At 35.6% G+C, this 119,409-nt stretch overlaps 4 protein-coding genes and 3 pseudogenes across 4 annotated transcripts; 5 read left to right on the forward strand and 2 right to left on the reverse strand.

The window, feature by feature from the left end:
- Window positions 1-39,845: 39,845 nt before the first annotated feature.
- LOC132296010 (ABC transporter G family member 17-like) lies at window positions 39,846-54,817 on the reverse strand (annotated as a pseudogene).
- A 2,925-nt stretch (window positions 54,818-57,742) lies between these two features.
- LOC132294595 (rRNA-processing protein fcf2-like) lies at window positions 57,743-64,260 on the forward strand (annotated as a pseudogene).
- Window positions 63,056-64,178, forward strand: LOC132296011 (glutathione transferase GST 23-like). The gene is made up of 2 exons (XM_059794263.1): window positions 63,056-63,373; window positions 63,909-64,178. Exons 1-2 carry the CDS (start codon window positions 63,056-63,058, stop codon window positions 64,176-64,178), a joined length of 588 nt encoding a protein of 195 aa, XP_059650246.1.
- An 11,564-nt stretch (window positions 64,261-75,824) lies between the features above and the next one.
- On the forward strand, window positions 75,825-76,439 carry LOC132296012 (uncharacterized). Its single transcript, XM_059794264.1, has one exon. It carries the CDS (start codon window positions 75,825-75,827, stop codon window positions 76,437-76,439), a length of 615 nt encoding a protein of 204 aa, XP_059650247.1.
- Window positions 76,440-84,481: 8,042 nt separating this feature from the next.
- LOC132294596 (probable glutathione S-transferase) lies at window positions 84,482-86,919 on the forward strand. Its single transcript, XM_059792504.1, has 2 exons — window positions 84,482-84,893; window positions 86,367-86,919. Exons 1-2 carry the CDS (start codon window positions 84,573-84,575, stop codon window positions 86,727-86,729), a joined length of 684 nt encoding a protein of 227 aa, XP_059648487.1. The 5' UTR covers window positions 84,482-84,572; the 3' UTR covers window positions 86,730-86,919.
- Window positions 86,920-88,039: 1,120 nt separating this feature from the next.
- On the forward strand, window positions 88,040-97,856 carry LOC132294597 (probable glutathione S-transferase). Its single transcript, XM_059792505.1, has 2 exons — window positions 88,040-88,390; window positions 97,456-97,856. Exons 1-2 carry the CDS (start codon window positions 88,073-88,075, stop codon window positions 97,816-97,818), a joined length of 681 nt encoding a protein of 226 aa, XP_059648488.1. The 5' UTR covers window positions 88,040-88,072; the 3' UTR covers window positions 97,819-97,856.
- Window positions 97,857-111,100: 13,244 nt separating this feature from the next.
- Window positions 111,101-111,199, reverse strand: LOC132297843 (small nucleolar RNA R71; annotated as a pseudogene).
- Between the last annotated feature and the right edge of the window lie 8,210 nt (window positions 111,200-119,409).

Genomic DNA, 119,409 nt, shown 5'->3' on the forward strand with positions numbered 1-119,409 from the left:
GTGAAAACTTACAGACCATTTTCGGTTTAAGCACAAACAAAGAATGTTTTAATTGATCTGATTAATCCTAAAATTATTCAAGAATGCAAAGAACATGAAACCTAAGGGAGAGAGTGAGGATAGAACTTGCCTTACGCCGACGTTCGCCTTAATTTGCCGTCGAATCCTTCGTTTGCTCTCTGTTTCCTGCCTTCTCTAGAACTGCTCACAGACTTACTATGTCGTAGTATTATGCTAAAACCCTAGACAAACCCCTTAGATGAGTATTTATAAACCACTATAACCCTAGGCTCAATTAAACTCTAATACAAATCACTCGGCCCATTAAACAACCTAGGTTTAAAACATTGACGGCTATATAAACTATAACCCTAATGTAATACTATCTATGTGCAACCTTCTATACTGACACGTTAAGATAGAATAAATAAGGAAATTGAATTAAATAACTTTAAGTAAAACAATTAAATAATTAACTTAAGCAATTAATTCAAATAAAGCAAATAATTCAAATAAAGCAAATAATCATAATTAACCATTAAAAATTTAACTAAATAATTAATGAAATTCCAGGACTATCCTTTTGAAAATTAAAATAAAACAATAATCAAAGAATTTACAGAACACAATTAAACCAATTAAAACATTAAATTGAAAATTAAAATAAAACAATAATCAAATAATTTACAGAACACAATTAAACCAATTAAAACATTAAATAAAATAATTAATGAAAAGAAAATAATTAAACAAAATACCGAGACTATCCTTTTGAAAATTAGGGGTATTACATTGCTCCAATTATTTGGAGAAGGCTCTATGGTCCTTTAGGAGTTCTGAAGCAGTTTGGGGCTTGTTTGGTTCAACTGTGTGTTTCAGAACTGTGTTTAGGCTACTGAGATGGTTTTAAACACTAAACCATGGAATGTTAATGCCCTAGATCAAATATACTTATTTATATGCTAAGGTTTTAAACTGTAGGAAAAATCTAGGGCAAGTCGTAACAGTTTACGGACTTGACGGATCGGAAGGATTTAATGGTGCAAACGGTGTTTAGAAATTAAAAAGGGATAGAAAATGGATTCTAATCATTGTACCATGCTACATTAGAGCCAAACTTGATAAATTAATATCTCTGAACTCATGGACTTAATTATAAGAATGTATACAGTTGTGCAAGTTGTTAACGGAGGGAAGATGTTAATTTGCTTAATTTAGTTTTAGCAATTTAATGGAGTATGTATATATTTATAAATTTGGTTGTAGGTGCATGCTAGGATCATTTAATTAACAAGTGTGATCTATGCATATCCTAGATGTTAGTTGTTGAAATATATAGTATTTCCCTGCAATACATGGATTTGAGTTAGGGATTTTAATTGCCGTAACATTAAACACTACTCTGTAATTATTTGGATTATGGTTTTTAAACTGGATCATGTTTTGGATGTTAATTGTTGAAAATATGATATATTATTCTACAATTAACTGGAGTATGGTTTCGAACCTTAATTGCTGAAATATTATATAAATTATTCCGCAATTAATCTGGATTATAATTTTGGATATTAAAATTGTTGTACTATTATTCATAGTCTGTAATTTAAATAGTTTTGGATTTAAATTGCTGAAATACTCTTCTGCAATTATTTGGAATGGTTATGGACTGTAAATTGCTAAAATATTATTTAATTGTTGTAATTTACACGGATATGGAGGATTGTATGCACCGGTATGGGACGGTGACATACTAGGTATGGTTTAGCTCAAAACGCTAATTCCTACCTTATGGATTTTAATTGGTGAACAGTTTTACCTGTTCAACCAATTATATGGATTTTGTGGATTGTATGCACTGGTATGGGACGGTGGCATACTAGGGACAGACTGATTCAAAATACTCAGTCCTACCTATTTTGGAATAAGGGTACGGGTTGTTAAATAAAATCCTCCTTATATATATGAGTCGGTGCGGTTGAATACGCCGAACGACTTACTGGATTTCTTATGGATGAATGTGAATGGATTTTATATATATTGTTATGGTACCGTGACATGAGCTTGAGTCTCATAGTCGACGGTTAGGGAGCGTATATGCAGTAGGATGCGTAGCTAGCTATGTTGGTTGAGGTATACCCTGTTAGGCTTAGGTAGTCATGCCCACTCAGGTGCGTATTGCATGTTGCCTTCTATTCAGGTTGAGACCCTCAGCATAGTTCAGTGAGAGTCCTGTAGTGTGGATATATATTTATCTATTACGGACTATATAGATATGATTGAGACGTCTAGGAGGTATCTGCGTATCGGGTCTCTATTTGGATTGTAGTTAGGATAGAACTTGTTCGTGGGCCTGACCCACTATTATTTTTCAGGTAACGGACGGTTCCAGGTCTTAGAGCTTGTTCGTGCTGAGCAGAGACGACTACTCATTCTACCGACGATGTAGGGGGTTCTTTATGGTTTAGCAGTGGACTTCTTTTTAGTTGTTCGCTTTCAAGTATTGGCTTTTGATTAGGGGTCCACCAGATGAATTCCCGAGTTGTATTATAATTGGAGAAGTTTGATGTAACAGACTAGTTCTTATTTGTAAGATTTATTCTAAAGTTTTCAATAAAGGATTTTCATTTAGTTTCTTTCCAGCGAATTTTATTTACTCTTGTTAATCTTAATTATATTCTGTGTTCGATTATTGCTAATTGTTTTGATATCCTCGGATAGTCGGGCGTGGGCGTGGGCCTGGCCAACCCGCATCCGGAAATCCGGGGGTATCACATGATCTGATTTGCCCTCTCAGTCTGTCCATCAGTCTGAGGATGATAAGCAGTACTAAGGTGTAATTCTGTACCCAAAGCCTGCTGAACACTCTTCCAGAATCCTGACACAAAGCTCGAATCCTTGTCCGATATAATAGACAATGGAATGCCATGCAGCTTTACAATATTCGAAATGTAAAGTTTTACCAATTGCTCCAAGGTGAAGTCAGTGCGAATAGGCAAGAAATAAGCTGATTTTGTCAATCTGTCCACGATGACCCAAATGGAATTGTGATCCTTGAAGGAATTAGGCAATCCCTCCACAAAATCCATTGAAATGCTCTCCCATTTCCACTCCGGTATCGGCAGTGGCTGTAGAGCTCCTGGCGGCCTCTGGTGATCAATCTTAACCATCTGACAAGTACTACACTGTGAAACAAACAGAGCAATGCCTTCTTCATACCTGTCCACCAAAACTGCCATTTCATATCCTGATACATCTTGTCTCCTCTTGGATGAACAAAAAACTCAGAGTGGTGAGTCTTAGTCATCACATCCTTCCTCAAATCATCAGCAGAAGGTACCACCAAATGGCCTTTGTACCTCAAACCTGCATCAGCCCCAACATAGTAGAATGGAACCTCTCCGGAAGCTATCTCTGCAACTTTGTCAATGCACTGCTGATCGGTGAATTGTGGCTTCAAAACTTTGTGAATGGTAGAAGGTGTAACTACCATGCAAGCCATGAAAACATCTGACAATTCATCCACCTTCTTCAATGCATTCCACTCAGTAGTGAATAAAGCAGAAAGACTACCAATAGGTCGGCGACTGAGTGCATCTGCCACCACATTTGTTTTCCCTGTATGGTACTGTATAGAAAAGTGATAATCTTTCACAAACTCCAACCACCTGCGCTATCTCATATTCAGTTCCTGCTGAGTGAACAAATACTGCAGACTCTTGTGATCGCTGAATAATCTGAAGGATTCACCCAACAGATAATGCCTCTAAATACATAAGGCAAAGACCACAGCTGTGAACTCCAAATCATGTGTTGGATAATTAAGCTCGTGAGGCTTAAGCTTCTGAGATCCATACGAAATCGGTCGCTCTTCCTGCCTCAAAACACATCCAAGACCCTGAAAAGAAGCATCCGTGTAAACCAGATACTCTATTCCACTCTGTGGGGTAGACAAAACTGGTGCAGAAGTCAACTTAGTCTTCAACTCATTAAAAGCTTTCTGACAATGTTCATCCCACACGAACCGTATACCCTTCTTAGTCAGATGAGTGAGTGGTCCCGCTATCTTTGAGAACCCCTGGATGAACCTCCTATAATATCCTACCAAATCGAGGAAACTCTGAACCTCAGTAGGTGAAGTAGGTTGTCCCCACTCAACCATCGCTGAAACCTTGGCCGGATCCACCGCTATTCCCCTTTTTGACACCACGTGACCTAGAAATTTCACCTCCCGCTGCCAAAATTCACACTTCTCAAACTTGGCATACAACTGGTGTTCACGAAACGTCTGCAAAACTATCTATAGATGTCTAGCATGATCGTCCTCAGATCTAGAATAGATCAAGATATCATCAATGAAAACAATGGCAAACTTATCCAAATAGGCTTTGGCTTTGAAGACCCTGTTCATCAAATCCATGAAAACCGCTGGTGCATTAGTCAACCTGAACGGCATCACCCGAAACTCATAAGATCCATATCTAGTGAGAAATACTGTCCTCGGAACATCCTGCTCCCGAACCCGAAGTTGATGATATCCAGACCGCAGATCAATCTTAGAGAAATAGGTAGCTCCCTTCAACTGATCAAAAAGATCATCAATCCTGGGTAACGGATACTTGTTACGAATAGTAACCTTGTTCAACTCCCTGTGATCTATACACAGACGAAGTGAACCATCCTTCTTCTTCACTAATAAAACCGGTGCTCCCTAGGGTGATGTACTCTTGCGTATAAAACCCTGGCCGAGTATCTGCTGAATATGATCCCTCAGCTCTCGCATCTCCACTGGTGCCATCCTATACAGTGCCCTAGCAATAGGCGTAGTGCCTGGAGCTAAGTCAATCTCGCGACTAGGCGGCAACCTTAGAATCTCCTGAAATACATCCGGAAAATCCTGTACAATTGGTATGTTATCCAATGATACAGTAGTCCCCTCCTTCGTTTCCTCCTCCATATGAAACAAATAGGTGCTAGTGACCCCGTTAGAACGCGGCATAGCGACGACGTACATGTCCTGACCAGGTATGGTAAAAATAACTGACCTATCAAAACAATTAACTTGGGTATAGTAGTGAGACAACCAATCCATCCCAAGTATCACATCATAAGTGTGCATGTTTGGGACCAATATATTGGCTAGAAATCTAAGTCCACCAATATCTAGTGTCACAGGCCCATCACTCTCATGAAGAATGGCTATATCGCCCAACGGTGTAAAAATACCCTGAGGTCTACTGCATACCTAAGTCGTCATCCCAGACAAACCAACAAAAGTCCTAACTATAAATGAGTGTGTAGCACCTGTATCAAACAAAACACGTCCAAGTAAACCATAAATAGGAAACTTACCCTCAACAGCCTGAGGTGCCTGCATATCCTATGGCATGGGGTTATACACCCTGCCATAATGTAACTGTTGCGGTGCCTGTCCGTGAGGCTGCGGCGGCATTGGTAAAGCTGGATAATTCTGTCCCTGAATCCGCGGAACCTGTGGAGCTGGTAAAGGCACTGGCGCCCTCTGCCTCTGCTGCACATGTTGTCCCTGTCCCTGTCTTTGTCCCTGCCTTACTGTTGGACACTGCCTGGAAGTGTGACCATATTCCCCACAAGTATAGCAACTACCCTGGAAAGTGCCAAATGGCCTCTTCTGTCGATTAGCCTGTGACTGACCCTGTCCTGCCTGTGGTCCCCCATACTGCTATCGCTGAATAGATGCCACATCCCTGGGAGCATCTGAACCACCGTTGTGTTTTTTCCAAGGCTGTTTACCCTGGAATTTGCCCTTGTCATTCTGTCGGTGTCCGTTCCCATTCCCTTTCTCAACTGACTGATTAGTAGAGTCTCTGTCACCCCGCTTCTCACCCTTGGCTTGTCTAAAATCCACGGTCAACTGATACTGCTGTAGAGCGGCGTCTACTACCTGAGTATAGGTAGTATAGGCTAGACTACCTGTAATAGCTCTCTTGATAGACCACATCAGTCCTTTGACGAAACTGTTGCGCTTCTTCTCCTCTCTATCCACCTCCTCCAGTGCAAAGAGAGACAAGCGTGTAAACTGCTACTCATACTCTGCTACTGTCATGTTCCCCTACTGCAGATTAAGAAACTCAGTCTTTATGGCTGCCCTGACTGCATAAGGGAAATACTTCTCTTCAAAGCGTGCACTGAAATCATCGTAAGTCAATGCCATCCTCTCCTCTATGATGGTAATTGACCCCACCACTGCAGTGCATCCCCAACTAGCTTGAAGGTAACAAGCATCTGCTTCTGAACCTCCGTGCACTGAACCAAGCGAAGATGTCGCTCGATGTCCTGTCTCCACTAGTGAGTTGCTCTCGCATCGGTGGAGCCTGTGAACTCAGGTGGGCTCCCATTTGTGAAAGAACTCCTGGCCTTCTCCCAAGTATCAGTCTGAACAACCGGCGCTGGTAACGGTGCCGGCTGTACCTGAGGCTGATTCCAAAGTGCAGCGGTTACCCTGCTTCTATAGCCCGAGCAATAAGGTCGTTGATGTGAGGAGGATACTCTGGATCTCCTTCATAATCCCGAGTCTGCTGAACGTCCTCCTGCCCTTCCTGAACCTGACCATCACCATTCTGAAACCCAGGCCCTTGCTACTCTTCCTCCATTTGTCAACGTTGCTGGCATTCCTGCTGCCTACATGTCGCTCTCCTCTGTCGACTGTTCATATTCTGTCTAGCGTTAATCATGCTGTTAACATAGAAAGACAAACATCAATACGAGGTTAAACGAACCATAAAGGAACACAATGAATCCTAAACTTAAGCTCCAATCAAGAGAAAACGCTACGCGGAAGACTTAATACGAAACATCCTAGAGACACTTAAACCTGGAGAGCTCTGTTACTAACTATGATACCCCTCGAATCCGAGACACGGGTTGATCAGGCCCAGGCCCAAACCCGAGGGAATATCAAACAATTAATATTTTAAAACGAACACAGATGACAAAATGAAATAAGAATAAATATTAAAAGCTGAAAATGAATACTAATATAGAATCCTCAACTGATAAAACTTAATAAAATCTCAATAATCCAAAACCTCCAATAGATTAAACAACTCAGGAATCCATCTCTAGTGGACCCCTAATAATAATCCAAATTGAAATAAAACAACTGAAAGAAACATCCAGCAACAAGCTAAGGAGAGAGTCCTACGTAGTGGGTGGAATGGAAGTCTGTATCTGCTCTGCACGACCAACACGACCAATGGCATACAAGGATTTAAGGCCCACCTGCACACCTGCCCACCATATTCATGGAGACATCATCACCCATATTAGTGTAATGGTGTGATATTGTTGTTTTTTTTTTTTTTTTATAGATAAAAATGGTGTGATATTGTTGCTAAGTGATAAAGGCTGGGTGTTTAGTGTCCCCACCCTGTTGTTACAGAATTTATTTCCCTTCTCCTCTAATGTAACGTGTGAACGCTAATGCTTTTACCTAAAAATTTAAGCCGTTAAGTAATTTTGTATATCACTCATTTATATTCAATCACTCTCTTATTTAGATCTACGTTACGACCTTTTAAATCGATCGCTTGGCGTGACACCGAATCAATGATTGAATTTGACTATAATACCAACTGTAATGAGTAAGTACTCGACCATATACCCAAAAACTTAAGTGTTGTATACCCCTACATTTATATTTAATCACTCTCCCATCTAAATTCAATGTAGGACAAATATCTCCTTGTAACACCTAACTACTAACCTATTAACTATTGCCAGGATAAAATAAAAAAAAATTATACAAAAAAAAAAAAATTAGTGTTATTGTGATGAAGAAATTTTACATTATACTTTTTAAGGAACAACTGTAAAAAATATTCCTAATCTTTTCATATTGTACAAAAATTAAGGGTGTTTTTTACACTTGACCCAACTAATTAACCCAGGCATATAAAAATTACATTATAATTCAGCTTTTTTGGTTCAGGACTACCACTAGTTCTATTTCGGGAGAAAAATAAGCATGACATCTCATTAACCTTTTAAACATGCTTAATTTAGGACCCACATCCTCCATAATCATGCCGACTATAGTACTATATATATCTTTCAACACTTCTCTTCACGTATATCTTTCAACATATCTCTTCACGTGTATATGTAATATTATGTCATAATTACCTAAAAACATTTAAAATTTTCTTCTTCCTTTAATCTCTTTACGCATGTATGCATTACCATGTCATTATTATATAGAAGGCATTTAAAATTTTCTTACTTTTCGAATTAGAAAATCAAACATATACATAGGAGTGTATGTATTTCTTGTCAAGGTATACATATAAAATTTTAAAAAAAATAAAAATTGTGCATTGCAAAGTGCCAAACCTCCTCAAATTGTCAACATATATTTGTGTACTTGAAAGAAAAAAAGATAAATAAAAGAAGATAAATTACAATGACTTTTTCTGAACTTCTGGAGGGCGACATCTTAAATTTAGAATTAGAAAAAATTTAGTTCAAATCTTGAATTGATTTTTTTCTAATTCCAAATTTAAATTAAACTGAATTTATTTTAATTTAAAATTTAAAGCATTCATTTTGTATTCCCAAATACAACATGAATTTCTTATTTTAAGTTTTAACACATTTGAAAGAAACATATTCTTCAAATCATGACTAATCGTGCAACATTGAAAAGAGTGGTTGGGCTTTACTCTTCGTTTGAGTCCACTGGCCCAGTATACGGCCTATATGCCATATGAGAGTCCCAGTATAACAATTTAAGGCTCACCTGCTCCCTACTAACTCACAACACAAACTCAAATCTGATTTACATCTCAAAGAACTAACATAAGCAAATATACCCATTTGCCCCTCAACAATAATTTCACACTATACCTAATTACATTAGAATTTGGGAAAACTTTGTGTACACTTGACATTGTAATTAGCATTTATTTATTTATTTATTTATTATTATTATTATTAGGTTAAATGATAATGGAATAGAGTTTGAGCTTTGACTTGTTAACTTGTTAAGTTGAAAACCCAAACAAAATTAAGCTCCGGCTTGTTAACATACTAACAGGTCAGTAGTCTAGCGGTATTAGATTCTTATTTTTTAAAGAGAGCTCAATGGTTCGAATTTCGATAAAAGTATGTGTGTGTGAGTACCACCAACTAAGGAAAAATAATATAAAATAAACAAACAAACAGAGATCATCAAATTCAGTTGACGGGCTATAGCAATTGCGCCTATTAATTCAACTAAAAAAATTATTAAAATGAGTTCAAATGGAAGAAAAAAATCAGTTGATAAATGAATCCTAGTTTGTTGACTATTATTTATCAAATCTTGTTCTAGAATCTATTTTGATATTGTAGTCCATATAATTCCGTTCTATGACATATTTAGAATAATAGCAATCAGTGAAACAAAAATATTTGTACAAACCATTGAAACCGGACAGGGTCAAATAAAAATAATGAGATACTCGATTTAATTTTGCTTGAATAGAATAAAACTAAGCTTGAATAGAATAAAACTAATTAGATACTCGATTTGATTCGGCTTGACTAGATTCATTGCAACAGACCACAATTATCCTTGATCGTTGAAGTCTTAATCATACCATTCATTGAAGACAAAATTTTGGAAATTAGTCAACAATTCCACAGAACAAATTGAATTCCATCATGCAAAAAAGAGTGACTACTTTTCACAAGGCTTGGAGCTTCCATAAAACATCAGTAACAAGATAGTTGAGTGAAATAGAATATCATAAAACATCAAATTATAGCTACTTCCAACAAAAATCTAATTAACCCTTACACATTGACAATCCGATAAAAAAAAATCACATTAGAATTCAACTATATTTTCTTCATGTAGAGGTGTAAAATAGGAAATTTTTTTTTTTTTTTTTTTATTGGAATGAAAATTTTGAAGTTTTTAAAAATTTTCATTTCACATTTTATTTCTTTTCTTATTATTTTCATATAACCCAACGGAGTCTAAATCGCTTATTTTAAATTTAAATATTCTCTCCATTTTATAAAAAATGTCGCTTTTAAAAAATTATGACTCTCACATATTTAATTGACACAATTTTTTCCGTAAGCCATATTTTTTTTTTTGAACCAAACTAGTATGTTTTTAAGAAAAAATGTTTAGTCAAATCACGCGACTAATCGAAAAGATGTTATATTGTCCTCTCGTTTTAAGTCCATGGGTCTAGGCCTAAATGCACGACTTCAGCATACCCCGAAGAAGAAAATTTACATTAAACGTTGTAAAGGAGTTGTGGGCCCACCTAAATATGGACTCATTCCACCGTGGTTGTCCATTAATTTCATGATTTTAAATTAAAGTCCATACTGACTCGTTTAATTTTGTCGTCTACGTGAAAGTTAAATACCATATCATTAGCTTTATAATAGTCACAAATTTTCTCCAAAATTGAAGGGAGATTGATGGATGTTCTTTCTCAAACTAAATTAAAATTGGATTTATGGAGAAAACAAAACTTAATAAAAAATGGTAGTTGATAATTGGTAGTACTACTAAATGAATTTAGTTTATTTACTAACAAAATTTTGGGATATTTGATATTTAAATCTTTTATGAGGATTATATTTTTGACCACTGATGTGGACCATTAAGGCAATAACAAATGAATATAGTCTTTTTTATTATTATCATCAAATTAGAGATGGTGTGATAAGAGAATATGTACTTTATCATAATTAATTCGATATTACCAAAAAAAAAAAATTCTTTAATTCGATAAATAAATAGAATATATTCATTTATTATTGGTTAATATTATGCTTTGATCATCGAATAACTTTATAATATTTGTGTTTGTGTGGTTTAAGAAGCACTTTCGCACACCATTTGATGTTTTTCAAATGCACTCTCATACCTGGTAGGTTTGTTTGGTTTCCATTTTTGTAGTATAAATTATGATACTTTATTGAGTAATACTATTGTGAGAGCGCTATCGCAAAAAGTCAAAAGAGCTCCCGCTTATAAGGCACACGATTCCTTTTTTAGGGATTTGGGAGAGAGAATTAATTAAGAAAGAATTTTTTGCAATAGGAAAACACATACTAATCATTTTTTCTCTCTCTTTTCTCTCCACACACACACACTCTTTCTCTCTCTCTCGATTAACAACCTCAATCAATCCATCTCTCCTCTCTTGGTAAACCCTCAAAGAATCCGTCTCTTTCTCTCTCATAGTTAACCCTTTTTTCTGTCAAAGAGTCTCTCCACCTGCATTCTATCCTTGGTTTCTCTCTCTCTATGCCAGTGAAGGTTTGATTTTCTCTAAGCTATGAATCAAAAGATTCTTAAACAGATTGACTTGTTTCCATTATCTCTTGATGAAGAAGAAGTTACAATGGATATGAAGGAGGGGGTGGAATGGTGTTTTTGTTATCTTCTTGAGAAAGAGATAGGGAACGGATCCTGGCCGCGGTGTGCCGCACCACCTTCAAGCTTAAAGAGAGTGTGTGCATTTTAAGGCGAGGGCCAAGAGTTTTACATTTATAGAAGCCACTACTACCTTCACTAAAAATATAGCTAGGGCGAGTAGGGATCGTCCCAAGGGATTGTGAGGATCGAACAAGGTCGTGGAATCGCTATTAGGGTTAGTAGGTCGAATGATCAAACAATTGATTGGTTGGTTGATTAGAGAGCAACTAGATTGAATTAAGTGATAACAAAAGAATGCAATTAAGAGTAAGTAAGAGAGAGAGAGAGAGAGATCTTGGGGTTTAGAGATCACCACCAAGCAATGCATTTCTATACAATTGACAAATAACTAATGAGGGCAAATAGTGTGTTGCAATATTGGTGTGTGTGTGTGTTTGGTTGATTCAACAAGTAAGAATGACTAGTTAAGCATGTATTGTCTAAACATCATGTGAATGGCACAATATATCTAAGCAATGAAGCATATATTGTCTAAACAACATGTGAAGGGCACAATAGATCAAAACAAGTCATTAATCCTTTCATTAAGCTCACAATCCAATACAATACAAGGATACCGACATATGCTACTTGCATTCAAAAGCTTGGATCATCAAACAACAACATGGATTGTCCTCCCATTTAATACTACACTATAACTATACTACATCTACACTACTAGCATGAAAATAAACTAGGGGAGAGGCACAATCCATCAAGGAATAAGTATGAACCATCAAGAAAATCACAAGAGCATTCCATTAAGCACTATGTTTTGACAATCTCTAAATCTATAGCATCAATATACATAGACATGCATCAATAATACAAAATTTAGAGATAAGCACATGAACATCTATTCTAGCATACATAGACATATGGATAGGATGAAATAATCAATTGGAAGCATTAAACCACATAAATCATTGAATAAACAAGATATATATATGTCAAAGTGCCAAAACATCAATTACAACACTAATCCCTCAATAATACACAAGATTAAGATATAGAAAGCATGCTAGGGGCGAACTCTAGCCCCAAGAGGATGTCTAGCCACTCATGGTGATGTTGTTCCAACCCTCAAGGGCTAACTCCATGGAAGAGATTTACTCCTTGGTTGATGAAGAGTCTCCAATGGTGTCTCTAGCCTCTTATTCTAAGCTTGCTCTCCAAGAGATGATATGATAATGATATTGGCTTTCTTTGTAAAAAGCAATCTTTATCCTTATAGAGGTAGGTCAAATGACACCCAAAATGAGTTGGGGTCGTGCACACAATATTCCCTAATGATTGGATAAATGACAACTTTCAATGAGATGGAAATTTAACTTTTTCGCACTGGAGTAAGTTCGATCGATCGAACCTTGGACTTGGATCGATCGAACTGGCTGAGATCCATTGAACTTAGGTTGGATCGATCCAACTAGTTGAGCTTTTTGGGAAAAGACAAAATCCGAGATATTTTGGAAAGATATTTTTGGGAAAAGGACAAAAGTGGTTAGTGGGTGGTACAGCTGTGGATAAGATCAATCATTTGAATAAGGACAAAAGTGTTCGATCGATCGAAGGGTGGTGTTAGATCGAACGAACTTTTGGACTTTATGCTTTTAGGCCAATGCTTGGATCTATCTTGAAGTACTGAGATCGATCATTATTTGATCGATCGAACTTTGAAGTTGGATCGATCGAACTTTGCTGCTTCTCACCTTTGGCTTCATTTACTTTCTTCTTTCTCCACTTTGCTCATTTTTTTGTTTAATCCCAGAATTGCTTCAATTAAGCTCTTATTTGGCAGAGTTAGCTTATTTTCGGGATAAGTGCCTGAAAATGAAAATAATACGAAATCAATCTAAAACAGTAAAGTAAGATAGATAAAGGTACTAGAATGCCTAAGCTTAAAGGGTTTAAATACGCACTTTTCAGCCCTTATCACACCCCCAAACTTAAATATTGCTAGTCCCTAACAATATACTAGAAAGTAAAGGAATGAAATGAACAACTATACAAGTATGAGTTTAGAAAACAATAAATGGATAACGCCATTTTCGTAGGGAACACGATTGCACTTAGCATTTGCAATAAGCCTTTTAAATCCCTAGGTTACCCCACTACAAGAATTCTGGGCAACAGGGTTAGACAATTAGGGACAGTTTCAAATTTGTCTCAAAAAGGTAGTTTATTTGGGACGGAAGAGGCAGTTTGTCCCAAATTACCCAAAAAAAAGCCTAAAATACCAAAAAAAAAAAAAAAAAATTCCCCCCCCCCCCCTCCAATTTGTTAGCGCAAAAATTTCGCACCATATTTATATTTTTTTTAATAAAAAAATTATGAAAATGGCCTTTTGGGACGGTAAATGTACCGTCCTTGATTACTTACCATGTAATTTTACAAAACTATCCTTTTAAAACGACGTAGTTTCGGTCAATTAGCATATATATATTTTGCCACAAGGGAGACACTTGCGCAGAACCCTCTCAATTATATTAAACTTGTTCTGCCCTCTTTCTGAAGGATTGCCCTAGCTAGCTCTTCTCCTTCCGTCTTCTATCTCAGACGATGATGATCCCTCTGCCTTTACATGACATCTAGTGCTGAAAAACTTATATGGTCTTCCCCAATATCGATCTCTTTCTTTTCAATTGAAGTCATTGCCAACTGATTTTCTCTTTCGCAAAAATGGGTATCAACATGGAGGTCTTGAAGAGCCCAACAACAACAGCAGTCGGAAACGATCTTTCTTGATATCCTCTGCTCTCCTATCGACGAGTCCTCTAACACTCTCCGCCGTCTTCAACATCAATCCCACCGCCGATAATTTTCACTCCTCAATTCCCTTATTTCCTAATTAATAAACCCTAACTGCGTATACATTCACTATATACACACATATACACATGCATATAATTAACATAAATGTTTTAGATGCACAAAACTTGAGTGTTCGCTTTATTGTTCACTGTTTAACAACCATATTTGTACTCAAAACGAAATTAAGGGAAAAAAAAAATGTAACAAAAAGGAAAACGGGGGGTGGGTTCAAAGATTAATATTTAATTTGGTAAGTAGTCATGCATGGAACTCTGTATTTGGATTAGGATCAAGTTATGATTAACTTTGAATATTAAATTTTTGGTGAAAATGAGACAGAAAAATTAAAAAAGAAGAATTGTAAAGGTCTTCTTTGAATTTTTATTTTGATTTAGAATTGTGGAATACTGGAGAAGATTTTTAAAACTTGAAATCAGAAGATAAGTTCTTGTCGCACTCATCCTTCCAAATTGTACATTAAGCGCATTAATTTGGACTTCAATTTCAATTTTCTTATGGTATTACATTAGGAATTTCCTTATGGTAGACGTGCTTTATGTCCCAGTTGGTGGGAAGCCCTACAGTTGGTGTGTGAGCTTCTATTGGAGTCGCCTACCTACCCTCTAACTTCTAATCAAACTTCAACCAATTGCCAGGCTAAAAATATATATTCCTTCTGCTTTCCTTCTGCAGTTAAGTTTTCTAAATTTTCTCAAACATATGATTGTAATGCAAAACATAAACTTTACTTTTAAAATAATGGCACTTTTTTACCTTTCAAAATAGAAGATCTAGGTTTAAATCCCTTAAAAGAAAAAGTGGAATGTAAGAGTGAGTTTCTATTAAAAAAATAAAATATAAAATAAAATAGAATAAATTTTCTTATATATATATTTTGAAGGAGTTATGCTATATATTGCTATTATGAAGTAAAATAGACAATTGTCTTCACTTCTTTTTCTTTTTAACCCATTGAGGAACCTGATATCTCATGTACTTTGAGAATAATGTAAAATTTCATAATTCGTATAAGAGTAGATTCTTTGCATAATCTATAAACTAAGCTACTTCATTAATTTAATTTTCTTGCTGGAAAGTCGATCCTTTTTTGTGGGTTTTGTTGATTGATCTTAGTAATATATAATTTGCAGTTTATTGGCTTCTTCTTTGTCTAATTGGGTGAACATCTAATTCATTTCAATTGGGAGGCAGCAAAGTCAGTCCATCAATGGTGGACAAAGCTTCTTCTTCCTTCTTTGTATTCTGATCTCACACACTTTCCTACTCTAGACACTCCCTGCAACAGGTCCGTCATCTTCTCACAAACCCAACTTTTTCATTTTTGAATATTCTTCTTATGGCTTTGGAAATATTTTAATTTTGCATTAACCTAAATGGTACTGATGGGTTTTAACGTATTTTTTTTTTTTTTTTTGGAAAAAAAAAATCTTCCAAAAAAAAAATCATAACAAACTAAATTTAGTAGTATTATAAATTGTTGGCCTGAGTTGTATCCATCTTCTTTTGGAACTAAATTTTAAAAAAGTTTTATTGGACAAGAAAACAGAATGTATAAACAAGACTTTATATCCCATTGATCTTCTTATCCACAAGTAGAGTGCAAGTTAGCTGTAAAGCTAATTAATTGATAACTATAGCCAACAAAACAAAACAATTTTTTTTTTTTTGATAACTAGAGTGTATCATGTAGATAAGAAGAAGTGCAGAGTATGTGTCCAAGGACAAATATTATTTTGAAACTGTACAGCTTAATCCATCACTTTGCCTTTTCCAGTTCTGCAAACTTGGTTCTAGCTTCACAAGATGTTTAAGAGAGGGTTTTGTTTTGTTTGTTTGTTTTTTTTTTTTTTTTTTTTTTTCTTCTTTCATTTTTTAGTTAGTATTATATAAAAAATATATGTATATATATATATATTTATCTGACAAGGAGAAGGTGTCACGCCCCATCTTGGTGCGCACGAATTGGTTAGAGTGGTGCTGAAAGTCACACCAACTAGGAGAGTGCCTCCCAGGTCACCCCAAATTGATCCAATATCTGGGACTTTTCCCCTAATTATGCTTGACTCACTAGCTATTTATTAAATTGTTATTTGTCACTAAATTGTTTCTTGGGGATTTTTTTTCCTATAATACTTTAAATTCAACAAGTGACTCGATGATCCCTATTATTTTGTATTACTAATCTTACAGTTTTAAAAATACCAAATTCAAGCTTTATTTTTCAAAAGATTACTGACCTATTTTAACAATTTTTTGGTAACCAATTGTTATAGAATGCAACACTTGTGTAGTGTGTATTTAAGAAAATCTCTAATCCCCAGCATTACTGATCCACTTGAGCAGCCAAAAATGTTATCAATTCAATGGATTTGTAAATTTTGCATTAGCTCAAAATGTTTAGTTGAACGCATAAAGTGCCCATCCTTTATATTTTTGGAATACCCCATCCATTTGTCTCAGTTGATTGGATTGATAGCTTGGAATGTTTTCTATCATTTGCTTCTTTGTTTCGTGCCGTAGATCTTCTCTATAAGGACTACCAGAGCGACTAGAAGTTCAGTGTCACTACTTACTCTTCTACGAGTGTTGTAAGTGTTTTTTATTTTCTATATTTAATTTTTTTTTTTTCCCGTTGCTTTTTAGATTTGTATATTTGCTTTTTGGCTTGGTGAGGCTAGAGTTATCTCTTTATTTATTGTTTTGTGTGTATGGTATAATTTGTTGAGTATTTTTATATCTAACTCAATGTGTTTTGTTCAAAAAGTAAAAGAAACCAGTTCAATAGATTTAACACACATGTTTTTTATGGCCTTATATATGCATATATGTGTGTGTGTGTGAGTATTTGTATTAGTTCACATCTAGATAATGAAGTACTAGGAAATGGGGCTTTTGTTTTTTATCTCTTAGGTTTTGGTTTCGTCTAACATTGTGATATATAGTTGAAGTTATGGACAAAACTCTATGATTCTGTTTTGTATTCTATACAGATCTATTCATGTGTCGCCCAAAAATAGAAACTTGTTTGAATTAAATCTGGGAAAAAATTATCTTTAGGAAAAAAAATAATTATTATGTTCCTTCATTTTCTGGTTGTTTGGGAGGCTATAACAGATTTTTTTATTTTTATTTTTATATTCTTGGACACAATTGTAGTCATGTTAATTCTTTCAACTATTGGAAGTTTCAAGGCTTTATACATAATTGGATTCTCCAATATGAAATTGACCTAGAGCGGGTATATAGATCACCTTTGCTCAATTTCCAAATTTTACTTTTATACAAGACTACGAGTATACTGATCAGAATTCATACCAAAATTTAGAAGTAAAAAAGCAAACCCAAAGACACCATTTTTTATGTTGCGTAGATGTGTTCTGTCCCACATGGGATGTAAATTAGGTGATCTTGTGATTTTGTAATTAAACAGTCCAATTTTCAATGTCTTGTGATTTCTTAATTTCCTGTTCTATTTGTTTCGGTAAATTTGTCTCCATGTGTTTTGATTAGATTTTAAGTCTACTTCTTTTTTTTTTTTTTATTTTATTTTATTTAATATCTTGTTTCTATATACATGTGGTTTTGTTTGGCTTTGGATTTGAACTAAATAGTGTTGTTTTATCCTCCTTTTGGTTCAGATTTAGTGATTTTTTATTAGAAATTAGTTCACATCTAGATAATGAAGTACTAGGAAATGAGGCTTTTGTTTTTGATCTCTTAGGTTTTGGCAGTTGACTGGTGATGATATTCTAGAACAACTTAATCTCATACCCGTGGTTAGATTCGGAAAAGGACCAAACAATAAGAAGTGGACTCGTGGGAAGGAGGAACTTAATTGGACAAAAAAGAGTATATTCTTTGAATTGCCTTATTGGAGAACGCTTTTGTTACAGCACAACTTGGATGTTATGCACATAGAGAAAAACATATGTGATAACGTATTGGGGACATTAATGAACATTGAAGGAAAGACGAAAGATACGTTCAAAAGTCGGATGGATTTAGAAGAAATGGGTATTAGAAAAGAACTTCATGTTAGGCGTAATGGTGAGAAATTGAGATGCCACCTGCGCGTTACACATTGTCAAAGGATCAAAAAAGGCAATTGTGTGATTGGTTAAAGTCGGTGAAGTTCCCAGATGGTTATGCGTCGAACATAAGCCGTTGTGTGAATGTCAATGAATGTAAGATATCTGGATTGAAAAGTCATGATTCACATGTTCTCTTACAGCGTCTCCTCCCTCTAGCTATACGGGGATTGTTACCCGTTGATATTTGTAATACGATAGCAGAGCTTGGTTTATTCTTTAAGGAGATGTGTTGTCGGACCCTTAAAATGGATGTCTTAGAGGCATTAGAAAAGGACATTGTTGTTATAATATCAAGTTAGAGATGATATTTCCTCCATCATTTTTTAACATAATGGTGCACTTAGCTATTCATTTGCCATGTGAGGCTATCATCGCAGGACCTGCCCAATATCGGTGGATGTATCCCATTGAAAGGTGTTGTATATTTCTAATACATAAAATGTTTTGGGGGCATTACATGATATTTAATTATGTATAAGTATTTTGATGTGTATTCAGGTTTTTACATACTCTTAAGTCTTATGTGCGTAATAAGGCATGTCCTGAAGGGTCCATTGCCGAAGCTTATGTGGACAATGAATGTGTCACATTTTGCTCAAGGTTTCTTCAAGGGATTGAGACACGATTTAATCGAGAAGAAAGAAATCACGAGGGCGACTATCGTACCAATTGGTCCACTTTTTCACAGCTAAGGCAAGTGGTTCGTCCTTTAGGGTCTGGAAGTTTAGAAATACTTGACATTGCAAGCATACAAAAGGCTCGATTCTACGTGTTAAATAATTGTCCAGAAATTGAGTCATACGCACTGTAAGTTATATATTGTATTTTTTTTTTTTTTTTAAATTATCTACTTGTAAATTATAAAATGCATATATTAATATCACATAATTATTTAGTGCACACAAGGCTGCACTTGAGCAAGAAAATACGGTTAATGTACAATCCAGACACGCAAAAGAATTTCCCAGATGGTTGGAAACACTAGTAAGTCTATAATGTGCTTGACATACCTACTATTTCTTTTAGATGTTGTGTCCTTGTGCATTAGTTTAACACTCTACAAATTTTTCATAGATAAAGGAAGAGCGTTATCATAACAAGTCAACAATTAATGATGACCTTTATTCATTAGCGTGTGGACCTGAATCTCAGATACATCGATATTCTGGTTGCATTGTAAATGGAGTTAGGTTCCATACAAAGGAAAGGGAGAGAAATCGAAGAACACAAAATAGTGGTGTGTTAGTCAAAACAGAGGACCTTGATTACTATGGCGTCTTAACAGATATCATTGAGTTACAATACCCTTTGAAAAGGCGGGTTGTCCTATTTAAATGCGATTGGTTCAACACAAAGACTGGTATTAAGAGTGATACTTATTTCAGGAGCGTTAACATAGCCCGTAACTGGTACAAAGATGAGCCTTTTGTGTTGGCTAATCAAGCTAAACAAGCCTTCTTCGTCAAAGACAGCAAATTACAAGGGACGTGGAAGGTCATTCAAGATATAACACATAGAAGCTCCTATGATGTTCCCAAAATGGAGGATGATAGCAAACTTACAGTTGAAATGTGTACTGCAGCATATCAAGAGGATGAACCATGTATTGTGGATAGGGTTGTTGAGGCGGCAGACTTTGACGTGGATCCACTCCCTTTGAATAGGGATGGCTTGGAGGTTGAAAGTATTGATGCTGAAATAATTCTTAAAACTAGTCAAGAATCACGTTATGAATTTGACTTTCTTGAAGACAATGATGAAATCTCCATTGAAGACAATTCAGACGAGGAAGAAGAATTGCTTAGTGAAGATGATACTGATTTGGATGACATGTGATGAGTTTTATTTTTATTCATTTTTTGTTGAACACATGCAAATTTGAAGTTAAATTGTCTTTAGTACTTGAACATTAAGTTTTAGAATATGTATCGTTTTTATCTTTTTGTCTTATTATTACTTCTTTTTTTACATTCACATTATCTATTATTTTTCTTTATATTAATTTTCTATTGTCTTGTTATTTTAATACTTCTCCCTCTTACTTAATTGTTACTCTCTAATCTATTGATTTTTTCATTCGTTATAAAGATTTTATTCGCCTTTTGCTGTAATATACCATGGCATCCAATGAACCTCGTCGCTCTTTGAGATCTAACAATGAACTCACCCAAAATGCTCCTGCATCGTCCCAGCCACAACCAATAGTGGAAGGTGATATTTTCTAATCTTTACATTTACTACACTTGGTCTTTGAATTTACTAAAAGTAGGTCTCAAAATACTTTTACAAGTTACTTTCATGTCTTTTATTTTTCAGGTTCTTCAAGAGAATTCCCGAAGCGTGGAAAAGCTGTAAACAAAAAAAAATATAAAATCAAAAATTACAATGGGGGTATCATTCCAATTAAGCTTAACGACGATTATTCAAAACCGGTGGAGGAACATTCAGATTTATGGGAGAGAGAGCTTGGGATCATTGCTCGTGATTACATTCCACTATGCTATAACAATTGGCTGAAGATTCCGAAATCTCATAAACAGTTCTTATATTGTAAAATAAAGGTTTGCCTTAATTAATGCGTATCTTTGTGTGGGATTTCTTTGTATATTTAGATGATATGAAAAATAATTTGTAATTTTTCCTTTTTTAGCTTTCCAAAATCAAGATTCTGTTATTTTTCCTTCTTTAAAATGATATTTATTTATGGCTTATTCATGTGAAAAAATACAGGAAGAATTCAGAGTTAATTGTGAAAAGGATTCAAAAGCTAAGGAATGCGCAGATAACGCATTAGCCATTGCTCATAGGAAGTATAGGTACCGTTTGAAAGAACATTTTAACCAATTCGAAACAGAAGAAAGTGCACGCCGCAACACACATCCTGAAGTAACTTACGAGGACTGGCAGATCTTGTGCAATAGGTGGATGTCAAAAAAATTTCAAGTTAAGTTTACTACATTTTTTTCTATTTATATCGTTTTCCAAAGATTTCAACGTTTCATTCTTTCCTTCATTTGTTATATCATTTTTCAATTATTTTGTAGGAAATTAGTGCTCAGAACAAAGAAAACAGGTCAAAGAATGATGTGATACATTATGCTGGGTCAAAGTCGTTTGCCAAAATGCATTATGAGGAGGTATGCAATATCTAACACTATACTTAGATTTCTTTATTTTCTTTTCATTCAACAACCATACCTTATAATATATAAAAATAATTAATGAAGAAACAAAAGGAAGCTACTTTAAATGATGAAGATAGTGATGAAGAGAATGAGGATCGTATCGTAGGACCTGCCATCAAAATGTACAAGAATGCACATTTCAAGGAAGGGACTGGATGGACTAATGATGATGCTCGCAAAGCATATGTAAGTTATGAAATCTTTTTTTTTTTTTTTTTTTTTTTTTTCATAGAAGTTAAATCATCTAACTTAACATAAAGATTCGCCAATTTTCATGGTCTTCTTTATGTCTCTATCTCTCTGCATACACATATATATAATAATGATTAGGAGTTTTGATTTTTTTTTTCATAAATCTAGGTGTGACATTTTAATATTAATCTCCGTGTCACCCCTTATCCCTAGAAATCTTCTCTGTTGTTAAAACTTAGAAGTGGCTGGGAAATATAGGAATGATTTTTGTTTTTCTATAAATATTTTTTTTTGGGTAAGTGATCCAATATGATCAACAAACAAGGGTACTTGCTTTATTTGAAAAGCATTGGTCTGGTTATATAATTTGAACATTGGCTTAGTAGGTGTTTAGTGTACAACTTTGAAGTTGTGTATAGAATCACTAGACTGGTTATATAATTTGAACATTGGCTTAGATAAAAATTGCATTGACTTTTTCCCCAAAGAACATACTGTGGTTATGTTATGACTGCATATTTCTTTGTCCCTAATTTGTACTATTTCGAGAATTATTTTGACCAACTTCAGTCATAAATGATAACTGAAAGAGTTAACTAGATAGCAAGTTATATCATGTGTTACTTTTTCGGTGTACTAGACATAGATTATTTGCGTTTGGATGTGGAGATTAACTGTAAATTTGCTTGTCGGTAATGCATTTGGGCATACACAATATCTAGTATTGGTTTGAATTAACTGCCCTTTATAGTCAGGAAGCTTCCACTTACTTTGCTGGTAAACTTTATGAATACAAGTAGTTGTGAATCTATTTTGATTCTGTTCTTAATGTTTTGTATTATTTGTTCCTATTTGATTCTCTATACTTTTAAATTTGACTTGACTTAAATTTAATTAATTATAAATTAATTGATTTTGTGTATAACTTTTCTGAATTATTGTTTCAAGCTTGGCTAGTTGTGTGTTGCGTCTTTTAATAAAATACTTTCTCAACTTGCAAGGGAGAATATGTAAAAGCCTCTTTTATTTAATCAAAGTGAAAAGCCCTTATTCCATCAGTCTATTCATAGCCTCATCCCTCTACCCTATCCCCCACTTTCCAAGCTAGTTTAGTGCCTTTTTAGTCTCTTCCCTTGAAAAGGGCTCACTTCAGATAAAGATAGAAACCATTAAGTCCAAGTGTCAAAAATTCATATCTAATCATTTTATACACCAACTCTCTGGGAAGAATATACCCTCCTGTTGAAGGGGTCCAGTAAAAAACTCTCTCTCTCTCTCTCTCTTGCACACATTTTTCAGAGCATTGTTGACACTAATATTATTTAAACTTTAAGGGTCAAAGTTGGAGACTCTTTGTTAGCCTTTTGAGTCTCAGTCCCAAAATTATAGAGGGCTTGGGAAAACAAAATCAACATAGGGAGAAACAATTTTATGTAAATCACAGCACTCAAATGGCTTGAACTCAACTAACCCTAGCTTTTAAGGTTTTGTGTGTGTATATCACTAATACAATTTCAGTCCTGTACCACCAACAGTTGTCACAGCTTTGTCTTCATAAAATACACTTGCTGGTGCATAAAAAATTCTTAAAGCAGCAAGGTAAATCAATTTGCAGCTCACAAACAGAACTGAAAAACTCACAGCAGGCTCAAAACAGCAGCATTGAATTAACATTAATATGAAGGGGTAAAATTGGTATTTTGCCTAGACACCTCTGAAGGCTTAGGTCTACGGCTCTGTTTCCTCACCTTACACTTGCTCAGATTAACCACCACACGAACACAGCAATTAATATTCAAGAAATAGCTCACAAACTGTCCTCAGCTACAGTTTCTGCAAAATTGCTTGACTGAAATGTATTTCTGGAATTTCGTATAATCTCAGGCCTGAATTGAGTTCTCACAAACTAGAACCATCATTACACATATGCTCTGATGTAGAACACACTAACTGAGGCATAACACTTTAATTTTAATTTTGTGATCTCAGTGTATTAAGCTTAAAACCCTTGCTTATGAGGTTTAAGATGTTAAAACAAGCACTGACCACTTTTTAGGAAATAAACCAACTTCAACAGCTTATAATCATCAACACAATCATGTTCCAAGGGTACACAATCAACTCACACCATGATTTGTATATATATAACTCAGTTCTGTTACTTAAACCAAAAATCAGCAACAATAAAGAACAATGAGACCTCAAATTTAGCTACAGCATTTATATGCTTAAGAACATGTTTTCTGCAGCTTTAAATAGATAGAATTTACTTGCCTTAACCTGTACAAACCTCTGAACTATCCTTCATAGATGTTGAGGCTCTGAATCACTCTTTTACACCAGAAAATCAGCAACACAAGCCCTCCTTTCTGTTCAACACATCTGCAGCTTCTTCATGAGGATTTCAGTGAATAAAATAGACTTGGATAAACCTGAAATCATCCATTAAACACTCACTATATTCAGCTTCGAGCCCCTTTCGCAATGCAGCCTATTTCAGCTCAATATTCCTCTCTTGGCTCTCTTTTTTGCAGGCTACTATAAGGATGCTTTATACCAACTTTTTGTCACACTAAAAAACCCTAGTATAGCGGATAAGGATGGCTAGATCCACCAATAGCATTAGAGAAAGTATTATCCTGACATTTTCCAGCATATAGAGGGACCTCAATACCCATTAACATGTCACACATTCTTGTCTTTTAGTGCACTCACATTTTACAACAAATATGTATATACTGTATACTCTAGCTCAGGATAATGCAAGACTGTTAATTAGCTTTCACTTTGATAAATTAGATACTTGGGTTCTCTATGCTGGATGACACCAAATTGCTAATTAGGCTGAGATCTTAGCTCTTTTGGAAATTGTCAAGGTTGTTTTGAATGTGGGGCTTTGGCAATGTTTGATATAAAAAGATTATAATCTTGTTTTTATCTTTAATTATAATTGATTCATCCATTCTTCTTAAAAAAGGAAAATGCAATAATATTATTTACCCAATTTTTTTTTTTCCATGAAACCAATGGTTTTACTTGCCTAATAACTGTATGGAAGACTTAACAAAAGGTTTTTTCTTTTGCAGTTGTTGTAGTTGAAAATTGCTATCACTAAATGATTTCTGACTTGGAAAATGTGGAGGGAATTACATTGAAAAATATTGATTCACTTTCAGAGATAATGCTTTAAATTTTGATGCTCTAAAGTCTTCTTCTCATCTTGTTGTGTAGATATGAAAAATGTCGTCCTATGTCCATTTATCTTTAGGTCCTGCTATTTGTAATTCTCTTTTTTATAACATTTAAGTAATTAAATATGGTATTCTTTATTTTCTCAAATAATGATATGCTTACCTATTTGATTTATTTAGGTCTTTTTTCTCTTAAATGTGTTTACTAGTGGGTATAGATGTAGCCTGCAGTTTGGCAGAACCTTGCATATTATATTTAGTAAAGACACAACCCATGAATCAAATAAACAGTGACTTAGGCTTTTAATTTTTTTTGCCATGATTGACCTCTTTGTGTTTGTGTAACTCTGTTTTTGTGTTAGTGATGTTGTTACTGGAGGAATTTTTACCATTGCATAGCAAACTTATCACTCTTTTCAATTATTTGAACTAAAATTCTCATCATCCTTAAAGTTAAGAGTGCTTCAGTTTTGCTTTAATTCCAAAATAAAATTGGTTTTCCTGATGAAAGCAATATAAATTATTACTTATCTAGGTTGAATCAATTTCTCTATTAAATTATTTCATTGGCATTTCAAAATACAGGATAATATGGTTGCCCAATCAAAGGAATTTATTAATGTGGATGCTAGTAGTCCAATTCCAGTGGATGAGCAGATATTAGAGAATTGTCTTGGAAAAGGAAAGGGTACTTATTTCCGCGGGTTTGGTCATGGAAAGAAGGCTCCACGAGGACGTAAGAGGAATGCCAATATTGCAGAATTGGTGGCAGAATTAGAAGCTGAGAGGAGGAGGGCTGATAGAGCTGAAGATTCCATAAATGATTTGAAGGCAACTGTGGCTAGTCTTGCGGAGAATCAAAACAGAATGTCTTCTCAGCTTATGTTCACACAATTTGGTGCGCATCGACCTTCGTTTGGTAGCCCACAGCAGCAGCAACAGCCTTCAACTTATGGACCATTTGGCTGTCTATTGAATAGTCCTCAGCCACCAATGTTTGGGCCATTTGGTCATCCGTACCAACCATTTCAATCCGAGCCTGCAATACATGATCAATGATTTCAGACATTAAAGTTTAGAAACTAAGTTTTTGATAGCATTTCTTAATAGCTAGGCACACAAATAGGTGGCATCTGCTGCACCTCTTCCAAAGGCAGTATAAGAAAGTCAAGTGCAAGGCCAAGAAAGTTTTTGATTAGAAACTAATTTTTTGGGATTACATATGATGTTTTTTTGGTACAGTTTTTAGAATTACTAGAAGTGTAATTTAAACAACTTATATATATTTTAATTAATGGTTGACATTAACTTTAGTTTGTATAGAAGCAGATTATGAATTTATATAGCAGGCAAATTATGAATGCAGATTATGAATGGATGAAGATATGAATCGAATCACTGATCAAAGGTAGAGGAATTTCGGGTTGTCAACAGCGGATGGGAAATAAGAACAGATGTGAAAGAGTCAGAGGCGCCAAAAAAAATACATCAATTTAATTCCGTCCCTAATGCTCAATTGGGACATAATAAAACTCTGTCCCTAGTGCTCAATTGGGACAGAATAAAGCTCTGTCCTTAATGCTCAATTGGGACGGAATTTAACTCCGTCCCTAATGCTCAATTGGGATAGAATAAAATACTGTCTCTAATGCTCAATTGGGACGGATAAACAAATTCAGTCCCTAATGCTCAATTGGGACGGAGTTTTATTCCGTCCTAATTAGTCCGTCCCTAAAACCCTTTTAGGACGCTGCATATAAAGACAGTTGCATCATCTGTCCCAAAAAGGTATTGGGGACAGTTTGGGCACCTATAGGGACAGTTTTTTTGTCCCTAATAGCACCATTTCTTGTAGTGCCCCTAGTGGACGAGTGAAGTCTCGTGAGGGTTTCCAGAAATGGTACCCATAAACATTAAGCTCATTATTTCAAAAGAGGTACCAATATTGAAAACAAGCATTGGGAGAAAACTATCTCAAGTATGCAATTTTTCAAACATTTTCAAGCAATCTCTTAAAATCTCAACATCAAGAAGCAAGTATGGTCTTTTACACATCAAGAAAATGTTCATGCAAATCAAAACAACTCTAGAATTCTTTTGAGTGGACCGGCATCAAATGTGTTGCTATCTAAGCCAACTAAAGAATTAATCACATCCTTACCCTCAAACTAGCACACAAATCTAGTACCGATCATCAAGACAAAAAGTGGACCTTTTATTAAAGCTTTATTGTTCTAGGTGCGCTTATTCTTTTCACACACACACACACACACACACACACACACACACACACACACACACACATATATATATATATATATATATATATATATATATATATATATATTATTAAGGATCAAAGATGGAAGCATAGTGCAATGTGTTGATCTATTAAGCTTTCTAGCGATTCATGAGGTCGAGCGTTAGGTCAATGACTCCCAAACCAGACGGCTTTAGGGCATTAGGCATTCAAATACCCCTACGGACTTACAAGCTCAAATCAACTAGGCTACAAATCAAGACAACAATTATCTAATCATTTCCCACTTCTCACCTTTTGGGAGAAGTCCTCACTTTTTTATTGCTTTTGCTTTTTTTTTTTTTTAGCAAGTTCAATTATTAACCTAGAGTTTGGGCCCTCCACCTTCGGCGCAAGAAGTTCAGTGCTTGATGAGGTTAGAATCCCGGCTACTTAGTGAAAAGGGGTTGTTATCCACCTTTATCAAAAATGAAAGCTCTCAATACACTACTAGCCCAATTGAGATATAACCAATTCAATAATTAACAAAGCATGTACCCCACAAATGAATGCTAGTGTGCGCCGGTGCTAGTGTAGAATCCTAGAATGAATCTCAAAATAATTACAAAATCAAGAAGATGTGGACCACAAGCACAGGTAAGATATCAATCTTTCGAAAAATTTACTCCTAAATGGCATTCATAAGATATACAAGGAGTATTGGACTCTCAAGTCAAGCAATTTTTAAATTTTAAGCAATATAGTCCTCAAAAGATCAAAATCATAGCTAGATATGGACCAATCATAGAAATATCCCTCAAATACACAAGTCATGCTCAAAATTTTGAAATTAAATCTAACACTGCAAAACACCATTCCCCTCAAACTTAAATGGCACAATGTCCTCAATGTGCAAGAGAACAAAGGAAAGATTATACCAGTGCAATTAAGGCATAGAATGATCGGGACTGAAGTATCCGAAGTGGGTGGCATGGCCCCCCCAAACTTGGGATGAACTATGGTCCTGAAAATTGGCACTTGGATAAACTCATCAGATAACAAAATGGGATAATTAGTGCACAGTGGACATGCAAGTGTAAATGGGATAAATAGATAAATAGATGAGAGAGGTATAAAGGTGGTCCTGAAAATTGGGTAACACTCTTTCACTGAAGTCACTGTGATGCACCTGATGGAGTCAAACATACAGATATGAGAATATAATCATATGACATCCATAGCAAAAACAGATATATAAAATAGATAAAGTGCAGGTATAACAAAAATATCAAAGCCGACAGACTGGCTGTAAAAATAATAATGTACAGTAACAAAAGTAAAGTATCAACAGGAGAGAGGGATCATGAGATAGAAGGAACTGGGAACTCAGAAGGATGAGGTAGGACAGGCAGGTCGGGCTCTGCGGATATCTCTGAATAGATCTTGGAACATGGTCGCGACATCCGTGCGGAAGGCAGCAAAATCAGCTCTGTGGGCTGTGAGATCAGCTCGTATGGCAACAACAGTATCCTCAAGTGTCTGCAGACGCACTCCAAAGCCGGGGGTCAGATCTGGAGCCTCAGGCATAGAAGAGTCAGAAGAAAACTCCCGAGTCTGCTTCTGGTCGTGAATGGGCGACCTGGCTGGAGAGTACTGCTCTGCGTCGTCTGCAGGGCGCTCTAAGTCAATATCTATATGATCGGCAGCTGGATCGACTGGTGCGTCGTCCGCTGCGGGATCTGCTGCTGCCTGTGCTTCTGCTTGTGCCTCTTCCTGGGCCTCTGTCTATGCCTCCTCCTCCTCTAGCTCCTCTACAGCTACTACTACGTGGTCCTGCAGTCTAGAAATAATAGCGTTGTAGCTCTTGGTCCAGTCCTTCTTTAGAAAGTGACATGAACCTCTCTCGGGGTGCTACCGAGGATGGATGGGGTTGTGCTGGTCTATCAAAATCTGGGTGATGAGGTGGCTGAATGGAAGAGACTTAGCCCGTCCGGGTGTCTCCTTGTTAATGTACTCTTCATATAGTTTCTTCATCACGCTCCAGATGAGCGGGAGAATGGACACCCAGTGCCCAGTGTAGAAGGCGTAGAGGGCTGTCAGATAATTGACACTCCTCTGAATCTTATGCCCTGCCATGTATATATTCCGGAAGAGTACAGAATCGATAAACCAAAGATCATCTGGAAGGGATGTCCGAGTGGTGAAGGTCTCGCCACTGGCATGGTGACCTGTAAGAAAAACCGCCATGTTGGCGAAAGAAGGCCTGTATGGCCTCGGATATGTGTCATGAAGCTCTGGAGGACAATGGTGTAGGCAGTGGCAAGAGTGGGCTAGTGAGTCCACTGTGATGGTGATTTGATGGCCATTTACAGAAATGACCAGCTCTGCTGTGGTACGCGGGGATGGTCGGAGGTTCTGGTAGAACAACCGCACCAACCGCGGGTAGACCGGCTCTGTGACTGGGGCAAGAATAGCTACCAGGCCCCTCTGAATGATGTCATGGTAAGCGGATCGGGTCAGCACCGATCGGGAGAAAAAGGTCATGTCGAACACTGACTCATGGTCGACCGTCATATGCGCATATCTAGGCGAGGGCCTATCACACTCCAGATGAGCTGGCTGAGCTGGTACAGGTGAATGCTCAGCTCCAGTATGCGGTGGAGATGGTGATGGTGTAAATGCAGGATGAGCCGCAGAGGTGGATGGCATATGGTCATCCTCAGCCTCATGAGATGGTGACTGAGGTGGGGTAGCCTGTGCTGGCTCCTCCTGTGCATGAGAGGGCTCTGCTGGCTCCTCTGTCCGTGGTCTAATGTGTCTGTGGGGCCCATGTTGCCTATTGGCAACAGTCTTCCTCTTAACCATGGCCTACAAAAAGAAAAAGAAAAACTTGCAATGGGAGTTAGTACTAGAGTAAGAAAGTTTAAACACAATGTAAAAACATGTATGTCAAGTAAAAATAGACAAAACAAATATAACATGAATCTATGCAAGTGGCAAGATATGAAACATGCTAAACAATGTAAGTATAAAATGCAACCAATGTGGAATATCACAGGCATTGGGCATAGATATGATAACATGAACATAAGATATGATGAATGAAGTGTGTGTGTGAGATCTGTAAAGTTCGATCGATCACAAAAAGAAGTGAGATCGATTACAAAAGTTGGATCAATCAAAAATAAGTGAGATCGATCTCACAATTTCGATCGATCGGAGACATGAGTTCGATCGATCTCTCAAGATCGATCTGAGATACAAGTTCGATCGATTGAACTGTGTGACGAATATAAACAGTCGCAGATCTGTGACTTTAGAAGTATGGGGCCCACACGAACGTGTTCGTGGGCCCATCAACACAACACATCAATCAATTCCATCACCCAATCATGGCCCATCCTCCCAAAATAGATCACATACACACATATATAAATATATACAAAGCATATACACACACACATATATATATATATGGAAACCCAATGCTTCGATGCTTCAAAAATGGAGATTCAATCATGTAAAAAGCAAGAATGCAACATATAAAGCATCTAATCATCATACTAAAGCTTAAATCATAAGTGAGATCTTGGAGCTTACCCAAATCGAAGGGAGAGAAGTGGATGCGAAGAGTGGGTGAGAAATCCGAGATGAGAGAGGTAGATGTGAGCTTGGATCTCACCGGAAATGTCACCGGAGATGAGGGAGATGAGATTGGATGCGGCGGCGATGAGGGGAGTAAGGGTTTGGAGGGTTGGATCGATCTAAATGATCGATCTTGAGACCCTTCAAGTCTATTTTAAAAACATTCCTGACAGAGTTTGATCGATCGAACTTCAAATAAGATCGATCAAACTTTGATGAACTCTCTTCAAATTTTGGATTTTTGAAATTTTTGAAAAATGCAAAACTAAAATTTAAAATTAGAATTAAAAATAAAATAAAATAAACTAAAATAAAATATTTGTGGTTTTTTTTTAATTGAATAAACAATAATAATTAAAAACTAATTAAAATATTTTTGAATTTTTAAAAACTTTTTTAAAAAAATAAAATAAAATGAAAATAAAATAAAAATGAAAATACTTGGAATTTTAAAATTCGAAAAGTCAAAACAAAGTCAAAATAATGAAATGAAGAACTGAGATCGATCGAAACAAGAGTTCGATCGATCAGACAGAGAGCAAAAATATGCAGGTTTTTGGCTCAAAAAATTGGCTAAGTGTTGGAACTTGAAGATCGATCGAAGAACTTTTTGATCGATCTTGGAATGTTTCGATCGATGAGACAGAGAGGTGAAATATGCAGGTTAATGCAAGCTCAAAATTCTTCTAAGTGTTGAATCATGAGATCGATCGAACTTGGAAGTTGGATCGACCGAAGGTTTCTTGATCGATCTAAGGGTTAATTCGAACGGTAGGACAGAGAGGTGATTTGGATGCAGGTTTCTGTAGGTCGAAAATTTTTCTAAGTGTTGGATGCAGAATGGAGTTCGATCGATCGAACTCAGGTTTGAGATCGATCGAACTATGCAGAATGCTCAATAATGACATGAAAACTCATGCAATCCTCACCAAAGTTCCTTTCAATGCATATGAGCCAAAAATAAGTATCTAGACTTCGCAAGAAATGAAATGAAAGATAGAAATATGGGAGAAATAAGGTTTTGACATCTTACGAATGCTTTTGCTAGTCTTTAACGTCTCTAAAAAGACATTGGGCTCTTTTAGCCTAGATCAAAGATCTTATAATGCATCCCCTCTTTGTTGGGGTGATAGATGCTTTGAACTCCACCCAACAAATGGTTCTTTAAAGAACTTGTTGGATTAAGCTCAAAAGAAACCTTTGGTCCTTTGTCTATACAATTACAACCTTTGGGCTTCCATGCCCTTTCAAAGCAAGAATTTGAAACAAGACTTTAAGAATGCAAGGTTGAAGATGATTCTTTTGAAGATTTAGTCTTACACAAAAGCTCATTTCCTTGACATTGAAGATCATGACATTTATCTACAACATTAACCTCTCCTTCATATTTGTCAAATGAATTGGGTGTGGGATTAAAAATATTCAACTTCACCTTTATGTGGCCAAATGAGATCTTCATTATCCCCGTCCTACAATTAATGTTGGCATTAGCGGTTGCCAAGAAAGGACTGCCAAGGATAACGGGAATTTGGCTCTTAGGATTGGGAACCGGTTCCGTGTCAATGACAATGAAATCAACGGGAAAGAAGAATTTGTCAATTTTAATCAAAACATCCTTAATTATACCCTTAGGCTTCTTAATGGATCGATCGGCAAGTTGCAAAACTACCGACGTCGGTTTCAATTCACCTAGGCCCAATTTGACATAAACCGAGTATGGAAGAAGGTTAACACTTACTCCTAAGTCAACAAGCGCCCAATTGATGATATGATCACCAATAATGCATGATGTAGTGGGTGAACCGGGGTCTTTAAACTTTGGAAGAGTGTTATGTTGCAAAATTGATCTTACTTGCTCGGTCAAAACCACTTTTCTTGGTGCTTGGCTCTTGTTCTTCCGCTTTTGGGTGCACAAGTCTTTCAAGAATTTGGCATAAGCCAGAATTTGCTTGATTATATCTAATAGTGGAAGATTAACTTTCACTTGCCTAAACATTTCCATGATTTCATTGGTTTTTGCCTTTTGCTTGTCTTTTGAAATGGATCCTTTTAAGGCATCCGGAACTGGAACCTTTGGTTCAAACACTTTTTCAGAATTTTCTTTTGAACTCTCTTCAACACAAGAAGTTTTTAAATCATTTTGTTTCAAATCATTTTTCAACAAAACTTTTTCAACATCATTTTTCAAAACTTCTTTTTCAAACACATTTTTCAAAACTTTCTCATTTACAAGGTCATGTATATGCAATGAAGGAGGAATGGGATGTGAAACGGGATGGGTGACAACTTGAGGTTGCACCGGTTCACTCTCTTTATTGGACATTCCAACTTGATTGTCCACAATCCTACCACTCCACAAGGTAATCACCGCATTAACATGTTCAATGGTGTGGCCTTCTGATGAAGAATGGGTTTCCATAACACATTATTGCTTAGGTGGGACATTAATAGGCATATTTCCCTTCTCTTTTGCATTGAGAGTGCTTGCTATTTGCCCTACTTGGGTTTCTAACTTCGCAATAGATTGAGAGTGAGAATGAAGCAATTGAGTGTTAGCCTCTAAAGTGCCCAAAGCATTTAAAACTTTTTCTTCAAAGGCGGGACATCTAGTGTTACCTTGGGAATAAGATTGGTTGGGAAAATGAGAATTAGCAAATTGATTCCCTTGTGATTAATAAGGTCTATAACCTTGGGATCTTTGGTTTTAAAGTGGAGGTGGAATGTACTTCCCTTGAAAACTGCCTTGGGAAGGATTTGAGCCCTCTCCTTGGTTTTTCCAAGAGAAATTCGGATGATTCCTCTAACTTGGATTATAGTGAGTACCATAAGGATTGTTCCCTTGGTTCACAAAAGCTGTATTGACTTGTTCATTAGGTTCATTTTGCACTTGTACATGAGGACAATGAGAAGTAGAATGAAGAACACTAGAACAAGTCATACATGTTTCATTTGATGCACGATGAGAATGGTTAGGGAAGGAAGATACTTGGTTAGCCGAGTTTTGGTAAATCAAAAATTGATCAAACCTTTGAGATAAAGACTTCATTTCGGCGGCTATTTCATTTGAATGGTTGACTTGATGTAAGCCAACACTCTTTATACCTTGTGACTTTCTACCATTGTTGGATGATAGTGTTCTATGCAAAGAATTTTCACTCATGCTCTCATAAAGACGCCACACGTCATCCTCATGCCTATCAATGTATGAGTCACCCATGGAAGCATCAACCATACCCTTATAGTTGTCCGATAAGCTCTCAAAGAAGTATTGAACTAATTGTCATTTGGGCATATCATAATGTAGACACTTCCTAAGTAATTCATTAAAGCGTTCCTATGCCTCATGAAACGTTTCTCCATCCCCATGTAAAAATTCTCGAATTAAGATTCTCATGGCATTAGTCTTAGAAACCGGATAGTACTTCTTCAAGAACTCTTGTTGCATTTCTGCCCAAGAAGTGATTGAAAAAGGCCTAAGATTGTTAAACCAATACTTTGCCTTATCTTTTAAGGTGAATGGAAAAAGTTTGAGTCTTAAAACCTCTTCCGGCATGTCCGTATATTTTACGGTGGAACATATTTCAAGAAACTCATCCAAATGCTTGTAAGGTTCTTCACTTGGAAGTCCATGATAGTTAGGAAGCATTTGAATGGTTTGTGGCTTAATTTCATAATGATGTGCTCTGAATGGAAGCAATTGTATGCATGTAGGTGCATTATACTCATTAGGCACATAATGGTCTCTTAAAGCAAGAGGTGGATTAACTACTTGAGGTGCAACATGAACACCTTGGTTTTGAATTCCTTGATTGATGATGGGAGGTTGTGGAGCATACATTGGCCTTGGCATTCCATATGGAGCTTGGCCTTGTTGTTGTGGTGGTTGGTGAATGTATAGCCTAGGCATGCCTAATGGTACTTGTATATTCTCATTGTGCACATTGGAATGAAGAATACCTTGTTGGTCTATGTAACCAAGGTCCTCTAAATTTTCTTCATTATAGCCTTCCATTGATAGATTGGTTCTATTTGAACTTCCTCTTCCCTGGATTTCTAACGATGGATTCAAGATGCAAATCAAGAGGGACAAGAGTTGGTCTCAATGAACGACGTCCATGCATACACAATGCAAAACACAAGAAGCACAAAGAATGACAAACACTATGTCTTCACAACAATTTCAATTAAACTTCTTCCATAAACACTTAATTCATACTCCCATGCTTTAACAACAATGATGCAAGAAAAAATAAGAACAAGCCTCCACGCGGGCCGACGATTTAACTAAGGGATTGAGTAAAGAATGTCTCACAAAGGTCCTTTAACACTTCAATTCCAAATTTATAGCTTAGTTTAGTAAAAAATTTTAAATTTTCAGCACTTTTCCTTGCTTGCTTAGCTCCTTTGCTTGATGGCTCCTTTCCAACAATGCACCTAGTTAAGTAAGCTCAACACAATAAGTAACCAAAAAGAAAAATAAAAATAAAGTAAAGACACGATCAAAAGAGTACTAATCCTAATTGATTCCAGAAATCCGATGTTGCTTAATCAAATCAATCAATCCTCGGCAACGGCGCCAAAAACTGGCCGCGGTGTGCCGCACCACCGTCAAGCTTAAAGAGAGTGTGTGCATTTTAAGGCGAGAGCCAAGAGTTTTACATTTATAGAATCCACTACTACCTTCACTAAAAATATAGCTAGGGCGAGTAGGGATCGTCCTAAGGGATTGTGAGGATCAAACAAGGTTGTGGAATCGCTATTAGGGTTAGTAGGTTGAGTGATCAAACAATTGATTGGTTGGTTGATTAGAGAGCAACTAGATTGAATTAAGTGATAACAAAAGAATGCAATTAAGAGTAAGTAAGAGAGAGAGAGAGATCTTGGGGTTTAGAGATCACTACCAAGCAATGCATTTCTATACCATTGACAAGTGACTAATGAGGGCAAATGGTGTGTTGCAATATTGGTGTGTGTGTGTGTGTTTGGTTGATTCAACAAGTAAGGATGACTAGTTAAGCATGTATTGTCTAAACATCATGTGAAGGGCACAATATATCTAAGTAATGAAGCATATATTGTCTAAACAACATGTGAAAGGCACAATAGATCAAAACAAGTCATTAATCCTTTCATTAAGCTCACAATCTAAATACAACACAAGGATAGAGACATATGCTACTTGCATTCAAAAGCTTAGATCATCAAACAACAAGCATGGATTGTCCTCCCATTTAACACCACACTACAACTACACTACAACTACACTACTAGCATGAAAATAAACTAGGGGAGAGGCACAATCCATCAAGGAATAAGTATGAACCATCAAAATCACAAGAGCATTCCATTAAGCACTATATTTTGACAATCTCTAAATCTATAGCATCAATACACATAGACATGCATCAATAACACAAAATCTAGAGACAGGCACATGAACATCTATTCTAGCATACATAGACATATGAATAGAATGAAATGATCAATTGGAAGCGTTAAACCACATAAATCATTAAATAAACAAGATTTATATATGTCAAAGTGTCAAAACATCAATTACAACACTAATCCCTCAATAATACACAAGATTAAGATATAGAAAGCATGCTTGGGGCTAACTTTAGCCCCAAGAGGATGTCTAGCCACTTATGGTGATGTTGCTCCAACCCTCAAGGGCTAACTCCATGGAAGAGATTTGCTCCTTGGTTGATGAAGAGTCTCCAATGGTGTCTCTAGCCTCTTCCTCTAAGCTTGCTCTCCAAGAGATGATATGATAATGATATTGGCTCCCCCTTGTAAAAAGCAATCCTTATCCTTATATAGGTAGGTCAAATGACTACCAAAATGAGCTGGGGTCGTGCACACAATATTCCCTAATGATTGGATAAAGGACAACTTTCAATGAGATGGAAATTTAACTTTTTCGCACTGGTGGAAGTTCGATCGATTGAACCTTGGACTTGGATCGATCGAACTAGCTGAGATCCATCGAACTTAGGCTGGATCGATCCAACTAGTTGAGCTTTTTGGGAAAAGACAAAATCTGAGATATTTTGGGAAGATATTTTTGGGAAAAAGGACAAAAGTGGTTAGTGGGTGGTACAGCTGTGGATAGGATCAATCATTTGAATAAGGACAAAAGTGTTCGATTGATCGAAGGGTGGTGTTGGATCGATCGAACTTTTGGACTTTATGCTTTTAGGCCAAGGCTTGGATCTATCTTGAAGTACTGAGATCGATCATTGTTCGATCGATCAAACCTTGGACTTGGATTAATCGAACTTTGCTGCTTCTCACTTTTGGCTTTATTTGCTTTTTTCTTTCTCCATTTTACTCCTTTCTTTGTTTAATCCCAGAATTGCTTCAATTAAGCTCTTATTTGGTAGAGTCAGCTTATTTTCGAGATAAGTGTCTGAAAATGAAAATAAAATGAAATCAATCTAAAACGGTAAAGTAAGATAGATAAAGGTACTAGAATGCCTAAACTTAAGGGGTTTAAATACGCACTTTTCAGCGCTCATCAAATCCTTTCCAAGAAAAATTCTCTCCTAGCATTTACAGGTATTAATCTTCCGACTACTAAGGCCACGTCAACTACTTCTTTGACTCACTAAATATATTAAAAGTTAGCATTTACTTAAAATATCTAACTATGTTAAATTACAGGTTTACCCACATTAAAAAAAACTTTTTTCTCTTTCTCGTCTCTTCCTTCTCTTTCCTATATATATATATATATATATATATATATATATCAACTCTCTTCTTTACTGTTGAATCACTTTTTTATTTTTTATTTTTGTCAATTCCAATTAAAATTGATTATGATCCTTCAACTTGTATTTATATTCAATTTAGGAAATTTAATTATAGTTCTCCAATAAAATATATTTTAGATTTTGAACAGTTTTGTTGATTGCCATCACCAAGCATTGGAATTATTAATTGATTCGAAGGCTTCAAGCTTGAGCAGTTTTGTTGCTTGAAGGTTTGAGAGAGAGAGTTGTCAATGGCGGATCAAGAAAAGGAGCAAAGTGGGTCTGTTCTTGCCATGTGTGTGTATGTATATATGTTATATATAGGAAAAAGAAGGAAAGACGAGAAAGAGGAAAAAAGTTTTTTTTTTTTTTTTTTAAATATGGGTAAACCTATAATTTAACATAGTTAGATATTTTAAATAAATGCAGTAACTTTTAATATATTTAGTGAGTCAAAGAAGTAGTTGACGTGGCGTCTTAGTAGTCATAGGATTAATACCTGTAGATGCTAGGAGAGAATTTTTCTTGGAGAGGTTCCTGATTGGCTGAGGGTGTTAACCAAGAGAAAAAAAGAGAGAAAAAAATGATTATTTGTTTCCTTATTGCAAAAAATTATTTCTTAATTAATTCTCTTTCCTAAATTCCTAAAAAAGGAATCATGTGGCTTATAAGGGGGAGCTCTTTTGACTTTTTATGAGAGCGCTCTCGCAATAGCATTACTCTACTTTATTTTTGAAAGAAAAGGAAAGAAGGAAGAAGAAAAAAAAAAAAAAAAGTAGACCATAAAAATACTTTTGGGAAAAAGGAAAAAAGTTTAATGGGCCTCCACTCAAGGCCCAATAATATTGATACAATACCTAGTCCATTGTTAGAAATTACCAAACCTTGCATTACATGTCACATTGATTTAATAACTAGTTAACCACCAAATCTGATTTCTACCTCTAATAAGAGAAATTTTTATAAACAATTTAAGTGTAACCAGACTTAAATAAAACTCATTTTTGTTCATTTGATCATTTAATCAAGTCAAGCCCAAATCATTTTGGACTTAAATAAAACTCATTTATGGCCATTTGATCATTAATCAAGTCAAGCGCAAATAGTTTTTGACTCGCTCATTAGGGTTTGGGAAAAATAACTGTGAATTGTACATCATAATTCACAAGAAGTTTTTTTTTCCCTTAATAATAATGATACAGCATTTGGGCTAACCTTGTTAAGTTAAAAGAGCTAACAAAGTTAGCTTGAGCTTGGCGAGTAGCATCAATATTAAGCTTAATAATCAAAATTATCTAGGATTGAACATATTTTAATTTGACGAAGTCAAATAAAAGTAATTAAATATTAAATACTCGAGCCGGTTCTTCTTTAACTCGAAAGCATGATCAAAGTTTTTTTCAATTGTTGAAGTCCTAACTATAAAGACAATATTTCAAAAATTATTCATCTAAAAGTACTGAATTGACCTCTTGAATTTGAAATTGAATGAAATTTAGTACAAGGTTTATTCCAAATTTTCCAATTCCAAATCCAACTTTGTATCCTCCAATTTCAAATTCAAACCGCCGATTTAGTGCTTTCAAACACAATATCAACAATTTCAAAAAAAAAAAAAAAAAGAAGTAAGAACTGCTTTTCACACCTTCTACTAAAACATTAGTTACAAGATAAGTGACAAATAGAAAAACATACAATATCAAAGATTAGCTACTTCCAACACAAATCTAATTAAAACATATTGACAATTGGATCAAAAAAGTTACATTATTATTCAGCTATTTTGCTTCATGTAGAGGTGTGGAATAGGGATTCACCACCACTATTTCTGTTTTTCTTAGAAAAACAAACCTAACATCTCCAATTAAAGGCTTGACCTTTTCAACAATCTTGATTATGCCAAAAGATCACATAGCCCAAATCAAAACGTACTTCCAGCCATAAAATCAGTTCGAAAAAAGGCAAAAAAAAAAAAAAAAAGAAAAAGAAAAATAATTCAGCTATTTTACTTCATGAAGAGGTGTGGAATACGGATTCACCACCACCTTTTCGGTGTTCTTGAGAAAAGCAAACCTAACATCTCCAATCAAAGGCTTGACCTTTTTGACAATCTTGACAATGCACAAGAACAATAATTTATAGAACACCACCATTCCAAATAGGATAGCAAGATCAATCCACTTAGAGTATCCCATCTCTACCTGAAATATATCCCTCAAAATTTGGCCGCCATCAATAGTTTTAGGCCCTATTAATTGAGTATTAATAAAAATAAGTCCTTGCGCTGAAGTCCCACGAGATAATATATAATGGCTCCAGGAATCAAAGAGATGACAAGCAAGTATGCCATGGAAGAAAGTGTGTTGGCAATGGCAAATGCTGCAGCACCATAATGTCCATTTAACCTTTCCTGGTCAAAAACCTAAGCATGGTAGAAAGATTGGTGTTTGATTAATTTGTTTGAAATTAGATTTTGATTTATAAATTGTTGGAACGAGTTTAATTCACCTTCATGTCCTCTATAAAGGAAGGAAAACCACCAATGGCCATGATAGTCAAGAAGAAAGCTACAAACATGAGCATTGAGCCTTTTGCCTAATTCATTCAAAGCATACAAATAGTTACATGTTCATTTGAAATTCAAAAACCAGAAAATTTTAGACTAAAAATAGTTATATATGACATGAGACTTACTTGAATGGAGTGATAATCAGAGCCCATATCATAGAAGACAGTACCTAAACCAAAACCCAATGCTATGTATATAGCAAGGCGCAACCAGTAGTAGCCTAGGTCACGAAACATGTTTATAAAAGACCGCTCTGTAAGAACACGGCATTGGGTAGAGAAGCTAGCTTGGCTTCCCTTCTTCTCTATTGCTCCTCCACCCTAACAACATGCAAATATTATATATCCAATACATATAATTGTCGTAAGTTTTTTTTTGGTTTAATTTTCTTGTCCTATTTAAATGAATTTGTTCAATATCTTACCTGTTTATGTATCTCAGCTATGTGTCCTCGAATTTGCTTGCAAGTATCAGATGATTTGGAAGAGTTTACTAGAACATCAATTACTTCCTCAGTTGTCATTTTTCCACCAACACCTTGTTCAATGTCCTAATAGTGAAATGTAGTATCAAAATTGAATATCATAGATGTATAATATTAGGAAAAAAAAAAATACACTCTCAATAATTGAGTGCCTAGTACCTACCTCATCAAAATTTGTGTTGATTGTTCTAAGGTAATGATCAGCTGGATTTTGCAGACTTGGGCATGGAAAACCATTCATAGCCAAAAACTACTTTGGACCAAAAGTAGTAAAAGTCACTAGTCATTTCATTTTCGAATAGAATGTACACTATATGTAAACATTAAAGTTGTAAACTAACCTGATTTGCTGCATAAGATGGACCAAAGTACACTGTTCTGCCCAAGGAGAGAAGACAGAGATAGTCAAAGAGCGCAAAAACCTCACTACAAGGCTGATGGATGGATGATATGACTGTCATTCCATCTTCTTGTGCCAGTTTCACAATCCGGCTCGTGACATAGTACGACGTAGCACTATCAAGACCACTTGTTGGCTCATCGAGGAAGAGAAGCTTTGGGAGCGTAAGAATCTCCATACAAATGCTCACTCTCCTCTTCTGGCCACCACTAAGGCCTTTGCTTCCCCAACCTCCTATTCTCGTGTTCATTGAATCCTGTAACCCCATCTCCCTAATTGTCTTCTTTGCTCTCTCCTTTTTCTCGGCACTTGACATTGAATTCGGCAATTGGAGATGAGCAGAGTAGTGCACAGCTTCTCCAACAGTTAAGGTCCATGTTAGAATGTCATCCAGTGTTACATATACCTAAATTGAGGAAAAGAAATTGTGAAACTATTAGATAAATGATCATTTTTCAATAACATGTATTGAATTATCTAAACTTGTACAAGATCGTGAGTTTAATTTTACTAGATTAGTCCTAAACATAGGTTTGTGCCCCCAAGGCTTATGGAGCATAAGCATGATTTGGAGCATAAGCCTTGTATGTACTCCTCCCCAAGAACATCGTAGAATGATTTCTCAACAGCTTGAAGAGCCAAGCAGTCATGGTACACATTGAAATTGGGCATTACACTTGCCACAATCATCATCAGGCTCTCCACCAACATCATACAAGCGAAAAACACCAAAACAAAGTAGGTGAATTGTTCGTATTCTCTTTGAAGTCCGGTGAGGAAATAAGCAATTGATCCAAGAATCAGTGATATGAGTAACAAGTATGGCGTAGAAGAAATTATGTTGCCGATAGCAAATGCACCGGAACCATAATGCCCATTTAATCTTTCTCTTTCAAATACCTGCAGGTTAGTGTCAAATAGATTTTAGGCATATATTCAACTAGTTTGAAGCATTTCACTAAGCTGAAATTAAAAGTTTTTAGGATTGAAGAATTTTGATGATTTTCACCTTCATATCCTCCACAAATGAAGGGAATCCACCAATGGCCATGAAAGTTAAGAATGAAGCACAAAACATAAGCATTGCACCTCTAGCATGTAACAATGGAAACCATATACAATGATTAATTCAATCTAAAATTGATGATTAAACTGCATTGTGATCATCTAATGTTTTTACCTGTATTGAACTATAACTTGAGCCAACATTGTAGTAGATGGTGCCAAGACCTGCGGCCACTATGACATAGATACCAAGTCAAAGCCAATTGTAGCCAATATCACGAAACATGTTCACGAAAGACCTCCTCGTAAGAACCAGACATTGGGTAAGGAAATTAGTATGACTTCTTTTCATCAAAGCTCCACCTCCCTAAAAATGAACAATGTTTAATTTATTTAGTTAAGTACTTTTCTATTTATTTGTAAAATTGAAAAAGTAAGATGTAATATGATTTGTGAATTGTTTGCTGACCTGTTTGCATATTTCAGCTACCTGCCTTCTAACTTCTAGATAACTATTTGATGATTTATATGAGTTTATAAGAGTATTAATTGCTTCCTCAGTGCATATCTTCCCGGCGGAACCTTATTCAATGTCCTGTGTCAAAATTGTAGGTCATTGAAGCTTGAAACTTATGAAATAAACTATTAAGACTTATTATAGCATGCTAAAAAAATGCAAAATATATAATTACCTCATCGAAATCCTTGTTGATTGTTTGAAGAAAGTGCTCGGCTGGATTCACAAGTGTTAGGCAAGGGAAGCCATTCAATGCAAAGAACTACATCACAAAGAATGTAAGAGGGATTAGTTACATATACAACAATGCATTAGTGGATGGTCCACATAATTTCACACACTACTGTGTGTGAAATGATTATAACACACGTGCTGTACTGCAGAGGATTCTAACTCATATAAATAAACGCTTGCAATTACCTCATTTACTGCGCTAGCAGGGCCAAAGTAGACGGTTTTTCCAAAAGAGAATGTGAGATATATTTTATAATTAGCTAATTTCGTTGTCAAAACAAGTTCGATCGAGTTGTAATTTTTCTATTCAAAATTTCGAAGATTGAAGATCAGATGCGGATTTCAAGAAGTACAAGTGTTCATGGGTTACTATACTCCGAGATGATGAGAATAACGCTCAAAGAAGGTTGAGAAGTAGTGAGAACAGTTAAGAAGGGTTCTGAAAGGTTCAGAATAACTTTAATTGCAAAATATTGCAAAATTTCAAGACTGCTCATCTTGAATCGGTTCAAGAGGGCTGAACCGGTTCAAAAATTCGTGGGATTCCTTACTGTCCATCTTGAACCAGTTCAAGATGGCTTAACTGGTTTAAGGACTTTTTGCAGCACTTAGATTTTAGTTTCCTTTTTGCTGAAAGTTACCTTTTTGATTCCAACTTCCTTCCAAGTCCTATGCACGGAATTTATCATATTTTCTAAGGGATTAGGATTTTTTAAACTCTATATAAACCATGTCATATACATTGGTTGAGGTGCGGCTTTAGGGAAAATCAATTCTATATTTAGAGAAAGCCGTTAGAGAGAGAGAAATACAGAAAATCAAATTTGATTATTCTAAATTTATTTTTTAGAGCACACATATATATTCATGAGTGATATAGTTATAGTATTCTCTATCTCATCGGAATTAGAGCTGTATTGAAGATTAAGATATTCCTGATAATCAGCAGGATTTAATTCTTGTACAATCAAGTTTAGATCTTGAAGAACAGAAATAAATGCAGTCACACTTTGAAAGTGGAGCATTCGTGGAGTGCTATCTGATCTACCTGCTACTCTTCTACAAATACCAAGTGTCAGCCTGAGATCAATTTGCTGTTGGACGGGGAGTCGCAAAGCCAGAAGATCGTCAGCCGTTGGTGTGGTGTAGAACGATAGGGTGTGAGCCAGAGTCAAAGTTCGGTATACTTTGTTTCAAACATAGTGGATTGGTTTACTTTGGACTGTATAGTCCCCAAGGTTTTTCCCATAACAGTTGACGTATTTTATCAACTGGGCTTTCCTCGCTAAAATCCTAGTTCAATCTCTCTAACTCTAACTTACTTTACTTTTCATATATTTGTGATTGTGGATGTATGTTTAAATTGGTCAGATAATCTAGTCAATCATAAATTGAGCAAGTTGACCTAATAATCAGATCTAGGTCATTAAGGGAGTTAATCACAATTAAAATCAACTGTTTGTTTTCGTACCCGCGTAACTCTTATTTTCACAATTTGGTATCAGAGCGGGTTACTCGATATACCGAGTAGATCATAATTGTTGATTAATTGTTGATATTTGCATCATGTCTGAAAATTCATCTGTTGATGCGTTGCCTTTAACTCCTGTTTTTGATTCTGTCATAAGCATGCAAATTGAGTGGTCCAAGCTTAAAAAGGATTTTGAAATTTTGTTAGAGAAATTGAATCTTGCAGAACTTGATAGGGATGTTTATAAGTTAGAAATTTCTGTCTCTAATAAAAATTTGGAAGAACTTGACTATAAGAATTTGAATCTTCTTCATAAAATTGATTTTCTGGAAAAGAAGCTTAATAAGATAAATTTGTTTAATAAATCACTGGAACTTAAAATTGATAATTTGAGTAGTGAATTTGTTAGAACAAAACAGTCTTTTCAGAAAATTGATATTGACACTTGCAAAATTGAAAAGTTAAAAGGAGTGATTGGGAATGTTATGAGTAACAAAGATTTGGCATGAACTTCAAAGGATTTGTATTTTAAAAATTCAAAGGATGTTTTTGTGGAAATTGAAACCAAGCCTTATGTTATTTCTAATTCTCCTAAACTTATTGCCGCATGTCATTTTTGTGGTGAAAAAGGGCATATTAAGTATAAGTGTCAGAAAAGAAAAATTGAACTAGGAAAGAAATTGAAAAATCTAGAGAGTTCAAATTTGAGGAAGACGATGATTAGAACTGTTGAGCCTTGTGACACTTTGCCTATAACAATAGGGAAATCATTGCATAATGAATCTAAAATTGTTTGGGTAAATAAAGAGAATTTTAAATGTCTTGCCATACACACAGCACTTAGAGCACTTGGTCTATGTGATTGGTACATTGATAGTGGTTGCTCTAGGCATATGACAGGGGATAGAACATTGTTTACCACTTTTAAAGAATGTTCAGTTGGTACTGTTACTTTTGGTGATGGTAAAGGTTCTACTGTAGGTAATAAAGGAAAGATCAAATTTCCAGGGATTGGGGAGTTAAAAAATGTTCTATATGTTAAAGGTTTAGCTGCTAATCTGTTGAGTATTAGTCAAATCTGTGATGAGGAGTTTCAAGTCAACTTTACTCAATAAGGGTGTTTTGTAACTAATGAAAGAGGTGAATGTATCTTGAAAGAAAGTAGAACTTCTGATAATTGCTATGTTGTGTTTTCAGATCCTTCACTAATGTGTTTTTCTGCAGTTACTGATGAGGCTGTTTTATGGCATAAAAGACTTGGACATGTGAATTATAATGATTTAGTGAATTTGTCTAACAATGATCTTGTTCGAGGTTTGTCTAAATTGAAGATGCCTAAGAATAAAATATGTGGTCCATATCAGTTAGAAAAAAAAAAAACTAGAGTGTCACATAAGAGACTTATTCATAGAGTCATTTCTCGACCTTTAGAATTGATTCATATGGATTTGATGGGTCGCATAACACCTGATAGCATTAGAGGAAAAAGATATATGCTTGTTATGGTTGATGATTTTTCTAAGTTAACTTTTTTTGCATATTTGAGAGATAAAGCTGATACTTTTGTGAATTTCAAGTCTATTTGCCAACTTATTCAAAATGAGAAGGGATATCGAATTAGGAGCGACAATGGAGGTGAATTCGAACCTAAGAAGTTTATTGAATATTGTGATAAAAATGGCATTAAGCATGAACTTTCAGCACCTAAAACACCACAACAGAATGGTGTAGTGGAAAGAAAAAATAGAACAATTGCAGGTATGGCTCGTACTATGCTTCAGGAGAATAAGATTGTAAGTCACTTTTGGGCTGAATCGGTACGTACTGCTTGTCATATCCTAAATAGAGTTTAGCTTAGGCCTGGAACTAACAAGACTTCATATGAATTGTGGTATAATAGAAAGCCCACTGTTAAATACTTTAGAGTTTTTGGAAGTAAATGTTATATCCCTAGAGATAGGGAACACTTAGGAAATTTAACTCTAGAAGTGATAAAGGCGTGTTTTTGGGTTATTCACAAACTAGTCGGGCTTATAAGGTTTTTAATCATAGAACCAAAGTGGTTATGGAGTCTATAAATGTTGTATTTGATGATACAAAACCTAAGATAATCTCTCCTCAACTTGATGAAGAAGAAACTAATTTTAAAATCGTAGGAGAAAGGAAAAAACCTGCAATTCAAGAAGAAGAAAGAGTTAAGGACAAAGATGAAAAAAGTGAAGAGGGTGAAGAAGATGAGGATGAGGAATTAGAGGTCACTATTGATGAACCTATAGGAATTCCTGCACCATCTCTAGATATTCTCACATCTAGCAGTTCTAGAGTTAGATTGAGTCATCTAATTGATAATGTGATAGGTCTATGGGATAAGCATGGTACTAGGAGTACATTCCATGATGATGTAGGACACTCATGCATTGTAGATGATATTGTTCATTCATGTCACATGACTCAGTTTGAACCTAAGAATATTGATGAAGCTCTTCAAAGTTCTGATTGGCTTATGGCTATGCAAGAGGAATTGCTTCAATTTGTGAAGAATGATGTTTGGGAACTAGTGCCTCAACCTAGTGATGTTAATATCATAGGGACCAAATGGATCTTTAAAAATAAACTTGATGAACATGGTCTTGTGATGAGAAATAAAGCTAGATTAGTTGCACAAGGATACACTCAAGTTGAAGGAATTGATTTTGATGAGACTTTTGCACCTGTTGCTAAACTTGAGTCTATTCAACTTCTTTTTGCTCTTGCATGTCACTTTAAATTCAAATTGTTTCAAATGGATGTTAAAAGTGCTTTTTTAAATGGTATTTTGCAAGAAGAAGTTTATGTAGCACAACCAAAAGGTTTTATTGATCCACATAATCTTGATTTGTTTTTCATCTTAAAAAGGCTCTATATGGTTTAAATCAAGCACCTAGAGCATGAAATGATAAGTTGACTTCTTATTTATTACACAAGGTCTTCAGAAGAGGAGGAGCAGATAAAACGTTGTTTATTTTCAGGAAAGGAAAAGATTTTCTTGTTGCTCAAATATATGTGGATGATATTGGTTTTGGTACTACTTGTGATAACCTTGTTCATACTTTTTCTAAAGATATGAGTAAAACTTTTGAAATGAGCATGGTTGGTGAACTGACTTTCTTTTTAGGTCTCTAAGTGAAACAACTTGATGATGGGATTTTCAAATCTCAATCAAAATATGCAAAGGAGCTAGTTAAGAAGTTTGGTATGAAAGATTCAAAGCATATTCAAACTCCTATGAGTACTTCATCCAAATTGGATAGAGACTCTGATCCTAACAAGGTTGATCATTTCTTGTATAAGAGTATGATTGGTAGCTTGTCGTATTTGGTAGCAACTAGGCCAGATATTTCATTTAGTGTAGGTGTTTGTGTTAGGTATCGAGCTAATCCTAGAGAACAACATATTCTTACAGCCAAGCGCTTTATTCGTTATGTCAATAGTATATTGAAGTATGAATTGCGTTATTCTTCTGAGTCTAACTCTGAGATTACAGGCTATACTGATGCTGATTGGGCTGGAAATAAGGATGAAAGAAAGAGTACTTCAGATGGTTGTTTCTATGTTGGTACTAATCTTGTTTCATGGTACAGCAAGAAGCAAAATTGCATATCTTTATCACCTTGTGAGGCTGAATACATTACTGCTGGAACTTCTTGCACACAATTGCTTTGGATGAAATAGATGCTTCTGGATTATGGAGTTGATCAAGGTACTATTTCTATCTTTTATGATAATACTAGTACAATTAATATTTCAAAGAATCCAGTTTTGCATTCTAGGACTAAGCATATTGACATTCGACATCACTTTCTTAGGGAACTTGTTGAACAAATTGTCGTGTCTTTGGAAAAAGTGCATACTGATTAGAATTTGGCTGATATTCTCACTAAACCATTAGATGCTCCTAAGTTTTCTCATTTTAGGAAATCTATTGGTGTCTGTTGTCTTGATTAGATGCATTGCAAAGACATAGTTTATAAAGGATTTACATACATATCTTGAGAGTCTAGATTATGTTTTTGGAAAGTTAAGCAAACCATATTGAATACAAAGAGATTAATGACAAATGGATTATTTGTGAAAATCATACAATGGCTATGAATTGACAAAATTGGTTTTGCTTAGTTATTTTGTATAGTAAATGAATCATTGATAGTACATTTATTTGAGATGTCATTGTTTTGGTCAAAGATAATGTTGATATGATTGGTCATTGTCTTGAAATTTAAATTTGATTTATGTGTTTTAGACCAAAAGAGTGAAAAAAAATTGAAAAACAGCTTGGAATGAAAAAGTTTTTGAAAAAGACAAAATATTTGATGTTTAGAAAAAGGTGAGATGGAAAAGGCTACATTTAGGATTTGTCCAAGAGCTACCTTGACTCGAAACAAATGGGAATAAGGGAAAGAGCTAGCTACCCATAAGCGTGAAAGCCGCCGATGTGCAAAAAGAAAATGGAGCACAAAGAGAGATATAGAAAAAAATGTCTTTTGCACATGTTGATTGTTTGATTTCTAAGGATATGTAATATCATTGATTTATTATCTGAAATCTAAACAATTGATAGATCATATATTTTTGGAATTTGGTGGTGATTTTACTACACTTACTAAGTTTGTGGAACTTAAAAGAATTGTTCTTAGTTATTTCTATTGATATATATAATCTTGTGGAGTTTACAATCTCATTGATTTCAGTTTACAAGATTTATATAGTTGGTTGTTTCCTTGAGACCCTTGTTAATTTGTGACAAAAAGGGGGAGATAATTTAAGAGTTGAGATATTATCAATCAATGTAATTTACTTTCCTACTTGGGTAGATTGCTGAATTGTTTTAGGGTTTTGTCACGAAATTACCAAAGGGGGAGATTGTGAGACATATTTTATAATTGGCTAATTTCATTGTCAAAACAAGTCCGATCGAGTTGTAATTTTTCTGTTCAAAATTTCAAAGATTGAAGATTGGATACGGATTTGAAGAAGTACAAGTGTTCATGGGTTACTACACTTCGAGATGATGAGAACAACGCTTTAAGAAGGTTGAGAGGTAGTGAGAATAGTTATGAAGGGTTCTGGAAGGTTCAGAACAACTTTAATTGCAAAATATTGCAAAATTTCAAGACTGCTCATCTTGAACCGCTTCAAGAGGGCTGAACCGCTTCAAGAATTCATGGGATTCCTTACTGTCCATCTTGAACCAGTTCAAGATGGCTAAATCGGTTCAAGGACTTTTTGCAGCACTTGGATTTTAGTTTCCTTTTTGCTGAAAGTTACATTTTCGTTTCTAACTTCCTTCCAAGTCCTATGCACGAAATTTATCATATTTTCTAAGGGATTAGATTTTTTAAACTCTATATAAACCATGTCATATACATTGGTTGAGATACGGCTTTAGGGAAAATCAATTCTATATTTAGAGAAAGCCGTTAGAGAGAGAGAAATTCAGAAAATCAAATCTGATTATTCTGAATTTATTTTTTAGAGCACACATATATATTCATGAGTCATTTAGTTGTAGTGTTCTCTATCTCATCGGAATTAGAGCTGTATTGAAGATTTAGATATTCCAGATGATCAGCAGGATTTAATTCTTCTACAACCAAGTTCAGATCTTGAAGAACAGAAGTAAATGCAGTCACACTTTGAAAGGGTTAGAGCATTCGTGGAGTGCTGTCTGATCTACCTACTACTCTTCTACAAATATCAAGTGTCAGCCTTAGATCAAGTTGCTGTTAAATGGGGAGTTGCAAAGCCAGAGGATCGTCAGCTGTTGGTGTGGTGTAGAACGATATGATGTGAGCCAGAGTCAAAATTCGGTATACTTTGTTTCAAACATAGTGGATTGGTTTACTTTAGACTGTATAGTCCACGAGATTTTTCCCATAACAGTTGACGTATTTAATCAACTGGGCTTTCCTCGATAAAATCTTGGTGCAATCTCTCTAACTCTAACTTGCTTTACTTTTCATATATTTGTGATTGTGGATGCATGTTTAAATTGGTCAGATAATCTAGTCAATTATAAATTGAGTAAGTGACCTAATAATCAGATCTAGGTCATTAAGGGAGTTAATCACAATTAAAATCAACTGTTTGTTTCTGCACTCCGCGTAACTCTTATTTTCACAGAGAGAAGACACAGATTGTGGAAGAGAGCGAAGACTTCACTGCTCGACCGATGAATGGAAGTGGTGACAATCCTTCCATCCTGCTGATCGAGCTTTGTAATTCATTTCATGACATAGTATGACACGGCACTATTAAGCCCGCTCGTTGGTTCATCAAGGAATAGAAGCTTTGGGCGTGTTAGGATCTCTATGCATATGCTAACTCTCCTCTTTTGTCCACCACTAATACCCTTAGCACCCCATCCTCTAATCCTTGTGTTCACACAGTCTTGCAATCCCATCTCTCTTATGGTCATTTCTGCTCTGTCCCTCTTCTTAGATTTGGACATGGAGTTTGGTAGTTGGAGCTGAGTAGAGTAGTACACTGCTTCTCTGACGGTTAAGGTTGTTATTAAGGTGTTATCTTATGTGACATAAGCCTGTATGGGTAAAAAGCAAATGAAAAATAAGTAGTCTAGATATTTAGGGGAGTTATTCATAAACAATTTGTGTTCGATTTATGGAAAGACAGTCTCCAGCGGATCTAAATATTCATAAATATAGACTTGTATATTAATACGAGTCAAGTTTATGCTATGTTTTTCGAGCTAGTAACGACAAATGAGCCGAGCCTAAGTTCATTTGCAACACTATTAAGATTTGTATAACCTTATTGATTATTCTTCATGGTCTATAAATCAATCAAGAAAATGTTTAGATCTTAATCTTTTTCCTTACCAAGGTTCCATAAGCCAATGCTTGTTTGCAACCATTAATCAAACAAGCCTAATCTCCCCGCAATATGAGTTAAAGTCATGGTGTTTTTAGATACCGTAGAACCATCAACATACTGTAACACTTGTCTAAAAATAGCTCATAATTTTATTTTATTAGGTAAATACATTTCACACCCACAAATGTCTATTATGGACTCGAATATCACACTATTTCTTTATAGAATGAGAAATTATACTAAGCTGAATTAATGACCTACTGAGAAAAATATCTCATAACTAGTAGTAGATCAAAGTTATATATTTTTAACAAATACAAATGTTTACTCATATAATACATCTTATGACTGTTTATAAATCAGTAAATCACTGTCACTTTCGGTCTATATTCGAAAGTAACAAAAAAACAAGTCATTTGTAAAGAAAAACTAGTGATAAAATTCAACAAAACACCAAAAGAGTAATAATAGACTAATCAATATTCTGTGATGATGAAAGTTTTTTGTTTTCATAAAATGTAAATTTATGGCTATCATTGGATACGTTGGTGAATTTTTTTTTTTTTTTTTTTTTTTTTCAATTTTGTCTTGTTAAGGCATGAAGCGCTCAATAATTTTATTTGTTGATTATTAGATCTAGAAAGACAGAAAGACAAAGATATAATATGAAAGAATATATTGAATTGATTTAAAATGATACAAAGGAGGACATATAAATAGGCTTGCCTATAACGGCTATATAATATAATATATTATTATATATTAACATTCCCCTCAAACTTAAGGTGGTAGAGCAGAAACCAACTTGAATTTGGAAAGAAAAACTGGAGCGAAAGGCGATATCAAAGTTGTAAAGATCCGATACGTGGAGGTGCTTAGAAGCACATGATAGACCACTTACGGCAAGTGTGGTAGCCTTGAGAGAGCTCTTGAAAGCTAATATTTGAGTGGAATTTACCACTTACGAGACGCACGAATGCGTATGACAGAGCGGGATTACCGCTTGATAGAGTGTTATAACCACTTGAGATGCGCACAGGCGCATAAAGACCACTTTATGGCAGATGTGGTAGCCATGAGCTCTTGAAAGCTAATATTTGAGTGGAATTATAGAGTGGAATTACCACTTGAGGTGACGAAACTGTAAAGTTTCGACACGCTGAGGTGTTTAGGAGCATAACGAAAGTGGGATTACCACTTGAGGTACACGAAGGCACATGACAGAGTGCTTGGAAGCACGTGATAGAAATGTCGATGACAGAGTGTTTGGAAGCGCATGATAGAGCCAGATCAATGCCGAAAAACTAGGCGGGCTGTACTCCGAAAATTGGAACTGGTCGGAATACGCTCCCTCGGGATATCAGGAGCATTTAGAACTTAAATCTAAACTGGACCAAGGCTGAACTGAACAGGGCTGAATATTGATCTAGGCCAAAATTGAACTGGGATGGATACTGAACTGGGCCGATTCTGAAAAATTGGGTTTGGAATAGTCCAAACAAGGAATTATATATATATTTGGTTAATTTTATGGCAGATAGGTGAGCCTGCCAACACTTTTGATTGATGGATAAAAAGATCCGCACCACTTCACCACGCTTATTTGCTATCTCCTATCTTCTTCCGATACATGTGTGGAGGGAAAAATTCCGCTCCAATAAAAGTCATCCACATAGCTACAATATAAGTCATATTTTTAATCTCTTGGTGGGTTACAAAAGCCCAACCCTGTTCAAGCCCAAATTAAATCACTAACAGCCCAATATCGCCTTATTTGAACTTCCAGCCAGTTAATAAAGTCAGTTGGACCAAGTTACATTCGGCCCAGATTTGTTTATAGACAGAACTAGTCCTACCAAATAAAGGATCCTTCATACAATGAAGTTTTACAGCAAGAGAAATCTGGCATAGAAAGGAGTATAGAAGGAAACAACATTATAGGAAAGAACATTGTATATGGAATGTACTAGAGGGCAAGCAATGCGAGTCCAACTATAATTCTACCACGTTTTTGCATATAAATAGAGGCCTAAACCTCCAATAAAGATCTTGGAGCAATATATGCTTTTCTCTGAGTATTCTTATTACTTATTATTATTATTTTGAGTGAGTTGTATTATTTCTTTTAATTTCTTTTATAGAGACAAATTTTAAACCTACAATGATTAATAAAGTAAAAAATAGGAATGGGAAAGATAACAATTTGAGAGAGAAAAAAAAGAAAGGAAGAGAGAGAGTGGTGAGTGGTTGAGTAAAAAATGGGAAAAGGGAAGAAGGGGATTGCGGACAAAATTTTACACAGAGAGAAAGTTTTCTCTCTAAGGGTGTGTTTGGTAGGGTTGATTTGGAGGAATAGGGAGAGAAAAGAAAAGAAAGGATAAGGTGGGAGCATGTTTGGGTGAATTAAGCAAAGAGAAAAGAGAAGAGGGGAGAGATACAAAGGGATAACTATTCCTTCTTATCCCTCATTTGGTTTCTCTCCTAATTTGAGAAGATAGGGAGAGAAAGGATAGTGGAGTAAGTGATTAATTGGTAATATCAAAAATACACTCCACAAATTAATATACAAAAAAATTATTCCATTTATGTCCCAAACAAAAATAACTATCCATTCTTTTCTAAAAGGGTAAGACATTAATTTAGTTACTATCATTTCTTTTCTTTTATCTTCTCTATCTTATCCAAATAAGAATAACTATCATTTCGTTTCTTTTCTCCCGTATCTATCTAAACATGAATAGAAATTATTACTATCCTTTTTTTTTCTTTTCTCCTAACTAATACTTTATATTTTCTTATCTTTTCTTTCCTATCTATCCAAACACCCTAAATGAAAGAAAAGGTGACTTGGAGAGAAAATCTAGAGAGAGAGAATTCGAATAAGATGGAAACTATTGAAGATAGGCAGACTTGGGTTGAGAGGAAGGTGAGAATCCAGAACCAGAAGTAAGAGAGAGAAAGATAAGAGAGAAACAATCCTAGAATTGTTGAGATTGGGTCGGTGATGAAGTGGAGGCCGACGATGTGGGTTGGCGATAAATGATTCACTGAACCATCAAAGAGTTTTCGGACCAGGGGAGACAGCGACAAAGAGGGCGATGAGGTTGATCGGGTCGGCGATGAAGCCGACGATGTGGGTCGGCGATGAACGGCGGAGGCGGCAGTGACAAGATAGAGCTCGGCAATGCGGCTCGGCTGATGGAATACTCAGCCGAGTGAAGAGGTTGGCGGTGGTGACAGAGTTCGGCTTCGGCTAGGCAAATAAGATCGATGGTGACGGCGGCAGAGATCTGTGGTGGCACCGGCGATTTTGGCTGTGATGGATGTTGTTTGGTGCAGCGGCGGTGACGGCTATGAGATGGTGACGGGCTAGGATGCGGCAGCTCAGATGGAGCCGATCGGTTATAAGTTCGGTAGAAATGACCGGCGAACAACGTGGTTCTCCGGTGGGCGACGGGGATCTGAGCTGATGGTTGGCGCAACGGTGGTTCAGATCGTCGGGGTAATGGTAATATATATACATATATATATATATATACATATATATATATATATATATATATATAATATGGCGGGGCAATGGTTCAGTGGAATTTGAGAGATCCAGCAAAGAGCAGAGATCCGGTACGTTAAGGTTTTGGACCGCCGCTGGAGATAAGGCTTCTGCCGCCATATTCGACGGTGACTCTGATATCATGTTAATTATCGTATATAGAAAGACAGAAAAAGACAAAGATATAATATGAAAGTTGATTATCAGATATAGAAAGACAAAGAGAAACAGATATATAATATAAAATAATATATTAAATTGATTTAAAATGATACAAAAAAGGATATATAAATAAATAGGCTTGCCTATAAGGACTATATTTACTATTACAAATATATTATTATATGTTAACATTACTTAAGCTCGATAGTAAGTCAAAAAAAAAAATTCTAAAAAAAACCTTGAAGTGATTATGAAACAAAATGTATGAGTGAGAGAAAAAGTTGGGACAAGCAATAAGAGTGCAACATGTGAATCAACAGGACGTAGTGAAGAGAAATGTGTCTGGACAAGCAATTGATGGGGATATGAAGCCAATTATATAGTGACACATTGAAGAAGATGACTAACTTCAAATTTGATGAATAATCGTGTCAATTCGTTAATTAAAATACTTTTATCTGGGCTCAAATGGAGCTCAATGTCTTGTTTAACAAATTTCAAACTTGGAAAATAAAAATATATATCTTGTACGAAGAACTAAAAAATAAATAAATAAAGGGTTTGATATCAATGGATTTCATCGAAATTAAGGATTAGTTATTTGAAAAAAGAAGTATGATGGAATTGCTATATTTATTTGATTTTAAATTTTCTTTGAAAATTCTATAAATTCCATATTTATAATACAATTAGTTATTTTATTTTTCTTTTTTCTTTTTTGTTTCTTTTTTTTTATTATTTTTTATTTTTTATTTTAGCACACTCACTATTTCAAAGCCTCCCCTTTGCTAGGCCGTTTGAAATAAATGCGTGCATTCACTTTCACTAAAAAAAGTTATTTTTTTAATTTTAACACACTCACTATTTTGAAACCGGTTCAGTAAAAAGAATTTTAGAAGTTGAGAGCTCCCCAAACAGGGCCTTAATATTTTGCTACTCCGTATAAGTTTAATGCTATTTTTGAGCCATCACAAAGTCTACTATGATGACAATAGGAGCCATTAGTTTACACAGTTGAATATTAAAATTTAAAACCTACTTTCACGGCCGAATGCATGCATTAGCCCGTGGAAATTAAGAATACATCAGTTTCTTATTTTAAATTTAAACATTTTTTTTAAGAAAAATGTTTTCAAAACATGCCGAATGTTGCAACATTTAAAAAACAGAAGTATCTTGTCAACATTGAATGCACACCAAGATGAATAAATTTTTCTACATTACTTTCAAAATTAACAAAGACTTCCATTTCTATTAATTTGTCTTTGTTAATAGATAGCACTTATTGTCCTTGTTTAGCGGTTAAGTCTTACCAACATGACTGTATATAATAACTGTAATTATTCTTGTGATGTGTCGTGTGTTGTTACTTATGGGCCTAAACTTAAATGCACCATTTTGACTTCATCTACGTGGACCAAAAAATAAATAATAATAATAATGTCAGTGTTTAAGTTCTCTTCATTTAGTTTGTTAAATAAATATTCAAATGCAGATACATCTATTAAGAGAACTGAACACTCTTATAATTACGTCACCGAATAATATTCACTAACTATTATCATATTAAAAATGTGGCATATAAGAATTTGAAACCTACGAACACAAGATTCATGGGACATGACTGGTAATACTAGAAGAACAAAATTTATATTAAATTTTGCGAACCTTGAAAGGGTCGTGGCCCCTACTGAATGTGGACTAAATACTTTTTTTGTACATACATGATTTTCTATTTTATTAATATGTTTAGAATATTTGGTGAGCACATTTTGAACACTTTACATATAAATGACACCATGACACTTATTATGAAATACTATTCCCACTTTTTATAAAACGAAAAAAAATATTAATATGTCTTTGTTCGTGAATAGCACTTATTACTGTTTGAAAACATCATATTGTACAGCAGATGACTGTACATAATAATTGTAATTGTATTTAACTGTATACATGACTTTACTTTCTATTTGTGATGTTCTGTAACAACTTATGATGTGTTACAGAAGTAGTGATGTGTCCAGCTCCAGATTTTACTTGCTATTTGTGATGTGTCCTTTGTTACAACTTATGATGTGTTACAGAAATTGTGATGTGTCCAACTCTATACTTTATTTGCTATTTGTGATGTGTCTTTCTGTAACAACTTATGATGTGTTACAAAAGTTGTGATATGTCCAATTCTAGACTTTACTTGCTATTTGTGATGTGTCTTTCTGTAACAACTCATGGGCCTAAGCTTAACTGTACCATTTTGACTTCATCTAGATGCCCACCCACCAAAAAATAGAAAATAATAAATAATAATAATATCCGTGTTTGAATTTTCTTTTTTTAATTTGTTAGGAAAAAATTACACTATTTGATCAAGTAAACAAATTAAAAAATAAAATAAAATTTAAATACAGACACATTTATTAAGAGAGCTGAAAACTCTACTAACTAGTCCCCAAATTATACCCACTAACCATTATCATACCGAAAATGTGGCATATAAGAATTTGAGACCTACAGGCACAAACATGATTTTCTATTTTTTAAATTAAAGTCCCTTGGCTGCTGACTAATGTATTTGAAATATTTGAAATCTCACTTTCGAATCACACTCTTAACTTAAATAGTGCATGTGTTGCGAATCCAATACACGTATTCTAAAAAGCAAAAATAAAATAAAATAATATAATATAGTAACTTTTAAAGAGAAGATATAATAATTACATGTCAAGTTATAACATCTAAAACTTATAAATAAATTTGAAGCCCAAACTTCAAGCCCAATTCATCTTCTTTTTAAAATAGCCCAAACTTCAAGTCCATTCATAAACCCTAATTTCAAAAAAACTGAAATGGTTAAATCTGAAGTGCTTTACTATTAATTTGAAGTGTGATTGGTAATCAGAATGCCTGAAAGCAAGCCAGTGATTGGTCTTTCATGGGAACCAAAGCTGCCTACATTCTCATCTGGAACCAAAAATGGTTCTGATAAGCCTAAAAATCTGCCTGGAATCAGTACACACATTGATGTCCTGTTTGTTCCACCTAACAACCCCAAAAAATTGAACACTTTACTGAGGAAACAAGTCAAAGATAAAGCTGGGAAGAATTAGTAAGCCTGGATTTGAATGAGATTATTTATTTTGTCTGTGTAACTATTATGTGAAATTTTGTCTGTTGATGTTTGTTGTTGATATTTTTTGTGGGTCGATTGTGAAATTGCAAATAGGTTTGACATGCCTGCCCCAACCATCACTCCGGAGTTGAGAAAAGATCTCCAGTTACTACAGGTTTTGTTATCTATTCCAGTAATTTGTTTCTTTTGTATTATTAGTTCCAGACCAGATACAAGAATCAGTCTTGTTTTATCATGTTGTAGCTTGCAAATGTATGGAATTTATTAGCAATTGATGTTGCAAATGAATTTATATGTTATTTCACACAACCATAATAATAATAATATTAGTAATATTTTATTGCAAATATACCAGTATGTAACTTACTGCAATGAATTTGTGGAATCACATGGGCACCTATATAATGCAAATTTGGGTTTAAAGATAATATAGTTAACAGATTTATGTTTACTTATTGGGCAATTAAAATTGTTTCAGAATTCATATGTTTTGTTATTTCTAGTGTTGATTTTTTATGAGGATTGGCTGAATTATTCTTTGGATTCCATATCTAAGGGGTTTAGTTGTTGTCGCAAAGGTGTTCTAGAGCCTAGGTGCAAGCCTTAGTGAAGTAAGGCACTTGTTGTATATATAACATGCAAATAAATCATATAGCATCGAAAATTTGGACTAACGGAACAATACAATCACTTCAAATTTTAAATATATGGTGTATGATGACTAGGTTTGCCACTATTAAGAGTCGGTGAATCAAGAAGATGACGTAATTTATCATGCAAATAATCCTCATTAAATCATAATTTATCATCAAACCATTAAGTATTTTTGCAATTGGAAAAGTACACATTCAGAGAGAGATTAAGTTCTTGCAGCTGGATCATAGTGTTTGCAAACAAACTAATTTTCCATGAAAAAGGCAGAGATGGGGAACAGGGAGAGAAAAGGGGAAGGGAAGGGGATGGGGTAGGTTGAAGAAACTAACCAAGAGAAAGCAACTGTTGAAGACAGAACAGAGGAGAGGAAAAAGAAAAGGAGAAGAGGTAACAACAGTGAGAGAAGGACAAAAATATATCTGTTGGGGAGGGATGATTTTTGTGACCAGAAGAACCAAAAAAAAAAGAAAAGAAGAAGGTATAAACAGAAAGAAAAAAAAAAAAAAAAATTATGTCGTGAAAGGTAAAAAAAAAAGTGCAAACTGCTCTAGCTCTTTTAGTCTCATCTGCTGCCACCTGCAGTCGTGTATCTAAAAGCAAGCTTGAACATATGCATCAATAACCACCTCTTGTAACCGATTCGCTTACCCTTTATCACATACATCACGCTGCTCCTCCTCCTGCTTTTGTCAACTGTTCCTACGATGAAGTTTGCATGTGCCAATTGATCACTGATATTACAGTCGGTTATCGTACTGCATTACCAACCAACACTTCTGTTGTACAATATATCCTCTCAATCTTTTCCATGTGACTGAGAATTAGAAAATGAAAGTACACTGTAAAGATGTACAAGTGAAATTAGTGGCAGTTTAGTGCCTAACCACCCATGCTACTTGTTCTGCTTCCTGGTAACTTCACTGTAAGTTTCTGTCAAGTTTTACATAGCTTTGTAAATGATGTCTTCAGTTACTTAAATCTTCTATAGGATGTCTTTTCTTCAATGGAAATATTTCAAAAAATTTATATTAATATATACATACACACACATATATACATTCTTTAAAGCTTCAACCTGCTTTAGCAAAATTGTTTCAGTAAGTCCCCGACTAAAAATATTTGTTTCAGTTTCAGTGAGACTGAGGCTTGCCTATTGCCTAGTCAACCAACAATTTGGGAATTTAATTTTACTAATTTTGGCACTTAAAAATCTTATTTTGAACACTCCGTCATTCTTCTTGTGTCACATGTCATTTTAACTAATGTGCAAGATCTTTCGTCTGGTTTAAAAATATAATTTAAAAAGACATGTATGCCGACAACCTGAATGGCGGTGGGACCCCCAAGCAGTGGCAATAGCTTTGAGTTGTAATTCAGCATTCACAAAATTGAAAGAATTGAAAATTCTTCCTTCTTTCCTCATTAAAGTGGAGGCTTTAGGTGTATGTCACAGCAATGAAGAGTCGGTCTAAGCACAGGGAACACTTGCTGTTATACTTAATTCTTTCTTACTACTGCTTGAAAAGTTTTCTTTTGTAAACAAGGAATCCTTTCTAATGCAATAATGGGCCATAAAACACCTGAATTGGAAATGAGCTTTATATGTTGCCTAGATTAATGTGCCTTCCTTGATCTAGAAATTGGTATCAGGACCATCATGTTCTTGTTCTCTTATTATGTGCCATTCCATTTTTTGAATGACATCCACTAAACATGTTGCTGGAGTTCTCTAGAATCGGTATTAGATCTCCCTTATCATCACAACTTTAGTAATTATTGTACTATGATTTGTATGCATTAGACATAGAATCATTATTGGGTTTACTAAAAATCACGGTGGAGTGGCCGGTTATGGAATTGATGGTTCATCTGTGTTGGATGGATGCCAATAGATATAGATTGTAACTTTCTTATTTATTTCAATAGATATTGACTGTTTGCATTTATATCTCTTTTGGTTGATACAGTTGAGGAGTGCTATTGATCCAAAGAGGCACTACAAGAAGGGCAATTCTAAATCAAAGACACTTCCCAAGTATTTTCAGGCAAGTTCATGGTTAAAGCTGAATGTTAGTAGAACATGATTGCAACACTAAGGCGCGGATAAAATATATATGATTTGGATGCATTGCTTTGTTTTCACTTTTATTGTTTTTTTTCTTCGTGAAGTGGTAAAAATAATTGGGTATTTGGACAACAATCAGGTCGGAACGGTGATAGAATCAGCATCGGACTTCTTCACAGGCAGACTTACTAAGAAGGAGAGGAAGGCAACCCTTGCTGACGAGCTACTTTCAGATCATTCCCTTGGGGAATACAGGTGATTCAGAATATGTTACTGTTGGGCTTTTGCCCAATGCTGTATATTTTTAGCGTCTGTGGATGGCTTCTAAGATTATAAATATGTTTTAATACACATTTTAGAGAGAATTTATTATTATTATTATTATTATTATTGAAATAGTGACAATAGGTGTAATTCTTAATAATAAAACTCCTACAATTGACTTATTAATAAGCTCTATTTTAGATTGGAGACATTTTTGCCATAAAACCACAGAGGCATTATTAGTTCACTAGTAATTGCCAAGTTCTTGTGCAGCTTATTTCTCCTGTATCAATCTTTTGCAGGAAGCGCAAGGTCCAAGAGATTGAAGAACGAAACCGTCCAGCTGGGGTTGACAAATGGAAAATAAAAGGTCGGCAATCACAGAAGCGTGCAAAGCAAAGAAGGCACTGATAACTAAAAATACTGACCCATAGTATAGTATGCCATTCCCAGCCAAATTTTTCCCCAGGAAGATTAATTTTCTGCAAGACAGACACACAGAAAATCTTTCATAGCATTGGTGTTTATGAGAAGCAAATAACAGCTCATCATCGTTGATTATATTGAAGAAATCTTGCAGGTGGACAGAGATAACAGCTGTCACGACTGCAGTTCTGGCGGTGATTTTCTTGGTATGCTGGTTTGCTATTGTATTTTATACCTGAATGTGACATTATTAGGTCGTTATTAACTTAATATAATTGCTAGAATTGAAATTAATTTTGTGTCAAATATACATCATTTGGCCTTTGTGCAGCATTGTAACAAATTCTGCAATAAGTCAACATCTTCCACAATTAAGATTAGTGATATATATCTGGTTGGAAGAAAAATGAAGGGCAGAGCTTGGGGTGGAAAGGAGGGAGGGCGGATGAAGGGAGACAAAAAGAACTCTCCACTCTCCCTATCTTGTAGAGGGAAGAGGGAGAGGGAGAGGAAAGGAATAAGGAAGAACTCCCTGTACCCATTTGGCAACAAAGTGGGGTCTGAATATTAAAACCATATCACTAAATATCTATCTGCTTCTTTCAGATCATTTCAATTTTTTTTTTTTCCCCTTTACTAATTCCTAATTAACTGAATAGTATAGGAACAGTTTCCTTATTTATGTATACATATTCTTTCTTTTTCTTTTTCTTAATTGGTACTCACATACATATGTCTCCCTTAAGACTCTTAATCTTCTTTTAAAAAATAGTGTTCTGGTACCATTAGAGAACTGACCCGTCAATTCTCTCTCTTCTATTAACTACAAGATTTTAAATTTCTATGAAACATATGTATAGCTTTTCTAGCCCTTATAAATTTGCTTGAGTTTCCTTCTTTTCTCCATGTATAACTCTTCTATCACTCCAAGCTATCCTTCTATTCAAATTGTCATCCTTCTGAACCATAAAGAAAGATGAAGAGGTGTGACAGAAAGACCAATGAAGCAAAAATGGTGTCACTCAAAACCAGGGATAGGCAGAGATCTGGGCTATAGTTAAGGTCCAAAAAAATATATATTTTAGTATTACTGTACATCAATTCACTGCTCGGTTCATATGTAATACTAATCTTTCTCTTAGCCCAATCCATTTTGCAATCTTGGCTCCGCCCTGTTCAAAACTTTAATGAACAAATGTGTTTCTTAAACTCTATTTAAGTGCATTGAAAATCTCTATATCATGCTAGGGATTAAATACAACAGAGGGTCTGGACTCAACCAAGATTTGTGTTCTTGAAACTATCACTAAAGTTAAGTTTGGCTCATAAAGTCAATGAAGTAATTTGAAAATTTTCTTTAATTAGGTGAGCATAAACTGTTCGATAATAATTTGTGAGACACAACGGTTCAAACTGAATACTTTGAAAAATCAGAAAGAAGAACAAATCATCATTTATTTTTCCTCCTATTTTTCTACTTTTAAAAAATCAGAAAAAAGGAGACTTCTCACGTCGCCAAATTGTATAAGTCAATTTCCTCGTGGAAGGAAAAAAAAAAAAAAACACATATGAACATGAAAAATTTGACACCCTTGTTATAAAAGGCGAAGGCCGACAAGGAAGAGGTTGTCATAAAATCACAGAGGAGTCATATATGGCGGGAGAGGGAGAGGTGAAGCTATTGGGGACACGTTCCAGTCCATTTGTTCAGAGGGTGAAATGGGTTCTGAAGCTGAAGGGAATCGATTACGAAGAGATAGAACAAGACCTGATCAAAAAGAGCCCTCTTCTCCTCAACTCCAACCCTGTATACAAGAAAGTACCTGTCCTGCTTCACTTCCACAAACCAATCTCAGAGTCACTGCTCATCATTGAGTACATTGATGAGACTTGGGAACATAACCCTTTATTGCCTAAGGACCCTTATCAAAGAGCCATGGTTAGATTCTGGGCTAAGTTTATTGAAGAAAAGGTATGTCACACGCACACACACTAGGCTCTTATAATGATGATGATGTCCTATATATTTTCTTTGATTAATCTAGTCAGAACAATGGATTTACAGTGTAAATACTAACAAAGAGGATAGATATTGCATGTATCGACAGCTAGTGTGAATAGGTGTTATTTAATGGCCTGGTTGGTAGTTGGTAAAGCGCCTAGTTCCTTGAGCAGCTTATTCGCGTGATGTGATTTGTCAACACATTAATTCTGTTTTTCAAAACATTATTTAAATATGATTGAAACAGATAGATTTAATTGTGTCCAAAACCCTATTTCTTGGTATTGTACATATACACAGCAGAAGATCCAGGCTCATATATATGCAAGATCCTTATCTCTATTTACTGCATAGCAAATTGCATATTATATTTCAATAACATTAATTCTATTGATATTAATAATATTGTAGTTCACTTAATTGATGAGGAGAGTACTATTTCTTGATGAAAAGCAACAAGAAAAGGAAGTGATGCAAGCCAGAGATGCCCTAGAAATCATTGAAGGAGAGCTCGAGGGTAAGAAGTTCTTTGGAGGTAGACACCATTGGGTACTTGGACGTTGTCTTCGGGTGGATTGCTCCATGGCTTGAATTGTTTGAGGAGGTTGCAGGCGTCAAAGTGTTTGACCCTCTGAAGTTCCCCTGTTTGGATACATGGATGGGTTGCTTTTTAGAGTTGCCAGTGATCAAAGAGGGCTTACCACCAAGGGATTTTTTGCTTGTCTGCTTTCAAAATATCCGCCAATTTGTACTAGCTTTATCTGCTCAAAAATGAGAGCTATAAATGAAGGGCTAGTTTGTCACTGCGTTTAATATTGTTGTCTAAATAAACTTTAGCGGGCTTTTTATGATTCTTACCATCTTGCCACTTTATTGAGAATGTAACATTGTAGTATATTTAATTACATCGCTTAAAAATCAAAATTAACAAGGTTTGTAAATTTTTTTTTTTTTTTTTCTTTTGAGTGTGTGTATTGATCACATAACACAGGTATCATTTAAGTTAGGCGTGCGATTCAAAAACGAGACCTTAAAAACTTACCTTACGAATCCCTATCATCGCCGATATGTCCCTGAGGACAACAAGTTATACAACAATAAAAAGAACATTAATATTGTAACACCCGAATTTTTTAAATAAATTTCTCGATTTATTCAAATCAAAATACTTTAATTTACACCCAAGATCTCAAAAGAAAATACCATTTTATTAATACAGAATCAATTTCCTTAAATAAAAATATACAAAATTCTCTAAATAATTAATTTAATCCTCAACACCAACTCTTCCACCTAAGCCCACTACTAGCAATCTAAGTTCATCCTCGGTACCTGAAACTGGAAGGGGGTGAGACAGGGAAGTCCCAGTATAAAAAACCATAGCAAGAATTTCAAGAAATTTCATACAAAATTAACTTCACAAAAATATACATATATATTTAAACAAAATATATATATATACAATTTTAACAAAATAATAATTAATAAAATATTTAAAACAAAAATTATTTAGACCATTCAAGATACGAAGAACCCTACTCTAAAAAATAAATAAATCAACACTGCGTCATCAACATCACTGCTCCCAGCCCACTCTGAACTCTCGGATCTCTCGGTCTTTAACTCTCTGTATTTGTTTTTTCTCAATTTTTCTGTCTCTTCTTCACCAAACAAATGCCCATATAAATAGACCATTTCAACCGACCCAATACAAATATCTACGGACAAAAATCAAACAAAGGACATGTAGACAGACACGCACTTTCTTATCTCTTAGCTTCATTAATTTCTATACACACAGCACACTTATCCCTGTTTCTAGAATAACATCAAGTGCAAAAGCCAAAGTCAAAGGAAACTGTGCAAAACTAATATCAAGTGGGTCCCACAGTCACCAATTCCTTACCCACTTCGGCAGAGCCACATGCCCACCTCCAGATGTATACATATATCATATAAATGTATAAAATGCAATCAAACCAAATGAATTTCTTTAGACATTCATTTAAGTGGGACCCGCACAAACTATCACCAAATCCCATTTTTCCATTTCTTTCTTTCTCGTCCCATTTCGCCTGCTGCCCATTCTTTAACAGATATATATATATATATATATGCAATGAAATAAACCAAATAAACTCTTTAATTTATGTTGACACCCATTCTGGTATTTGGATTGCTAACCCATCTTCGGCCCAGTCGCCCAGTCATGAAAACCACATACCCTTGGCATCCGTTTTGGTAATTGGGTTCTGGCCCTAATTGGATTTAATGAGCAATGAAGAATTGGGCCGAGAGAATACAATGGGCTGAAACATGTGACAATGAGGTTGGGCTAGGAGGTATGTGGATTCGCAAATAATTTGGTTTCCGGCTGAGATAATGCAATGCAGTTAAGATATTGGGCCATACACATCACATGGATATGGATTACAAGAGAGAGGTCAATGACGTGATACACACAAGGGCATCACCGATCATATGGATTATATTTGAAATACTTTTGAATTTTATGTTAGTTAAGAATTAATATTTATCTAGGAACTTTAGTTTGAATTTAAATTCAGTATCAAGTGATAGAGTTAGAGTTTTATTGTAATTAGAATACTTATTGGTAGGAATTTGATTCTAATAATTTCTATAAATAAACAAAGAGGCATGCTGAACAAAAGGTCCAGCACCCTCAGAATCCTTATTATTATTTTGTTTGTTTTCTCAAGCACTTTCCTCAAATAGCATTCTTGCTATCTTTATCTTGCTCTCTATTTCAGGCTTGTTCTATTTCTCTCCCCATATCTCTTTCTCCCTAACTCTTCTCCCTATCACTTACTATATCTATTTCTTCCCTTTTCTATTCTCTTGTTACATTATTATAAATTGTTTACGGAAGTCCTTTTAACTAAGGCATTTTTGAACCCAAAAGAGGAATTTATTTGTTCCCTTTTTCCTCGCATCGTCTGAGAGTCAACTTTCTCTAAGGGACTAAAGTTGACAATTCACAATCGAACCACCCAAGTGGTTCTGGCACGCCCGTTTCACATTAATTTAAGATCGGATCTTAGGAGCCGATTTTAGGGTCAACATTTTTGGCACGCCCGGTGGGACCCCATCAGGTGAGCAAGTTATAGTAAGAATGCCTCCAAAGCTAAGAGGTTCAAAAGGTGTGAATACAGGAGATAATACTGACGAAGAAAATCCACAGATCGGCGTAGGCGATGATGTCGATTTTTCTATTCCATCCGACGTTCCTTTGGGTCCGGTACTGGATTCGATTATACAAAAATTCGATGCCCAGCAAGCTCAGATTAGTGAGGTGAGATCTCAAGTGGGAGAATCAAATCAGCTTTTGGTTTCTCAAATTCATGAGATGAGATCGATGACAGGGGAGTTGAACCAAATGATGTACGCTAGTTGGAGAAAATGAATCAAAAACTTGAAACCAATATATCGGCTAATCAAAGCCGACATGATCAAGCCGAAGCATCTCATGTCAATGAATCCATATTTCAGCGTATGACGGCTCCATTGGTCCATATATCCCAAGGACCACGAACAAGCACCGTACTGCCAAGTACAGGACTTGGTGTTACGGTCAGCAACGTGCCGAATCATACACTTGGCATGCTAATAGGAAATCCACCAATCTTATCAAATCCGTTGGTGGTGAATCATGTGCCGGTGTTCCAGCCATTAATGAATGATCAGCCTGTGCAGCGTTCCAATAAGCAGCCGATTCCACCAGTGAGAAATCAGCAAGAAGGTGTCGGCCATCTAAACCAAGGTAGGGTCAATCCTTTGATACCTCCAGTGGCTGCTGGGGGGCAAGTGAGTGCCGATCCACAAAGGGAGTGGGTTAATCCATTCATTCCGCGGCACCCAAATGATCCTCCAGGAAGAAATGCAGGGATGGATAGGGCTCAAATTTTAGCTTTTATACAGGCCGAAGTGGCACAAGGTCGTAGACGTGCTCGGCCGGTATACAGAAAGCCCTATCCTGAGCACGTAGATGCCCATGAGTTGCCCAGAAATTATCAGTATCCTGATTTTTCTATGTACAGTGGTGAAGAAAATTTCTCTACAATACAGCATATTGCAAGGTTCACTGCACAATGTGGAGAAGCTGGTTCTAACCCTTGGTTAAAGATGAGGTTATTCTCTAGCTCTCTTGCCAGGGCAGCTTTTGAATGGTACAGCAACTTACCGGCTAATTCTATTCAGACTTGGGATGAGATGGAGGAAACGTTCCATACCCAATTCTACCGAACAGAAACAACAGCTACACTGGCAGACATATCTAGATTATCTCAGTTACCGAGTGAATCGGTTGAGACTTTTATTGCCAGGTTCAGAAAGGTTAAGCTCAAATGCAGAGTAAGTTTGTCAGAACCAGAATACATCAAGTTGGCATTAAATGGTTTAAACATTAAACATCGCAAGAGGTTTAATAGGGTTGAGTTTCAAGATCTCTTTGATTTGGCAGACAGGGCTTCTCGGTATGAGGAGATACTAAAAGAAGAGAAAGAGAGGAAAAATTCTTCTAAGGGTACTTGGTACAAAGACCCTAATTATGAGGTATTCTCGGTAGAAGTTGGAGATAAATTAGAAATTGATGTCGCAGAGGTTAATATAAAGAAGTCATACGTTTGTGAGGTGTTGGTCAAACCAAAACCGACCACGGGGGGCCATTTATCAACGTTAACATTAGCAGCAAGGAAAGGTCCTGCCGATACCGGGAAAAGTTATTCTTTCGACTTGTCGAAAATAGATCAAATTTTTGATCACTTGATGGCCGATAAAATGATATCTTTGCCTAAAGGGTATAGGATTCCATCGGCAAGTGACTTGAAGGGAAAAGAGTATTGTAAGTATCATAACTCTTGGAACCATGCTACTAATGATTGTACTGTTCTACGAGGTGTATTGCAGAAAGCTATTGATAAAGGCACTTTAAAGTTCCCGGAGAAAACTCCAGAGACCATGAAGGTGGATACTAATCCGTTTCCAACAATCACATCTATAAATGTAATAAGCTTAGCCAAGCGAGAGAATCGGCAGGAGGAAGAGAAGTTATTTGGTAAGTTCCTTTCGTCAACTTTGACACCTAAAAAGATGGCAGAATTGCAAAAGCAATTAAGGGAAGCTCAATTAGCTTTAATTGATAATGGTTGTTGCCCAAATTGAAAAGGAAAGCAACAACCAAAGGAAGAAGTGCCAATGGAGGTTCAACCAAAGAAGAAAGGAATTCATTAGAGGCTTATTTTCCCGTTGAAGCCTAGGAAGGAGCTTCGACAAGGTGATTCCAGCAACAGCCATTTGGAAGCAGGAAGGCCAACTCGGCAAGGTGATATATCTAGCCGATTTCATTCCCAAAATCGGCATCCTAGTTTTAAGAGTCACCAGTTCTGTCAGAGATTTGGGTACAGAAAGGAGCTAATTCATATAGAGTACGAACTGTGAAACCAAGGACAGACTTAACTAAAGATAAATGGACTCGAGTTAATCATCCAAAGTTCCCTAAAGCTCAAAAATCTCAAAATGTGGGTCTAACTCGATCTCAGAAGCGTAGAGAACAAAGGAGAAGGGCTGAGCAAAAAAGAAAAGCTGAAGGAGGAAGCAAAGCAGTGCAAGCCGAGATTATTGGCATTCCAGACAAAGATAACCCGGATGAAGAGCATCAGCCGACGTGGCCTAGACGTAACAATGAATTCAGAATTCAGTATGGCAGTTTCCCAGACGAGATGTCATGTAACATGGCATTTGTATTGCCAGCAATGTTTCAGGCTCCATCGGCATCAAATGCAAATACTGAGAAGAATGAGAAAGAAACTCAGCCGATTCAGAATTTATCAATTCTTTCCTCAGAATCGGCAGAGAAGGTGGTTTTTGAAAAACCTCTGTTAGCAATGACTCAACAGCTCAGGCCTTTGTATGTTAAGGTGTGGGTAGAAGGTCAACCTATTAATCGAGTTTTGGTAGACAATGGCTCGGTTTTGAATGTTATTCCAGCAAACACATTGAAGAAACTCCGCAAGAGTATAGAAGATGTTATTCCTACTGATGTAGCAATTTGTGGTTTCAATGGAGGTTCTACCAGCACTAAAGGGATCCTTCCTTTAGAAGTAGAGGTTGGAGGTAGGACGTCTTATGCGGCATTTTTTATTATTGAATCTACGGCTTCCTATAATTTGTTATTAGGCCGTGATTGGATTCATCCGAATATGTGCATCCCATCATCATTACATCAGATGCTGATTTTTTGGGATGGAGATAAAGTAAAAATAGTAAATGCTGATGATAAGCCATTTGTGGCAAAAGTGTATTCGGCAGATGCTATTTTATATGACGAAGAATGTGTTCCTACCCGGTTTGTGGGAACAGGAGCCGATGGAAGACCAACCTCGGCAACCATGAGAAGAAGTCTTACCGATCGTGAAATAGGCGAGTTGCAGCAGGAGAATTCTAGGCCGAATGTAGAATGCCCTCGGCTTGCTATAATTGAAGAAGTTGTCGATGGAGACGAAACTTGAAAGGGAAGCTGCTCAGCAGCTGTGATACCCCCTAATTTCGGAACATAGGTTGATCAAGTCCGCGCACAAAATCAGGGGATATCAAAACAACTACAGTATTTAAACAAGCACAGATTACAAAATGAAACAAAGAATAAAATAAAACGCTGAAGAAACTAATAAATAATAAGTCCCTTAATAACTTCCAAACGGTTACAACTCGGGAATCCTGTAACTCAAGGACCCCTTAACCAAAAATCCATAATCCAGAAGTTCATTATTAAATACTAGTAACACACGAAGAAATACTAATATCCTACTTTTAAATAAAGCGAAAGAGTGGATAAGTCCTCCAGTTGCGGATCCTCAACCTTGAGACTTGAACTTCTAATAATCCTGAAAAAATAAATCGCGGGTTAAACCCTACGAGCAAGCTCTTTCTACTAAGCCTCTGAAAACCAATAAACAAATCATCTATACCAAACATCAACCCTACTAAAGTTTTAACTTTATTACACGATGCTACAAATATATATAAATACTTATATATGTAGTACAATAATCCTGTCTATTAATAGGTTCACTTAAATTGCCAAAACCATTAACCAATGGTTAATTACTAATCATACCTAAACTAATCCGACAATATATATTTCTTTTAAAAGAAACTCATCAATTCCTTAATTTTATCAAAGACAGTAATTTAATCATCTAAGCAATAAATTACAATTAACCGAATAATGAATTAAATCCAAAACCCAATAGTGATTTTTAGTTATTTAAAACACACCACTAATATCCAGGCCTTGACAAATCCTCCATGTCACCCAACATTATTCTATTTATGTATATAAAATAACGCACTAACTGGTAAGTATTGGATTATTTTAGTCTTAATCCAACATATACATACAATATTCACAGATGAAATTTTAATCATCTAACACGTAATAATTTAATTCTGCAATGGCAACTCAACCATGCCATTGTAAGTATATCTATTTATGTATTAGCAATTCAACCATGCTTCCTTAAGTATATTTATTTATACTTTTAAATAGCAATTCATCCATGCTTCCTCTACATGAAATTATTCATAAATAATAAGGCCATATATATTTAAACCGATGGCAACTCACCCATGCTTACAATTCAACCATGTACCATATTGTAAAACTAATTTAACCACATACCAAACCATACCTAGGCATTCCATGCATATAATAAGCATACCATTTAAGAATAATAAATATATATAAATATACATATCTATATACAAATACTTATATATATACGTCATTCCTTACTAACCAAATATATATATATAGACAGTTATATACACTTCCTTCCACCCCCAACTACTAATTAAAATTATATATGCACATGAAATACCCAAGCGATACTCTATGGCTCCCAAAACACTACGAACGCATCCGCTGATGGTTGTTTTCAACCCTAACCGTTTAAAACCAATTCTGGGAATTCACTAGGATCCCCAGGAACTTTCCAGGACCCCAAACACTATCCCACGCGCCCTCACGCGCCACTACACAGTCCTAGACTTGCTGCACTTGCCTCCACGTGCCACCAGTCACTGGCTGCTGTCCTCACGCGCCTACACGCGCCGGATTTGGCCCTCCGTGCGTGCTGGCCTCTCCTCATTGGTTGGCCTTCCTTGTCATGGTGAGCTCACCCACACTAGATCTTCATCTACCCTTTAGATTGCATCCAGTGGCCAAAACATGCAAACACACCATCTCTTCATGGACCGCGTCGCATCAGATCTTTCCGCTGTTGACTGGACCTTACCAATGGTCCAGATCTGTTGTGCACCTAAGTTTTATACGCCGTATCACACCACAATAGCTTCTTATCATCGGGGCCATTTAACGGTCCTGATTTAAGCGCACCAAGGCACTGTACACCTTGCCGCATTGAATTCCAGCCCCTTTATTTGGGTGCGCCGATCTCAAGTCTCCAGTATATAATATATACACGATATATATATAATAACTTCTAAAATCATAAAATAATTCCAGAAAATTCCCATAAAATCCCAGAAAATTCTAGAAAAATCCCACAAGCTTAATTTAATTATTTTGAGCTTAATTGAACATATATAGTTAAATTAAGATCTATTTAATTCAATTCATCACGATACACCAGGTTAAAGCAATCTATAAAAATTTCTGCAACCAAAGTTTAATTAATCTAATCTTACATACAAGATTTTACATTATCAGACATTACATACATACATACATTCACATGTTTAAACTTATAATTTTGTAAAGATTAAACATGCTCATATAATCCTACTAATAAATTAATTTAATTGAAAATAAATAAATAAATAAATACATAAACTATAATTTCGATAATCAGGTGATAGGTTTATGAGCCCTAAGAGGAGAAGTAGAGAAGAACTTGCCTTTCTTTTCCAAATCCGGTCTCCTCTTTCTTTGATCCGGTTTCTTCTTCGTTAGCCCTTCTTTTTCTCTCTCTAACTCTCTTATTTTTCTAACGTAGAAAAAACTTCTAACCCTAAAGTCTTATGTGTCTATTGAAACACATAAAAAAAAACCCTAAATCCTTTTCCCATTATGATTACCATAAAAATAAATAATATTTATCTTTTAACTAATATATATACATAAATATATTTTAATATAAATATATATATTACCTTCCATATATAACCATTAGTTAAATAAATTATATATACCTATATATATCAATATATATTTATATTGACATATATACCCCTCCACATGATTAAATATACCTATATATATCAATATATATTTTTATACACATATAATTATATAGGTATAATTATGCAAAGATAATTATTAAATATCTTCACAACCATGGGCCTTTAATAATTAACCCAACATGGCTTCCTTCAAGCCTAATACCACATCCTTTGACCCAACCTCCCTTAAACCCAATCCAAATATTTTAAATACATAAACTAACTAAATAAATAATACACGCAAGCGTAACTACACCTAAACCCAATAAACAATTCACTCATTAGCATTTCGCAAATCAAACACTACAATTTTAACAAATAAAATTATAAAACATAATTTAATTAAAATAAGACAATATATCTACACCCTTAATTAAATAAAACAAACCATAATTTATCTACGCACTTAATTAAACAAAACGAATCATAAATAAAATAAATCATAAAAAATAATAATAATAATAAAATAAAAATAATTAATTTTAATTAATTAATCCTTTAAAAATATTGGGGTATTACAGCAGCAGGCCTTTAGGGCCGCTTGCATCAGGCTTCAAGCGTACATCGCCGAAAAACGGCTAGAGAAAGAAGCAATAATAGAGCCAGGACCATCGGTCAATCTTACTGAAATCGATCGGTTCAGTAATGAAAAGTTGGATGCAATTCAGTTAGAAGACTTGGAGTTAGCGCCAGCAAAGCTCGACGATCTTAAAGCAGACACTCAAGATCCTTTAAAGGAGGTGAATTTAGGCACTGACACAGAGCCTCGATCTACTTATATTAGTACACTGTTAGAACCAGAATTACAAGCCGAGGTTATCGGTATGTTGAAACAATACAGTGATTGTTTTGCTTGGAGCTATGAATAAATGCCGGGTTTATCCAGAGATCTGGTGGAACATCGGTTGCCCATTAAAGATGGCTACAAGCCATATAAACAGCCACCTCGTCGAATGTCTCAAGAAGTAGTAAACAAAGTCAAGATGGAAATCGAACAATTATTGGATGCTGGCTTCATTCGAACTACAAGGTATGTTGAATGGTTATCAAATGTTGTCCCTGTTATTAAGAAGAATGAAAAATTACGTATATGTGTTGATTTCTGAAACATAAATTTGGCAACGCCAAAAGATGAATATCCAATGCCGGTAGCCGATCAGCTGATTGATGCGGCTGCAAAGCACCAAATTATGTCTTTTATGGATGGACACTCAGGCTATTATCAGATTTATATAGCCGAGGAAGACATTCCAAAAACAACTTTTAGGTGTCCCGGATCGATTGGAACTTTTAAATGGGTGGTAATGCCTTTTGGGTTGAAGAATGCTAGGGCCACATATCAACGAGCCATGAATTCTATTTTTCATGATATGCTCGGCAAGTTTATGGAGGTGTACATTGATGATGTGGTGGTAAAATCAACAACAAGGAAAGAGCATTTAGTCCACCTCAAAGCATCTTTTGAGAGGATGAGGGCTCATAAGCTAAAAATAAATCCAATAAAGTCTGCCTTTGGAGTATCGGCAGGAAACTTTTTGGGTTTCTTGGTTCATCAAAGGGGTATAGAGATCGATAGGAATAAAGCTAGGCGATTATTGATGCTAGTGCACCAAGAAGCAAGAAACAGTTGCAAAGGTTACTTGGACAAGTGAATTATCTTAGGAGATTTATTGCTAATACAGCTGGGAAGTTACATGTGTTTTCCCCGTTACTTAAGTTGAAGCAGATGGAAGAATTCAAATGGGATGATATTCATCAAAGGGCGTTTGACCAGATCAAGCAATACTTGTCGAGTTCTCCTGTCATAATGCCATCAAGGAAGAAATGGCCGATGAAATTATACTTATCGGCTGCTGAAGAATCCATTGGAGCTATGTTAGCACAAGAGAATGAAGCAGGAAGCAAACAAGCGACATATTACCTCAGTCGAGTTTTAACTCCAGTCGAGTGTAGATATACACCGATTTAGAAATTATGTTTGGCCTTGTATTTTGGAGCAATGAAATTGAGAGTATATATGTTGCCTGTTTTGGTTTATATTATTTGCCAAACCGATCTTATAAAGTATATGCTATCAAAGCCGTTAATCACAAGTCGGATTAGCAAGTGGGCTTTGGAGCTAATGGTATTCAATTTTGCATATGTTCTACAAAAGGCAATTAAGGAAAGAGCATTGGCAGATTTTCTTGCTGATCATCCCTCGCCCGAAATTGAGTCACAAGTATTTGATGAGCTTGACTCGGCATCCATATTCATGACTCCATGGACTTTAATGTTCGATGGGTCAAATACCAGTGAAGGCTTAGGTGCTGGTATAATGATAATATCCCCAACAGGGAATCAAATCTCGTTTTCTTTCTTTTTGGATTTCAGATGTTCAAAGAATCAAGCCGAATATGAAGCATTAATTATCGGCTTAGAAATTTTGTTGGAAATGGCAGTCAAAGATGTCCACATTGTGGGATATTCGAGTTTAGTGATTAATCAAATCTCAGAAGACTTTAAATGTTTGAATTGGCAATTAAGACCATTTCATTCGTTGGCAACCCAATTGGTTAACCAATTTCACAATGTGACTTTGGAATATAGACCAAGGGCCATGAATAAACTAGCTAATGATTTAGCACAGACAGCTTCAGGAGTAAGGGTGCCGAGTGGAATGAAGGAAAGAGTAATGAGGATTACACGCCGATCTCTTCCATCAGCTGAAACAAGAAATCAAATTATGGAAAAAGTCTTTGCCACTGATGTTGCCGAATTGGATGATGATGATTGGCGAATTCCTTACATCTTGTTTTTGCAACATCCAACTCCTGAAGCTGATCGAAGAATTAAAAAAAGTGCAGTCGATTATGTGCTTATGGATGGAGATCTTTATAGAAGATCGGTTGATGATGGTTTGTTATTTCAGTGCATTAGCAAGTTTGAAGGTCTGAAGATTATGGCTGAGGTACATGAATGGATATGTGGAGCTCACCAAGCTGGCATAAAAATGAGGTAGTTGATACGCCGATATGGATATTATTGGCCAGGAATAAGAAAAGATTGCATGACTTATGCAAAAGGTTGTATAGACTGTCAAAAACATGGTCTAATATAGTGGGTCCTAGCAATAGAAATGCAATTACTAGTTAAACCATAGCCTTTCAGAGGATGGGCTATGGATCTAATTGGCAAGATTAATCCTCCTTCATCAAAAGGTCATCATTGGATTATTCTAGCTACCGATTGCTTTACTAAATGGGTAGAAGCCGAGGAATATGTATCGGTAACTCATAATACCGTTATACAATTTTTGGAGCGACATATCTTTCACCGATTTGGATTACCGGAAACAATTGTTGCCGATAATGGATCTATTTTTCGAGCAAATGAAGTATTACAACTTGGCCGTGACATGCAGGTGAAAATGGTAATTTCAACACCCTATTATGCTCAAGGGAATGGTCAAGCCGAGGCTTCAAATAAAGTTGTTATTGAAATTATTGATAAAATGATAAAAGACAAACGAAGGCGTTGGCATGAAACTCTTTCAGAAGCCTTATGGGCCTATAGAAACTCAAAAAGGACAAGTACGGGAACAACTCCATATCGGTTAACATTTGATCATGATGCGGTGTTGCAGATGGAATTAAACGTTAAATCGGCAAGGGTAGCTTTGCAACATAATCTCATACCTGCTGATTATAATGAAGCTATGCTAATTGAGTTAGAAGATTTAGATGAGGTCCAGAAACTTGCTTTGGACCACCTTATGGTTCATAAAGTAAAGTAATGAAGGCTTACAATAAAAAGGTGAAGTTCAAGTCATTTGCAGAAGGTGATATGGTGTGGCAAACAATCCTTCCACCTGGGAAGGTGGATAGAGTTTATGGCAAGTGGTCACCTACTTGGAAGGGTCCATATTTGGTTCATCAAGTGTTACATGGAGGCGCTTATAGGTTAAAAGATCTAGATGGTGAAATCCATGAGAGACCAATAAATGGAAGGTACTTGAAGAAATATAATCCAACTATTTTTGAACTTATGGAGGAAAAGAAGACCTCCACTAAGTAAAAAATAGATTGGATTGTTTTGTTTTGTTTTATGTTGTTTCGTTTTATGTAAGTTATTTTGAAGCCAATAAATCAAAATAAAGATATAGTAAAATGAAATTCCGGAGGTCATTATACCAAATATTGTCCAAAACATTAAATCAAGCCCACAAAAAAGTAAGATTGTTCAAAACCATATTACAGTCCTTTGTAAACAGATAGTTCTTGGTGTAAGAAAATAATCAAGGTTGGGTAAAGTTTGTGTAAAAAACTTCAAATTTGGTCTTGAAACCGGCCCAGGAGGTAATGGTTTGTTAGAGCTTGGTCTCTGCTTGCTTCTTAGACCGCTCCAATTGAGGTAATTGGGTCTGCAACGCCTTGAATTTGGGAGCAGCAGTTTCAGCTTGGATTTTTAATTCCATCACTTTTTCATTAAGCTGGGTCTTGTCTAGCTGTAATTGAGCAAGCTCGGCTAGAAGTTTCTTCTCTCTGATCTTTAACTCAACAGCTTCTTTCTTCAAAGATGAGTGGAGTTCTTTGCCCATTTTCAAAGTTTTGACCAGCTTTTCCTTTTCTTGGGTTTGAGCAGCACAATGGTGGAGGATTTGAGTAGACTCGGCATAAGCAGTCATCATAGAAGGGACTTGAAGTTGGAAGTTCTTGAAGAAAGCTTGGTCACCTAAAGAGAATCTTGGGTAACTACTCAAGAAGGACAAGGTTTCAGTTAACTCATTTCTAAATGAAGGTGCTAGAGACAAGTCTTGTTGCACCATTTGGGACAGGATTTGGATGGCTTTTGTAACTTCTGGGGGTGTGTCAGAGGTTTGCTCAGGTGAAATTTCAGGAAGTTCAAGATCAGGTGGGTCAAAAACATAATCAAATAACAAGTCAAGGGTTGCAAAGGGAGAGCTTGGGTTGTTACTGACAGGATTGGTTGGAATAACCGAGCCTTGTTGTACCTCAGATATGCCATAGCTATAATAAGTTTACAAGAACATGTTATAAAAGAAATGTATAAACACATATATCATTACTTACTTCATCAGAATCTCCGACTTGTTCATGAATTGATGCTGCAGCCAAGGGTGGAGAAGGCACAGGGGACCTTTGTTTTTCACCAACTGATAACTCGATTTTCTCTTCTTCTCCAGCATGGTCTGTAGAAATTTCTTGAATTGATTTTTGTTCTGAAGAGAGTAGAGTTTCCTGAAATCAATGCCGACTTAGTTATATTATAAAGAGGAAAAGTAATATATGAGGTCAGGCAAAAAAGAGATTACACTAGGAGAGGCAGCAGCAGGTTTCCTTTTCTTAGATATAACCTCTTCGTCATCCTCTTCATCATCATCATCAATCAGTTCAAAATGTCTTTTAGCTCGTGACTTTTTGGGTTTTTTCCCTTCTTTTTTGTTGTTTTCTGGACAAAAGTGTTAGCAAGAAAAAGGGGTATGCATAAAAAGAATAAATATATAATTTAGTTAAGGGTGTTACCTTAGTAACCGAGGATGGAGGTATGCTTTGAAGAGGGACATAAAAATCGACTTGAGTTTCTTCAGATTTGGTGGATTTCTCTGGGGCATTGGAATGAGTACCTGAATTTATGATTAATAAGCATATAAACCAGATAGAAGTTCTATGGAAAAGATAAAGATATATAAAACTTACTTTGCCGAGAGCAAGATTTGGTCCTACCTGCAAGAGCTGTGGGAGGAGGGCGAGTTGGTGTTGTATTTATTATTTTCTCTGGTTCAGGAGCAATAGAGGAGCTATGGGTTCAATGGAATCTAAACCCTGAAAGTTAAGGGAAACGAACTTATAGGAGCCAAGGAGAGTGCACACGAGCTGACTGGAATCCACGGTCCTGGTAAAAGTGATGTAGTATGTCCACCAATCCTCAAACTTTGGGTCAGTACTGGGTTTTTCAAGGAAGGGTTTATACTGAAACCCTTGAAGAAGTTGAGTGAATCGATTAGACACATCTTGAACCTGTTCACTGTTGGAAAGCTTCACTCGCCGGTGATAGTTCTTGTTGTAAGAAAAATGGAGAGGTAATGGGATCATCTGCGTCAATCCAAATTGCCGAGCTAACTGCGCTGGGTTATAAAACTCAACCCCAGTTCGGCTCTTGGGAAAATTGGGAGCAATGGTATTACAAGGTATGTCTCTTGCGACCAAGAAGTGGCCCATGAAGAGATATAAAGGTTAATCTGTTCAGGAGAAGACTCGGCAGTTAGAGGAAACAACCAAGATAGAGTTAGTTGATATTTAGAAAAAGGAAGGAATTGAGATTGAGTCCTGATCTTGCACTGATGATAGAAGAATTGAAAACAGTCATTAAAGGAATGGTCTTTGGGTTTGACTCTATCATATCCAAATGATAGTAAAGGATCATTTGGAGCAGGCCGAATGGGAGAGAATAACTCAGGGAAATATGCCTGTAGCCAGAACTGATATAGCTAGACTGGACCTCCAGATCTTGCAAAATTGGAAGTAATAAGGTCGGATAAGCCTCTATACAAGGACGTTAACAGGAATGGAGCTAAAGCCATGGGTTTCCCTTTGGATAATGCGATAGCCAATTAGGTAAGGTCCTTGGTAATCTGGATAGCAGGAGCACACAACAAGTATCTACACAGCCACAGTAGTAAAAATCCTATGTGTTCTTGTTCATCTACATCAGTTCCTTCTTCTCCTAACATTTCTTTCAAGAATGGTCCATGTGATTGCACAAAGGGTTTAGCCCCTTTCTGTTCTGGGAAGTAAAAGGAGGTTTTTTCATCTTGGAGGAGATAGTTGATTTCATCTCCTCCAAGTTTTAAACCTGTTAGAAAGCAGACGTCCCTCAAGGTAGGGGCCATCATGCCACAGTGCAAGTGTAGTGAATTGGTTGTGGGGGACCAAAAGTGCAAAGAGGCAAAAAATAATGCTCGTTCAAAAGAGAAGGGAATCTTACTAAGCTGAATGAGGTCAAAAATACCCATCTTTTTCCACTGCTCTCCTTTTGCTGCTAATACACGATCCACCAAATCGTTCCATTGGAGCATCGATGGATGCCACTTTCTGACAGAGAGAGTTGGTCGGTCTCCTTCCGCTGTTAGATAAAGAATTTTGGAATAAGGAAGGTGAGGTTCGGCTTGTGGATAAATTGAAGCTAAGAAAGGGGGAAATCGAGTAACAAATGCTGGGCCAAGTCACTTAACATTTTCAGAGAGGTCGATTAACGTATTAGAATTCAGTTCGCTTTGATATAGGGTTTTGATCGCTGATTTTGTTAGTTGGGTATGCGATGTCGCTTCTGGAAAAGGGTTTTCCAAGTTTAGATCAGTTTGTTTCATTGTTTTTGAAGTCATGTTGCAGAAAAGGTTCCGTTAGGGAGAAGATTGGAGAAGAAGGGTTTGTGGTAGAAAGAAGAGTCTGCAAAAGGTTATGGGTTATGCAACAGCCGTGTTTGGTGGAAGATATGTGATTACGGCGATAATTAATGAGTGATAAGATGGTTATCATAATCGATATGTGTTGGGAAGCGAATCGAGATAAAACTGATAGGGTTATTAGATATATACAGAGTTATGATGCAATGGGTGTGTTTGAATTTTGGAAGCCGAAGGGTTAAAACGGCTACCAAAATTGGGGGGCATTGTTGACACCCATTTTGGTATTTGGATTGTTAACCCATCTTCGGCCCAGTCATGAAAACCAAATACCCTTGGCATCCGTTTTGGTAATTGGGTTTTGGCCCTAATTGGATTTGATGAGCAATGAAGCATTGGGCCGAGAGAATATAATGGGCTGAAACATATTACAATGAGGTTGGGCTAGGAGGTATGTGGATTCGCAAATGATTTGGTTCCGGCTGGGATAATGCAATGCAGTTAAGTTGTTGGGCCATACACATCACATGGATATGGATTACAAGAGAGAGGGCAATGACGTGATACACACAAGGGCGTCACCGATCATATGGATTATATTTGAAATACTTTTGAATTTTATGTTAGTTAAGAATTAATATTTATCTAGGAACTTTAGTTTGAATTTAAATTCAGTATTAAGTGATAGAGTTAGAGTTTTATTATAATTAGAATACTTATTAGTAGGAATTTGATTCTAATAATTTCTATAAATAAACAAAGAGGCATGCTGAACAAAAGGTCCAGTACCCTCAGAATCCTTATTATTATTTTGTTTGCTTTCTCAAGCACTTTCCTCAAATAGCATTCTTGCTATCTTTATCTTTCTCTCTATTTCAGTCTTGTTCTATCTCTCTCCCCATATCTCTTTCTCCCTATCTCTTCTCCCTGTCACTTTCTATATCTATTTCTTCTCTTTTCTATTCTCTTATTACGTTACTATAAATTGTTTACGGAAAGTCCTTTTAACTAAGGCATTTTTGAACCCAAAAGAGGAATTTATTTGTTCTATTTTTCCTCGCATCGTCTGAGAGTCAACTTTCTCAAAGGGACTAAAGTTGACAATTCACAGTTGAACCACCCAAGTGGTTCTGGCACGCCTGTTTTACATCAATTTAAGATCGGATCTTAGGAGCCGATTTTAGGGTCAACAATTTATCATCAAATGGGACCCGCAAATTCAATTCCATTTTTCCTACTTCTTTATCTCAATTCGGCAGCCCCACCTGCCTCATAGATGATATACACTATATATATATATATATATATATATATATATATATATATATATATATATATTGTACACAAATCCATCCACCACTTGTTTAACAATTCAAGCACAAACAATATCTCCTAATGGTGAACCCCACAAATTATCATTTCCATTCACCAAAACTAGAATTCGTAGCCATCATTCTTGAGTTACTTTTGGCCTCATTTATATACATATCTATCAATTGTCCAATAACATGCAATCAGTAGAATGAAAATCCAAGACAAAATAAATATCAATCAAATAAAACACACCAAGCTCATTGGGCACCGAAAATGAAAAAGAAAGGATACTATTCCACTGTCTTCTTAACAAATCAAGGCCCAACATCACTGATAATCATTCTTGACAATTAAAAATAATAAAAATAAATATAAATTCAATTTTTAAAAATTCGAGTTGTCACAAATATAATTTCATGAGTAAAATGAAGATATGACTAAGAAAATTGGTATTTTTGTCACTGTAGGGTTTGGAGAGTTTTTAATTTCAAACCCTTAGAGATCTCCTGTTTATAATAAAGCAACCTTAATTTTATGCTAAAACTCATCTTTCACAATAAAGATATCTGCCAATTTGTACGAGATTTACCTCATAAAAAATGAAGGGATAATTTGTTATGAGTATAATAATATTGTTGTCTAAATAAGCTTGGCTTGCAGCCCTAATTTTCACCATCACTTCACTTTGTTGAAAATGAATACTGTTTAATTACATCAGCCACAATTAACAAGGTTTATAATTTATACAACAATGGAAAAAAGTTAATATAATTTCATAAGTAAAATAAAGAACTTAAATATATATGACAAAGGTAAAAAAATTTATATTTTACCATTGTAGGGTCGAAGACTTTTTTATTTCGAACCGTGACTCTCAACTCATAATAAAGTAATCTTATTTTTAACTCCTCTTTCACAATAAAGATATGGAGGAAATATATACTAATTGTATGCCAGAAGATCTCTCCTAATAATGTAAAGGTTCTAGTTTTTATTATAGTAAAATTAAAATAAATTAAAATCATTGAAATAAAAAGAACTATATATCATTTATATTTTTATTAAAATATTCATAACAAATACTCCATGTGTTTCAAAAAATATGTATCATGATTCCCCAAACAGAACATCTAACTTAGGACAAAGATAGTACTAACAAATAGCGTGTGAGACAAATTGTCAAAGTCAAGTTCTTCGTCGGGGAAAAAGCTAGACACAATAGACTAAAAAAACACACAAATATATTGAGAAGAAAATATATATATATATATATATACTACTTCCAACCCATATTAATTATTAACTTAAAAAAAACTTAACTCTAATATGAAATATAAATAGTACTATATAAATATATAAAAAAATATATATATGACTAAAAATACTCAAAAATAAATAAAACGTAGATCCGTGGAGTGCCCTACAAATAATGTGCGAGACAAATTGTCAAACTCGAACTCCTCGTGGGGGAAAAACGAGGCCACTGTACTATATAAATATATAAAAAAATATATATATGACTAAAAATACTCAAAAATAAATAAAACGTAGATCCGTGGAGTGCCCTACAAATAATGTGCGAGACAAATTGTCAAACTCGAACTCCTCGTGGGGGAAAAACGAGGCCACTGTCCCTATCCAATTCAAACAGCAGACTACAAATACACACGAATAGAGCGATGCTACTGAGTAGGAAATATATATATATATATATATAGATTCACAACGGCCAGTTAGAGACTACTCATTTTTTAATTTTAAATATAAATGAGACCACTTAGGATGGGATCTCTCGAGGTTGATAGTTCAACTTTTCCGAGGACACATTTTGGGTTTATATGTTTGCTTTACTTTCTGAGAAAAAATATTACGAGTAGTAAATTATATAAATTAAAAGGGATAAAAGTGAAAAAAAATTCTTGAAACTTTGACATAAAATCCGTTGCTGCAGAAACATTAAAAATATTAAATTATTATTTCAACATCACTATTAACAAAATATTTCAGCAATGAACAAAATAAAATATTATTTAACAAACACAATTTTTTTCACTATTTACCATTATGATACCAAAAATAAAATACATATTGAAGAAACCCTTAGTTACTAATTTACAATAAACCATATTTGTGTTGGGTAATGAATGACGCGCGACATAAAAACTTCATTATTTTATTACACCATATATACACATCATTCATGACCTATAGATCCACGCCTCTCCCCCATCCGGGCTGCTATATTAACGTAAATTTACTAGTGTTATTTACCGCCACAATCTTAACTTGTTCATCAAAGATTGACTTCTTTTTTTTTAGTCTAAAAGGTAATTTGACTTGATCATTCTCTCATGAATCGTTTGTTTCACCATGGCTTACGTTTGTCATACATACATATATATATATATGTATGTATGTATGTTCCAAAGGTGTGAATTACTATTTTTTATAACATTCATAAACTAGATTGAAAAAGACCGAGACCAAAAGAGTTTGTATTCCTATGCAACTGATAAGGAATTTTAAACAGTTCGGAATTCAAGTGTTTTTTTTTTCAATTATTTACCCTATTAGGCATTGACTTCATCATCAGAGAGTTGTTGGCCGGTCCCCATCAATGCTACTTCCAAATTCAAGTGTTTTTTTTTCTTCAATATTTACTCTATTAGGCATTAACTTGATCACCAGAGATCCTTTCTTGTGAGAAAATTTTCTCCTTCGAGCCATGATTGAATCATGCAGCAATAATTATGATCATATATTAAATGAAAAAATTTGACTATAACATCATGTATAATATAATATATTTCTTTTGATATTCAAATAATCGTCATCATCTAAATTCTATGATTTTAATATATAATTTTTAAATAAATTAAAATTATATAATTGTATCATTCAATAGATATATAAAATAGAATTTATATTGTGTCAGTGCTTATTAAATATGTTTAATTGCTTTAACTTCTATAAATAAAAATAAAAAATAGTCAATGAAATAACTTAATAGAGTAATTGTAAAATTACATGAATACCCTTACATGTATTTTATTCATAATCAAGTATATATATACACACACACATGGGATGGTCTCATGTGGTACTATGACTTGCAGATTATTTTCCTAGATGCTATCTAGGAGTATATAATAAGAGGAGGACTAGTCATAAAATCGCAGAGAGTCATATATGGAGGGCGAAGAAGAGGTGAAGCTATTGGGAGCATGGTACAGTCCATTTGTTCAGAGGGTGAAATGGGGTCTGAAGATGAAGGGAGTCCAGTACCAAGACATCGAACAAGACCTCACCAACAAGAGCCCTCTTCTCCTCAACTCCAACCCTATACACAAGAGAGTACCTGTCCTGCTTCACTCCACCCACAAACCAATCTCTGAGTCACTTGTCATCGTTGAGTACATTGATGAGACTTGGGAACACAACCCCTTGTTGCCTAAGGACCCCTATCAAAGAGCCATGGCTAGATTCTGGGCTAAGTTTGCTGAGGAAAAGGTATGTGTCTCCTATTTTCTTCCATTTATTTGGTCAAAACAATGGATTTATGGTCAGATGCTATATATTATCATGTACAGAACCTTGCTAAAAGAACAAAGATAGAAAATTAAATGTATCAAGCGCGTGGCTCGCAGTATTAGTCACGATTGTGGTATCGGTGGCGGTATAACAAACTCAGACAAAATTAGTTTAAACTGAATGATATGGACCTTGTATTGGTCGATACGGTAAACCGTGATACGATAAACCATGATGCCTGTTTTTCATTACTGATCCAACAGATCTAAAGTATTCATATGTTCAAGGTTGGCTGGAGTCTTGATCAACTTAGATAGTCTCTAATGCCCTGACCCCTAAAAATGTAATGAATCTTTATATATAATTTTAGGTTTCATCATATATATATATATAAAGATTCATTACAATTTTAGGTTTCATCCTATATTCTTAGTCTGATCAAGCATGCTGATTTTTCACTGTTGATCTAGCAAATTTAAAGTGTTCATATGTTCAAGGTCGGCTAGAACCTTAGTCAACTTAAACCGTCTCTAATGGTAACCTTGGCCCCTAAAATTGTAATGAATCTTTATATTCTTTAGCTGCAAATGAATATTTATATTCTTTGGTTGCAACACATAATATATTAATAGTGGGCCATCCAATTTAATTCATCCTATGGATTCATTTCCATGAAGAATATGCATGTCTATCCACAAGTGACTCCTAGTTTTTCTTCGCTTTCCTACCTTTTCTATTATATTAAACTCTCCTGTATGTTTTCTCCTTGTTAACGTCTCCCCCCATTGAACTCAAACTTCTTTTCCATCTCTCTCACGTCTCTTATTTTTTATTCTCTCATATTTATTTCCTATTTTTTATTCTCATGAATCTTTTCGTATCTTTGAACTCTTCAATATTTATATTCTTGCAAACTTCCACTTTGTATGTGTTTCAAATTAATATTCCAGTTGGGCAGTATGGTACACTAAAGTAGAGGCAATTGTCTCTATTGGATTTTTTTTTTTGTTATTTGTATTTTCTATACACGTACTTTGATAATTATAAAAGTGCCCTCATTGAACTAGTAAAAAATTCATAAAAGTCCTTAAGAAAAACTTTCAAAATTCAGAAAGACTCCTCATATTTTAATTCATTTGCCAACAAGATTATCAAAATTCAGCGAAAAAAGGAATCATGTCTTTTGGGTTCCATAAAATATTTAAAATGCAAAATTCACACCTCCTTCGATATTTATTATTTCAAATCAAAATTTATTCTCATGGTATTGTTTGTTTGTTCTTTAATTAGATAAGTGCTCACACACACTTCCAGACTCAAACCTTAGAAGGAACACCATTGTACTAGATGTCTTTTGGTATTATCAATTTTGTCAATCTGAACTGAAAATCCACGATTTAAATCGCATATTATTTTTGGATAACAATAATAATTATATTGATATTGTTGTAGTTTACTGAAGTGGTAAGGAAAACAGTATTTCTTGATGGAGAGAAACAAGAAAAGGAAGTGATGCAAGCCATAGATGCCCTAGAAATCATTGAAGGAGAGCTCAAGGGTAAGAAGTTCTTTGGAGGTGACACCGTTGGGTATGTGGACATCGTCATGGGGTGGATTGCTGTTTGGCTTGGAGTGGTTGAGGAGGTTGCAGGCATCAAAGTGTTTGACCCTCTAAAGTTCCCCTGTTTGGATACATGGATGGGTTGCTTTTTAGAGTTACCATTCATCAAAGAGGACTTACCACCAAGGGATAACTTGGTAGCCTACTTCCACAATTACCGTCAATTTGTACTGGCTTCACCTGCTCAAATATGAGAGGTTTCGACACGAATTCTCTGGTGTACACATGCAAGCGATCTGAGTCATTTCGTGCTGTATAACACGGTGCTATTACAAAAAATTACTAAATTAAAAATAAAGAACTAGTTATGTCATGTATCTAATATTATTATCTTAATACACTTGGAAGGCTTTTCACCATCGTTTTGCTTTGTTTAGAATGCAACACCATCTCTTATTCCTAGTTTACTAACCGTGACCTATGATTAAAATTTTTAATTATGGTCAAATGTTTGTGGGAATGATTGTTTCAGATAAAACCTAACCGAAATCGTTCCTAGTCTTCATCATCTTTGGAGTAGTTCCGTCGCCGTCACCATCACCGTCGTTGTTGATGCTGGAAGACCACCGAGCTTATTTGTATATATATATATACACACATATATTTTAGAGAGAGAAACTGTTGGGGACAATGTTGTCTTTTTAAATTTGTTGATATTTTAGCTTAAAATGAATTTTAAAAATAAGGGTAGATTTGTCTTTTTCGTACGTTTTTTAACAGTGTTACAATAATTTTGAAAAGTTATTTCGGAATGATATTTGGCCAAACCTAAAGAGGTGTCAGTGAAATTAACCCTTAAATTTAAGATATTTTTTTAAATTTGGCTCACATAATTAATGAAAGTAATTTGAAAAAGTTCTTTAATTAGTTCGGGGTAAGATAATAATTTCACTTATTTTCTTGAGAAGAATACGATTCATTTGAATTCTTTGAAAAACAAAAACAGAAGAGCGAACCATCATTTCTTTTTCCTCCTCTTTTTTTCCTTTGAAAATTCAGAAAAAGCAGACTTCCCGAAACCGCCAAATTGTCTGAGTCATTATCCTCGTGGGAGAAAAACCGAATCACAGTTGCGAGTATGCATTAATTAATTGGCAACGAGCCTCCTACTTTTTAAATGAAAATTAGATATATAACACTAAATCACAGATCTTGATATAGACTCAAACACAGGCTCGGACAGGGGAGTAACTCAACTACTAGAATAATACCACAATGCATATCACCTGTTATTAACTTAAAATATACAATACAAATACAATAAATGAGGGAATAAAATTATAAAAATAAGGATATTTTAGGATAATATAACTACAAATATATATATATATATAATATTCATATTGTGTATATATTGAAATAACAAGTAAGGTCAACCCAAATTTACACGTCTTGTTGTCGTGTTCAAGTGGTTTACGTTGGCAGGTGTAAAAAATTGAGTGGATGGAAGTCTGAACATGAAAAATTTGACACCTCTGTTATAAAAGCGGAAGGCCGACAAGGAAGAGCTTGTCATAAAATCACAGAGGAGTCATATATGGCGGGAGAGGGAGAGGTGAAGCTATTGGGGACACGTTCCAGTCCATTTGTTCACAGGGTGAAATGGGTTCTGAAGCTGAAGGGAATCGATTACGAAGAGATAGAACAAGACCTGATCAAAAAGAGCCCTCTTCTTCTCAACTCCAATCCTGTATACAAGAAAGTACCTGTCCTGCTTCACTTCCACAAACCAATCTCAGAGTCACTGCTCATCATCGAGTATATTGATGAGACTTGGAACCATAACCCTTTATTGCCTAACGACACTTATCAAAGAGCCATGGCTAGATTCTGGGCTAAGTTTATTGAAGAAAAGGTATCTCACTTCTCTCTCCCTCTCTCTCACTCACACACACACACTAGGTTCTCATAATGATCATGATGTCCTATATATTTTCTTTGATTAATCTAATTAAAACAATAGATTTAGTGTAAATACTGTTGGGAAACGTGCTAATTTTAAAAAAAAATTTCAAGAGATTTAAATTCATAAATCTTGATTCATTACATAGAGACAAGTTTTATACAAAAATAAAAATATGATGTATCATTCAATTAATGGATTGAATACTTACATCAAAGGTCTGAGTAAACCTTTAAAACTTTCTTCTAAAGTGAATGATCTCACTTATTGTAGATCCCTTAGCAAGATGCCTTCTCCTTGGATCTCCATCTTCTTGGTAATTATTTTACCTTTAGGAATCACTCATAAGCCTCCATGAATTACCTTAGAAAACTAGGCTTGTGGGAGCCTCTATTAGATGAGAACATAAACCCTAATTTTCTAGAGAGAGAAAATTTGTTCCTTTTTTTTTCTCATAAAAATCACCCCCTAAAATATACATAGATCATGTATATTTATAGGCAACATAAAAATAAAGAAAAGGAAACAACAAATCATTCTCCATCTCTAATTCATATGTCTCAAATCTAATATGATTCCAATATCAAGTTGGGCTATGAGTGAGAATTCATTGGGTCTATTATTTTATTGGCTACAATGAATTAATAATTGGCCCGGTCCATGGACCCAATTCATAAATTAATTTCTACTCCACTAAAAGAAATTAATTGAACTCCAATTAAATAATAAATAACCTCTAAGTTAATATTGCACTTTGACCCCTCTATGCATAATTAGTTATCGGATAAATATAGCCATCAATCCGACTACTTAATTAATATATTTATTTTGGTACCTTTGATTATTTCTGGCTCGATCACAATAAAACATTTGTTTGACAAAAATAATAATTTAAATAAATAAATATATAATAAATCATTTTGTCTAAAAACACACGAAGGCCTTCGAATTTACTTTGTGACCAACCATAATCAATACAAAATAAATACAAGTAGCAATGATGCAAATATTGAAAATATAACCCTCTAACTATTAATTACATAACTACCCAAAGTGTCGGTCTAAGGATCCCGAAGAATCCGCCGAACAAATCAAAATAATTATTAATTAATAAAAGAGTCTATACTTTTCTCATGCTTAAGAGTCAAATGCCATGACGGTGATAGGGAGTAATTGCATACGACGGCTCTCGCAATATATCTCAACCTAACGCGGATCCAGTTCAAGTCTTAATTAATTATGAGTCCATCCATAATTACCGACTATGAACAATTTATAATTACTATTTATATATCATGCATTGATTGCCATCACATACATATATATAAATATTTCTTGTAATTACATGGACACTATCAATTTCATAATGAATCAAAATATAATACATTGAATTCACCAATTGTATAAATCATAAATATTTCAGAAACGTCAGGAACATATGTCAATTAATCCAAACAGGAATTTGCTATGCCAGGGCATATAAATCCCAACAGCTCCCACTTGCCCTCATAGCCAATTCAAATTGCACCTAACTCCAATGTTATCCACATAATGACCAAAATTATTGATCAATGACACCTTTGATAATGGATCAACAAAGTTGTGTTCCAATGCAATGTTCTAGCTACAAGTACATTTTCTTGCCGGATAATATCATGTAGAACATGATACTTCCTATCAGTGTATTTTGTTCATCTATGGAACCTTGGGTCATTGGTTTGGACTACTTCTGCACTATTGTCGCAATATAGCTCGATAGGCAGGCTAGTATGCTTCACAACCTCTAAATCAGTGAGATCAAACCAATAGGCTTATATTACCACCTTTAAGGCTGCAATATATTCCACCTGCAGGTTTGAGTCAACAGCTGAAATCTGCTTGACAATCTACCAACTGATTTCCCTTCCATTAAGTGAACATACACTAAGTCATGAACCTCATAGTATCTACTTCTGATTAAAAATCAGAACTAGCATACCTGACTAGGACCATATCATCACATCCATAAATGAATATGATATCATTGGTTCTCCTTAGGTACTTAATGATATTTTTCACAATAGACCAGTTGTCAAGTTCAGTATTGGAATGATCTCTACTGACTATCCCTACTATGCAGCGGATGTCCTGTTTGGTATAGACCATGGCATATATGAGACTCTCATATGCCGAAACATATTGTTCCAGTCTCATTTGCTCAATCTCCTTTGATAGTCTTGAAAAACTACTTACTAGAGAGAGCCATCCATATCAATAAAGCAAGAACTCATTCTTTGAGTTATGCATACCAAACCTGGTCAAAACTTTATCAATGTAGGATTATTAAGATAAGCCTATTTTCCTTTTAACCTGATCTTGCAAAAGGTTGATCCTAGGAATATAGCTTACATCTTAAGAATCCTTCATTTAAAAGTAATTGAACAACTACCTTTTTATTGATGACACAACTTCCACATCATTCTAAATGAGTAGGATGTCATCAATATATATAGAATTAGAAAAATAATGACATTCCCTTGTACACTCATGATTTATTCACTAAGAAATCTTCTGGTATCTTTTTGTAGATTAACTTGCCTTCCATAGGAATCACCCTACTAGAAAGTTCTACAAGATCCCAGAATTTATTAGAATACATCGATTCCAACTCTGATTTCATAGTAACTCACCAAAACGATCTGTATCCACATCGGTTCACGCTTCTGTGTAGCTTACTGGGTCCAACTCATGTTTAACAGGGATGTCCATAATGGTCTCACCTAAAAACATGATTCTGTCGAATTGGATGATAATCCTCCCACTACATCAATGTACCGATGCAAGAATCTGTGTAGTAGATGATGCTGACGCATCAATAGGGAATTCATATATTATTCTCAATCTCTATAATAAGTGTGTTCACATGTGGTACATCTGGTACTCATACCAAATTCTCTAACATTATGCTACTAGGTATGTGATTCATAATATGATTCTCCTATAGATAAACAGTGAGTGAAAACAATTAACTTTTATCTTTGAGATCATAAAATAATCCATCCTAGTGACATTTAGAGTAGCTATCAAATCTAGCATGCCTATGATCTGCTTCCAACTTACTTGTCCATATCAAGCGCACATGTGCAAGACTACCCCATATGTGCATATGATTCAAACGAATATTTAGTCAAAAACACAGCTCAACGGTATCCTTGAGACAGACTAAGATGGAATGCAGTTCATAATGCGCATCGATGTCATTAACGCTAAACTCTTAAATGAAAGAGATAATGTGGCATAATTGATCATAGATCTACCCATGTTAAGTGGAATTCTGTTATTCCTATTTGACACCTAAATTAATTTAGCGTCAATTGCGGAAAACTGGTACACAACACCCTCATTGACCATATAGTCTTTGCACTATCCCAAGAAATACTCAAATACTCGATCAGATCGAAGTGTCTTGATAAGTTTACCTAATCTGTGCTCCACATCAGTCTTGACCCTCTCGGAATATACCAAAAGTATAAGACTTGTGTCGCAACAGGTAAATTTATCCAAAACGTGAGTAATCTTGATTGGATGTTCATAAGACTACGCGTGTACGTGTGTACCGACTCCAATTGTTCTTTATGTCTATTTCATTTGGCTGATTAAGCCCTTAGAGTTATCTATCCTTCAAAACAAGATTCACAAGTTTGGTTTAGGCTCCTCTGCCTCACTAGGTAATAAACCTTCTTTAACCAATCTTTAAATCTCATTTTGATTGATTACAACCCAAAAATAGACACCAAAAATACAATGAGTCAGGAATAACAAATGTTCTCTTAACATTCAATCTAGAAGATGCAACATTAATTTCTACATCCTGCAAATCTTAAGAGCTTGTGATTATAGTATATTAACCATCTTTCAATGCACCAGAAGCAATCGCATATCTATTCAATTTTATAAAACCAGTTTTAGAAAATAACAACACAGTTTTTATAAACCACAAGTGAAACAAAAATTAGATAGCGTCTAACCTCTGTGCATAAAGATAATTCTCTAATACTAATATCCTCATACTCTCTAATTTCAGATGTAATACTCCCACTAACTTAGTTACAACATTGACATCAGGTCAAGTACAAATATATTCCATATCATCGAGACTTCTGGATTCCTGAAATCCGTGCAATGAATTGCAAACATGTTTAGTGGCTCCAGAATCTATTCATCAGAAATTAATAGATACAACCACAGAACCTGGCTCAATGATTAAATATATATTTTCCTATGCCACGTCATTGCTTAGACAGTTTGTCCTTTAGTGTCTTAGTTAGCGACAAAAGAAACAGTTTTCTTTGCCCTCAACATACACTGCCTTATTCCCTTTAACCTTTTAGATACCTATGTTTTGTGCTAGCCTAGTCCTATTATCATCCTTCTTCTTTGCTTTGCCCGTCCACTTGGGCCTAGAAGAAGATGGTATAGACTAGGTTAGATTGATAGGAACGCCCATACTCTTGATTATCCCTTCATCTGTTACCAATTCTATAAGAATATCAGCGAGTGTGAACTCAAACTGATTCCTTATTTAGTTCACTCTAACAGAGTCGAATGAGTTTGGTAACAAGGCAATAATCATGTCAACTTGAAACTTACCACCCAAGTCAGCCTTATTGATCTCCAGCTAATTTTTAAATAATAAACAATCATTTTCCAAAATTTGATTTCAAACTGGAGTTCATGAGGCTATCTTGATGGTATTTAAATTTGACACAGTACTTAAGCATATGCTCTATCTAATCTCACCAAAATATCTCATTGACATTTAATATGATGCTTGAAGAAAATAAAATAATACAAATGTTAGCTTTGGAGTATATTCGAGCTAAACTCTAGAATATTGCACCAAGTCATATCATTTGCCTTATCTAATTTATTAAAAGCATTAATGTCAAATTTGGTATCTCAAAGTAAAAGAGATAGGTATAGGAGTAATAAACACATTTTGTACCCTTACGTTGTGAATAAAATATCTAAGTTCATTTTCCAGTCATTATAAATAAGGTCCAATATCATAGAATATGTAAGCAAGCAGATAAACTGGAGTAGACATAATTAATCTGAATATAAATGCATTCATACAATATGCAAGGTGAACTATTAATAATGCCATGCATATTTAAAATTAAAATGAGCTTGTTAACCACATAATATAATAAATCTCAATCGAACAAGAGATCATTATCATTATTGGTGAACAATCTCTTTTAATTAATGCGGGTCCCTCAACTCTGTAGCATAATAAATCAACTAATCAATATGTCAATAACTTATCCTGTTGGAGGAGTTCATTATTACTATTATTGAGATTCATTTGCTATTAAGCGAGCACTTCCATTAAAATAATAATATGTGGGTCCCTAAACCACTGCATGAAAAATCGAATAACCAATACGCCAATAACTTATTCGGTTGGCGAAGTTCATTATTGTTATTGGCGGGCAAATCCCATCATTTCCATATCTCTTAAGACAATGCCTTATCTATCATATGAAATGATTCTCGATTTAATTTAGCGTTTCTAAAATCACCTAGTATAGACCACTTCGTTGGGAAGCTAACACTATTGATTTTAGATTGAGTGTATAACGTTATTAAAACTCTAACGAAAAATTAAACATTAAATATGTTGTCATTATAATCTAGACTCTTTAAATCATGCGTAGGGCCTTATTTTTAAAGATCTAATTACAATGAACATTTAATATTTGTATTTTCATGAGACAACCATTCTTGTAATATTAAGACTCTTCAAATCATGCGTGGGGCCTTATTTTTGAAGATCTAATTACAATGGTGTTAATAACAAAGGCCATGGGGCAATGTATAAAAATCCCCGCTCCCACTCAATTTTTAATCATTCATAATTAGGGTTTTCATTTTATTCATTTACATGATATAATGCATGCAAAACGTCTTGATTTTAATCCAATTAAATTTAGAAAATATTTGGACTTTAAACGATTCACTAATATTTAACTTGAGCCACACTTCAAAAATAATTTATAAAAATAATTTTTCGTTTCCCAATAAGTGCCCTCTAATTAATTAGTAATCAAATCCAATTAATTTTCATAATTTAACTAATATAAATCAAGCCATTTAAATAAATATCATGGATCCAATGCATGATTAATAATTAATTAACAATTATATATTCCATGCATTTCATACATCGCATAAATAAATAAATGACAGATAAAGCAAATAAAATGGCCAATGGAATCAGCTTTTAACATTTAATTGCTCTAATCATTGCGCGAAGATCTTCCATCAGCTTGCAAACACCCACATAAGGCTGGTACGCACCAGGAGAAGCAAAACACCGCTTGGAACGCGCCTAGAGGGCCCCACACGCGCTCACACGCGCCTGGGGCATGCTGCAGGTCTTTGCACGCGCTCCCACGCGTCCCCACGCGCTTGGGGCGCGTGGGACGCGCCCTCACGCGCTCCCACGCGCCTGGGGCGAGTGGGACGCACCTCCACGCGCCTTCACGCGCGTGGAGGACAAAACCTCCATGGCTGGCGCGTGAGATCCACGCGCCAGCTTGCCCATTGATTAGTCCACTCCTGGCGCGTGTGGAACACGCTCCAAGCTCACCTAACCGCTGCCACACCTGATCCGAGCCACCTCCGACGCCTCTTCTCGCCGCCGGCGAAGCTCCGGCCACCGGAAAAACGCCGGAAAAATTCCAAAAAATCCGGAAAAATCCCAGAAAATTAAATTAAGCCTCAAAAAATTCCAGAAAAATTCCAAAAAATTCGGAAAAATTCCAGAAAATTACTGAAGCATAATTTAACCATTTTGGATCTTCTTGAAGCTTTATAGCATCCTTTGATGAATATTACATGGCTTTAAAAATATTTACAACTTGAAATACAATGGGAAAAATAAATTACATCATTGAACTTTCAAACGGCTAAATCAAAGCCTTAATTACATTCATCCAAAGATAAAATTACATTCAATATACCTAGAAGCTTCATCCATGGCCCATACATACATCATCATTCATTCACAATTATTCATACATCATCATGTATCAATATATATCAACATATTAAATCATACATCAACATACATTAATAAAAATATATATGAATATAATTTTGGATCCATGAATGATGATTTTCATAAAATCATGATCTCTAGTAATGAATCAAACCATGCTCTGATACCACTGTTCGGAAACGTGCTAGTTTTAAAAAAACTTTTCGAGGGATTTAAATTCATAAATCTTGATTCATTACATAGAGACAAGTTTCATGCAAAAATAAAAATATGATGTATCATTCAATTAATGGATTGAATACTTACATCAAAGGTCTGAGTAAACCTTTAAAACTTTCCTCTAAAGTGAATGTTCTCACTTATTGTAGATCCCTTAGCAAGATGCCTTCTCCTTGGATCTCCATCTTCTTGGTAATTATTTTGCCTTTAGGAATCACTCATAAGCCTCCATGAATTACCTTGGAAAACTAGGCTTGTGGGAGCCTCTATTAGATGAGAACATAAACCCTAATTTTCTAGAGAGAGAAAATTTATTCTTTTTTTTTTCTCATAAAAATCACCCCCTAAAATATACATAGACCATGTATATTTATAGGCAACATAAAAATAAAGAAAAGGAAACAACAAATCCTTCTCCATCTCTAATTCATATGTCTCAAATCTAATATGATTCCAATATCAAGTTGGGATATGAGTGAGAATCCATTGGGCCTATTATTTTATTGGCTACAATGAACTAATAATTGGCCCGGTCCATGGACCCAATTCAATTAATTCATAAATTAATTTCTACTCCACTAAAAGAAATTAATTGAACTCCAATTAAATAATAAATAACCTCTAAGTCAATATTGCACTTTGACCCCTCTATGCATAATTAGTTATCGGATAAATATAGCCATCAATCCGACTACTTAATTAATATATTTATTTTGGTACCTTTGATTATTTCTGGCTCGATCACAATAAAACATTTGTTTGACAAAAATAATAATTTAAATAAATAAATATATAATAAATCATTTTGTCTAAAAACACACGAAGGCTTTCGAATTTACTTTGTGATCAACCATAATCAATACAAAATAAATACAAGTAGCAATGATGCAAATATTGAAAATATAACCCTCTAACTATTAATTACATAACTACCCAAAGTGTCGGTCTAAGGATCCCGAAGAATCCGCCGAACAAATCAAAGTAATTATTAATTAATAAAAGAGTCTATACTTTTCTCATGCTTAAGAGTCAAATGCCATGACGGTGATAGGGAGTAATTGTATACGACGGCTCTCGCAATATATCTCAACCTAACGCGGATCCAGTTCAAGTCTTAATTAATTATGAGTCCATCCATAATTACCGACTATGAACAATTTATAATTACTATTTATATATCATGCATTGATTGCCATCACATACATATACATAAATATTTCTTGTAATTACATGGACACTATCAATTTCATAGTGAATCAAAATATAATACATTGAATTCACCAATTGTATAAACCATAAATATTTCAGAAACGTCAGGAACATATGTCAATTAATCCAAACAGGAATTTGCTATGCTAGGGCATATAAATTCCAACAAATACGATATTACATGTATCAACAGCTAGTGTGAATAGGTATTACCTGATAGCCTTGGTAGAGCGCCTAGCTTCCTAAGCATATCCGCTTGATACACTAGCGAGAAAAAAGAAAAGTGATATGAAAAGACGCCAGATTTCTGGGGTAGTGGTTCTGTAATTTGTCAATACATTAATTCTGTTTTTCAACACATTATTTAAATCTGATTGAAATAGATAGATTTAATTATGTCGAAAAGCTTACGTACTTCATAGTATTGTACATACATACAGCAGAAGATCCAAGCTCACATGCAAGGTCCTTATCTCTATTTACTACATAGCAAATTGCATATTATATTTCAATAACATTAATTCTATTGATATTAATATTGTAGTTCACTGAAGTGATGAGGAGAGTACTATTTCTTGATGGAGAGCAACAAGAAAAGGAAGTGATGCAAGCCAGGGATGCCCTAGAAATCATTGAAGGAGAGCTAAAGGGTAAGAAGTTCTTTGGAGGTGACACAATTGGGTATTTGGACATTGTCTTGGGGTGGATTGCTCCATGGCTTGAAATGCTTGAGGAGGTTGCAGGCATCAAAGTGTTTGACCCTCTGAAGTTCCCTTGTTTGGATACATGGATGGGTTGCTTCTTAGAATTACCATTGATCAAAGAGAGTTTACCACCAAGGGATATCTTGGTAGTCTACTTTCAAAATATCCGCCAATTTGTATTAGCTTTATCTGCTAAAAAATGAGAGCTATAAATGAAGGGCTAGTTTGTCATTGCGTTTAATATTGTTGTCTAAATAAACTTGGCAGTCTTTTTATACATATATAGATCCCATAATATACGCATCATTCAAGTTAGAAGTGTGACTAGAAAGCGAGACTTTAAGAAGTAACCTTCCGAATCCCTACCAACACCGTTATGTCCCTTAGAGCAACAATTTATACAATAATAGAAAGAACATTAATATAATTTCATAAGTAAAATAAAGAACTTATATGACAAAAGTAAGAAAATTGGTATTTTCATCACTGTAGGGTCCGGAGAGTTTTTTACTTCGAACCTGTACAGATCTCCCGTTTATAATAAAGCAACCTTATTTTTACTCTAAAACTCATCTTTCACAATAAAAATATCCGCCAATTTGTACGAGATTTACCTGCTAAAAAATGAAGGGCTGATTTGTTATGCGTTTAATATTGTTGTGTAAATAAACTTGGCAAGCTTTTCATAATTTTCACCATCACTTCACTTTGTTGAGAATGAATACTGTATATTATATTTAATTACATCAATTACAATTAACAAGGTTTATAATTTATACAACAATGGAAAAAAGTTAGTATAATTTCATAAGTAAAATGAAGAATTTAAATATATATGACAAAGGTAAAAAAATTGATATTTTTGCCATTGTAGGGTTCAAAGAATTTTTTATTTCGAACCGTGACGCTTAGCTTATAATAAAGTAAAATTATATTTTAACTCCTCTTTCACAATAAAAGATATGGAGGAAATATACATTTCATACAACAGAACAGTGGCACGTGCGGTGCGTGTAGGGAAGGCAACCGCTGGATCCTCGTTCCGATTCTCGTTCCACCGCTGTCAATCACCGACCGAACAATGAAATCATGCCACGACAGGTTCGATCCTCGTTCCGATTCTGGCGAGTTTGGTGAAGATCTTGATGAAAGGGGTTTGCAGATGGTCTCTGCAATTCTGATCCGACAAAGACAAGGCGATTCTACAATTCTGATCCGAAATAGCTTTGTCGTGGCGACGATGAATTCTCCGGCGAAGACAAGCGATGTTTGAGAAGTCCGCCTATTTGGACTTCCACTCTATCATCAACCAAAGAGTCAAGTTCTGGGTTGTGGGTGGTGGACCGGTGGTGCCTATTGTGTGGTTGTGTTGTATATATATATATATATATATATATATATACATATAGATGAGAAGGGTAGTTTGATCAGCTAAGGATTTTGATATTTTATAATTAAAATTAATAAAATAGTGAAGGGCAAAATAGACTTTTCACATGCTTTAAGGCTTTATTTGAATGACAAATTTCACAAGGGAGTGGTTGTCCAAAAATAAACAAACTTTCATTTGAATGTTCTTCTCTTTACTTTACTCTAATTTTAAATAGGACAAATTTCTCAAAACCTCCAAAACTATTAAAAAGTGATCATAAAACCCCAACCAGTTTTAAAAATTCCCAACAATATAACAATGTTATCATTTTACCCCAACTCTATCAATTGGGGCTGTTAACCCACTCGTGGTTAACAATTGATGTGCCAAATTGACTTTTATGACGAAAATACCCCTGCTGTCACATGTGTCAAACAAGTGATATTTATTTATATGTGTTATTTCGAAAATACCCCCAAGCATCCCTTCTCTCCTCCATGCATGAAATAGTTTAAGGAAACCCTAGTTCATGCCATTTTCTTGATTTTGGATGGCAATTTATAATTAAAAAATTACAGCATTTACGATCTATTAGTTTTCTAAAGTGAAGTTCTTGATTTTGGTTGGCAATTTATAATTAAAATACTACAACATACAAAAATCTAATGAATAATTTTGTTCTTGATTGTAATTTGAATGGGGCACACATTTGCAGAGCTTTCATTTTGAAACTTGAATAACTCAAAACCATATCCATTGCCCTCTTATCATTCTTGTAATCAATCCAAGCCGCAATCAAATTCCCACTCTTGAGAAACTTGAATAACTCAAAACCACATCTAATGTCTCTCTCTTCTTCTTCTCTATCATGCCTTTCTCTGTTTCGCCGGCCATTTTTTTTCCCGAGAAAGTGTAAGAAAATCCGAAATTACATCCTCTGAGCTTCATAGGGATTTTGTTGAATTTTGTTTCAACTCAATGCAACATGGGAAACTCGTAAGTTTTTTGTGTTCTTCATTCAAAATCTCCAACTTTACTAGATTTTCCTGAGAAATTATTCTGGAAATTGGCTTCCTAACAAAAATCAACCATATGGGTATTTGAAATTTTGTTTCAACTCAATGCAACGCATGGAACTCGTAAGATTTTTTGAGTTGTTCGTTTAAAATCTCTAACTTTACTAGATTTTCCTTCTTATTTTCCCGAGGGATTCTGTTGGAAATTGACTTCCTAACCAAAAACACCCATCTAGGTATTTCAAAATTTCACCAAATCTAGCTTTATTTGTGTAATAAATGGCGGAGGCTGAGGGAAAAAGGGAAACGAACCGTGTTTCTCTACAGGAAGTGGAGGAAGAAGATGTGGAGCTGAGTCTCAGGCTTTCGTTGAACGGTCGATTTGGGGTGGACCCAAATAGAGAGAGGAAGCTAGTTCGCTCGTCATCCATACCAGAGTTCATGATGGCAGAGAATAACTACGCGGCATGGGTTGCGACGCCGGTGGAGGTGTATGCGCCGCTGGTGAGGACGTGTTTGCTTCCTCCGGTAGGGACAGAGATGGAGACTGAGGAGTGTTAGAAACGGAAGGAATTGCAGTCGCTAAGACACATGGAGGCGAAGAGGAAGAGAATAAAGAAGCTCAGAATTGTGGTAATGTCAATGGGGAGTTTTCGGTGCCTTCTGGGATGGGCAGTTGGGCTTTTGGAGCAATTGGAGGGGATATGAGTGTTCCGGGGACGGAATCGAAACCCGAAAATGGGATCTGCTTGGAGAGTTCAATTGGATCAAGATCACAATGGAGTGGCTCTTCTAGGATTTCTGAATTTGAGTCTCAACCAATCAAAGGTATCAAGATCGAACGGCAACTACACCAACCAATGGCCTTTCTTTCCCGCTCTCGAATTCCTAATCGGCTACTCCTGCAAGCCCTCGCCGTCGTCTACGCCTCACCGGAAAACACCGCCGAATTTTAACACATTCTTAGACCCAAGACCAGAAAACCCAGTTACCTGCCGGAGACACCGCCGAATTTTCATGCTTCTTCCCCATTCCAATTCCTAACAAAAAAGGGCTGAAGAAGGCGAAGAGTGTTGATCCCATTGCTCACCGACATCATGCATAGCCAAATATCACCGATTCCCTTTCACAGACCCATTGATCCTGGGTTCGCAATTTTGGCATCGAGATCCGGCCACCGCTACCTCTAATCCACAACTCACAAGCCATCGATACCGCCTATGGTACCCTGATTCGCAGCCGCCATGTATACATATAGAGATATATATATGATACCGCCGGTGGTACCCTGATTCGCAGCCGCCGTGTATATATATAGATATATATGTGTGTGTGTGTGTGTGTGTGTGTGTGTGTGTATAGATAGATATATATGTGTGTATATACTGCTGAATTGTAATTAATTGTTAATTAAATATTAATTATAATTGTTAATTACACTGCTGGATTAAATCAAAAGGATAATATTGTAATTTGTAAAATATGATTTTTTGATTTTTTAAATAAAATGGAATATCATAAGGATAATTTAGTCATTTCACATACCTTTAACGGTTCATTGATAGAGTTAGGGTAAAATGATAACGTTGTTATATTATTGGAGGTTTTTAAAACTGGTTGGGGTTTTATAATCACTTTTTAATAGTTTTGAAAGTTTTGAAAAATTTGCCCTTTTAAATATTAATGAGACCACCTAGTTAGTAATTAGGATGGGATCTATCGAGGTTGATAGTTCAACTTTTCCCAAGGGCACATTGTGGGTATATGTTTGCATTACGTCTTGAGAAAAAATATTACGTGTAGTAAATTAGATAAATCAAAATGGATAAAGTCCATCTATTTTATCCTTTTTTTATTAAATTTATTAAATTATTTTCATTATATCTTCTCTTATCTAAATATTAATTATACTATTTACCTTAATTTTATTATTAGTATCAATTTATCATAAAAATAATAAATAAATAAATTTGTAACTACTATTTTACCATTTATTATTAAAAATTTACTATTTATAATAAAACTTATTATACTCAGCTTAAAAAAAAAAATTATTGTAAAAAAAAAAAAAAAATCAATTTTTTCATACAATATATCCATGAAAAATTAATAAATTACTTATACCTTCTTTTTTATGCAATAAATTAATTTTTATTATTTACTATTATAATACAAAAAAATAAAATACATACCAAAGAAACCCTTAATTACTAATTTACAATACCATATTTGTGTTGGGAAATGAATGATGCGGGATATAAAAACTTCATTAAGATATTCTAAAAATGTACTACTTTTTATAATATTCACAAATTATCATTTTAACTATACAAGTGCACTAATTACGAAATATTATTTTATTTTTTAATAAGATAAATTTAAAATTAAACTCTTGTCAATATAATAAATATATATATATATATATATATATATATATATATATATATATATATTAAAAATTCAGAAATCATAAAAAATTAATTTTCCCAAAATAACCCAAAAAAAAATTGTAATTGTTGTTTTGTCATTGTTAGGCTGGCTTATCAGAAAAAATCAGGTTGAAAAGGACGAGAGACCAAGTACTTGGCCGCCGGTACCCCCATCAATGCTCCTTTCAATTACCCCTTTTCCTTCTTGTAAGAAAATTTTCTCCTCCGAGCCATGATTGAATCATGCACCAATAATTATGATCATATATTAATGTGTTCAGTCTATAAAAAAGCCAAAAACACAATTAAATGACAAAATTTGACTATAACATCATATATAATTATGATCATATATTAAAGTTAATTTGACTATAACATCATATATAATATAATATATTTCTTTTGACATTCAAATAACATAATCATCGAAATTCTATACAATTTATAAATGAATTAAAGTAATATAATTGTATCATTCAATAGATTATAAAATAAAATTTATATCGTGTCAGTGCTAATTAGATATGTTTATTTACTTTAACTTCTAAAAATAAAAATAAAAATAAAAATAAAAAATAGTTAATGAAATAACTTAATAGAGGAATTGCAAAATTACAAGAATACCGTTACATGTATTTTATTCATAATCAATTATATATATATATATATATATACATACATGGATGGTCTCACGTAGTACTAAGACTTGCAGATTATTTTTCTAGATGCTATCTACAATTATATTACTCCTTCGTTTCAAAAAACATATCATATTTGGAGGACGTGTCATGTTTGAGATGGAGTTGGTGTCCTAGATATTGTAATGGGGTGGCGGACAATTCGAGTCAATGGGCTATTCAATATCAAAAGAGGAGAAGTTGACTAGGATAAAAGGCCCAGTATACCCTTTTTTCTATTAACCAATATTGACTTTCTCCTTTTTCTGATTGGATGGCATTAGCTTTTTGGAAAAAAAACCATTCGCAGCCAAAGTGATGGCGGCTGTAGCATCCACCGGTAATGTGTGGAAGGGGGTAAGCTTTCTATGTGGATAGGACAGAGCACGAAAAGTCATCTGCTGGACTTTGACCAGCACTCAATTTCTAGATTAAGCCTTGTAATTACGCGACCTTGTCTAAGCTTGTGTAACGCCACGTTTGTTTTGTGGGTGTGTGTGTGCGCGCGCGCGCCTTGTAATTACGACCTTGTCTAAGCTTGTGTAACGCCACGTTTGTGTGTGTGTGTGTGGAATTGTCTTATCTTGTGTTTGTAGGGTTTTTTTTTTTTACTAGTAATAAAATAGCAATAAAAAAAAATATCAGGAATACAAATACGAAGGAAAACAGAAGAGATGCTCAGTGTAGGAAGAGGAGAAGAAGACCAACTAACAAGATCAAGATGGTGGTAGGGCAAGTATACAGTATGACAGCTTTTCTTTTGTTCGAAAGAGTTCCTTCTTTCTTCATAGGATCGTGCCATTTATAGATCTAGATTCCATTAGTCATTATCCAATGGTCCCCTCTATGCATGGTTCCTCGCATGCATCACCCCCAATCTGGATTACGTGAGTAATCCTGAAGATTTAGGGGTCTGAAGGGTCTAATCCTTTCCTCGAGCCTTGTCCCATGTTGCCATGTCACTTCTCCCCTAATCAAGGTCATTAAATGTTGTTTGGCCGTCGGTTGGTCAAGCCTGACACAGCATTAATTGTGATTTTAAGGTTTGCTATCACAACCTGTATAATCCCATCATCTTGTTAATTGGGCCTTGCCGAGAGCGAAGGCACCTCTTGACTTCTCATCCACCAATCCAAGATCCTCCTAAGTTTCCCAAACATGGATTCCTATAACACAAAGATCCTACCTCATCTCATACTAAGGAGCTCCGATCTTTCAGGACAGCATCGTCTGGCGTAACACCAGGATTCGAGATATTCAAGAGTTGATCTCTCGAGACTTGATGGGATGGTATGGCACCAAGATTTGGAATGCTCGAAGATCAGCTTCTCGAGCCTGGGGCGATGCCAGGGCTTAGAGCGCTCGAGATTTGATCTTTCGAGGCTTGAGAGCTTGGAGCGATGCCAGGGCTTAGAGTGCTCAAGATTTGATCTTTCGAGGCTTGGAGGCCTGGAGTGATGCCAGGGCTTAAAGTGCTCGAGATTTGATCTTTCGAGACTTGAGAACCTTGAGTGATGCTAGGGCTTAAAGTGCTCGAGATTTGATCTTTCGAGGCTTGAGGGCCTGGAGCGATGCCAGGGCTTAAAGTACTCGAGATTTGATCTTTCGAGACTTTTGACTTTTCAACTTGCCACTGAGGGTTTAACTAGGGTCGTATTGACTTGTCAACGTGCCACATCAGCGTCTAATAAGTGACACCCACATTTTGCCCCCTGCACGTGCGACGATTCAAAATGAATTATTGCACGTGCAAGACTAGGTTTCTAGGTCATTTATTGTTTCGAGGAGGCGGAAGAGACGCGAGCATAAAAGGTCGCCTCCAGTTATTAATGCGCCATCTGTTGCCGATTTGATTTTTTGGGGTTCCCGAGGCAAGAGGGCTATTAAAAGGGAAACAATGACGGAGTAAAGGGTTACTTGTGAAAAGGACTTAGAAAGTACAGAGATTACCTGAACTTCCATCGTCGTCAGAAAAGAGATCTTACGAAAGTTTAGAGTTCTTTGGTACATTGTTTTCTTAGTGGAAGGGACTGTCATCATGGTTAGCAAGAAACAAGAGTTATACAAGAAGGATTGCCCTCCGCCAAAGGTGCCAGTAGATTCGGAATGGCGACAGGCACCATGTTTTGGAATAAGTGACCTGTTTTGGCACCAGGCGAGCAAGGCTGTGGTCGCCGGCGAACCACTTGAAGTGGTTGAATTGATGGAGGAGGAAGTTGAAATGAACCTGGCTCCTCGCATCCTGATGAGCACTGAAAAGTGCGTATTTAAACCCCTTAAGCTTAGGCATTCTAGTATATTTATCTATCTTACTTTGCCTTTTTAGATTGATTTCGTATTATTTTCATTTTTAGGCACTTATCCCGAAAATAAGCTAACTCAGCCAAATAAAAGCTTAATTAAAGCAATTCTGAGATTAAACAAAGAAATGAGCAAAATGGAGGAAGAAAGAAATAAAATGAAGCAAAGCAGCAAGTTCGATCGATCCAAGTCCAAGGTTCGATCGATCGAACATTGATCGATCTTAGCACTTCAAGATAGATCCAAGCCTTGACCCAAAAGCACTTAAGTCCAAAAGTTCGATCGAACACCTTTGTCCTTATCTAAATGATTGATCTTATCCATAGCTGGACCCACTAACCACCTTCGTCCTTTTCCCAAAAATATCTCCCAAAATATCTCGGATTTGTCTTTTCTCAAAAAGCTCAACCAATTGGATCAATCCAACCTCAGTTTGATCAATCTCAGCCAGTTCGATCGATCCAAGTCCAAGGTTCGATCGATCGAACTTCCTCCAAGTGCAAAAAAGTTAAAATTCCAGCTCATTGAAAGTTGTCATTTATCCAATCATTGGAGAAAATTGTGTACACGACCCTAACTCATTTGGGGAGTGATTTTAACCTACCTATATAAAGATAAGGATTGTTTTTTAGTGAGAGACACATATAGGAGATAGAGACCAAGACTTGAATATTTTTTTATACCATCTCTAACGAAGCTTGGAGGAGGAGGCTAGAGACACCATTGGAGATCTTCATCAACAAGGAGCAAACCTCTTCCATGAAGTTAGCCCTTGAGGGTTGGAGCATCCTCACCATGAGTAGCTAAACATCCTTTTGGGGCTAGAGTTAGCCCCAAGCATGCTTTCTATATCTTAATCTTGTATATTATTGAGGGATTAGTGTTGTATATAATGTTTTGACACTTTGATATATATAGATCTTGTTTAATCAACGATTTGTGTGGTTTAATGCTTCCAATTGATCATTTCATTCTATTCATATGTCTATGTATGCTAGAATAGATGTTCATGTTCTTGTCTCTAGATTTTGTGTTGTTGATGCATGTTTATGTGTATTAATGCCATGGATTTAGAGATTATCAAAACATAGTGCTTAAAGGAATGCTATTGTGATTCTCTTGATGGTTCATACTTATTCCTTGATGGATTGTGCCTCTTCCTTAGTTTACTTTCATGCTAGTAGTTTAGATGTAGTGTAGTGTTGTGACACCCCCATATTTTTCACACATAAGTTGATCAGGCTTATACACAAAAAATGAGGGATATCAAAAACAATTGGTAATATACAAGCATGGAATATAAGATGATAATAATAAAAGAACTTAGACAGGAAAGGAAAACTCGATAACAAAACATCCATCCATCCTTTATTAAATACAATACTCCGTTATACAACTTGGAAATCCTATGTCAAGGACCCTAAATATAAACCTGAAAGTTCAACGTCGGAAGTAAATAAAACTAAAAACAAAATAATATATAAAACTTCAACCCTGGATAAGACCGTAAGAGTAGATGAGTTCGGATGGTGGTCCCACACTGCTAAGCCTCAACCTGGAAACGGGTACTGACCGTGTCCTGAAATAACAACAATGGTGGGTCAACCCCACGAGCAAGTCTTCTCTATTATGACCCAAATCAGAGAATCAAATAAATTAATCATTAATACTCGGCAGTATACTATACCTGTATACACCCTAATGAAACTATACCATGTATAATATGACCTCAACCAAAATAGACGGTGATCACTTAAACTCACACGAGGTGGTTAAGTGTCTCCTTTCCCTATCTGGGAAATCAGCTATTAATACATGGTGCACGGTACCGACAACACAGACTATGAGTCCTACACAGTGGTAACACATCTCAAGGTACTAATGAATATACTGAGCATATCACTTAGGCAACACATGCCAATAATATTAAACCACATACCCCGATAGTCACACAGCTGTCTATGGCAACGAATGCGTAAGGTATAAATAAGTCTAAACTTATTAGTCAGCTCACATGGTTTTATATGGCAACACATCCATATAATATAAATGTGACATAATTTATTTAGCAGTCCATTTATTACCTGAAATGTACATAACATAATAGTAATGATTTATATATCATTAACAACATAAATAATCCTGTAATATACAACGGACAATTTATATGAATCAAATTATGTAATCATTTCACTTAACATTAAATAACAACACAATTATTATTCAAATATGCCATTACATTAATTACATCTGTTTCATAGCGATCCATACTATAAATGATACAATTAATGTTTAGAAATATTAATCAGACCTAATAATAATTAACGGGTAAAAATAATAATTAAAAGTCCCGTAAATCCCGAAAACATCAACCCAAGGCTCAAAATTTAAAGTTTAAGGCTCTGGAAATTACAAAACAGTCCCTAGGGGTATTCTGGACTTTTTTAGCAACTGTAGAGGTCCTACACGCACCCCCACGCGCCTCCCTAAGCTTCCCTCACGCGTTGCCACCTTCCCCACTTTCACACGCGCGTTTAGAGTCTGCCACGCGCTTACACGCTCCCCCACGCGCGTCTGGCATCAGCCACGCGTGCGCACTCACTGCCACGCGCGCAATAATGGGTCCTGCTGACGCGGCGTGTGCTGGTTGGTCAGTTGTACCGTTTCTCTGTGGGCGCGCTACACTGGATTGATCTCAATGATCATCCTTTAATCCAACGGTTCTTGAATTATGCGTATCCTATTATTGTATACTATGCTACATAGAATCAATCTAGTGGTCAAAAGCTAATCCAATGACCGCTGATGTAGGTGCATAGGAACCCTTGTGCGCTGCCTCACACCGGATTACTCCGGTTGTCTTCCCCACTGCCGGTGACTGGAATCTCGTCGGAAAATTAGCCGGAAATTACAGAAAAATCTCAGAAAATTCTAGAATATTCTAGAAAATTTCCCAAATGCTTAAATAATTATTTTTAGTTATATTTTAATTACATAGGCAAATAAATAAATATCTAACACCTTTAATAATTAAAATTTCGTCTCTTTAATAAACTAAAAATTTATTTATTAAAATTCCTAGCATGCTTCTAACCTCTAAAATAGCCGAATAAATTAATTGAATAATTTATGGATTCAAAGGGGAAAAATAGATAATAACTTGCCTTATAGATTTAAAACAAATTCGCCGGTTGCGCGTAGTCGGGTAAAATCACCTACACCGGTCCAAACTTCTCTCTCTCTCTTTTCCTTTCACTCTTCTAGAATAGTTCACTGCTATATTTTTCTTTCTTCTTCTATTATGTGAGTTCCCTCAAAGGAATGCTAACTAACTAATATATATACACTAACTTATATAATATATATAATACAAATATCTAACCTAAATATTAACTATTAACATTCCTGCCTAAACTAACTTAAGGCTATGCAATTTAAGTCAAATAATTGACAACAAAATCTATCCTAGTAAATGAAATCCCATACTAATGTCAACTTTACATCATGACATTGATTTAGTAATTATTATTATTATTATTATTATTACATAATAATATATTACAATACAAATATAATACTTTAAGTAACTAATATTAATTATATAAAACATAACAAATAAAATTTCTAAACTAATCATTATAATATATAGAACATAAAATCAATATTACATGCACAAATAAATAAAATTAATTAAATAATTTAACATACACAAATAATAGGTGACTAAATCTACACATTAAATAATTAAATAATTAACCGAAACCGAATTACTTTAAATAAACTCTTTAAAAAAATTACGGGGCAGTACAAGTGTTAAATGGGAGGATAACCCATACTTGTTGTTTGATATTCCAAGCTTTTGAATACAAGTAGCATATGTCTCTAATCTTGTGTTGTATTTGGATTGTGAGCCTAATGAAAAGATTAATGACTTGTTTTGATTAATTGTGCCTTTCACATGTTGTTTAGACAATATATGCTTCATTGCTTAGATATTTTGTGCCTTTCACATGTGTTTAGACAATGTATACTTAACTAGTCATCCTTACTTGTTGAATCAACCAAATACACATACACACCAATATTGCAACACCCTAATTGCCCTCATTAATCACTTGTCAATAATATAGAAATGCATTACTTGGTGGTGATCTCTAAACCCCAAGACTCTTCTATCTCTTACTTACTCTCCATTGTATTCAATTACTTAGTTTAATTTAGTTGCTTTCTAATCTAATCAACCAACCAACCAAATGTTTGATCATTCTACCTACTAGCCCTAATTGTGATTCCACGACATTGCTCAATCCCCACAATCCCTTGGGACGATCCCTACTCACTCTTGTTACATTAGTAGTAGTGTTGGTAGTGGTTTTTATAAATTTAAACTTGACCAAAAAGGCTTTTGTTGAACTGCACATTCACTACATCAATTTTGGCGTGTAGGAACGGCCAGAGCCCGTCAGATTTTGGCGCCGTTGCCGAGGATTGATTGATTAGATTAGGCAACGTCGGATTTGTGGAATTAATTAGGATTAGTACTCTTTTGATCGTGTCTTTACTTTGTTTTTATTTTTCTTTTAGTTATTTATTGTGTTTGTTCATATTTGGCAAGTAAAGGAGCATCCAAGTAAAGGAGCTAAGCAAAGAAAGGAAAAATGCTAAAAACTTAAAAAAAAAAATTGCTAAGCTAAGCTTTAAATTTGGAGTTGAAGTGCTTAAGGACCTTTGTGAGACTTTCTTTACTCAATCCCTTAATTAAATCGTCAACCCGCGTGGAGGCTTGTAATTCAATTCTTAGATAAATCGTGAGCCCGCGTGGAGGCTATTTTATTATTTTTTGCATCATCTTTGTTAAAGCATAGGAATATGGGTTAAGTGTTTGTGGAGGGAGTTTCATTGCATTGTTGTGAAGGTGAAGTGTGTGTCATTCTTTGTGTTTGTTGTTGTGCATTGTGCATGCATGGACGTCGTTCATTGAGACCAACTCTTGTCCTTCTTGATTTGCATCTTGAATCCATCATTAGAAATCCTAGGGGAAGAGGAAGTTCAAATAGAACCAATCTATCAATGGATGACCATAATGATGACCATATTGAGGATCTTGGTTACATAGACCAACAAGGTATCCTTCATTCCAATGTGCACAATGAAAACATGCAAGTACCATTAGGCATGCCAAGGCCATTCATCCAACCACCACAATAATAAGGCCAAGTTCCATATGGAATACCAAGGCCAATGTATGCTCCATAACCTCCCATCATTAATGAAGGAATTCATAACCAAGGTGTTCATGTTGCACCTCAAGTAGCTAATCCACCTCTTGCTTTGAGAGATCACTATGTGCCTAATGAATACAATGCACCCACATGCATTCAATTGCCACCATTTAGAGCACATCATTGTGAAATTAAAGCACAAACTATTCAAATGCTTCCTAACTTTCATGGACTTCCTAGTGAAGAACCTTACAAGCATTTGGATGAGTTTCTTGAAGTATGTTCCACCGTAAAATATACGGAAATGCCGGAAGAGGTCTTAAGACTCAAACTTTTTCCATTCACCTTAAAGGACAAAGCGAAATATTGGTTTAACAATCCTAGGCCTTTTTCAATCACTTCTTGGGCGGAAATGCAACAAGAGTTTTTAAAGAAGTACTATCCAGTTTCTAAGACTAATGCCATGAGAACCTCAATTCGAGAATTTTCACATGGGGATGGAGAAACATTTCATGAGGCATGGGAACGCTTCAATGAATTGCTTAGGAAGTGTCCACATCATGACATGCCCAAATGGCAATTAGTTTAATATTTCTTTGAGAGCTTATCGGATAACTATAAGGGTATGGTTGATGCTCCATGGGTGGCTCTTACATTGATAGGCATGAGGATGACGTATGGCGTCTTTATAAAAGCATGAGTGAAATTCTTTGCATAGAACATTATCATCCAAGAATGGTAGAAATTCACAAGGTAGGAAGAGTGTTGGCTTATATCAAGTCGACCATTCAAATGAAATAACCGCCGAAATGAAGTCTTTAGCTCAAAGGTTTGATCAATTTTTGATTAACCAAAACTCGGCGAACCAAGTATCTTCCTTCCCCAACCATTCTCATCGTGCATCAAATGAAACATGCATGACTTGTTCTAGTGTTCTTCATTCTACTTCTCATTGTCCTCATGGACAAGTACAAAATGAACCTAATGAACAAGTCAATACGGCTTTTGTGAACCAAGTGAACAATCCTTATGGTACTCATTATAATCCAAGTTGGAGGAATCATCCGAATTTCTCTTGGAAAAACCAAGGAGAAGGCTCAAACCCTTTTCAAGGTGGTTTCCAAGGGAAATACATTCCACCTCCACTTCAAAACCAAGGATCCTAAGGTTATAGACCTTATCAATCACAAGGGAATCAATTTGCTAATTCTCATTTTCCCAACCAATCTTATTCCCAAGGAAACACTAGAAGTCCCGCTTTTGAAGAAAAAGTTTTAAATGCTTTGGGGACTCTTGAGGCTAACACACAATTTCTTCATTCTCACTCTCAATCCATTGCTAAGCTAGAAACCCAAGTAGGGCAAATAGCAAGCACTCTTAATGCAAGAGAGAAGGGAAAGATGCCCATTAATGCCCCACTTAAACAACAATGTGTTGTGGAAACCCATTCCTCATCAGAAGGGCATACCATTGAACATGTTAATGCGGTGACTACCTTGCGGAGTGGTAGAGTTGTGGACAATCAAGTTGAAATGTCCAATGAAGAGAGTGAACCGGTGCAACCTCAAGTTGCCACCCGTCCCGTTTCACATCCAATTCCTCCTTCATTGCATACACATGATCTTGCAAATGAGAAAGTTTTGAAAAATGTGTTTGAAAAAGAAGTTTTGAAAAATGATGTTGAAAATGTTTTATTAAAAAATGATTTGAAAACTTCTTGTGTTGAAGAGAGTTCAAAAGAAAATTCTGAAAAAGTGTTTGAACCAAATGTTCCATTTCCGGATGCCTTAAAATGATCCATTTCAAAAGACAAGCAAAAGGCAAAAACTAATGAAATCATGGAAATGTTTAGGCAAGTGAAAGTTAACCTTCCACTATTAGATGCAATCAAGCAAATTCCGGCTAATGCCAAATTCTTGAAAGACTTGTGCACCCAAAAGTGGAAGAACAAGAGCCAAGCACCAAGAAAAGTGGTTTTGACCGAGCAAGTAAGCTCAATTTTGCAACATAACACTCTTCTAAAGTTTAAGGACCCCGGTTCACCCACTACATCATGCATCATTGGTGATCATATCATTAATCGGGCACTTCTTGACTTAGAAGCAAATGTTAACCTTCTTCCATATTCGGTCTATGTTAAATTGGGCCTAGGTGAATTAAAACCGACGTCGGTAGTTTTGCAACTTGCCGACCGATCCATTAAGAAACCTAGGGGTGTCATTAAGGATGTTTTGATCAAGATTGATAACTTCTTCTTCCCGGTTGATTTCGTTATCATTGACACGGAACCGGTTTCCAATCTTAAAAGCCAAATTCCCGTTATCCTTAGCCGTCGTTTCTTAGCAACCGCCAATGCCAACATCAATTGTAGGATGGGGATGATGAAAATTTCATTTGGTCACATGAAGGTAAAGTTGAATATCTTTAATCCCACACCCAATTCACTTGACAAGTATGAAGGAGAGGTCAATGTTGTAGAAAAATGTCATAATCTTCAATGCCAAGGAAATGAGCTTTTGTGTAAAACCAAAACTTCCAAAGATCATCTTCAACCTTGTATTCTCAAAGAGTTGTTTCAAATTCTTGCTTTGAAAGGGCATGGAAGCCCAAAGGTTTTAATTGTATAGACAAAGGATCAAAAGCTTCTTTTGAGCTTGATCCAACAAGTTCTTCAAAGGACCATTTTTTGGGTGGAGTTCAAAGTATCTATCACCCCAACAAGGAGAGGATGCATCACAAGATCTTTGATCCGAGCTAAAAGAGCCCAACATCTTGCTAGAGACGTTAAAGACTAGCAAAGGCATTCGTAGGGTGTCAAAACCCAATTCCTCCCCCATTTCTATCTTTCATTTTATTTCTTGCGAAGTCTAGATACTTGTTTTAGGTTCACATGCATTGAAAGGAACTTTGGTGAAGATTGCATAAGCTTTTATGTCATAATTGAGCATTTGGCAAAGTTCGATCGATCTCACATTGGAGTTCGATCGATCGAACTGTGAATTGCACTTAACACTTAGAAAAATTTTCGACCTGCATCCACCTGCATCCAAAATCAGCTCTCGGTCCCATCGTTCGAACTCATTCTTAAATCGATCAGATATCTTTAATCGATCCAACTTCCAAGTTCGATCGATCTCAGGACTTAACACTTAGAAAAATTTTGAGCCTGCATAAACCTGCATATTTCAGCTCTCTATCCCATCGTTCGAATTCAATTCAAAATCGATCTGAAAATTTTTGATCGATCCAACATTAAGGTTGGATCGATCTCAAGTTCCAGCACTTAGCCAATTTTTGAACCAAGAACCTGTGTATTCTTGCCTCTGTCTGATCAATCGAAGGATTGTTTCGATCGATCACATTTCTTTCATTTCACAATTTTGACTTTAATTTGACTTTTCAACTTTTCAAAAATCCAAAAATATTTTATTTTTATTTTATTCTATTTTCACTCTCATTTTATTTTGTTTTAATTTTCAACAAGTTTTCAAAAATTCAAAAATATTTTAATTTATTTAGTTTTTAATTAATTAAATTTAAATTAAAAAAAATTCAAATCAAATCAAAAATATTTTGTTTTACTTTATTTTCCAATTTTTAATTTTTAATTTTATTTTTGCAAATTTCAAAAAAACCAAAAAATCCGAAAATACTTTGAAAGGAGTTCATCAAAGTTCGATCGATCACAACTCATCTTCGATCGATCGAACTAGCTGGGAAATGTTTTTAAAAACAGATCCAAGGGTCTTAAGATCGATCATTTGGATCGATCTCACTCTCCAAACCCTAGCCTCTCGTCCCTCTTCACTGTGAATCATCTTTCCAAGCTCCGGCAACTCCTCCGGCGAGATCCAAGCATCTCGAATCTCAGTTCATCTCCATCCTCTTCATCTCAGATCATCTCAGTTCATTCTCCATTCTCTCGCTCTCTTGAGGTAAGATCCGAGACATCCTTCCCTAGATTTGAACTCTCATTCATCAATACTTGTTTCAAATGTCGTAATCATGTTGCTCTCATGTTAAATCTTCCATTCTCAAAGCTTTAGCATCCATGTCTCTATATATATGTGTGTGTGTGTGTGTGTGTGTATGTGTGCATAGATTTTGAAGATTTTATTAGATTTGGGTGTTTGGGCCACGTTTGGAGTGCATTTAGGCTTACTTTGTGTTGTTGGAGGGCCCACAAACTCATTTGTGTGGGCCCCATGCTTCAAAAGTCACAGATCTGTGACTGTTAGGTTTCATCGTCGCACTGTTCGATCGATCGAACAAATTTATGATCGATCGAAGATTTGCGATCAATCCAACCCAACCTTCGATCGATCCAAATTTTGTGATCAATCTCATTTCTTTTTCTAGTCGATCGAATTTCACAGATCTCATATACACACTTCATTCATCTTATCTTATGTTCATGCTACCTTATATATGCCCAATGCCTGTGATATTCCACATTGGATGCATTTCATACTTACATTGTTTAGCATGTTTTATATTCTGCTACTTGCATAGAATCATGCGATATTTTGTTTTGTCTATCTCATTTGACATATATGTTTCTATATTGTGCTTTATATTATATATATGCAGGCACTAACTCTTGAATTTCTATTTGCAGACTATGGCTAGCGTCAAGACTGTAGCGCGTAGACACCATTACGGCACCAGACGCAGACTTGACGACGGAGCCGGTCCATCTCATGTCCAGGATCCTAGTCCCAAGCACACACAGAGGAGAGTCCGATAGTGGACTGGGGAGACTGCACAGCCCTCTCATTCAGAGGAGCCATTACACCCTACTCCACCCCAGTCGCCGACTCGTCCAGCATTCACTCCATCACCATCTCCACCGCAAAGAGGCGCTGAGCAGCCAGCTCAGCCGGCTCCACCTATTCAGCTAGCTCATCTACAGCGTGATAGGCTCGCACCTCGATATGCACACATAACTATCGAGTACGAGTCAGTATTCGACATCGCATTCTTCTCCAGATCGGTGCTGACTCGATCTGCCTATCAGGACATCATTCAGCAGGGCCTCTCAGCTATTCTTGCCCCAGTTATAGAGCCGATCTACCCGCGATTGGTACGGTTGTTCTACCAGAACCTCCGACCGTCGCCGCGTATTACAGCCGAGCTCATCACCTCTATCGATGGCCATGAGATCACCATTACAGTGGATACTCTGGCCCGTTCGATTAGCTGTCCACATTGGTGCCCGCCAGAGCTTCAGGAGACATATCCCAGGCTCCACAAGCCTTCTTACGCCGATATGGCGATTTTTCTCACAGGTCACCATGCCGGTGGCGAGACCTTCGCCACTCGGACATTCTTGTTGGATGACCTATGGTTTACAGATTCAGTGCTCTACCGAAACATATACATGGCAGGACACAAGATTCAGAGGCGGGGCGACTATCTAGCAGCCCTATACGCCTTCTATACCAACCACTAGGTGTCTATTCCTACGCTTATCTGGAGCGTGATGAGGAAGCTCTACGATGAGTACGTCAGCAAGGAGGCACCCGAAAGAGCCAAGTCTCTTCCATTCAGCCACCTCATCACCCAGATTCTCATTGACCAGCGCTATCCCATCCACTCGCAGGAGGACTCCGAGAGAGGTTCCTGTCACTTCCACAAGAAGGACTAGGACAAGAGCTACAGAGCTATTATCACTCACCTGTAGGTTCATGCCGTACTAGCAGCTGCAGAGCTTAAGTTAGAGGAGGAGGAGGCAGCACAGGCAGCCCCGGCACCAGCAGAGCCAGCAGCAGCAGCTCCTGCAGCGGATGATGCACCTGTCGATCCAGCTGCCGAGCATGATGACATTGATATAGATATTGACTTGGAACACTCAGCGGATGACGCAGCTCAGCATTCTCCAGCAGGGTCACCTATCCACGAGCAGGAGCAGACCCAGGAGCTGTCTTCTGACTCATCCATACCAGATTTGACCCCCGCGTCTGCAGACGCTTGAGGACGCTGTTGTTGCCATCAGAGTTGACCTCACGGCCCACAGAGCGGAGTTCGCTACCTTCCGCACGGATGTCGCGACCATATTCAGAGATCTATCCCGAGACATCCGTGGCGCCAGACCTGCCCATCCTACCTCGTCTTCCTGAGCTCCCAGTCTTTTCTATCTTTTGATCCCTCTCTCCTTTTGATACGTTATTATTGTCACTATATTATTTTACAGCCGGTCTGTCGGCTTTGATATTTTTGTACCTGTACTTTATCAGTTTTATATATATCTATTTTTGCTATGGATGTCATATGATTGTATTCTTATATCTGTATGTTTGACTTCATCAGGTGCATCACAGTGACTTCAGTGAGAGAGTACTACCCAATTTTCAGGACCACCCTTATACCTCTCACATTTCGTTATCTGTTTATCCGATTTACACTTGCATGTCCACTGTGCACTGATTATCCCATTTTGTTATCTAATAAGTCTATCCAAGTGCCAATTTTTAGGACCACAGTTCATCCCAAGTTTGGGGGGCAATGCCACCCACTTCGGATACTTCAGTCCCGATCATTCTTACTTAGTTGAACTGGTATACTTTTTCCTTTGTTCTCTTGCACATTGAGGACATTGTGCCATTTAAGTTTGGGGGGAATGGTGCTCTACAGTGATAGTTTTAAATTCAAATTTTTAACATGACTCATGTATTTGAGGGATATTTCTATTATTGGTCCATACCTAGCTATGATTTTGATCTTTTGAGGACTATGTTACTTTAAATTTAAAAATTACTTGACTTAAGAGTCCAATACTCCTTATCTGCCTTATGAATGCCATTTAAGAGTAAATTTTTTGAGGATCGACATCTTGCTTACACTTGTGGTCCACATCATCGTGATTTTGTGATTATTTTGAGATTCATTCTAGGATTCTACACTAACACAGGCGCACACTAGCATTCATTTGTGGGGTATATGCTTTGTTGATTATTGAATTGGTTATATCCCAATTGGGCTAGTAGTGCATTGAAAGTTTTCATTCTTGATAAAGGTGGATAACAACCCTTTTCACTAAGTAGCCGGGATTCTAGCCTCATCAAGCATTGAACTTCTCGCGTCGGAAGGTGGAGGGCCCAAACTCTAGGTTAATAAATTAACTTTAAAAAAAAAAAAAAAAGTTGCAAAAGTAATAAAAAAAGTGAGGACTTCTCCCAAAAGGTGAGAATTGGGAAATGATTAGATGAAGGTTGTCTTGATTTGTAACGTAGTTGATTTGAGCTTGTAAGTCCGTAGGGGTGTTTGAACACCTAATGCCCTAAAGCTGTCTGGTTTGGGAGTCATTGACCTAACGCTCGACCTCATGAATCGCTAGAAAGCTTAATAGATCAACACATTACACCATACTTCCATCTTTGATCCTATAAAAAATAATAATAATAATAATAATAAATAAATAAAAAATCGAGTGAAAAGAATAAGCGCACCTAGATGAATAAAGCTTTAATAAAAGGTCCATTTTTTATCTTGATGATTGGTACTAGATTTGTGTGTTAGTTTGAGGATAAGGATGTGATTAATTCTTTAGTTGACTTAGATAGCAATATATTTGATGCCGGTCCGCTCAAAAGGATTCTAGAGTTATTTTGATTTGCATGATCATTTTCTTGATGTGTGGAGGACCATATTTGCTTACTTGATGTTGAGATTTTAGGAGATTGCTTGGAAATGGTTGAAAAATTGCATACTTGAGGTAGTTTTCTCCCAATGCTTCTTTGCAATATTGGTACCTCTTTTGAAAGAATGAGCTTAATATTTATGGGTATCATTTCTGAAAACCCTCACGAGACTTCAGTCGTCCACTAGGGGTAACTTAGGGGTTTAAAAGGCTTGTTGCATATACTAAATGCAATCGTGTTCCCTACGAAAGTGGCGTTATCCATTTATTACTTTTTAGTTATAGTTGTTTAGTTGTTCATTTCATTTGTTTACTTTCTAATTCATTGCTAGGGACTAGCAATATTTAAGTTTGGGGGTGTGATGAGCACTGAAAAGTGCGTATTTAAACCCATTAAGCTTAGGCATTCTAGTACCATTATCTATCTTACTTTGCCGTTTTAGATTAATTTCGTATTATTTTCATTTTCAGGCACTTATCCCAAATATAAGCTAACTCAGCCAAATAAGAGCTTAATTGAAGCAATTCTGAGATTAAACAAAGAAAAGAGCAAAGTGGAGGAAGAAAGAAACAAAATAAAATAAAGCAGCAAGTTCGATCGATCAAACTTTAAGGTTCGATCGATCGAACATTGATCGATCTCAACACTTCAAGATAGATCCAAGCCTTGACCCAAAAGCACTTAAGTCCAAAAGTTCGATCGATCCAACATCATTCTTCGATCGATCGAACACCTTTGTCCTTCTCCAAATGATTGATCTTATCCATAGCTGTCCACCCACTAACCACCTTTGTCCTTTTCCCAAAAATATCTCCCAAAATATCTCGGATTTGTCTTTTCCCAAAAAGCTCATTGAAAGTTGTCCTTTATCCAATCATTGGAGAATATTGTGTGCACGACCCTAGCTCATTTGGGGAGTGATTTTAACCTACCTATATAAGGATAAGGATTAGTTTTTATTGAGAGACACATATAGAAGATAGAGACCAAGACTTAAATATTTTTTTATACCATCTCTAAGGAAGCTTGGAGGAGGAGGCTAGAGACACCATTGGAGATCTTCATCAACAAAGAGCAAACCTCTTCCATGGAGTTAGCCCTTTAGGGTTGGAGCATCCTCACCATGAGTGGCTAGAC

The sequence above is a fragment of the Cornus florida genome, unplaced genomic scaffold, assembly GCF_030987335.1.
Source record: "Cornus florida cultivar Cherokee Brave unplaced genomic scaffold, ASM3098733v1 CherokeeBrave_3.0.0_Hap2_Chr02, whole genome shotgun sequence".
Lineage (NCBI taxonomy): Eukaryota > Viridiplantae > Streptophyta > Magnoliopsida > Cornales > Cornaceae > Cornus > Cornus florida.

Bases quoted from the DNA above. Each gene is read 5' to 3' on its own strand.
- LOC132296011 (XM_059794263.1), top strand. From the start codon at position 63,056: ATGGCGGGAGAGGGAGAGGTGAAGCTATTGGGGACACGTTCCAGTCCA. The intron at 63,374-63,908 runs GTATGTCACACG...AAATCATTGAAG, and splicing joins CTAAGTTTATTGAAGAAAAG to GAGAGCTCGAGGGTAAGAAG.
- LOC132296012 (XM_059794264.1), top strand. From the start codon at position 75,825: ATGGATCTAATTGGCAAGATTAATCCTCCTTCATCAAAAGGTCATCAT.
- LOC132294596 (XM_059792504.1), top strand. From the start codon at position 84,573: ATGGAGGGCGAAGAAGAGGTGAAGCTATTGGGAGCATGGTACAGTCCA. The intron at 84,894-86,366 runs GTATGTGTCTCC...ATATTGTTGTAG, and splicing joins CTAAGTTTGCTGAGGAAAAG to TTTACTGAAGTGGTAAGGAA.
- LOC132294597 (XM_059792505.1), top strand. From the start codon at position 88,073: ATGGCGGGAGAGGGAGAGGTGAAGCTATTGGGGACACGTTCCAGTCCA. The intron at 88,391-97,455 runs GTATCTCACTTC...TTAATATTGTAG, and splicing joins CTAAGTTTATTGAAGAAAAG to TTCACTGAAGTGATGAGGAG.